The sequence below is a fragment of the Dromaius novaehollandiae genome, unplaced genomic scaffold (genome assembly GCF_036370855.1).
Source record: "Dromaius novaehollandiae isolate bDroNov1 unplaced genomic scaffold, bDroNov1.hap1 HAP1_SCAFFOLD_80, whole genome shotgun sequence".
NCBI lineage: Eukaryota > Metazoa > Chordata > Aves > Casuariiformes > Dromaiidae > Dromaius > Dromaius novaehollandiae.
The window spans coordinates 65,757-208,311 of NW_026991339.1; the positions used below are offsets into that span (position 1 = coordinate 65,757).

The 142,555-nt window shown below is 44.8% G+C and overlaps 3 protein-coding genes and 4 long non-coding RNA genes across 25 annotated transcripts; 4 read left to right on the top strand and 3 right to left on the bottom strand.

Annotated features, from left to right (window-relative positions):
• Positions 1-542: 542 nt before the first annotated feature.
• Positions 543-59,750, bottom strand: CCDC57 (coiled-coil domain containing 57). 12 transcript variants are annotated; one of them, XM_026113132.2, is made up of 16 exons: positions 59,448-59,750; positions 59,033-59,119; positions 43,017-43,427; positions 38,279-38,387; positions 35,802-35,903; positions 34,049-34,206; positions 31,393-31,593; positions 29,427-29,585; positions 28,726-28,888; positions 27,897-28,028; positions 23,864-24,116; positions 21,836-21,936; positions 17,536-17,764; positions 16,699-16,835; positions 10,784-11,006; positions 543-2,440 (listed from the first exon to the last, which is right to left on the bottom strand). In XM_026113132.2, exons 3-16 carry the CDS (start codon positions 43,406-43,408, stop codon positions 2,214-2,216), a joined length of 2,586 nt encoding a protein of 861 aa, XP_025968917.2. In that variant the 5' UTR covers positions 43,409-43,427; positions 59,033-59,119; positions 59,448-59,750; the 3' UTR covers positions 543-2,213. The 12 variants fall into 12 exon arrangements, with proteins under 12 accessions (XP_025968917.2, XP_064359945.1, XP_064359946.1 ...); XM_064503875.1 differs by lacking the exons at positions 59,033-59,119; positions 59,448-59,750 and adding exons at positions 50,778-50,844; positions 54,426-54,674; XM_064503876.1 differs by lacking the exons at positions 59,033-59,119; positions 59,448-59,750 and adding exons at positions 50,778-50,844; positions 51,403-51,582.
• Positions 59,751-61,524: 1,774 nt separating this feature from the next.
• On the top strand, positions 61,525-67,122 carry SLC16A3 (solute carrier family 16 member 3). The gene is made up of 4 exons (XM_064503884.1): positions 61,525-61,662; positions 63,767-64,010; positions 64,398-64,541; positions 64,926-67,122. The coding sequence occupies exons 1-4, from the start codon at positions 61,615-61,617 to the stop codon at positions 65,708-65,710; spliced, it is 1,221 nt and encodes a 406-aa protein (XP_064359954.1). The 5' UTR covers positions 61,525-61,614; the 3' UTR covers positions 65,711-67,122.
• CSNK1D (casein kinase 1 delta) lies at positions 64,671-99,183 on the bottom strand. 7 transcript variants are annotated; one of them, XM_026113139.2, is made up of 10 exons: positions 98,842-99,183; positions 92,186-92,296; positions 90,196-90,344; positions 89,481-89,709; positions 88,937-89,107; positions 87,255-87,403; positions 86,553-86,724; positions 86,053-86,192; positions 67,035-67,155; positions 64,671-65,739 (listed from the first exon to the last, which is right to left on the bottom strand). In XM_026113139.2, exons 1-10 carry the CDS (start codon positions 98,915-98,917, stop codon positions 65,687-65,689), a joined length of 1,371 nt encoding a protein of 456 aa, XP_025968924.1. In that variant the 5' UTR covers positions 98,918-99,183; the 3' UTR covers positions 64,671-65,686. The 7 variants fall into 7 exon arrangements, with proteins under 7 accessions (XP_025968924.1, XP_064359951.1, XP_064359953.1 ...); XM_064503881.1 differs by lacking the exon at positions 64,671-65,739 and adding an exon at positions 73,185-73,285 and having other exon boundaries at positions 67,086-67,155; XM_064503883.1 differs by lacking the exon at positions 64,671-65,739 and adding an exon at positions 79,563-79,629 and having other exon boundaries at positions 67,086-67,155.
• LOC135325928 (uncharacterized) lies at positions 99,166-106,126 on the top strand. The gene is made up of 2 exons (XR_010386640.1): positions 99,166-100,811; positions 103,419-106,126. It is a non-coding gene; the product is annotated as an uncharacterized LOC135325928 (long non-coding RNA).
• On the bottom strand, positions 103,703-107,911 carry LOC135325927 (uncharacterized). Its single transcript, XR_010386639.1, has 2 exons — positions 107,756-107,911; positions 103,703-106,086 (listed from the first exon to the last, which is right to left on the bottom strand). It is a non-coding gene; the product is annotated as an uncharacterized LOC135325927 (long non-coding RNA).
• A 5,706-nt stretch (positions 107,912-113,617) lies between these two features.
• Positions 113,618-116,557, top strand: LOC135325925 (uncharacterized). The gene is made up of 3 exons (XR_010386638.1): positions 113,618-114,513; positions 114,923-115,089; positions 115,224-116,557. It is a non-coding gene; the product is annotated as an uncharacterized LOC135325925 (long non-coding RNA).
• Positions 116,558-121,862: 5,305 nt separating this feature from the next.
• Positions 121,863-128,093, top strand: LOC135325924 (uncharacterized). 2 transcript variants are annotated; one of them, XR_010386637.1, is made up of 8 exons: positions 121,863-121,987; positions 122,398-122,564; positions 122,757-122,920; positions 123,331-123,853; positions 124,264-124,786; positions 125,197-125,363; positions 125,498-125,653; positions 127,853-128,093. It is a non-coding gene; the product is annotated as an uncharacterized LOC135325924 (long non-coding RNA). The 2 variants fall into 2 exon arrangements; XR_010386636.1 differs by lacking the exon at positions 127,853-128,093 and having other exon boundaries at positions 125,498-126,834.
• The last annotated feature ends 14,462 nt before the right edge of the window (positions 128,094-142,555 follow it).

Consider the following 142,555-nt stretch of genomic DNA (forward strand, 5'->3'; position numbering starts at 1 on the left):
CTTTAATCTTTGTTTTACCTTTTTGAGGGCTCTGTGAACAGCTAGAATTCTCTTTTTTTATAGGCTCTCCTTCCTTTGTACAATTCAATAGCATTCACAGTACCATCTCGCCACTGTTTTCTTTCTCACCTGTTTTTTAAGAATCAACATTCAATTTGTTGAGCATTTTGTTCATAAAATATGTGAATTTCCCCCCACATTTAGTAAAAAAATTAGCGTAACCTCTCCCTACAGGATCCAAGCAATACATTTATGTAATTTATTATTATTATTATGCATGTTTTGTTAACCTTCAGCACACTTATGCTATGTTCTTATAGTTACTGTAAAACAAATGTACAGTGATTGAACCCATTTTTTTCTACCACAAGGAAAAAAATTGAAACAATCAACAGCTGTCTTCTTCCCTTACCTACAGTTGCCTTAAGGAAACCTGTTTCTCAAGGAAACTGAATAAATTAAAGTTGCCTTCCTGGCAAGAGGTCTGCATGACCAGGCATGCCAGCTGAAACACTAAAACAAAAAAAAAGGCATTTCTGAAGTCTGCAGCCCAGGAGTTTATATCCATGATATAAGAAATACAGAGTAGCATTTTTCAAGCTCAGATGCAGTATTACCAAGATTATGGAACAAACTGCTCCTTTTCTAATGAGTTGACACTGCTTTTAATGCAAGAACTGTAAATGCACAGAATCTCATTGCACTGAAATACTCAGCATCTCCACAGTTCAATAAAAACATGGAATCAAAAATAAAAGTTACTTTACAGGATAACCTGCAGTTAATATCAACTTTGGAATTTACACATTGTGCTCTAGAAATATCCAATGAGAGCTGTAATTGTGGTGTGATCTCAGCCAAAATTCCTGTGCTTGTTAGAAACCACTATGCTTTGAGTTGCAGAAAGAGCTCATTCAGGGCCTGGTTCAAGGGAATGCATCATGTTGTTCTGGCTCATGAACAATGTCAAATGTTGAATCTAATGACGGGACTTTCAAGTAATAAAACGATTTAGAAAGAAGCCCACAAGATCTCTCAGGCCTCATATTGGCTTGATAACATCCCAATGACATTTAATTGCAGATTTAAGCATCTGTTTATAATACCATAGCATCTTTATACTAAAACAAAACATTTTCATCAGGAAGTGGAAAATTAATTTTTCAAGTTGTTCTCAAAATGATTACTACCGCATCATCAGATGCTACAGGGACAAGCTGTTTGCAAATACTACCAGGGAAGGAATTCTAAAAAGAAAAGTGCTGCAGAAAAAAGTGCTGGTGGGTGAGTAGCTCTCCTCCTTCCTTAATCCTGTTTAGATTTTATATATGCTTTCAGCAGTAACAGAGAACTACAGTTCACTTCAGTGATACCACTTGCAGTAAAGTTCAATACCAAAATATCTCAAGAGAGCTCACTGTTGCTGGAATGTGTGACACAAATAAACTGATCACTTGTTTAAATGTCCTGGTGTGGTTCATAACTACATAGGGTATCCCTCATTTCATCACAACTCACTGAAGTTTTCTTTTAGCTTCATCTGTTTTAAGACTTATTTCTTACAGCACTTCTGAAAGATTCTGAGTGAGCATGTTCTTCACTGCTTTAAACTTTGTACAATCTCTTGTTAAAGAAAAACCGTATTAGTGGTGTGTGATAAAATTTTGATTTTATACTTTTGCATGCGCTCTCAACAGCTGGAAACAACTATAGAAGATGAGAAACAATACAAATTCAGGTATAATCTTTTCAGCCCTCTTTCTTTCAGCGGAGAGATAGCTGCACAGGATTAACAGCTGCATTGTTAATTACAAGAAAACAAGTAGGTTGAGGCATCCCACTTCTAAGTTAAAACACATCTACAGTTTCTCAACAATATATTTGCTAAAGACCTGCTAGCTTTGCCTAGAGGCAAAAGGATTTACATATGTATTAACTGGACATTTCTAAATCCATGATGCAAGCAAAATTTAACATATATAATTAAAATAAATCAGTATTCACAGTGAGCATGATAATCTTATCATGTATGCAGATTAATCCTTTACTTTAGCTTGCAGCATGAAACAGGGTATTTGTTCTCTCTTTTGGCCTCAAACATCCCAACTTTACATATAAAAATGAACACCAAAGCCAATATTTAAATCTGATTCATGGGTTTAAAAATAAATAAATAGCAAGTGTGGACATGAAATTTGCTGCCAACAAAGGAATCAGTCTTTAACATTGTAGTTACGGATTTTTGCCATGTTGGAAGAGATTTTTGGCTTTATGGGATGAGCACAAGACAAATTCCTGGACTTTAACTTCTGCTGAACTTCCAGCTTGGTTCCTGTGACTGTCAAATGCGTAGCTGGCATTTCAGCTTTATCCTTGGCTTTGATGTTTTGCTGAGATTCTTCAGGCATCTCAGTTGTACGTATAACTTCAAACTCCACTCCTCAAAAAAAGAAATAAAATTACTTTGTAGTTATACTTCTATTTAATCATAAGACTAGAAAATTGAGGAAAATCAGTTTACTCTTGTCCTCTAACTATACTGCCTTCATAGTGCCATATTATCAAAGTCTTATATTGGGCAACTGAACCTTTCTGCAGTAGTAAACACAGGGGGCATAGAACTGTCCATTAAGGCCTACCAAGCTGATAGTAAAAATACAACAGCATCTCCTGCTCAATCCTTGCTTCATCTGTACCCCTTCATCCTCAGTTAGCATCAGACTGCTTAACAGAGGAGGAAGGAAGACAGGAAGGAAGGTCTGGAAGGTCTGTATGACTGTTCAATTCAAGCACTGCTATCTGCTCAGCTGTTTTTAACACCACATTTTACAAGTTCACTCCTCTCTGCCTTCTGAGAGAACATCTATATCAATCAAAGCAATACCATCACTGTAGATAACATGATATAGTTAGACCTACTTATTTCCATATTGTGAAATGGTGATAAATTAGTCATTAGTTGGCTGCAACAGTGAGATCTTCTGTTTCAAAAAATCACCAGCAGCCATGAGAGCTGCAGCAAAATCTTTTAAGAGAAGCATGATCCAAAGGGCTCTAAGGTAGTTCTGTGGGCTTAACTGATAATATCTGCCAAAACAACATCTTGCTCCCAAGAAGGTACCAGTGGTGAGCTTCCAAGGCTGTTTCATTATCAGAATCCCTTTTTCAGGGCACGGTACTGTAAGGAAGTCTTTTTATTTGTCAGGTTTAATAACTGAAGAACGATGAGAAAGCTTAAGGTGTCTGTCACGGAACACTGCAAGGCCCCTGCCTTGTACATATTCTATATGGCAGCCCATTGACACCCAGTGAAAGTCTTCTAGGATTTTTAATAGGAATGCCACCTTCTCATCACACAAATATAAGGATGCCTTGCTAGATAAACTCTGTAATTATGCTATTACATGAAAAAGAATTAATGTCCAGAAGCTTCACCCTTACCCATCTGCTGGAATGAAAGACCTGGACTTGAGAAGACAGGAAGACACAGGGGGAGGAGGAAGAGACACCCTCCCTTCCTCCCCCCCCAAAAGTAAAACCCAACAAACCAACAGATGCAGCTGACCCAATCTCATAATTCTAAAAAAAAAATTCACATGTGAGACAATGGAGTACAGGAGAACAGTTTTAATAAGGGAATGAGGTACAGAGGGAAGAAACTTAGGATGTCCTATTTTGTTCCTGTTGGGTTCTTCTTTCTGTTCGCTCTAAACTCATTCTGACTGTATATTAAAGCTACATTGCTACCATTTTTTTTTTCATCTTCTCTCACAGAGGAAGGTGTACACAATGGAACACTTTGTTATCTAAAATATTAGTGTGTACTAGGGAGGACTAACTGAAAAAGTAACCTCTTAGGTTGGGAAGCAGGGAGACTGGTCTTAGCACTCACAGGAGTTCACACTGCAGTGTCTCACATCATTCTCTGAAAACACTCTCTCCAACTAAATGAACTTTAGTCTTATCACAGGTTTCATTAGGTAAGGTAAGTGGAATTGGACAATCACAGTATTCATTGTAAGCTTTACATAATGTTTACAGCTGCTTGGCTCCAGCCACTTAATCCTTATTTTTCAAGACACTCATATTTTAACCTCAGATTTTCTACAGGAACCCAAAGCAGGCAGCAGAAGTAGCCATAATGTATTTTCAAAAACATCCACTATAGTACTCTATACTAACTGGAATGTTCTGAGCATGAAAAGCTTCAGTCCCAGATACAATCCAATCACAGAGCAAGAGAGAGAGTTGCACGAATTGTCAAGGAGGGGTTATTAACAGGATAAGATAAATTCTTATGGTCAACAAAATGTGGTAGAAAGTCTGAAAAAAGTTCTATGTGGAAGCTTAGCATCACTCACAAAGGAAATCAAAACCATTCTTGAATTATGGAATGAATGAATTAATTGAGGCTTTATAGCTCTATCCTAAACATGACACTGTGACTGTACACTTTTCAAAATCACTTTTACGTTCAGGCTTAGTTTGAACTAGTTGTTCACCCATGAGTGTGAAATCTCTGCACTGAGTCAGCTTGATAGCATTTGTTATTACAGGTGGTGAATCAGGCTCAGTGGACCCTTGTGTCACCTGTATACCATTGATATGAGATCAAGTTGTTCAGCTTGCCACCTAGTGGTTACCTACGGCTGTTGAAGATATGAAAGAAAATTAATGCTTGAGGCCATGGAAGACCTTTGTGTGTCTTTCTTTGCAGGAAAAAGGACTCCAATAATTACAGTGCATTACCTAGACCCCTGCCACATCTGTCAGATGATAAAGCGGAATTTCATGACAACATCAACATTTTAGAAAAGCGCAGGAGGCTGTGTCTGAAACGACATGGATACAGCTTCAAAGATTATTGAAAGCAAAGATTATTCACGCAAAGATTTTTGCTTGAACAGGAACTGCAGCAGAACAGACTCTCATTTCTGGTCCAACTAAGAGCACTGAGGTCAGGCCAATAAATAACACACAGGCAGCGGTGCTTATTGACAGCCTGTTTTGAAAGATTCCATCAGTTTTGAGGGGCCTTTTGAATTTGACCAAGGGAATGACTTTCAGAAAAAAATGTGTGAGGTCCTAATCTTACAGATCCAAAGGCAAAATAACCGAGCACTAATTAGGCACTCATCAACTGCAACTCTTCCTCTGAAATATTCTGTTGTATTTGTCGCTTTTGACTGCAATTATAATAATAAGGGCTATAAATTAGTTAGGTGTTTGGAACACCATCACAAGTATACAAGCATTTTCTATGGATAATGTAAAGTTTTGGACTGTGTTAATACAGAAATTTAAAACAATGAAACTGCAAACAGGCAAGGCTAGTCCTATAATATTGTGCTGCAGAAAAAGATAAAGAATCAACACGCAACATTAGAAATGCTATTTAAAACTGAAACATCCTAAAAGAACACTGAATAAGGACCTTCATATGTTTCTGCTTGGAACTGTTCACCTGTATGAAGGACCTTCAGAAAAAAAAAAGCGCATCTAACTTACAAGCTTATTAACTTACTTTCAAAGCAACTTTGCTAATAAGAACTGATCAGACCATAGTTAAGAGCCTAAACTGCTTTTGAAAACGCACCTAAGATTTTAGAGTACTGAAATGCTTAACTCATCTTCTATTTGACCTCTGCTGACTACAGTCAGACAGAGATTAACACACATAGATGTGTGGCCCCCCCGCCCCCCACAGCTAAAGAGGTAGAGGTAGACATGTTGTATGAGCAAAATGAAATTTCCTCAAACTGAAACTTTCATTTCAAAAACTGATCCCTACCTATTTACTTAGTGCTAACAGCACTTCTGAAGGAACACCAACTCAAACAGTTCCTATTCAGGAGAAGAACATTTAAGTGTAGACTATGTAACTAGGAGATTAGTTAATATTTGTGAAACACTTCAAAGATTAAAAGTTTTATTTAACATGGAAGAGAAATCATCAGTTCTTCTCTGACTGGAGCCAGAAGGAAGCAGCTCTCTTTCTGTTTGTTAATATTTTACCAGATTCTTTCTCTGGCCAACTTTTTACCCACATGGATTGCTCTTAGAACTGTCAGTGATGTCAAAGCTGTTGAAATTCTGTCTAGTGTGGAAACATTTAAGATAACTTTTGATCCATAGAGTGTAGAATTTCAGACCACAGGGCTTAGCAAGTAACAGTAACAAGAATTATAGTAAAAGAAACTCCTGTATCTAAGTTCCAGTAGTAAACCAGAAAAGTTACTTTGCTTCAAAGCAGCTTGGTCTCTTTCTTAGCTTACAACATAAACTTAACTTTAATACCCGAAGGACCACAGTCCTGAATAGCTGTGGGGGTGGGGTTTCCCCAAATGTACGCTGGGACTATCCACCGCAATTGGAGCCCTACTCTGGCATGGAAAATAGGAAGTTTCATGTACTTCAAAAGTATATTCAGTTTCTTCAAAACAAGTGACTAGTTGGGACACTCTTAGTGCAGATATAGTTTGCCTTATGCTCTTATTCCCTCTGCACTGACCCTAGTCTCTGTTGACCCAAGGAGAGAGAGCCGATCAGGAGCTTTTCACATGGTAACACAATGCATCAGTCACAGTATTGACTTCAGTCTAAAGGTGATCTTACAGCCAAATTTTAATAGGTGATGTTTGCTTTCTTGTCTTTTTTCTTCAGAAAAATTAAGAGCAAGCAGAAAAACAAGAGCAAGTAAAAACTTTATTAAACTAATCTTGAAGAAAAAAAATAAATTCCAGTTTTCTAAATGTTCTACAAACAAAAATCCCCCTCCTCTCCTCTAACATTTATTCCAAAATCTAAGAAAAGCTCTCTAACCCACAAGTGAATAGAGAAACCTTGCAGCCTATACAGAAGCTAAGCACACTGTTGGATAACCGTGTAATGATTTTTGGAGAAAAGCACACAACTCCCCTGACAAGCAACTTTCCTTTGAGGATTGCCTGTCATCAGTATTCAAAATGCCTGTGTCATGGACCACCAACCAAAATTCCCCACCTGCTCTCAACTCCTAACACAGGGCACGGAAAGGAAATACAGAAGTGTATTCGTTATCATTTAGTACAGTTTCTGTATGTAACTCTGATGTTTTTAGTATCGGCCTGGCTTGCACTTGTCTACCTCAGCTGCAGGATCTTTTCCTTTGAATAATATAGTACCACGAAAAACAGCTGTGCAAGGAACCTGTATTCTTTCTACTTATCTGCAAAATTCACACAAAATTTATTTTAATCCATCTCATTCCTACAGTAGAAACTCCGTATCAGTAGGTAGAGCAAGGACAGAGAAAACTAAAATATTTCTTAGTCCTCTGACTTGATCAAAAGCTTCCGCGAGTTTGGAATTTCATAGTGAGATGAACAAAGTATATAACAGTCCATTACAGTGATTCAGTGTTAACTTCTAAGTCAAAAAACACCCCAAAACACACTGTCACAATGAATCATGCCATATGCTGGAAATACAGCAAATAGTAGGGCTTATTTGAAGTGCCAACCATTTTAAGTCCCAACTGGCTGCACTATACATGAAAAAGGATTGAATGAAGCTGTTCAACAGGTTCAGAAAATAATTCTCATGCCCCATCTTGTTTCACTGGAAATGCCCATAAAACACTGTTACTGGTGTGAACGATTTGTACAGTGTTGAACTTACAAAAGAAATGCTTGAATAAGCAATCTAGCTTGCTTGCTGTTGTTCCACATCATCGTGTGTTACTGAGCTTTCAACTCTGTGTGCACCACTTCTGTTACAAAGCCCAGCAGCCAGTCACGCAGTCTTAACGATAGTTCTCTCCACTATAACCATGTTTGATGAATATATTAAATTCAAATGAGTGACTTTAAACAACAAAGGTTGAATTAATTTTCCATACCTCAGGCATTAAAAAAAGAAAAAAAATCAGGTCTCTGCTAAAATCAGAAGCAGAACTCCTTGAAAATTTTATATACTCTGCTCTGAAAATATGGTCATAGACTTGCAAAAAAGGAAGATTTTGATTTTATAATGTTGTTTTCTGAAATTTAGAAAATTAACTGACAATCTAGCAGAATTAAGGATCCCATTTGGATGTTCTCCTGGAGGAACATAAAAGAATTTTTAAAAGTTCTATTCTTGTAATGCAGTATTTCAGGGCCTGCATGTAATGAGTAAGAAACTCCTGTCTTAAGTGTTTTTAGGGTGAAACTGGATGCACAGAATAAATTAAGGCTGTATCCAGGAAAATGTCATCCCTTAATACTGTTTCACTTGTTTTGTGTCATCAGTAACCTCTTTTTTGCTATTCTCTGGACCCTCAAAAATCTCACAGTAAGTTTTGCAACTGTGGCTGGAAATTTCTAGACATTAAGAAACTGATGTCCTTGTAAGGCTGCCAGTAGTGTTGCATCATACATACAGCAGCATGAAACTGCATGGCATTATCAGTAATGTTTCAAAGACTTCCTTTTGCTTATCCTGTCAATATAGGCCTGACCTGAAATACTCTTCCTATTTCAGTCCTAGCCCCACAAAAAAGCACATGAATCATGACCATCAGCACTACTTCCACTCCAGTCCTACAGGTCTGTCAATACATATTAGCTTGTCCCTGCAATACACTGCCACTGTGAATAATTACACTTATAACCCACTTCTAATTTTGAAAGTCCATTTAGATACCAATTATTTTTGCTCGTGTGTGCCACTGAAGAGTGTTCATTGCACCTATACACTGGTTTAGAAATGGAAGCAGGGTAATGTAGATCAGAAAGGACCTCTAGAGATCTGTAGTTCAACCTCTTCCCCAGAGCAGAGCTAACTTCAGAGTTATGTCTGATTGCCCAGGTCTTTGCCCAGTTGAGCTCTGAGTGTCTCCAAGGACAAAGACTCCACAGCCACTCTAGGCAAAATGTCACAGTGCTTATTCCTCTCTAGTCAGAGCAATCAGATGATCCCTTGACCCTCTCTTCTCCATGCTGAAAAACCCAGCCCTCTCAACCTCATCTCGAACATCATGTGCTCCAGCCCCCTAGCAATCTTAGCGACTCTTCATTGGACTCACTCCAGTTTGTCAATGTCTCTCTCATACCAGAGGGTCCAAAACTGGACACAGTACTCCAGATGTGAACTCAAAAGTGCCAAATAGAGAGGAATAATCACTTCCCTTAACTAGCTGGCTACATTCTTGCTCATGCAGGCCAGTATACTGTTAGCCTTTATCATTGCAGAGGAGTATCTCTGTAATGGTAACAGGCCACTACAAATAGAAAGCTAACTCTAAAAGTCTAAATAGCTGCCATATTACTACTCCACAGCTATCACCAGATCTCAGAAATAATAATGGTAATAATAAAACCAAAATGCAAACAGCTCCTCACAAGTCCCACAGCATTCTAAGAAATAATTTATTGACATCTACCCCCCCAATTCAAAACAAACAAACAAACAAAAAAACACCTTTACTTGGAATATTCTGGAGAAATGTTTGTCTGTGAATTTGTAAAGACCTTCAATACAGAAGAGTCTATGACCCTCCTGGGTAACGTAGTCCAGTATTAGCCATTCTTACAGTTTTTCCATTATTACAAGTGAAGGCCACTACTTTTTGTCCTATCCATAGCAGATGTAAGAACAGTTTTCCAAGGTTTTGCCGATGAAGGATTATTTCATGAATAGAGCAACAGTTTGGGAAACACATAACACTCATCTGCAGTACAGCGCTCAACATAATGGCTACCATTAGAAAGTTCATTTGAAGTTTGCATGTGAGGAAGCTACACTTTGGAAATACCAGTGTATTTCATTACTCTTTGCAGCATGTTTTGCCCACTTATGCCCCGACTAAGTAATCACCATTTCTTCAATCATTTTTTAAGTCCTGATTTCTGGACTTCCACTCATTCTTGTTTCTCTCCTGTTGGTCCACATTGTTCAAACGCAGTGCCCCAAAATGGGACCTCCAGCAGATGTCTCACTAGAACTAGGTAGGAGTGGAAAGATTACTCTGTGTGTCTTATAAATGATACTGCTGCTAAAAGTTCCAAGTACTTGTGTTTTTTTCTGCAACCGTGTAACACTGATTAACCTTCAGTCTGTGACCTCGGTTTTACCCTCTCCTCTCATCCCAACCCTGACATCGTCTTACCATCTGGCACATAATGTTGCCATTCTGTCTCACATATTAGAACTTATTTTTTTCTTTTGTTTTAATTTGTTTTTTAGTGTCCCAACTTGTTGCGCTGGATTATGAAAAATTAGTAAACAACAAACTCTATCTCACTGTGTGCCAGTGACATATACCACACCATACCCATGATCTTACTTTGGGCCTTTAGGCCTTAGTACATTAAGTAATATTGTGGCTATAAAACTGCCACAAAACTAATGATTAAGCAAAGATTTGTCAAACTATGATTTGATCTAACAGGCACATGGCAGTACATGAACTACGCAGTTCTCAGAGACGCATGGATATCTTATCTCAAATAAAATCTGGGCTATATCCAGATAGAAGAGTACATTTTCCTAGATTTTTTTAATAAAAGGGGTAAAGTATTTTAAATGATTGCATTCACATCAGAGAGCTATGCTGGCATTCCTCTTAATTTTGGATATATATTTCTGCTGGCAAGAGTGAGAGTACCTTAAATAGCTCATTAGATCTTCAGATGGTGACTGCAGGACTATAATAGCAGCAGCACTCATATCAAAAATAGGTGGAAGGGGGCAGAACCCACTACTGTACTTGCATTCTTCTAGAAGACTCAAATACTATGATTACTTTGCAAAGCATGCTTACCTTGGCCAGTGTTGTTTTGAGGACTGAGAACAGAAGGACTTGATCCCATTTCTAAAGCGTGCCAAATATCTTGGCAAGAACAAAGTGTTCTAGATGAAGAAAGCCAGACCTGCTGGGCTTGACTAGGACTCTCCCTGAGCGTCTGACTTTCAATGAGCTCTGAGGATGTACATGCCTTTTGTTGTGCTGCCCCACAATTTTCAATAGAGGAATCTAGCTGAACCTGTGAAATTCAAACACAATCTTACAAAGATACATACTCTTCATATCGAAGACATCTGGTAATTGGTTAAACGTAACAGTGGGATCCTGGCCTTATATAGAAGGTTTCAGCACCTTAGAGACGAGCAGAAGCAGAAAGATGTTACTATTAATTTTGAAAGGTTGGAAGAGAGGATGAATTATAACGTGGTACAAGTGATTGAGATACCCTAGTTTAGGTGTTAAGTAGCATAACGCTCTATTACAAATAACAAATTTTACATGAACAATGAATAACTTGTATATGTGTATGTGTGTGTATATATATATATATATATACACACACACACACACACACACACACACACATACACACACACACACATTTTCTTTTTTGAAGCCTTCCAGAAAATTACTTTTGAGCAACTACAACTGAAGCATCCAACTGAGGGCAAGTTTGATGATAAAACTGCGCTGTAGCTCAGTGGATGGTAATTCTGTTTCTTCCCTACAGGTGCTTGGAGCTTCTTTTTCATTTAAGCTAGGGCAGGCATTTAGAGGAGAGCCTTGAGAGATGCTGTTGCTTTGCATACTGCTGCTCCTTATAAGAAATGTTACATTAATACAAATAACCCACAGCCTCTAAAAATACTACATTTATAGCTCAGCGTGCTGCTACACTACTAGATTAAAAATAATCTATTATAAATAATATTAAATAAAATTATGTTCTGTTTGGATCAATAGGGCCCAATCTTCCCTCCTAATAATTTCTTACTAAATCTGTTCAAAACCTCCATCTCTTATTGCTGTTACTATCATTGTGCTTGTTACTCAAGTTTATATTCACAGGGACGTTCTTCCCTTTCATTTTTTCCCATGATCAAATTACAGAAGAAAACTCACAGAGAAGTACTTAAAAAAAGAACAAGAGATTTATCAAAAAAAAAAAAAAAAAGAAATCAGGTTACCCCACAAAGTTTCATGTACTTTCAACATGTAGCAATTAAAGTGAGATCTGATGAAAAGTTAACTTCTTCAGCCCTGTCAAAGGATATTAAAATAAACATCAAAAAAGTCTTTAGCCATAGACTAAAGAAACAAGACAGGAGCTCATCACATAAAGTAACTGAGATTGAAATTCCTGTAGGCATGACCTCTAGCCCATGGAAATAAATTTCTCGCAGTTTTTAATAAGGATGATGATGGTGATGAACACAGGAACATATGTAGCACGGCTAATAAGACTGATTACACGGGAGGTCGGGAGGAAGAATCCAAGTACTTGAATGGCAGTGCTCAGAAGTTCAGCCTCCTGGAGCTCAGCACCAGTGCAAGAGCTGAAGCCACACCAAGTACGTTCAGTATACAGAGCACTGAGGAGGAACAGCTAGGATGGAGGAAGGGACATCCTTCTTTCTAATCTGGACAAACTCCAGCAGTAAGAGAGATTATCCCACAAGATTCCAGAAGAGGAAGGATCCTCAGTGACAGCCATTTCAATCATAATCTCCAAGCAATCCTAGAACGGAAGAGGCAAACTAGTTCTCTTATAATTTACTACACCATCTGGAAACTTACAGTCAAATGCTACCCCCGCAAGAGCCACTGACACACTGGAATTTATTTATTTATTTCTACAAAAGCAAGAAGGATCTTTAATGAGTTTTAAAACACAGGAGAGACACCAGATGACAGAAAAATAGCAAGCACTGTACCTAGCTCATTCAAAATAAGAGAAGGGAAGGGTGGGATGGACGGGCAATGACGAGTCATTGGTCTCAATTTAACAGTCAGAAAAGCTCTAAGACAAGCTTTTAAAGGAAAACTAAAGAGATGAGGTGAATGGGGAACACAAAGAAAGTAGGGAAAAAACTGTGCGTGACTTCTGTCAACTTGCCCAGATCCAGAAAAACCGCTTTCACATCCATACAGTATAAGCGTTTAGCTAATTCTTTTCAGACTCTGACCAAAGTAGTGCAGAGAAGAATCTACTCAAATGTTTTGCTGGACCCTAATATCCTTCATGGAAATTATTTCTGGTATTAGAACTAAAAACTGATGCTAATAAGCAGCTCTTTAAAGAACTGAAATTTCAAGTGAACAAAGGGTAATATAGAAGTGGGAACATGCCCAACTTGTGACTTTAAGTTATTAAGATGTCCACAAGCATACTGGAGCATTCCACAGTAAGTTCATCTGTTGGCAGACCAACTCTCAGGCTTCCTGAGCACTTTAGATGGCTGCCTCAGCCATTTCCTTCTGAAGCCCCACAGGCAGGACATTGGAGTCACGTGCTTGGGTCTATCACTTAGGAGTGGAGTTGACCTTCCCACCTTGGATTTTTACAGGAGGTTTAAGATCTCTCTGCTCCAGGAGTGTAGCCCATACCAGATGCATCACTGATATTCTGGTGAGGCTATTTATTGAACACACATTGATTCTTTCCTCTGACCACGCTCCTGGCACTAAGACAAGATGCTAATACTTCTTGTGACAGTGTTGCTATGACAGTTTTTGATCAGGACCACAGGTTGTCAATGAAGAGTTGCAAAATGATGCCACATTCCTAGACCTGTTCTCACAGAACCTGAGCCTTCCCAGTCTCAGAGTCTAGATGGCTTTCACTATTTTATGTCCTAACCAATATTTTGATGTCAAAGCAACTTGAACCGATACATTTTTCAAAATAGACCAGATTCTCTAGCTGGCGCTCCACTTACCTGACTGACTTCTTATAGTCCAAGATAACAGAAATTGAGAACTATCTGCTATACCTAAGAAAGAATGTCTCCATTAGCTCTGCAGAGGTACACCATACGGCCTTCTCAGTTTATCACTCTCTGATGGATTGTTTACAGTGTCTGTTCACACTGCAGCCTTTAAAACCTTTTCATTGACTAACTGGGGGGGGGGGGGGTAAGGAAGGGTGGGGCCTTATTTTCATTCAGGCAATCTGTTTAAATTTCTAATTGACTTTAATGTCATAGCCTTTTACAACTCAGGCAATTTGTTTCTCTATTAAACCTTCCATGGGAGTGCACTTCCTGCTGAATATCTGCTAGGAAGAAGCTAAGAGAAATTTAAGCCCTTGTGACAGGACTTCCAGACAGAGTTCTTCCCTGTCATATTCCTTACAACATACTGCAAAATGTTGCCATAGTGAGTATGAACTTCACCTTAGCCAAGAAACATGTGTACCCATTTTCTTCCCTGAACATGCGTCTTCTCAGACTGAAATACAGCTGCATAATTCAGATAATTGGAGAGCCCTTTTCCTTTCAAATTCAAAAATTTAGTCCCTCTGATCAAGTACAACCTGTTTTTATTGCTATTCTCTATCCAAGAGAATAGTAATCCTCCACAAAGCGGGTAACTGTTTGCCTACATGCCTGATAGCAGAACACTGAACTTGACCGTGTCAACACTTGTTCTCAACTTTAATTGTTGGAGAGTCCTTGGACTTCAACTTTTTACACTATTCTCTTAAATCTACTGACCCAAAAGTTTTTGTAATTACTGCAGCTAACATCCCTCATGGTTACAATTACATGGCTAACCTGCAGTGCTATTTTACTTATCAGGGGAAAAAAAACCCAACTATCTTGAGCAGAACTTATTTGCAAAATGAAAAGAGAGTCACCCCCAGATACGTAAGTGGTTAAATTAGTACCTGCTGAGTGACAAAACTTTCATTTACCTAATCTGTAGCACTTATTTTAAGCAACTGAAGAGGCTAAAATGATTTTTTTTCTTTAACCTCATTCTTAACTGAAGGAAAAGAAGACCACCTGAAAGTTCCTTAGAATTTACCACTGGCTCTTTTAGAAAATTCATTTTTCATTCAAACTGGCTAGCCAGATGGTTCATATGGCTTTGTTACAGACCTAGGCCAACCAGGTAACCTATGAAGAAATTAATGGCAAGTTCAGGCTCAAAATAATACAGAGTGGCATGCTTAGAATGCATATGTGGCTAGTCCATCTTGTCTTTTTTTGAGTGTGTCTTTCCTTCACTACTCTGAAGTAAGAAGGTAAAATTTTCAAATAACTGACTGATTTCTTAGCAGAAGTTGGCAACACAATAGGGTTTTCTCCTGTGTAGTTTCATATTACCATAGACAGAGATCTTTGTATGTAAAAAGGAAAATATTAAACTTCAGTCTCTTACATATTCTTGGATCAACCCTAATAATCCACAAAAAAGGATCTCAACTTGTTGCTGATTTCAGTTAAGAGAAATAAGAATTCCCCTCACAGAGAGGGAATGAAAAAATAAGCAGGATCCTAGAGAGGAGACTGGTTCAGTTGATTTTTTCCCACAAAAGGGCAAAGAGGTTGCATTTACTATCTAACAGGCTGGGGGCTGACTGGCTGGAAAGCAGCTCAGCAGAAAAGAACCTGGGAGTCCTGGGGGACACCAAGTTGAACATGAGCCAGCAATGCGCCCTTGCGCCAAAGGCAACCAATGGCATCCTTGGCTGCATCAAGAGGAGCACCGGCAGCAGGTCGAGGGAGGTGATTATTCCCCTCTACTCAGCACTGGTGTGACCACATTTGGAGTACTGTGTCCAGTTCCAGGCTCCCCGGTACAACAAGACAGATATTGACATACTGGAACGAGTCCAACAGAAGGCCACAGAGATGAAGGAAGGACTGGAGCATCTAACATATGAGGAAAGGCTGAGGAAGCTACAATTGTTTAGCCTCAAGAAAAGGAAGCTCAGGAGGGACTGGGGAGGAGGTAGGGGTATAGTAAAAGAAGACTGAGCCAGACTCCTCTCAGTTGTATCCCATGGAAGAACAAGAGGCAATGGGCAGAAATTGAAATACAGGAAATTCCACTTAAACATAAGAAAAAACACTTCTTTACTGGGAGGGTGATCAAACACTGGAACAGGTCACCTAGAGAGGTTCCCAGAGGAAGTATTTCCCCAGTTGAACTTGGTTAATAATTCTACTGAAGTTGTATGTCTCAGAGCAACAACCTCACCCTTTCTGAAAGAACATTGTTTACTGCCCTCAAAACTATCAGCTGCTCTGACTCAATCATCACAGGAACAAATCTGCTGATCAGTTAAGTAAAGTACATAGTGAAATCCTGACTCCATTGAAGTCACTGGGAGGTCTGCCACTAACTTTTGCAGGAGTCAAGATTTATGCATTTGTCTCTCTAATGAAAACTGCAATTTAACTATTAAAAATTGTATTTTAATTATAAAAGATTAGAGACAGGTTAGTTACACATTCTATCTTCATACATGTAAACACGCTATTGCAATAATTTGGATAAGAGTGCTTTAAAATCCCAGCAGTGTGAATATTTGGAAGTATGCTCACTGATAAATCATTTTCAAGTTTATCTTAGAACATATAGCAAATACTTCCAAATGGTCTTATCCTACTCATTTAAAACTAAGTTTTATGAAACTTATACTTGCAATTCAGCATTTCTGCAGAATAAAAAATGCATTTCTGCTGCATTAACACAAATGTTTCTGAAATTTCTTGGATGAATACCATGTTTAAAAAAATTAGTTGTCAAGTTCCAAGTATAATCCCTCAAGTATAAATCTTCCAAGGAACCAAAGGAGGACTTTTACCAGTTTTAGCTCAAAGTGCCTAAATGCAGAGTTTTAAGGAAAGTTCTACACTTGGAAATAGAATTGCCTTAACAGCTCATTATCACTAAATTTTAGAAGAGTATGTCATTACCTGTGTTGCAAGCTTGTATTGTAGATGCTCTAAAGCTGAAAGCTGACACTGTGCTCTTTTGACAAGCTCTCTTGGAAAAAGACTACCAGAATCAACACAAACCATGCAGCACTCGGAGCTGACAGGATGCTGAAGTCCTGTAAAAGGTGAGAAAATATTGAGGAAAGCATTCTCTATTGTTATTCCATCATCGATACTGCATTCCCTGCGGGTGTTTATAGCAGGTTTAAATGAATCACAGAACACAGCAGCTTTTTATTGCAGATGAATTCAATACTATGTGAGAACAGGCCTAGAAACATCTCTTCCTGCTAGTGCTTGTTTTTTATTTAATTTTGCTTCACTGTCAGAGTGATTGTTACATGGAATTTACACATCTACAGTGAAGTTTACTTACATTATATCTACTCAATTCAAGCTTACTCCATAATAAGCCTATTTGGCTTCCTTTCCCATTTTAATGAGAAAGTGTTTTTTATTCCAAAAGATAAACTGCTTCTTTTCTGCCCTTAAAACAGAAAAGTCTTAATTCAACTTCTGGTTCCCACACTGAATCTAAGCACCAGGGAATCCTTCCTCAAAACATTCATCCTCCCAAAATTACTGCCTACAGACTGTCCTTGTTCTATTTTAGCACCTCCTATCACAGAATAATCTTACTTGCAACAATTAGTACTGCAGTCTCACAGAAACTGTCCAGCTCAAGGATCTGCCAGGTCCAGTGCTTTGTTTTCATATCAAAACTTAGCTCTCTCCAGCTCAAAAAATGAAGTGATTTCCAGGTTTTAGTTTTATTCTAAATATGTGAGCTAGCATTCTTCCGTAGAATAAGTTTACCTTCCTTGGATACCATTCCGAGTTCTGCTCTGAGCCTGTTTCCCATTTCAATTAGCTGCTGCTTCTCTTGGCTCAAAATCAAGATTTTTCTCATTGCTTCCTTCAGTTTATTCTGTATTCCTTGTAGACTGCAACCCACACCATATGGAAGACCATCACTGGGCCCTACATCAGACAACTGTTGTCCATGATCTACCATCTTTTCTTGAAGAACTTTGTTTTTTGGCCCCTTAAAAAAGCAGATAGCACATATAATGAATATTTTAAAAGCGTGATCTAGAGGGTTTAGAGATTGGTACAAACATGCATTAGAAGCCAGTTGAGAAAAAGTGTAAAGTTAGTCTGAAGCCCATTTTTTGAGGGTCCATTTCTGAATCTGTTTGTTAGCAGTACAGAACAAATTAAACCATGGACCAAACCGCTATCATGACCTCGGAAGTTCCCACAAGTATACTCAATCTTGTTAACTGTAAATGTAAAATGATACATGTGAGATAAAAACTGTACAACTGTTCATTAGAGACCAGTTAATTTTAAGATAAAACGTGAAAAAAGAGACTTCATAGCAGATAGAAGGCTACCACAAACTCTTCTTTGTGTAATGTGTGTATGCATACACATGTGGAACAGGTATGACGTACGATAACGTTAAAAGAAAAAAGGCTGCAAAATAAAGAATCTAGAGTTGGTTTTGTCTCTGCAACCCTAACTGAGCCCACTTGTACACATGCATTATGATATAGTATTTACTCAAAAGATCACACTCTTGGTTTAAGAGCTGCATGCTGGCCTCTTTCAGCCCCCTTACTACAGAGGGGACATTTTCAACAGTTGTTTAAATACTCATCATTCACTGAACATATCACCTCCCTACAGACTTTTTTTTTTTTTTAGGGCTACACATTACCACAAGTATGTAAACATTTCACACACATTAAAATAGTTTTACACAAGTCTTTCAGATCTATATTTACACTTTTATATATAAACTATTGCAACATTGTAATTGTACAATCTCAGTCAACTTCCAACTAAAATCACCCTGAACACTGTGATTCAAGGAGTACACATTGATTAAGGTATCATTGGCAGGGGGGAGGGAGGGAAAAAGCCTTATGGCATTATGCAGCTCCCAAACATTCTTTTATTCCTTTTGGATAGTTCTGCTATAAAAGAGGAGAACCTTGAGAGCATACACAGAAAACACACAGGTCCACAAATATTATGGGGGAGGAGGGTGGAGAAATAAGGGCAGGGCTAGAGTATGTACAAATATGAAGGGACCACAGCAAAAGAAAGACAAATCACCACCTAGGTGTACATACAGCAATTTGTATCAAAGCAATCAATGTAAGAAGCTGCAAATTATTATACTCTAACCTCATCATACCGATGGTGAAATTAAAACACTGAGGCTCAACATAAGGAGAGGTCAGAGTCACGTCCAATTACGGTACCACTGGCTGTCATGCTACGTACCACCCCCCTTGTGCCAAAAGGCAGAAGTACACCCCAGGGCAAAGGCAGGAACACCTTTTCCTTAAACTTGAGTTTCTACTGAGTTTTTCATAAAAGCAATCACAGAGGAAATTGTTTCAGGTGACAGCCTGCAAGTTGCAGGGTTAGAAGTGGAACTCAGAAATCTTTTTATCTTTAGACCCATGTCCAGCGTCATACTCTACAATACAAAAAAGGAGGCAACATGGAAAAGATAGGCACTACAAAAGATGGAGGAAACTCTAAAAGCAGATATAAAAAGAATGGAAGACAAATACACATACAGACAAAAGTCTATATGCCCATTTTACCAGTTTATGCAATAAACTCCTCTTTTCCTTAAGCTACTTTTTAGCTGTGGAGTCTACCATTTTGAGAATACAGCCCCAGAACCTCTGTTAAATTAAGTGGAAAAAGAAAACTATCACTGTGGCCTTCTGTGTGGACTTCACCTCTGCTCCCCTGTGTTTAGTTACCATCACTGCTCAACAGATTCCAAACTCCCTGAGGTAGAAATATTTTTGCCTGAAATTTGTTATAGCCTTAAGCTCACAATTAACATGTAATTAAAAAGCATAAGTAGCACAGAGACGAGGTAGAAGAATGTTAAGAGGCAAGAACTTTTAAAATACAGTAAGGAATTCTGATGACATTTTGTCTATTATTCGGAACACTCTTGGGATTATTTCCATCTACCGATGTAAGCCTAAGAAGACTTATTATGTGCTACGGAAGAAGAAATAAAGCACAAATGTGTGCAGAAGACAGCAAAATGCTAGTTCAACATCAACGAAGATAGCACTGACTACAGTTCCGGTACTTTGTCCACTGCAAATTTAGGCCTGCACATTTAGATTTTCATTATTTGCCTATGCACATACCGCACAAGTAATACAGTATTTCACACCAAAGATGCATATCACTGCCTGAAAAATATTGTTGTTTCTCATAACCAGCCCTAAGCATTCAATTACTGTTTAGCATCACAAAACAAAGGATTTGTCTCTGGCATGGAGAAGGTTCAACTCCTACCTCAGTGTCCCCAGGGCAAGGCCACTCTCTACTTTTCTTTTAAGGCTCCTTCCACTCTTAAAAAACAAAACGAATCAAAGACAAAGAAAATGCAAATGCATCTTGGACAGTAGTTTGTAAAATATTTTCTGCAACAGAAAAAAACAACTGGTGCAAAAATCAGTTTTCATCTAATCATTCTGAAAGTGACCAAAGAGGAGAAATAAATCCATTTAATCTATACTGGCATATTTGCTACATGTAATTTCACAACAGGAACAAACAAAACTCCTTATGTATTCAATAAAAAGATACAATTAAGACTAAATGTTAGCTGTTTAGGGTGGGTTGTGCAGGCTTTCACACAAGCTTCCCAGGGCTCCAAAGTTTTACTTAACCATTGATATTGTTTCAGTTCTTAAAGCTATTACCTTTTAATGTAATCTGTCATTTTTTATTACTTAGTTACTATTTCAATTTCCTTGAAATTAGAAGGTTAACAGAGAGTCTTAACACTTAGAAAAGTTCAAACATAACACAGATAGTAGATTTTATGGATGACTTTAAAGTTACAAATTTTATGTTTTAAATTTATTTTAACCTATTTTATTCTAGGCTCTTTTTACTACATCATGAACTCTCTGGAACAGGAAGAACATATGGAGACATATTCCTTAGATAGTATTAGATATTTGCCTCAGCTTTCAATTCATTTTTTAGCATTTTTACCAAGAGATGCATCTTTCACACTTCAAGGCCAATACTGTTCCTACCTTTAAAGTAACACAATAGGAATTACATTTGTAAATATAGAGCTGAACAAAAATGCTCCTAGAGCCAGTGAGTTTTGAATTCTTGGGTGGCAAGAGCCCCAAACAGCCACAAGCGTTCAGCTGCTTCTCCCAATCATATATAACGGAGCTACTCATGGTCATCTGTCCCACAGATGAGGGACAGGGAACAGAGGAAGGGGGCTCCAGGGGCTGCTGGGCTGCGCTGTCCCTAGCAAGGGCCCTGCAGAAGAGAGCTCAGCGAGCCGGGCAATCAGAGGTTCTTTACAGAAAAAAACATAGATTAAGTACCATCCAGTGTACATATGACAGTTAAGTTTTGTTACATTTATTTGATGAAAATGTTATGTCAATTTCCTAAAGGAGCACTAAATCAAATATGTACAACTCCCCCTGTTCTTTACCTGAAGGAAAAAAGAGGGGAGAAAGGGAAGAGGCTGCAAAGGAAATCTGAGAAGAGAAAAATTAGGCAGGATCAGATGTGACTCAGATTCATATTTCCATAAAATAAAAAGGGAATACAACTTCATTTGCATATCTATGCATATCTATGTCAAATCAAAGCTTCATGGTAACTTCTTTCAGAGTCCAGTAGCGACACAATACCTACATCATCATCTGTACTCACCTCATTACAGGCATACTGAAAGATTTTCAGTACACGCACACCTAAAATATGGATTTACAAAGGAAAACTCAAAGAGCTGATACACAATAGTTCACACATTTCCAAGAGCTGGGAGTGTGTGTGTGTGGGGGGGGGGGGGGGGGGGGGGGCAGAATCAGGAAGGACTCAAGCCAGGGAATGACTAGCCAACATTTATTCCCTAGACAGAAGGAGCATAAATTTGGCTGAAAAATCACTGCTGGCTCTCATCTAACTTACACTCATTACTAACTGACCATATAGGAGTATAGGGCTCCATATTTTTAATATTTAAACAAAAGCAGTATGATATTTATGTAATCACATATCTTAGGTAGTTTAAACACCTTCATACCTTTTGTTTGTGTGGCTTTACTATTAAATCCAAGTTAGTTGCGCTCACTTTGATATTGTTTAAAGTGGTTCTAGTGGAAACTTTGCCTGTACATGATGAACCTAAAAGAAAAGAGGAGTATAATATGAGTGTGTGTGTGTAGTCTAGCCTTTCATAGCAACAGCTGCATCAGAACTTAGTCTCATTAGTATACAGGCATATAATTTCAGTAGATACATTTTAAACAGAACTGAAGAAATATAAAAAGTAGTACAACCTCACAATATGCAAACACCATTCAGCTACAAAATGCAGATGTGATTACGTGAGACACATTAAAAAGTTCAGCTCATGGGTAAGCAGCACACAGGCAAAAGTTTTTATTTCTTCCCATGCTGCATTATTTAATCACTCTCAGGAAACTGGCAATACTCAGTATAACAAGAATGCTTAAGATAGATATAGTAGCTTCTCAATCACAGTTGAAAAATCCCCCACCAATAAACTGAAGTCAATCCTGAAACATTTTTAAGATCCAGTAAAAACGGAAGTCTGAATCTGAACATTTTGGTGTACATGGGCAAGTCGGTGGAAAGAACAAATGACTTCCCAGTAATCAGAAGCGTGTTCCCAAGTTACTCTGCTGTTGTCTTAAATTTTGGATTTACTGTTATCATCTCTTTTAGTGATTGAATATAATCTCCATACATTTTTAAAGGGATATCAGAAAGATTATTCTAATTGAATAAAGAATTAAGTCATAGTGAAAATGCATAATCAATTTCTGAAAAGTTACATTTATCAGCTGACAAAGATCATTGGTTCTCTTGGAGAACACTAAGCTCTCATAGCTATAAGTCTTTTAACATATTGAACTAGAGTATCGTCAAAAACAGCGGACTTTAGTTGCCTGCGACAAAGAACTATGGTTGAAATGATTTTTAATTTAACAGTTTTTGCTTGAATTGGTTATCAATGTTTTGTTAGGAACAAAACTAAAAAGTAAAATAAGCTTATATTTATTAAAAAGGTATCTTCAGCCTTAGTTAGCTAGAGATTTCACATTGCTGCATAAATGACAGTTTAAAATAAATTCTGCAAACTGGTAAGACGGATCTAGTCTCTCTGCAAAATTTAAACAGAGAAGTCTAATAGACAGCAAAACACTTGGTACAACAAAATACCTTTCACCAAATCCATCTTGGTTTTCTGAAATATAAAAAATGATTCATGGTGGCTCTCAAATAATTCAGGGCAATCGGAAGTTAAAGGTTTACATAAATGAGGCACAGACAGACGTATAATGCAGCTATCCCCCTGAACTTAAATAAGTGGCAAAAACTGCTAAAAAACAGGGTTACCTTCCTACAAAGGTGAAAGATGTCCTTGAAAGAGTGATACCTTGCTTAATTTATTATTATTATTATTACACCAAAACAGATTGGGGCTGGTTATTCTATTACCAAGGTACAGTTGGTTTTCTTTTCCATTTTCTCCAGACTTCTGAAATTCACAAGAATGTTTACCAAAAATTTTAAAAAATCCATTTCTGTTTCCAAACATGCCTGCGCAAATGCCAATCAAACCCAGACTTTATAAACTTCTGAAAATTTAGTACAAAATAATAACATACATAATGGACATAACTTCCATAGTTCATTTTTTAATGTTAAAGAAAGCTAGTAACATTATCAGCCTTTTTCAAAGTTATCAGCTTTCACCTCTAATATAACTACATTCTTCTTTGTGTTTTCCATGAAGGATAATGTGAAAAAGGAAAAAAAAAAAGGTATAAGACATGATATACTAAAATGTTTAAGTGATACTAAAAATCTATTAGTCACCCAACTAATGTATGGCAATATTTGGTAAAGGGACACATTTGAAAGTGTGTGTGTGTGTGTGTGTGTGTGTGTGTGTGTGTGTATAAAATTTCATACTATATATATACACACTATATATATTTCTACTATATATATATATATATATATATATATATATATATATATAGTAAGAAACTTTCAAAAATGTATATGTATGTAACCACACCTTCATCCCATTCCACATCATTACCAGGTGTGAGTGCTGAGATTTCTGTAGATATGCCAGTGTTCATCTGCTCTACAGGCTGTCTGTTTACTGTCAGAGGACACGAAGGCAGCATCTGCTCATCAAGACTCTCCATTTCTTTCCTCATTTGTGCAATAGTAGCCCGAAGGTTGTCATTCTGCTTCTGAAGTTTTTGTACTTCCAAGGTAGGAAAATCTTTGTTAAGAGAACTTTTATCATCATATAGAAATATCTATAAAATAAAATTGCAGCACAATAGTAACAACCTTCATTAATGAGCAACACAAATGGTCCCCCCACAACACCGCACACAAGGATCTTAACATTTTCAATCCATAAACAGTTTGTTGGAAAAGAATCACAGAAAGTGAAGAAAAAATCTGGTTATTCTGAGGATTTGCCTAAGAAAAAAGTGGTATGCTGAGAGTTCGAGATGGGGAAGGGCACAGAAAGGGAGGAAGAGGGCCACAGAGGGCTATAGCTCATCTCTGTTGTTCTTTTGAGTATTCTCTGTCTCTCCCCCTCATATCCCATCTCTTGAAAGAACTCCTTTGCTCAACAGCAATCCCCTTTCTGACCTGCCAAATTCTTGCATCATTGGAGGACATTTGTTTGAGAGCATAAAGAGGTTGGGCATCTGTTACTACACTGGAAAAAGGAAAGAGGGGTATGGACTATATCTAGACAACATCTAGAAAACCTCTAAGCACTTATTCAGATATAAAATAAGTAGCAACATCTTTCTTTAAAAAGTAGCTGCTTATGTATAATACTTAAGATAATCTACCAGCAGGCAAAATAAAAGGAACTATTGTCAGATACCAATTGAAGCTCTGCCTTCACAAAGACAGCATCTGTAATAGAAGCCTGACTTTTGGAATTACACTTGATGAAAGTATGCATTGATAACCAACTGTCGGTCCTGCAGATTTCCAAAATTGAAAACTCTACCAAAACCAGGTTGCCAAAGCTGCTTTAACTACTGTAGAAAGACTAATCTATATTTGTAAAGTATGAGTAGCTTGCTTTTAGAGTAATGCATTCCAGAATTGTTCTCGCTCAACAATTTTTGAAAGGGAATTGCTTGATGTTTTCTCCATAGGCTACAACAGCCTTGAAGATTATCTTAGAGATTTTGTTTGGAAAGTCGTGTGTGAATAAGGTGATTCTCTAATCAGAACAAAAATGTAAAATGTTCTAGATCATACTGGTTGATAATTGCTTTACCAAAGGTTGCCTGCTCCAGCATCCAATTCCTGACAGTAGTCAGCAACATATCTTTAAGGAAAACATAATGAAAAGGACAAATATAGACTCGCTTCCTCTCACATGTCTTTCTCAGTTTTCAAATTTTCAACTTTGGTGGAGAGGAGGAGGGAAAAAAAAAAAAAAAAAAAAAAAAAAAGAAAAGACATGACAACACTCCCCTCCCTACCCAACAACCAACACCCAGAAATTAGTAAATGCATTTCCTGATCATTTGAAATTCCAATACAATACTCAGATTTTTTTCCTGGTAGAATCCATGCATCATTGAAAAAATACATGATAGGGTCCTGACATTAATTATTACTTCTGCTGTTTCTTCTTTCAAAGTATTAGTGACTTCAACATTTTTAAAGAGGTTGCATTAGACCAATGACTGTGTGTTATAACGATGGTTTCATCAAAACAGAGAGTGCAAAGTTTAGGTTCCATTCCATAAAATCCTCTCTAACTGCTGGAAACACTTGTTGTCAGCCTTGTAGGATACACAGATACCATGTGGAACGGAAGTATTAGAAACTCCTGGAATTGTGGAGTATAGACTAATATAGTCACTAAATGAATCTTGATTTACAGACAGCTCAGATGAGATGCTTTTAGAAAGGAAAAACAGGCTAATGCGTTTGGAATATTTGTAGTGAATGCTGCTAGTTTATGTTGCTGAGACCAAAAGTTCCAATTGTCTGTTTTTATTCAACCCTAACCCAAAATTGTTGCAAGGCAGCAGTCCTGCCTCTTGAGAGGGAAAAGCAATTCACGAGGCCCTGTACAAAGGACAGGTCAGCAAAATATTTAAATCTTGCCCTTTATGCCTTGCACAGCCTCAAACACTACTCCTTCTTCAGTCTTCTCCATCATTCCCTACTTCTTGCAATCCCCTTATTTTCCCAGTCATCAGGCTATTCTGGGAGTGTGATCTGAAAGTTGGGAATCTAATGGCCCTCAAATTAAGCTTCCCTTTCACAAGGGCAATGACTGTATTACAGCCCATCTCTCTCCTGTGGCTCTTTCCTCCCTTAACAGTACAGGGGTCACCTGGAAGATGTGAAAGATCCCTATTCTGTTTTTACAATCCCTTCAAGAGGTGAGGGGAAAGGGAGGTTGAAGAGGTATGAAGAGAAAGGCAGCAGTAGGTACCAGTACATCATCCAGGTATGTTCTGAATTTTGAGACCCAGAACTCCATACCAATCTGCAACATAATTGTGAGCCACTGAAGTTTGAACCAGAAAAACAACTGTTCAGGGTCTTTGCTAGTGATAAAGGATCTAGACAGAAGACCGGAAAACTGCACAGAACGACTGTAAGCAATCTGTCCTTAACTGTGCATTTGTATGGTATTAGTATGCCCCAGTCAGGCAGCTATGGCCCAAGTCATACTCAGAATCAGTTCCAAGGAAGAATTTCCAGGTTGGTGTGTTTCATGCCTCTGTTGCTTAGTTAAAGTCTTCAGGATGTGACTCACATAGTATTTCTAGCACTCTCACAGGATCCCAGACCAACTTGAAGAAAGGACCTGTAGGCTAAGGATACTACAGCAGTGTGTATTTCTAACTTATCTTGCCCCAGTAGTCTGAACCAGAGGAAAGCAAACACACTATTGTTTCTTTGGGAAGAAGTTTGAAGAACACATTGCAATGATTGTCTATTTTAACTACAATTCTGCCCGCGTTTGTTTACATTTCACTTTGTACAGAAAAAATAAAAGAAAAAAGATTCCAGGTCAGAACACTTTTTTCGGTGTGTTTGTTTTGTTTTTAAACAACGTCCCTTCATATAAATCAGAGACAAAAATGGTTTTGCTGAGATGGGTACCACATGTCCTATAGGTCAAAAATGGAGACAAAGTACATTAATGACAAAAAGAAAAGTGTGACAATCAAAACAAAGTGTTGTCAACAATGGTAGCAGTTAAGATTACAGTGAAAGAAGAACCCTTCCCCAACCATGATTCTCTTTGTATTTGAATGATCAGATATATAACTTTTGCATCAAGTCCAGTTTCAGATGAAACTGGAGCAATCTGCTCCATAAGAACTTTTTGCTACCAGTCTACCCTTATCTCTTTTTTATTTTAATTTAAAAGCAGTTTTCAGGAAGTATCTTCAAACTGTTTTCTGTATTCAGAAAACATTAGGTTTGCTTAACACTGTTCTTTCGCATCAGCAAGATCAGATAATATATTCTTACTAGTCTACTATTGATCACCTGCAACTGCCCAGTAGGGTGCACCAGAGTACACTCTACTTTCATTCTTTACAGAAGTCTCTTCTTAATACATCTTTGCCAAAAGAATTAGGAATATGATGACCAAAATTAGAAAGAAAGCTCTCCCAAATGATCAAGTAGATCTCCAGAATTATCTGTTTTTAAAGTGTTCAGTTAAAATTTTAGCTTTACAACTTCAAAATCTACTCTGAATTTCAACTAACAAAGAGCCTCAGGAACACACCAGAAAATAATTCTACCTGTTCTGAAGTGCCACAGCGCTACAGTGCATTGTCTTTTTTTGGAGCAATGTTTTTCTTACATCTGGTTTGCTCCTTTTGCCAGCATGTAGAGGATCAGACTCATAATGAATCCTGTGACACCTAATCTATATGTATTCCAGGCTACATAGGTCTATATTTTGAATTAAATGGATGTCTCAGATGAACTGCTTACAAAAAGTCCAGTGGAAACAGGCCCTATAGGGTTGTCATCTCATCGTGAATCCATCCAAGCCAAGACAGTAATTGTTGTCTAACCTGTTTCTCTCCTTCAGGTAAAATATCACGACTCCAAAGTGCTTGGATTGTTTGTTCTCTCTCAGAGAAAGCAGAACGAACAGTCTCCATTTCATGCAGCCTGTATTCTGTCTTCTGCAGATCAGCTTCAACCTGGAGGGGGGAGGGAGGAGGAAGTTTAGATCATAGGACAGGGACTGTACATAACTGATGTATATCCCTTTTGGCTCTGTCAAAAACCTCACTCACAGAAAAATAATTTGGCCTCCCTGTCTCAAGTCCACGCTGTGAAACAGATAATGATTCATCTCTCAGATGTATTCCCGTGCTACACCTGTTGATGTCTACAATCATTTCGGAAGACAATGGTAAAACAAAACACCAGTGTAATAGTCTCTGGGCAAAAAAAGATGTTGATGCTGTATTTCATTTCCTTTTTCAGAAACAGCAGCTAGTACACTTCACAAAATAGCTCCCCCCACGTGGCTAATATTGTTCCCTTGACAGAATTTAAGCTGTACTATGATCTGTGAAAGTCTCTTTGGCCTGTGGCTGCTCTGAAAGGATATTTCTTTTCCTGCTATAGTGCCAAGAGAAATGTGGTAGCATCTCTCAGGCTGTCTTGACTTCATTATAAGGGAAAAAAGGCAGCTAGAAGTGTCCGTGAGAATTACTCTGGTTTATGATAAGCTACATTTGATGACCTGCTAAACACAATACAAAATTAACCTTTAGTAGGGTTTTGAAAGTAGACTGAAATCATGCTTCCCCTGAGGAACACCAGGACGGAAAGAAACTTTGTAACTCTCTATGCAACAGATGTTTTCCAGAGTTAGTTTGATCTTTTGACCTGCTGGCTTGCTGAAGAGGGGCTTTGTATCAGATCCTCTGATTTCTGATACTGATTTCTTTCAGTATTCTCACAGCGCTGCCACCAGTCCAGTTCTTCCTGTGCTTTACTCTCTTCCAGAATCCGTTCTCCTTCAGCTGCCAGAGCCAATTGTTGTTTATACCTATGATAAACAGAATAAAGCTGAAGGTGTTACTGTTGATTTCAGCAGAATAAATGTTGAGATATTAAAAAACAAACAAACAAAAAACCAAAACAAGAAAACACTCAGCCTTGTTCGTTGTGCTCTTCTGTATGGGTATTTAGAGTCAACTTCAGAGGTCATCTCGGCTCAAGCTGCATAAACTAGTCTTCAACGTATACTGCTCTCAGTAAAACCATCCAAACCATGTTTCTGATTTTTTAATAATGGAAATAGGATACAAAAGGGCTAGGAAGCAGGAAAAGAAGATTATTGGTTCATCAGAGCAGACTTGCTAAGCTCAAAGTCTGCTGCATATGCGTAAATTGCAAACAAACTAAAGAGAAGGGCTAGGAGGTACACAGAATGAGACAAATCTCATATTCAGAACTTAAGGTCTTTGAAGACTGGTTCAACTTCCTTAGGACTGAGCAAAGGCTTTTACAACACAAAAACGTTAAGACTTCAGGGCGATCTTAAAATTGACTCTAAATGGTACTTTAGACAAAGTATTCTTTACCGTTCTGCATCTTCCTGGAACTTGGCCAACTGTACTCTCAAACACTTCTCTTCCTCATGCATTGATTGAATCTGGAAGTCTTTAGAAGCAAACTGTTTAGAAATCTCAATCAGGTGAGAATCCCAGCCTGTTTTTAGTGTTACAAGTTCTTCTTTAAGTCTATATCCAGCAAAAGAACAAAACCAAAACCCATGTGAATATATACTTGCTTAAGATGATAAACAAAAGATATGATGCAATCTTGCATGTAAAACTGTTCAATAACATCTTTTAAATTAAAAGCTCAGAGGGACTTCCATTTTCATGAGCCAAATGCATATTACAAACCATGCATTTCCAGTTCTGTAAAAGGCAGGCCACCTAGACAATTCTTTGATTTGTTTCCAGTGGCCTTCTTGGAATGGCAGTTGCCTCTTCACAGACTGGCTATGGAGGAAGCTCTCTTCTTCTGGTATGTTATTGCTTCTCTAGATTCCCAGCTACTTTCTTTCCCATGTCGGCTCCTTCTCTTGCTAATACTTTGAGTAGCCTGTTCTTGCTGGTATCAATCATGTAACTAATGCTTATATAAATATATCAATGTTTTGCTACACATTTTGTTGTAATAATACATGTACAATTTCAGACAGTATAACTTTACTTAGACCTACATTTGTCATAGCTTTACATATATGGTAACACATCTGCTTTACCAGATATATGTACATATTCTATACTTAACGGAACCTTTCTTGAAGGGTCTGTATGCAAGCAGTATCACTACCAAAGGATAGCAAGTAAGAACTTCAGGGGCAAAAAAAAAAAAAAGAAAAAGAAAAAGAAAAAGAAAAGAAAAAGAAAAAGGGGGGGGGGGGAGGGGGTTGGGAAGACTGTAGCCCAGGCAAGCAAATCAAACATCTGAGAAAGAGTTCACATTGCTGCTCTGCATTTACAAAATAGGAATCCATCTCGGATAAGCAACAGAGGATCTACATTCTAGAAAAGTGAATCTTAGCTTTGTTCAGAAATTAAGTTTTACTTCGAGTAAGTTCTAAATATATGCCTTAGACTGGAGATGAAAAAGTTTATTATAAGATTCCCTTTATATCCATTGCACTACTTCTTTCATTAAAAAAAACAAACCAAAAACACACACACAGAGCTAGAAGCTAAGAGTTTACTATTACTGCCTTGAATGGCTAAGGAGTACAAGCAAAATAACCACCAATTCTTGCCGAGAGAGAGAGAAGATAGAAGGGGGAGGGCAGTGACAGGCCAGTCTGACACCACTTCATACACAGATCTGGTATGAGGTCTCATAACAACGTCACCAAGCCCATGAGCTCACCAAGCCTCCTAGCACATAACTACTATTTAAAATGGCATTGACAGGCAGGCATTTTAGACAATCTTGAAACAAGATTTCAAAGGTTATGCTTCTCAATGCCCTTAGACACGTCAAGATTAGACATGAAATTGCACTGGCACAACCATAAGTTAGTCCTCGAAAGAAGCAGTAGTCTGGAGATAACATAATCTAGGCTTATCAGTAATAAAGACAAACATCAGAAATAGCCATTACGTTAACCTCCAAAGATATTTGATGTAAATAGGTTTTCTGTTACACAGGGGTAGGTACCTCTTAGACGAACAGCTGCATACTGATCCTTCTTCAACTAAGACAGGATAAAGTCCTCTGTGTAAGACTCCACAAATTTAAAAAACTAGTTTGAGATTTCCAAAATCCAAAACACTTCTGATTGTCATATTTTGTGGAAAGTGAGAAACAAGTTTTTGTAAAACTATCCCAACTTTTGATGTCATCAAAGAGCTCTGGAAAGAAACACTTCTATAGACATTTTTCAAGCTAGGGGTCCCCCTAAACAACTGTGGGAAGATGAGTGGGTAACGTTAAACCAAACAGCTATCTCAACATAGTGTACACTTTCATTAGAGCTTAGGAAACAAGATAAATGAGGGAGCTCACTTTCCAATAAGGGCATCTTTTTCTCTTAAGCAAGCACTGTGACTCCGTTCTCTTCTATGTAGCTCCATTTCCAGACTTATACATCTCATTTGCAGTTCCCTCATCTGTTTCTCCAAGTTTTGTAATTGTTTGACTTGGACTTCTTTCACTGAAGCTGGCATTGCAGTCTTTTCCTTGGCAGCATGATCTAGTACTTCATGCCTAGAAGATGAAGAGAAACAGAATAAAGTGAGCTGTCAAGCAACACAAAGCATTTTTTTCCCTCCAAACTGTTGATTTACTTTCTTATCAATTTTGTTTGAGCAAATTTAGAGAACCATTGTCAGAAGCTCTGCAAACAGAAACTAACCTCAGCTTGTCAGGGGAACAGGTTAGGGTTTTTTTTGTTTTCTTTTGAACTCAGAATGCCACTGTTTGGATGGACTCAAGATGGGGCAGAATCTTTCTTATACCACTACAAAGAGTTTAGCTCCAGTTTATCACAGAGCTTTAAGTCTGTGCTTAGCACAAAGAACAACAGTATTTCACCTAACAACAGGATCGGAACCACCTTAAAAATTAAGGTGTTTTTAAAATAGCTCATAGAGTAGCTACTATTTTAACACATGAACCTCTCCTTTATTTCCATGCAAAATACTGTTATACCATACCAAAAATATTCTTCACATTAATTAAACAATTGGAAGGACATTTTAATTCCTATATCCTAACTTGGAAAACATTGGGAAAAGAATAAAACCAGATTTAGAAACTTCAGAGCCCAGATAATGACGTTTAAAAGTTATAAAGTCAGGTAGAAGGGCTCGATTATGTAACCAACAATGTGGAAATTAAATGCGTGAGCATGCCCTCAGCAATTTCCAAAATATACTGGTAAGACTTCAGTTCTTTTTCTGTTCTCCCTAAAAAAAAATACACACACACACACACACACACACAGGTAAGACTTCAGTTCTTTTTCTGTTCTTCTTTCTGTTCTGTCCTAAAAAACAACAAAACAAAAAGAAAAACGTTTATTTAAACATCAGCTCTAGAAAATTAAAAAAGAGATTGCCATGTTATTCAGCTATGCACTTAACCTCCATTCAGCAGCCAGCCACCTGAGTTCCTGTCAAAAGTTACTTTTGTCTGTTGATACCTATGCATCATGCAACCCTCCCTCATAGCATTTAGGTGAAGCAAGCAGTTCATGCCTTCAGTTCTTATCCCCACTCTTCTGGGGACCCTGCTCTCCAGTTCAGGAGTTGCCTTGTCAAATCCAGCAAAACAATTAGGAGTCCTCTTTCCCCATTCAACCCAGGGAAACCGGAATGAATATAGTTGAGGTTTTCCTTCGGAAGGAAGGGAGCCCCAAACTCACACCTTCCCTTTTTACAGGAAGGTAGAAGATTTTACTTTTCATGTAAAAGCCCTCACGTATCTTTCCACATAAAGGCATGAGAAAATAGCTTCAAGTCACAATTGTGACGTTCAAAATTCCTTCCCGAAACTGCGAGTTTTCTCCAAAACTTTGTTACAGGTCATGCACAACTACTACTTTGGTAGACACAATGCAAGTTCTTAAATATGATGACCTTCCTTGGATTTAATCGTTTGAAGCCAATTATATGGCCCAATAACAACACATTATTGGCATGTCTCAGAAATCTTAAAGACAAATGGAGTTTACACAGCAGAAATGCTTGTGGTTCATACTAATTCAAAGCCCAGAATCAGGGGCTAGAAGTAGGAGAGGCTAGAAGAATCTGGAACATGAAGCAAAGAGGAAAAAGGGACAGTGAAGCCAGAAATAGGAAAGTGGAAAGTTCAGGCAACTCAGGGTGGAGAAAGACTATAAGGTACTCATTCTATTAAAAAACAAAACAAAACGAACAAGCCAGCACCCAAACACACGCATCTTTACTATTTTTCAGTCAGGTTTTTGCTGCAAGAATTCTTGCTGCTGTTTCCTTAATTCCCCATGGGATATAAAGGACTAAACATAAACAGAAGGAACAGAAATAGAATTATGAATGTCTTAAATTTGAACCAATGTTATACAGATTCCTTAGACACATTCAGATAAGAATATCCACAATTCAAGGGATCCTAATTTCTCAGGTTAAGTAGTGAAATTATACACTAACTTCTCCCCAAAGTTGAGAGGCACACACACAAAAATATCGGTGCTAGTTCCTTGAGACATTTAAATTATGAGTCAGTGCTGGTTGTATGCAAACCTAATAATTAATTCCATCCTATCTGTCATTATTGAACTAAAAAAAGGCAAATCATGTAGTGCGTAATTAACTCCAGTCTTGAACTACAGATTTTCAATATAGATCTCTAATTCCTTTCAAAGTCTGCCTCCTTTAAAAGTTTTTATTTTTTTTTAAGTAAAGGCAGAAGGCAACACTGAACCATTAAAAATTAAATTTTATCTTAAAAGTTCTAAAGTGAGACAGGTTACATCCAGACAGAATGCATCAGAAGTTATCTGAAATCCATGCTACTTAGCAAATAATACCAAGGGTTACTTCTTTTTGTTGCAACAGTGGATATTACTAGATGAATTAGTTTATATATATCTGAAACTGTTACTATTATTAAAGAGCGTGTGAAGAAGAATAAAGTTGAAAGGCAGTTTATTTTGATCATAATCAAATTTGTACAATACCGAGTATCTTTCACAGCTACAAAATCTTTAAATTTCCAATCCTTGAATTTGATCTCTTTCTCCAGTTTCAAATTAATTGTTTCTGCTCTTTGCAGTGATTCTGCAGCTTTCATTCCAGCCTCTTTCAGGACCTCTAGTTCTTTCGTCAGCAGGTTAACCTTAAAAAAAAAGGAGAATAAGACTCAAGAATTCTAATTGGTCCCTGATACGACTTAATTCTAAAGACGTCCAGAGCCCTTTCACAGTTGAAATGTTAATAACAGCTCCAGGGAAAACAAACAAACAAAATTTATATTTATTTAAAGTATTCAATTTGAATGGTGTAAATTTTAGTGCAACAAAAACACTTTAAAACATCCTCCTCATAAGTTATAACCTCTGCTGTTATTTTAACTTCCATATTACTTCTAAACATTCATTTTGTATCCTTTTCCTACAACTATTATCTATGCCAACATTAATCCTGCATACTGCCTTTCCTACATCTTCCTGAAGTTCCTTTCACACAGTTTGTGTTCAATGACTTCTTGGTTTCTCCCACAGCTTGCCTCAGTAATACATGGGGAAAATGACAGCAGATAAGCTCTCCTTCTGCTTAAAACTTCCACCACTAATTCAACTACAAATAGCAGTTTTGATATATAACTTAATATAGACAATACGTTTCATAAAGAAAGAAAAAGATGTTACAGCATCTACTGCACTAAGAGTACTGAGAATTATTACATTCAAATGCAACTGCACAGTGTTAGAGACAGAAACAGTATCAGACATATCTAACCATGCACTCAAGTCTGAGAATTACAACAATTAAAGGTTCCTTCTGAAGTACTATCGGAGATAACATTGCATACTACACAGTAAGGAATAGCATATGTAAGTTTACATTTAATAAGTACACATGCAGTTGCTTTGTTCATACTAAGTTAACAGCAGTTGGTCTTGCAATCTTTATAGCCAAGACTGCAGTAAGATAAAGTCTTTTTTATGTCCATTACTACAGCAGCGTCTTTGAAACAAAAGAAAGAAAACCCCACCAGGACAAGCGAGAAAATAAATCCAGAAACAAACTCCGGTTGTACCAGCATTCAACATGTAGGAATCCACAGACACCACTAATGGCCAGGCAACCTTTTAATTTCCTAATAAGCCTTTGGCAAGGCAAAGTTTGCAGTCAGAAGCAATTTATTTTATTAGACAAAAAAAAAAAAAAAAAAAAAAAAGAAAGGCAGCTGGAAGAAAGCTGACAAACTTTTAGGCATAGCATTTTTCCAACGCTATCAGTTGGTTTAACATTAATTTTTTACCTCTAAACATTTTGGTTTGCTGAATTACTATACCATTAGTTAAATCACAACTGAAACGAGTAAAACAAGCAAAATATTCCAAGTAATGTTGACTATCAGTGAAGAATGCACAAGCAGAGAATACACATTTTGGAAGAGTGATTTCCTTATTACCAGTCTTATAAGAATGAGACAGGCCCATCAAGGACCTAGACAAAACTTTTGCTTATGTAGGGAAAAAGCACGGTAACTGTGAATGAAGTTCAGATGCACATTGCAAGTACCTCTGCTTCCTGCTGTCCTGGAAACAAGTAGTTCAATACACACGTGGAAGAGGAGGAAAAAAAACAAAAGGAAAAAAAAAACAGGAGCATCATTTTTCCATGCATTTCACACAGGAGTGACTTGAGATTATAATAAACTCATTCACTCTGTGAATAAAGCATAACAGCTAAGGAAAAACTTACTTTAACTTCATGGGACAGAACTAAGTTACCGATTTTGTTTGTCTGCTGTTGAAACTCACATTCTCGCCTTTTCATTTCCGCATCAAATTCAGCTAGAAGTTCCTACAATGAGAGCAACAGATAGGTAATGCTAATACAGTAATCCTGATGGAGAAACATCGTATTGTCACTTTTTTTTTTTTTTAAATCATTGCACCATTTTTCTCTGCTCTAATGAGGAACAGAACGTCCTAAATGAAATCTACCATCTAGTCTATGCTAGTTCCCCTAATACAACTTCTGCAGCAAAGGGGAATTTAAAGAAATACATCAGCAAAATGGCATCCTCTGTAAAATAAGCTCAGATTCCATAACAATAGGGAAAAAATAACTTATTTGAAAGAAAACCTTATAGACTTTAAAGCTCAATTCCTATACAGACATCTTAGTATTTACAGTACAAAGACTGACAGTATGGAAATATCTGTGTTTTCTTTCAACTCTCAGATGAGCAGGGAAGTGCAACTTCCCCCCACTACTAAGAGCTTTTTTTTTTCTTCTCCTTTAAACTAGGCACATTATTCAGAAACAAACCATATCATTTGCAGATAGCAAATGGGCTTGGGCTATCTCGGACTCCACAAAAAGAAACAGAACGAAGTTGTTTCAGCCCTGTTTGTCACAATTTTAAGGAAGATTTTAAATATAAAATGACAAGTATTAACAGGAGTTAAAAGTATGCTGACAAGAGTAGTACATGCTGTAAGCACATAAAGGGATATAGATATTTTTTATGTACAATCTATTACAAGCAGTTAGGACATCCATTTTCTTACAAACACACCCTGTGTGTGTGTGTGTGTGTGTGTGTGATCAATGATAAACATTTCACAATTTCACTGTTTTCCCGTTTCTGCAGAACGACGATAAGAACAGTACTAAAGGACAAAAAACGGTCACTGCCAAACTACACAAGAAAGATGGTAAAAGTACATCATAGAAATTAATAAACCCAGATCTAAGCTTTTTGTTCAAGTTAAGCAAGACAATCCACTGCTATGAGTAGGGAAAATTTTGGCTGCAGTCAAAATGCTTTTAAAGGGAATATTTCTAGACCTACTAAAAAGCTAAAAAAATTAAAGCCGTTCTGAAAAGTGGCATGAAAAATACCACTGTATTTTCATATTGGAGGTAGCAAATTGACAAGAGGTCTGCTGGGAGAGAAGAAGCTATGGGAAAGACTTTCTCTTGCATTGCCTGTACAGCTGTTGAAATGGTGAAGTATTAAAAAAAGTTTATTATTAAATGTTATTTATTAAAAATGTTTGAGAGATACTACTTCCAGGATTGCAATTGATGATTCATGATTGAGACTTAAAAGCAAGAGGACAAAAGGTCAAAAGAGGAGATTTTGGCTAGCTGATGCAATATACTGTGTTAGATTAAGGGGAATGGAAAAAAAAGTTACCATAAATAGTGTGCATCAGATGACATGCCCTTATACCCAGGGAACAGCAGATAATCAGTTTTATCATCATAATTTAACCGCACACACAAAGATAACTTCTAAATTAAGCCAATTATCTAGTGTTTTCCAAGTGAAAAGTCCTCATACTCCCTAAGGCAGGTTCATAAACTATCATTGGGAAGCAAGTGGGTGACAGACTCCTAGATAAAGATGAGCTGTTTCAGCAGGACTATCATTGTGAGGGCAAGCAGGCTTGGTTGAGTAGGTTCAAGCTGTAATTGCATAGCAACATCTCCTACCTCTCCAATTTATATTATACATACTGGTTTGGATGACAGACCAAAAATTAGCCATTCTAATGGTAATGATTAGCACAGACATGTAAAAACATAAAAAAGTAATTTTAGTATCATAAATACATTTTTATATAAAAATATGGAGGGAAGATTTGTTGCTCTTTTAAGTTTTTACAATATAAAGGTTGTAGAATGCCCCCCACAAGGTATTGCAGTTGAAGCTAAGATTTCCCTGTCAGTTGATCAGACTATCTTTTTATGATGAGATGATAGCAATACAAGAGGCGGGGGGGGGGGGGGGGAACAAACAAAAAAAACCCTCTTGTAATCAGGAACATGACACACAAAGTACATTTATCTACCCATCTTGCCTAAAGCTGCCTCTGATTTCTAGATGCTGCCCTTTGCTGAAGTTTCAAGGTTAACAAACTTAGCACTGTGCTGTCTACATACTTAAAAGAATCTTACACGATCTCAGATTACTAAACACATTCTTGATAGTTCCTCACAAGTGGCAGCTGCCAGATAAGTAAAGCAACAGCTACTACACAAACACTAAGTAATACCTAGAAATCTAAAGCATGCTCTAAACTGTCATCACACATCTCGTTAATTTAAATAAAAAGGCAAAAATAAAAGTTTATACAACTATTTTAAACCAGAGCATTTTAGTAAGAAAGGATAGATTGCTAGGTGGCGCCCTAACACAACATTGTTTTCGCATATTTTTATACCTGTTTCTGACCAGCAAGCTCTCCTTCCAGTTCTTGGAGTTTTCTTTCCATGACATGTTTCAGGCTCACATAGTCCTCACACTGATGACCTATGTTGCTGTTCTTGGAGCTATAAACAAAAATAAAACAACACTACATTAAAGACTGTCTCCAAAAGAGGCATGCATTGTGGAGAGAAGTGTTACCATTGGAAAGACTTAATTAGAAATACAAGATGCAACAAGTTCCTAAAGGAACAGTCACCATTAAAAAAGCAAACAAACCTTCCTTTTACTACAGATCATTAGAAATCACTATTTTTAAATTATCATGCACATAAGAAGTGAACAAACCATTTAGACCATAATGGATCATGTTGTTTTAATTGCTCAATCTCCTTTTTAACATAGTATATAAACTTACTACTGATTTTTTCCAAGATGTTCAGTCTCAATTTAAAAAGGTCAAGCAATGCAGAGTATATCATAGCCCTTGGCAAATTAGTCCATTATTCATTTCCCTTATGAAAAAAGAATGAGTATTGTTTCAACTTCAGCATGTGTCACTTACTCAACTCCCAGCCATCGGATTTCACTAGGGTTTGAACAGCACTCTTACTAGACACTGTCTTCTGTGCAGGCTTATCCCACTCTCGTATAATCTCCTCCTCAGCCCATCATAGAGAATGTTCACTGGTGAAGCTCCCTAAGAATCCAACTTAATTGCTTTCTACGATTCAAGTCACTCTCCACGTCTTTCCCCTATCCCCTGCTCTCCAACAGTTCTGGAACAGTATATATTGCCAAAGTCAAAAGATAATACCTGCTCTTCAATCCCACTGCTATGTCTTTGGTGATACCTCTAGAGATCCTGTACAATCTATTAGTTGTAGCATCAATCTTGGTGCTCGCTGAATTTGTCACCCAGTGTGACTCTTAAGCACTCTTCTGACTAAAGCTACATTCTGGCAAGCAGCAGAATGAAAATATAACATTTTTTTTTGTTTAAATTGTTGGACCTCACATTATATTAGAGATGCATTTGTTTGTGCCCCCTTTATTTATTGAACAACAAGGATTCATCAGAAATCACTTAAGAACAAAATAATCTGGACTAATTATAGGTTAAAAGAAAAAAAGAAAAAGGAAAGAAAAGAAAAGCCCACATATTTCTGTCTATCTCCATAGACTCTAGCCATAATGACTTCCCAGAAGAGGTTTTTTTTTTGGCTGCATCTTCTCTCAATACTATCATCTCCTGTGAAACCTACTGGTAGGGCATTTTAGACACAAAATCTGGCTACAGTCAAGACGGGTAAGGAGCTTCTCTTAGTGAGCATACAGAAAAGGTCAGCATGGTAATATGCAAGATTGGCAGCAGCAGACTTGAACAGAACTTGTCCTAACACAACCTCCACTGCCAGTAGAGTTACAATATCACTCTGCAGGGCAGACAGTTTCTAACTTTGCTTATAAACCTTCAAGCTGTATGAATACGTACATTCAGGATATAATTTCTCTCTGAAAGTCTTGTTTGAAATGCATCATTCTATACTTTCATGTACCAAGCCTTCTATTCAGAAGGCAGGAGGATTAGTTTCAGTGTCTGTTTGAGACAAACCAAGCTATACAATCCAACCACCACCTGCTTCTCAAACTGGCTTGCTAAATGTAACTGCTACAATGGAACTTAGAATATTTCAGAAATGAGTAAGGGAGGAATGCCACTTGACCCAATTCATGGCAAAAAGCACTAGAAATACAGAATCTGCAGAGAAAAGTAAGTGAGACAAAAGGAGGAGTATGCAATGAGGCATTTTGCAAAGGGCAATGGAAAAAATATAGGCATCAGAACTGAGGCATAACCAAGTAACAGAGCTGGAATTTAGGGATGATGATATTTACTAATAACGCTAAACTTTCATTGCTGAGTAGCGATGCATAAAAAGTCAGAGAGAGAGGGAAGCGCCATAAACCTATCCATTTGTATTTATAACCATTACAGAAAAAAACCCTACTCTTCCAAATAGAAATGGAAAGATGAACTTCAGAGTTGCAAGGGTTTTTATTTATTTATTTTTTCAGTTGTTATTGAACATCCAGCTTTACAAATGAAAATCAACATCCAACCAAAACCAGGTAGAAACAGGTACACTGTTAGGTGCAGTAACTGATTTGGACACCACTCCAATAATCCAGTAATAACTTACTTTATGCAAGTTAAGGCAGGAAACAATTTTTCCCCTTTTCTTTATATCAGCCATTGATTCTAGAAAGGCCTTTATAACATAGTAAGAGAAGCCAAGAATTAGCAAAAAAAGTCGAATAGTCATGCTTTTAATAGCTAAACTTTTTGATATATGGATCACCACTATATTGGCTTAGCCTACTTGGACCATACCCTACATCAACTGCTTTCATGAAACACATCATAAGAGTATCTACAATTGGATTTTTGAGCTTTATTTTTGTTTTAATCTTTATAAGCCTGGAGACTGATTAAGAGAACATGAAGGATCTGTAAAGGCCCCAGGTCCCTGATGATACACAATGAATTTAAATAATTTGTCTGGAAATGTAAGCTTATAGAAAGAGAAAGAAAGAAAAAAAGAAGTTAAAAGCCTCAAATCCCTTCATTATGAATTTAATAAACAAAAAACTTGATCCATTATCTGAAACAGTTCTCTCTCAAGCAAAACCAGTTACATCAGTATATGTCATCCCCCCCCCCCAAATACTTCAACAGTTACTGCTGCATATGAGATACTGATGATCCACTGAAAAGTGGTGCAAAACTTGCACTTAAATACAAGAGACATCTCCACCACCACCCCAAAATTTGTGTTGCATAAGAAGAAAATGCAAAGTAATAGCTGCTCAGCAGATATCTGTGCTTTCAGACATGTTTTCTTACATTTAAAAATAGAAGCAGCTCCATACCCCCTGCCCCAAATGTTTTTATGTGCTATCAAGGAAACATCTCTCTGCAATACAGTAAGACCAGCATTTCAAACAAATTCAAAGAGCTGATACTGCTACTGTGACCAGTGAGTACAGCAACAGCAGCATGAACCTTTCAAACTTTGGACGTATCCCTTCAAGACTCAACAGACTTGGTGTAGATATTAATGGCTAAATAGACCTGGACTGATAATTGCAGTTATGCAATCTTCTGATCACTTAGAACTCTATATCATAGTTATTTTATATAGCTGGATGACTGCTGTATTTGTTTAGGTAAGGTTTATAATACGATAACTACATAGATACAATTGCAAACCAGAACTGGATAGTCATAAATAGCTAAATGCAGACTCATTTTCACACTCTGCTTCATTTTGCTTTTAAATTTACACATCAGCTAAACTGATCTGACTCCCATACCCAACAGTTAAGCACATAAAGAAAGTATAACAGAAGTGCTGTCTCAGTGCAGTCCAGATAGGTACTTCTGATCTGCCTCATCCTGGAGAGCTGTGGAATAAACAAGTGAGGTATAGAAAAACACTTGCTGTACAGCCCAGGAATCAGAGTCCAGCTCAGCCTGGGAAAGAGGCAATGCTGGGTGAAAGAGCTTCATACTCCTCCTCCCATCCCCAAAGGATATATTCCACATAAAATTCCTGCACTGGCTTTAAATGAATTTGCATATGCTCCATAACGATGGTAACATCAATCAGTTGCCTGTGAGAAATTCTAACATGCCCAGACCACTTCTAATCACTGAAAAGTTATTTATAACTAATCCAGCCATCTCTACATTATAAATGCGGTCTGAACAGGAACATTTTATCACAGTGATCAAATTAAAGAGAGAATAATTTCAAAGATATTATTATATCTGAAGACAGTAGCGCTATTAGAAACAAACTAAGACTTAGAGAGACCTCAAGAAATAAGCATTTATACTTTTTCCAAGGTTTACAAGTATAGACAGAGAAATAAAAATCATTGAGAATGGCCAAATTCAGTAAGTGCACTACTTTGGCCAGCTTGATCTTTTAATTGGTTAGACAGGCTGTAAATCCCGGTCCTGTGACTGGATATGCCCCAAAGGACTTATTTCCTGCAAGGAAGCCTATCAGAGAATGTGGGACAAGACGTATCCAACAGCCCGCAAATCCAATTCCTATCACAGAAGTTAGCTTGTAATAGCCTAAAATAATTGAAAGGCTGAACGGTACGTTGAGTCCACAGCACAATGCAGCAATTAGCGTTTAGTAATCTTAGATATTATTACTAATAATAGTTGACAAAATTACCATTTAACTCCTTGCATACGCAGTAGACAAATGTATCTTGATATAACACATAGGGGACATATATTATAACAGTTTCAAATTCACCTCAGTCCCCAAGGAAAAAATGTCCCTCTTCTGACAAATCCTTTCCAGCTCCCCACGCTATGTGTCTCCCCTAATCATACCATCTCCCCAGCATACACCCCTTGTAAATTATGTAGGGGCATGCTGTTTGTTTAACAGCATCCTTACTTTTGCTTAAGGTCATCCCTTCTCTAAAGTATTTTCAGACATTGGATAAGTCACTGGTGAAAATCAAGATACAGGAGGTGTAAAGACGGCCTGAGTCACTTCTGTTTGCCCTTACTCTGTTCATGCTCTAGGCGTTCCTCTGTCAGAACAAATAATCAAATCCCCATGCTCAAAAATGATCTTACTGCTTTACCCCAATTTAAACATATCCTAGAGAAGCTAGATTTCTCATTTCCTGCATACCATTCTAAGGAAGTCACATCTCACCTGCCAAACTGTTCCAGCTCTAATTTATGGTCTTCAAGGTTTTGTTCATAGTGATAATGAAGTTCCTCTTGTTTTTTTCTTTCCTTCACAAGTGCTTGCTCCAGTTTATCTAGCTGAATTCTAAGACCACTAATCTCTGCCTTTTTAGCATTTTCAGAAGTTTTCAGATAAGTGACCATGACGTCATAGTGTTCTAACTCTTTATCTCTCTCTTCTAAAATTCTCAGATTATAGACAAAATCTTCTTTTAATTTGTTAAATTTTTCATGCATGTCTTGGAGTTGCTTTACGACGTCCTGCAGTGTTGCCTTCTGACAAGAGAACTTGCAAGCCTGTAGCTCTTTCCATTCTTTTTCATTCCACTTAGGTAGCTCATTTAGTTCCTTTTCCATTTGTTACACTGTTATAAATCTAAAACAAAAGATGATAGAAGAGATTAAGTTAAGACTGATAACTAAGACAAATCGAACATCTCACTCCCAATCTACAGCATAGCATAATTGATTATCAATAAATATTAAATTTAATTCCTAAAATTTCCTGGAACAGTAGTTAATAGTAATTTCTAGAGGCAGAATTCTCTCTTATTTACATTCCTGCATTATCAAGGGATAAAATTTTCCAATCTATTTACTAAATGCCACTAAACTACAACGTGGAAGAATATTCTTTGCCCTTTTATACAGATGGAAAACAGGAGTATAAAAAGATCTAGTCATTCAGAGAAATCTTGTGCTTTCCACTGAAATTCTTAGAGCAGTATACTCCCAAAAGGGGAGAAGAGCAGTAAATTGCACATGTATTTCTCTTCTCTTGAAGACATTTATGAAAAATTTAGTCAAATCACAATTCAGCCTTGTCTCATACTGCACTGCCCATTTGGTCTTTCTATCTATTAAAATTTTAATTTCTCTGTCCCATTTGTCTTCTCTTCCCACAATTATCTCAACACACTTCCCTGTCACCCCCTCCCCATCACTTCCTAACCATGGACGACAAAGTTCCTTGTTCTGTCCTCCATCAAATCCATCTGAAAGTCACTTTTCAGAAAGCCCAACAGGTATGAGGAAATAGCTGTATTTCAGTAACATATTAACTGCATCTTTTTAATTTTAAAGAAAAAAACAACATGGAGGCCACATGCTCCTTTATCTGCTTCACATCCACCTATTACTTACTATCCGCATCTGCCTCATACCTAATTATAAACTGTGTACAAGAATAACCATTGATTCTAAGAGATGCCCTATACACTTCGATGGAGAGAGAGAAAACAAAAGGGGGAAAAAAAAAAAAAAAGTAATCTCTGCTCAGGGCATTTTCCCAAATCTCTGGAGCCAATACAGCTTCTCTCACAGTGCAGTATTATTCTGTGTCAGTAGTTGTAGACAATCCTGTCTGGATAAGCACAGGGATACAGAGAACAACAAATCAGACAAGCGTGCCTTTCAAACAGTGTCTCTTTAATCTCTTTAAATGCAAGAGATTTCCAGATCAGCAAATGTGATGCAGCATCTCTCCTGCAAAAGAATGCCACAATTTGAAGAACATTTTTCTCGCAGACTAGACAAAACTAATTCTAGAGGGTCAGAAAATGAGTCTCTGATAGTTGAAAATGACAAGCATAATAGAAGTCAACCTTGTTTTTCTCAGGCACACTGAATAACAAACTGTTAGAGGACACAATTGTCTAGTGGTCTTTTAATTCTGCTTGCCTAGATCTGACTGTTACATTTATCCTTAAGGCAATTAGCGCATGTATTCTCTTTGGATTATGCTTGTTGTTGGTAATCTTCAAATTGAAATAAGGTATGAAAATAGTATGAATAATATCTTTTTCATTGAGGTAGGCAGAAACACATATTTTCTGTAAAAGTCACCATACCAGATATTCACAAGCAGTACTGTCTCTTTGCCTGTAGCACACAACGCTACAGAAAGATAGCTTCCTTTCAGCTATTGTTGCTCCTAATCCATCTGACAGCTACCACAGTTAAAAATATTAACTAAATCTGACATTTGTTTTTTCTCTGATCAAAAATATATAAAAGATACAAAATGTTGTCATTAAGTGCTTATGAGATTGTTTCTGAACTCTATTTCTAAAGGCACTGAAAGAAACTGTCCTCAGTCTATACTCAATACAGTATTGAAACAATTTCATAAGTGCCTTTTAAAAAAAAACCTGGCACATGCTTCATAAGCAAAACTTAGAAATACTTTATTAGACAAGACATTAGACACTTCCAGCCTATTATCCAGCCTTGAAATTATCGAACTGGTCTCCCCCCCCCCCTTTCTTTTTGAACAGAAGTAGTTAGAAAATGAGATATTTGTAATGCAATCTCTCTCTACAACTATCTTAAAATTAAAAAGTTACCATGCAGTTTCCTATAAAAATAAGTTTTTCCCAAGTATTTAAGTTAACTGTATTGGTAAATTAAGGGTGGTATCCCTGAAGGGTGTGTGGGTTACACATAACATAAAATTCATTCATTTCATATGAAAATATGAGTGAGAAAGGATGAAAATATGTTATTTTTCGAAGATGATCCACACACGCAGAGTCCCATAATGGAAAAACACAGCACGTAATTTAAACTCTAAGTTGTACCCATCTCCTGGATGTCTTACAGTCAAAGGAATAATAATAACCAAAAAAAATCTGATGACATTAAAAGATGACCTAGAAAACAGCACAGATGTGAGAGACGCCACCGTACAACAAGCACAGCTTACCTATACTACCTAGACAATAAAGATACCCACTACAATCCCATCAGTTACCTCAAGCATATCCAGAAAGAGGTGATTGATAAGTACTCCCATTTCCCCACACATGGGCCCAACAGGATTTACATTAGCTTCTGGAAAGCACCATTTTACCAAGTATGAGGGCTCCGCTGTAAATAACGGACAATTGAACGCTATTGTGTGTTATCAGCTATTGGCACATCTGATTCAGTAGAGATTTCACAGCTGTTATTACTAAAACCCTACTTCAGCAGCAAGAAATTAGATGCCATGTTTGAGCTAGTCACTTTTCAAGCAGAGAGAATATGGTGATACTGAAAAACAATGCAAAGTAATAGCTGAGAATATTTAAACTTCCATACAATCCCTAGTTTGTCAAAGGGGTTTAAAGCCTTACAAATCTCATTCAAAGTATAAAGGAGCTGTACTTTTTTTTTCCCCTCTCTCTCTCTCCCTGCCTCTCCATATAACACATCCTTACTGCAACAAGAATATAAGATATACATAACGGACGCTATCTGTAAGGCTAGTAAACGGCTATTGCATCTGTTCCTTTCAATACCGTAGAAAGGAGAATGAGAAGAAAAATGCCACACAGCCAGTATCAATTAAGTATCTCTAGTCTAAATTGTTTTTATTGATGAAGTAGTAATGGGCATAACCAAGACCACCTGAGCATTATCACAGCTGTTTCACTCTGCTGCAAGTCATAAGGAGACAAACAGCATAGACTAATAGCAACACAGCTACAGTGTAAATGGTTCTGTACCCTAGCCTTGTTGACAAAAAAAAAAAAAAGGAAACTCTATCATCACAGTTCCAAGAAAAAAATGATGACAACTAGCGACGCAAGTTAGTATCAATTATGCACTGACTTTATTAGATCTCTTTCCTTACTGTTAGTAGCTCTTTTGCTAATTACAAGTAAGGTTAGACATACCAAATGGCAATCATACATCATGCATTATACATTCTCGTAAGAACAGACAAAACATAGCAGAAGTTGGATAAGGACCAAATACATACAAAAGAAACCTGGGATGTCTACGTAATAGGACCCCTGATCAAAGTCAAACAGAAACAGGACAGCACAGCTGGCAACAAATGTGGTGGACTATGCTATGGGGGATACATGATAGCCTGATGTCAGGCTCTGCCATTATGCAGGATGGGGGAAGAGTGGAAGGCATAGGGGACTGCATAAGGAAGAGACGAGGTATGGTGGGAAGAAACAATTAACCCTGGAACTGGGAGATGGGTACAAACCCTAGAGGGCATCCAGGAAAGCTGACAGAGGGTAACGAGCACCAACATGGGGTCCCCTAGAGCAGATATCCTCTGGGATGAGAGGAAGGGACAGCTGCAGGTAAGACAGGGATCAGGTACCATGTGGGACCAGAGGGTCATACAATTTAAGTGCAGAGAAAGAAAGGCAGAATCAGGGAGGAGGGAAAGAAAACGTCGCTGGGACAACGGTAAGCAGGCAGGAAGCGGATCCCAGGTCCAGAGGGACAGACACTCTGAGACAGAAGAACAGATAGCAGGAGAATTGTTGAGGGCAAGTCCCTTTGAAGTAGGTAGTAGAGAGGAGCACACCATGGCAGAAGATAATGCTTCAGAAGATAATGCTTAGGACTCAGAGGCAGCAGATGGAGGGTGCCTATCAGCAAGAAGGGAGCAAAAGACAACGAGTACCTGGGATGGTGGGGCGAGACGCGTAGGTGCTGTGTCGGGGGGCTCTGAAGGACAAGCTGCACTACAGTGAGGAAGGGGCCTGGAGCACCTTCCGGAAGACGCCGCACAGTAACCCAGTCCCGGCTGGCCCCTCCCGGCCCCGAGCCGCACGTCCGCCTGCTCGCGGCTGTAGGCCCCGTCTCCATGGAAACCGCGGCGAACGACGCTCGGCCCCGAGCGGGGCACGTCCCCATAGGAACCACGGCCGCGCCCAATCAGCGCTCCCCGGCCCGCGGCCCGCCTTCCACAGGCGTTTACTCGCCCCGGGCCGGCCCCCTCCCAGGCGAGCTGACCAGCAGTCCGGCGGCTTCGAGCTGCCTCCCGCTCCAGCCGCGTTAGATCGCCAGTTAGTCCCCTCCTCTCCCCTTCTTGCTCAACAAACTAGTGTTTCCCGTTTTTCCCGCTGCATTCATTCTCCCTCACCTAGTATTGTGTCCTTTTGCTTATATTTATCACATTTTATCCTCTCCATTAACAGATAGCAGTCCCTCCTCCACACCGTGTAAGGGTGTACAAACCCTTTTTTAGTTACACTCTTTTAATATTATCCCCTTCTCCCAAAACACAGCTAGCACCTATTTCATCCCCTCAAATCTCATCTTCTTGTTCACCGATACATACCATTCATTCATCAGACTTCCCATATCATTCATTCATCAGACTGTGGATTACTAAATAATTTCTCCTTGCTCCAGAGCGGGAGAGAAGGTCCTAGCCCAATTCAGGTACAGCTGTTTGGAAGGGTTATACACAGAACAAACTTCCCATTCTCTCATAGCCCCCATTATATCATTTGAAAAGCTTTAAAAAGCCCATAGCATGTAAGCTCAGGCAAACAGAAACACAAGGTTATGCAATACAGAAAAATAATTTCTGTTACCAGAGCATTTAATTCTTTTAAAAAGTAACTATAAATTAAAACAGAGGTTATACTCCTCCCTGACTTTGCCTGTGCCCAAACTAAGATGCAATGTGTACTCAGTGAACTGTCTACGTGAGGCTGAGGAAGATGTAACACATGAACAGGATGTAAAGCATGATTTTCCCTTAGTCACGCTAGATGACTTGTTTGTCTGGAAGTCATGAGGCAAACTTCCTGTAATGCTCTCTCACTTTTTCAGATTTCTGTATTATACAAACTGCTCCATCAAAGGAAAGACCTTTCAGAAACCTGAATGTTGCAAGACTTATAATTATGGCTGAATAATACTGAATTTTAGAAATGAGAATATCATCAGTAGTTCTTATATATTTCTTCCTTAAGTCATGAGAAAAGAACTGCCTTTCTTAACCCCACATCACCTAAAGAAAGGAGGGGATTATTTCCACATATGAGGAAATATGTGTATCCACATATAATTTCAGAATACCAAAATCACTAACGGGATCTAATTCATTTGTTTTTATATATATAATCACCTCTAGTTTAAAATGCAGCAGTGAATTCTGGCCTCAAAATATTTTCAAAACCTTCTGAGCACACAAACCCCAGCACAACCTATACTGCACTCTTCAGTGGGCCCGTCAAAGCACTCATCAGAATCTATGCTGAATGCTTAAATCCACATTTAGCTGGTGGTGTACTCTTTTCCTTTCTGTTACCCCACAGTTGCCTGACCTATCAGCTGCAGATCTTTTGCAATGCTCCCTCTCCCCCCCCGACGCTTCACTCAAATTAGTTGTCATCTTCCCCAAAGTACTTTCAGACAGTCTCCAGTCACATAATTAAAGCATGTTGGTTCCTCAAAGGAGTGTCTGCTGGATTCTACTGATCCAATAGTGCTCTAAATGGGTCATTTTTGATGTAACAGAGTGAGTCAGGAAGATAACAGTCTACACGTTATAGAGTCGTGAATGAATGTAGAAAGCTGTATTCACCTAAAATAAACAAGAAATTGTCCTGGTTTCATGGATGGAAATGAAAGGAAACCTTCTTGCCTTTTAACAGAAAACAACTGGAATTTAGAAGAGAGAAACAGATTTTCTGTTCTTACCAAACACTGGTGATTTCAGGAAGATTTAGGCCAGAGCTAGATTTCAGACACCTTTCTGCTTTAGAAACCAAGTCTTTGGTCCTGTCAGCGTACTGTGGAATAGCAACATTTACAAGTTGCTTCACAAAGAAAGAAAGAAAATGGCATCATCCTGGCTACATATATTTTACTAGGCTTGAAAGCACATCCAAGTTTCCAGTCTGAAGGCTGTGTCCAACTCACCATGGCCCAACTCCATACCAAGGCAAGACTCATGATTACACCAACTATTTATCTTGCCTCCCTCATCTTTGTTTCTATGGAAAAGTAGTTCAAGACACAGGCCAGGTGAGAGCCATGGCACACTCCAAACGATGCTTATGTGGACAATCAGGAATAGGTTCCTGAGAACCTACAGGGGCAGGACCATGCAAAGCTCCTATAAGTGAATGCAGACATAACCTACATTGATGAAACATAAACATTAAGACCTAATTCAGAATAGTATCTCTTCCAAGTAAAACTTTCCAGTGAATAAATTTCTTGTTTTCACAGAACCCCGAGGAATGTATTTGGTATACAGTATACTATTTGACAAACAAAAAATATATAAACAAAAGAAAACTAACGTTTTTAAGCTGCTCTTCTAAATAAAAGTGCCCTAGTTTTCAGAAGGGCTGGATGCCCTCTCCTTGCAAAGGACCGAGAGGAACTTTCGATCCCGAGCATCTCTGAAATTTGGCTACTGCTATTTAGGAACTGAATGACATTTAAATTCCAACTTTATCCAGGCTAGAAGAACTTGGTTTCCATGTCTATCTTCCCCATGTCTAACTGCACAACATTTGTGGGATTACATTATTAAAGACTACATACATCTTCGTAGGTACAGTTTATGTTCCTCACTTGCACCTTCAGAGTCATAAAAAGACTATTTTCATATTTGCTTTAGAAACAAACTAAAAATTGTTGAAACTTCAGCTCTGAATTTTACTGGCCTTTCTGCAATAAAGATCTTACAAGAGCTCTTTGTATAATGTGGTCTGCTACATTTTCCTTTTGAAGCAAAGGCAGAGGCGTAAGCACAGCACAGTGCACAGTCAGCTTTATATGAAATCATTTGAAAATGTTCAGCGTTATGTTAAAATTCTTACAAATATTGCTGTGCAAATCCTTAATTAATGTAACATACTTCATTCAAGTGTAAACAAGAAAAAATAGCCTTAAAAATAATATATCTGTAAAAGCTTAACTGGAATAAACATTTACAAGCACTTCTAAGGCAATATTTGGGACCTACCTACAAACTGCAGGAATGGTGAAGGGTACAGTAGGAATTTGGAACAGGAAGCAGCTGCCACCCAAACCTGTCACAATACACAGAAGCATTTCTACAGTTAAGGTGGTGCTAGGGAAGACATTTGCCATAGGAAGCCCTAAGTTCCACAGAAGTGAAGTTTTGTCCTAATGGCAGCCACTCTCTTCCTGTGTATATCTTGTAACAACGCTTCAGCCATTCTGCCCCTTTGGAAGCCTGATCAGGAAAAAATTTCCACCATTTTCTTACTGTCCTTACTGACCTGAATTGCAAACAGTTATTTGATTCTACCTTCTACTACACTCTACGCTGACTTTTTAATGGAAACGACCTAGGAATCTCATGAAATGGACCAAAGTTGAACATGAGCCAGCAATGTGTCCTTGCAGCAAAGACAGAGAGGATGAGAGAACTGGGACTGTGTATCCTTGAGAAAAGAACCCTCAGTGGCAGATCTTATCAATGCTTATAAACACCTGATGGGGTGGGGTATTAAAGAAGACTGAGCCGGACTCTTCTCAGTGCTATCCAGTGAAAGAATGAGAGGCAATAGGCACAAATCGAAATACAAGAAATTACCTTTAAACATGAGAAAAACTTTTCTTACTTTAACAGTGACTGAACACTGGAAACAGGTTGCCCAGAGAAGTTGCAGAGTCTCCATCCTTGAAGACAGTCAAAACCCAACTGGACATGGTCCTGATCAACCTGTTCTAGTTGGCCATGCTTTGAGCACAGGAATTGGACTAGACAATCTCCAGAGGTCCCTTCCAACCTCAGCCATTCTGTGATTCTATGAACCTAGCAGAAAACACAGGAAAACCACGGAATACCTCTTTGAGGAATACAGAAAAGATATGCAGGAGGGAAAACCGAAAAGATATGCAATGAAGTGGATGTAATGAGTAATGACTAAAAGAGAACAGAAGTAGATTTTTGTTAGTTATGTGAGGCTTCATTATGGCAAAAAAGCATACTCTGTCCCTTGATCTTAGCTCTGATGTTATACAAATGTATTTTGTATAAATTTAAGTAGCATTTAAAATTTTATTTTATATTATTTCAAATATATTAATGCAGTATATGCATGTGTATTGCTTGAATAACAGAGTTTCGCAGAAAAAAAAAATAAATTAAAATGAAGTATACAAGTAAAGAACACACTGGGATCATTATTTATTTAGAAACCAGTAAGGAATTTTGGCGTGAAGGACTCTTTAGTGGAGGTCTGGCTGAATCTGGCCTCTATTAAATATAACCCAACAATATTATTCTTTCTTAAGAATCCTCTTTCGCAAGAAATTAAACTGAGACTTTTACAGTCTACTCTGAACAAAGAGAATTTGCCTAGTTAATGATTCCTCACGAGTTTGTCTTAATAACACTTTATCTGTAATAGCTAGTATACTTGTAAATGAACAATAATAAGCTGCAGAAAATTGTGTTTTATACTTAGTTAAAACTTTAAAGAAGGATTTTTCAAAGCTCTTTTGCGAGCTAGATGCCTTAAGTCCCTGTGTTTTGAGTTCTCTTCGATACATTTTAAAATTCTCTCTTTTCATAAGCATATTGTAGCATATCTAGTGCTCAAACCTAAGCAACATAATTCCACTTAACAGCTAGGGGGTTTGTGCCTTCTTCTCAGTTCTAAATATTTCTGAGGTTACCCAGACTCTGCGCAGGCTTCTGCAAGTACAGCAACCTTGTGTTCTGCTCACTTACACTAGTGTCTTGTTGAATACTGAATCAAATCCAATGATCTGGGTCCTGATGTTGAGGGGTGTCATTTACCCTGGCATGTCAGCCTCTGTGAGTATGATCACTCTCAGAAAATGCATTCCTCTGAAACAGTGTGAGTCATCAGATACAGAAGTGAGACCACAGACCACTGGTCACAGTTTCCTCAGCAGCTGGTCTATGGCTATGGACATTCACTTCTGAAAAACAGACTGCAGTGACACTCTCTGCCTCCAGGAAAAAAAAAAAAAAAAAAAAAAGTGGACCTCTTAGATGGCGTGAATGTCCTACAACTGAACTCTAACCAGAGAACGTGTTGCTTTCTCCTGATGAGGCTGGAGGAACTGCTAGTCTGCACTGGGATACAAACTTTGGTAGGAGCAACGCTGCTAAATCTGAAGACACATCAGTTCTCATTTTAGTCTTTTAAATGTATTAGGTTCATATCTCTTTCCTTATCTAGCCTCTTAAATCATGTAAGTATCTATAAGAGATACTGATATTTTAGAGGAAATTCTTCTGGATACAGGTGCAACATTGGCAGCTATTTTGCCAACTTCCCTTTCACTGCTTCTCTTTCCCTCTCCCTTCCCAGGCACCTCTGTCCTTTTTGAAAGTATCTTTAGAGAGTACAAATCTCTAAGGTTTGAATTAAAAATTCTAATAGGTGATTATACATGTCTATGATGTGATAATTCACGGAAGGTAGAATAATTAGGCAAAAGATTTTGCAGAAAGGTACTGTGCCCCTTAAGAAATTGTAATCAGGGGCAGGGGCAATGATAAATGAAACTGTCTCCTTCTAAAGAACAATGATGGCTTTTCCAGTCCCTAGGGATGGACAATCAAGATCATATTTCCTCTTTTTGGAGAACGAAGATAAGCTGTAGAGGCACCTAGAAATGCCTTCAGCTGCTGGACTGCACCAGTTTTGCTGGGCCTCAAGCGTGGCACCACTTGCTTCAGAAGCTCCACAAGAATCAGTGCTTTTTGCCCTTCTGCAATACCTTCATCTGGCCTCTATGTGAATGACTTGGTTTGAGGTAACAGTAGACAGATGAGAAATTATTTTACTTCTCTTTTAGATTAGCGATATGTGTCTCACCGACTATATGCTATAGAACCACACAATCCACCCAGCCTTGCTCACCCTTGCACATTACTGTAATGAATGCCTAAGTTGTAAAATTGGATACTATGGCGAAATTGAATCAAAAGCCAGAGCAAACATGTTGTCCAGGAAAAAAACTTCTGTGGATTGCAAAAGTTTCCGATTCTGCCTCTGTACTGCCTGATTCCACCAAATAGCTTCTGAAAGTTATTAATCAGTGCAACACCAGAAATCTCACAGGACAGTACTGGATCCTGTCTTTTACTAGTTACAATCCCAACCCCTATATATCTCCACCCAGGAGGCAGGATTGCGATAAACATAGACTGAATTGTGTTGTAAGTGCACAAAAGAGTGGAGCACCTAGTCCTAAATTTCCTGATCCCCGAGTAGCCTAAGAAGTGCTACATTCTGTACTGTGGTTTAGAAACACATCACAACTTGCATGGATGCCAAACAGCAATATGACAGCATATTCAGTTTTATAATTCAACTTTTGCGTGAGTAGCAGTTGAGCCACAGCAGATACGTGCAGAGACATCATTCTATCTGGATCTACAGTGGGACACGTTTTGAGCAGGTGCATTTGCAGTCGCCACCCCCTCGGTAAAAGATGAGAAGGGAAGCTTCTAAGTTATCTGCAGAAGGCACGAGGTCACGATTAAAATGACTAAGAACTTGAAAAAAAGCGAGGAACCTCATAAAAGTCATTCTGATGTGAGAAGACGATGAAGAAGCTGTGATCACTCCCCGGAAAACAGGAAGGACGGCACAGAACGCACCTCGGTTACAGAAGCAGATCTGGACATGCAGCCCCTTATTCAACGACTCCCGCTCCCCCGGACCGCAGGGACAACTTCCGACGCGTAAAACCAGCGCACCGGACTCGCCGAGAAGCTCACGCTGCCGCCTCGCGCCAGCCTCCGCGGGCGGCCCCGCCGCCTCGGGCGGCCGGTGGCGCGGCCGCCCCTGAGGCGCCCCTCCCGCCGGCGTCGGCGCGCCGGCGCAGCCGGGCGCACGCGGCCAGGGAGCCCCCGCTCGGGCGAACCTGTAGCGGCGGGACCGCGCGCCCCGGCGGCGCTAGGACCCGCCGCCGCTGCTGCTCTGACGTGAGCGGGACGAAGCAGCCTGCTGACCGGGCGAGCCGAAAGGCTCCGCAGCCGGCGGAGCACCGGCAGACGGGTCGGGGCGGGTCTGTCCGGGCGCACCGAGGAGAGCGGGCAGCGGGCCGGCGCACACTCGGGCATCCCGACGCCGAGGCGCGGGACGTGACTCAGGTACTGAGGGGGAGCCGTCGTGCGTGGGGGCGAGCGCCACAGGGGGCGCGGGGCCCCCGAGCCGGGCGAGCCTGGCGCGGGCAGGCCTGGCGCGCACCCCTGCTTGGCGGTGTCTGGGCCGGCGGACGCGCTTGAGGGCTGCCGGAGCCTTGTGTGAGCGCGGCGCGGGCATCCCGACCGCATCCCTTGGTGCGGCGGCTCCGCGGGCGGGCCGCTAGGGCGGCGGGCACGGCGCCGTCTGCCCTCATCCCCGGGGCGCCGCCCCGCGCGGTGGCCGGCGCGGTGCGGCGGGTCCCCGCGCGCTCTGGCCGGCCCCCGAGATCGGGTTTCTCCCAGGAGCACGGGCCCTGGCGGGCGCGCTCCTGTCTCTGGCAGCCGCGTTTCCCGCGCTAGCGGAGCGCCTCCCGCGCCTCCGTGGCCGTTCGCCGGACAGCGCTGTCCGGGCGCTGAGCGGTGCTGGCGGCCGAACCCTGCTCCGGCTGCCGCGAGGCAGCCGTGCCTCCAGTATCCCCCTCTGAGGGCCGGGTCGCGTCTAGGGGTGCGTTGTCCCTGGCCCCAGACGGCGGGCGCACCGGCAGCCCACGGCACCCGTGAGCTCGGGCTTTGTTTCATGTGATCACCGGCCTCAAACCGATACCGCAATACGAGGGTCTACGTCCAACCACACACCTCTCTCGTTCCTTTCGCTGTCGCTCACCGTCCATTTCTGTTTTGCACATCGGTGGCAATCTGAAATCCGTCAAAGCAAGCAAAGCACAGTCTAAAGGATTGTCCCTTCGTAAGGACATTGCCTCAGCGCAGGGCATTAACTCCGTTAGTCGCTTCTGCTAGCGCTCTGAAAACGATTAGGCACTTGGGCGCTTAATCTCTTCCTTGTCTCCCTAGAGACAGTTTGCATCTGAGGCGGCGGCCGGGCCGCCAGCGCACCCGCAGGAGCCGCCTGGGCTCCGGGCGGCGCGGGGCGGGCTCGCGGCCGTTGGCCGTTGGCGGCTCCGCGCGCCCGCCACCATTGTTCTCCCGACCCCCTCGCCTCGCCTCCCCTCCCCCGCCTGGCGCCTGGGCCGCCCAGGCTCTCTGTATTTCGCTCTACATCTTTCTGTGAAACAGCACTTTCTTGCTATTGCGGGTAATCCGTATAAAAAGGTCTTAGACTTGCCTTAGTCCAGGTAACAGTTTTTTGGAGAAAAGAACTACACAAACAGGAGACTGAATTGTAACAGTACAACTTCCTCACGGTTAGTGCTGGTTCTGGAAATGCACTCTCTCGGACAGCAGATTTGAGTTCTTTTTGGATACTTGGTAAACCGTTTAGTTTAGGATCTCTTAGAATGAAATCATGTATGTTTTGCGATATTTGTTTCCTAGGGAGCGGTAGTTTGTTAAGGTGTGGCAGTTAGCAGTTTGGAAATGTAAAACAGTACAATACACCTGTTGTGATTAAGTCAGAAGTAGCAACTCAAGGGAAATTATACAATATTATAAAAATAAATATTATAAAAATATTAAGGTGACTTATACACATTTTAAATTGTGAATGAAGAGAAAATTCACATACACAGATGTATGCTACTGTGTTATTCAGCTGCGCTATACCAAGAGATTGTGTAAAACCATACCTCTTAGCTGGCTGATCGCTTCCCATTATATTCAGCCACATCTACTAACCTAGCTTGAGATACAATACACCTGCATGTAAGCCCTTTATGTATCAGAGTAGTCCCATGGTATTCCACAAAATAGGCATACATGCACAGTTAGTGATAGGACTGCACCCTTAATTAGAATTTATCTAGCCATATCAGTTTTGGTCTTCATACAAGACAAAATAAGGACATTTCTCTACCATAAACAATTGGCAAGAGTATTTTTCTATCTTTCTTAATCTCAGTCACACTGCAAAACCACCACAGCTGCAGGACTGAAATTAATTTTCATGATACGTGAAGAATAAAGCATAAGTATTCAACTGAAGTTGGGCTACTGTAACTTCCCTTTCTGAAAGCATACTGAAAGCAGCAGGATAATTCAAGTACAACTGAAGGCATGTTGGTTGCTTGTTCTGTGCACACAGAAAGGGCATATGCTGTCTGTTCCCAGGGTGCTGACAGTAATGCATTTGCACTTACGGTAATGGATGTAGTATGAACACCCCCCCCCCCACACACAGGTTTTAGAAAAACAAGTCTACTTCTTCAGAAATGGGGCATTTGATATGAAAGTTAGGGAAAATAACTAGGGAGTTCACAATGCTATTGTTATAGAACTAATGTATTTGTCTCAAAGACGGTACCTGAATTTGCTGCACTGTTAAGGCCAGTAACTTGTGATGTACAGTGTTGTAGCTCCAGCAGTGAAGTAACACTAAAATGGTTTGAGTGTAAGTGGGGATAAGAGATTGATAATAAGTGTTGGTATGGTACATCACCTACAACTATAGACAGCACAGAAATACTGCATGTTTTTTCTTAAGAGTTTTGAGAGACGGATAAGTGAATGAGGAAAGCTGGCAAACCTTTGAGAAAGGCAGACGCAGATCCTGCAGAACTGGAAACCTGTCTCTGATAAAACAAAGGAGGCCAAACTGGGAGCATGAAAGTGACTGCATGCTGTAAGGGGGAGGACAGCAGGTCATGGAAGGCATTGGTAAATATGGTAATGATTTTGTAGGGGATGGGAGTTTGCATCAGTCTTTGGACATGGATGTTTTAACTAAAATGGCTGGCATTCAGGCAGTTGAGACACAAGAAAAGCACTCCTGTTTCAGACCGGTGGTCTATCAAGATGGCTTGTAGGAAGTACCTAAGAATGAACTGTAATAAGTAAGATTAGAATTTAAGATATACAAATTGGTGCTTAGAGCACCAGGAAATAGTTGAAATCAAGCTGGGTAGGCAGATGTCCGTGACACATCCCTGTAATGGGTAGTTGTTTTATATGTAGAGGGCTATCACCAGGGTCTGGAGGATATTAAAGTAAATTGATTTTTGCAAGGGTCATTTCTTGCATGATTTCAGTGAAGATGGTTAGTCCTAGAATTCTTCACTCAAAAAAAAATGAAGATAATAAATCTTTTGTCTAGTTTGTTTAAATTTCAATATCCTTGGGCAAATATAGGAGGTTTAGGAGATTTAAGACTCCTATTACCATAGTATCAAGCAGCCTACACTTTTCAGTGTATCCATACTCTCAACACCCTATGGAGAGAGAAGCATTATTCTCTAAATTCCATGGATAAGAAATTCAACATACCTCTCTGCATTGCTCAGCTTGGACTATCTTCCTTTTGCGATTGTACAGCACTCAGCCTAGTGGGATTCCAGTCTGAACTGGGATCCCTATATGGAAATGCAAGACCTGTTTTCTATTTGATAACCATTACTTCTAGCCTAGGACTTCAAGGTTGGATAGATTTCTAGCAGATCTGCCCTAGTTAAATTAATTCAAGGGAAGTTCTCTAGCTATACAGGAGGTCAGCCTACATAATCACAAATGTCCCTCCTACCCATACTGCTGGCCTTAAAGTACTGCTACATGGCCAATAAAGGTACTGGCTAAACACCAACATTAGCATCTTCTTGTTTCTTGGTGCTGCTTTTTTTAATATAAATGCTCTCCTTGTATGTATACTGTACCATTGCATCACACACACCACCCACAATGCTACCAACAATCACCTAATATTTCCTTCTAAGTGTATTGGATCCTGTATTGGCTTCCAAGGGAATAAGGAGATAATACCAAGAGCATGAAAGCACACAGATTTAACTAGGTTTGTGCCCGTTGTTTCCCCTATCACAAAAACAAGAGCCCATTTATGATAGAAAGAATCTGGAATAAATACTGGCAATTCTATCATATCTGCTGTACAGACAGAGTTTGAGCTACAGCCAGTTAAATGTGATCCTTCTCTGACAGGATGAAGCTTGCAAGAGCAGAAAGAAGAGTTAACTTTTGTAATGGTTACGCAGTACCCTCCTTTGGCAGGCTATGACCTCAATGCTGAGTACCGGAAGTGAAATTATATGAAAAGGTTTTGTCTGTGCTAATCAACCATGAGCCCAACTCTTCCAATGCTAACCCAAGTTTGCACAACTTCTCACACAGGAACTTACCCACTATTTCCTTATTAGTGCTTAAGGAGGCTAATGCTGTCGAGCCAAGTAACCCGCTCCACGACAGGATGAATCGCATCTTCTGTGCTGTGTTTAAAGAGACAGGGTTCATTTAGTTCTGGTTAATGCTTTTTTAGTTCTTATGTATTACCATGAACTACTGACAGCTCAAACCAGATGAGCAAGACTGATGTGTAAGTATGCGTATATAGGCCAGTTTTAACAGGGTGGTTGGTGTTTGAGGGCCTGAAATGTTGTTTCATGGTAATTTTTAGCCATGTATGCTAATAGACATTTATGATGAAAAGAAGAGTAAATGGATGTTACTGTTTCCCCATGGGCATATTTTTTCTGTAAGACTGGGAGTAGGCCAAGACGCCACATCACAGTAGAAAATAGTTCTAAAGATTCTTACTGGTAGGGCACGCAGCTGGTCAGCCCCACAGGCGAGGTGGAACGAAATACAGCTTGACCTGCTCTGCGAGGCAAGGAAGCCGCACGAGAACCGCCAGGGAGGAGGCTGCTTCTCCCTGTCCCGAGCAGACCGGGCTCCGCGGAGCGCATGCTGCGGGCGCCGCGCGGGAGCACAGCCTCGGCGCCGCCCGCGCCGAGCCGCTGCACACGAGCCGCGTCGCGGCCGCGCTGGGCAGGAGCCGAGCTCCGCCAGACGCAGCGGCCCGCGCCGCCTCCGCCTGCAGTTACGGTAAGAGCCCCACCCCTCCGCCAGTCACGTCCTTCACGTCTCAGTGCGGCGGTCGCCCGCGCTTGCGCCGCCGCGCGTCACAGCGTCACCGCTGGGGCGGTTTCGTGCTCCGCGGGAGAAACTCTGTGCAGCTCTGACTTTTTTTTTTCCGGACAGAACAAGTGTGCTGCCAGGTAGCTTTCAGTGATGATTCCTCCAAAGAGCCCCTTGCCCCTGAGATTGCTTGGATGCAGTTTATTGTATGGGTCCAGCACTGGAAGTCTGTAGAGATTACCATCAGAAAATCTTTGCTATAGATTCAGTAAAGTAGACTGTCCAAAGCCTGTGTGCAGGAAGAGACACAGCGGTGCATGGCAAGAAGCCATTTCTTCCTAGGGCTGAGTGTTGTCTGCAGAAAGTGCTGGCTGGTATTTTTCAACAAAACATGCTCATGCCATAGTGCTTATTTTATGTTGCCACTAGATGGCTTATATAAAAATCAGATTTACTCTTCCGCCAACATTTTAAACATTTGCTCCAGCTGAAGTGTTACATCTCCCATATTGGAAACAATGGGAGTGATCAAAGCCTATTCACCCTAGATTCTTGCAGTTTTACATTTCTCATTCCTGTTACTCATAGAATTGAGCTGAGATACTTGAATCAACATTTTCCTATTCTCAGTATTACAGAACTATCAGCGTCAAGAAGGTATGACACTTTGTGCATGTACTCTGTGTTACCTGGTACTGCTTTAAAAAAACAACCCTTTTTGAAGAATACAAACTCAGTACTTTGGCTTGAGTTTTATTTCACTCAGAATGATTCTAACAATGTTTTGATTTAAAAAGACATCAAAATAGCTAAAGTCTTATTTATTAAGGGGGTTAGATTAGCAGACCTTTAATACACATTATATTGTCATCTGGTGGGTGGACAGTGGAAGAGCAGGTAGGTAGCAGAACAGCATGCTAGATGGATTGTAAAGCTATTAAACAGCAACAGTATGCTGATGTCCTAGGAACTTCACTTCTTCAGGTACACCAAGTTTTCAGTGAACTTCTGTATTTAATATTTTACTTCTTTCTTTGCCATATTACAAAAGCCTTTTCGCTCTTTGTCTGTATGGAGAAAATGCATAACTGCGTATTGACCAAACCATCTCTCAGTCTCTTCTTTTTAATAAGCTGGTTAGATGTTTCCTCCCTGGAAGATTATTTCCCAAAATACTATTTGTTTCTATATTTCAGATACAAATTCGGTCCGGGATTTTCAAATGTAAGGAAGGTAAAATGAAATAAATTTTCACAGTAGTAAAATTCAGTAGAGGTTTAGGTGCTTTCGGGATTGAGGGCTGAAGTTCCTAAATAAATACATAGCAAAACATTCAGTGGGTATAAAGGAGAGGGGATTTTTGGAGAACTCCAGATAATTTAGTATTACCAGTCAAAAATCATAATCACAGAGTGCTGTATGAATGTGTATCATACAGAAGATACTGGGAAGACAGTTTTGAAGAACGGACAGATCCCAGTGTGAGGAAGACTCGCAGAGATGAGGTCTGTGTCTTAAGGCTTATATTTAGAGGCCCAAAACCAGTGACAAAACTGTCCAATCTGACAAACTAAGAGCACGTTCTTATGGCAGTCAGCAAATTAACCAGACAACTAGAATCATGGCACTGATTTTAGGATGCTTAGTTTCATTGATGTTTTCTGTTTCACTCCATGTTTAACCATTTTAGAGTCTAATTGCACGGAATTCAGACATACTGTTATCTGCTTATATTTGCAGAAAAAAAGAGGTGAAGCCAGCAGTATGAGGCTTACTGTCCTTCTTGAACAGCCCGGGGGCACAGATCAGCTATAGTTATGGCTAGGTTTACATCTGAGTCTTGTGTATGAAGTTGTTTCTTCCAAGAAGCAGCAGTGCTGGTTTAAATGTCATAGTAAGTACATTCATTCAGGCCTATTAACAATCATACAGTCAGAGCTCAATTGTCTAGACAGTGAATCTGCATCAACAATATTGTGTGTCTTACGTAGTCTGATCCAGAAATAGATCTATAAGAACTATATAATTCGAATGCATCACTATTACTATACTGGCCTATACTTTTCAAAGCAGAAACATTCTTTACTGATGGACATCTTCTCTGATGTGCAACTGTGCCTGCACTCCTCTTATAGGTAGTAGTATAGTGGAACCATGACCCAGTGGGAAGTCATTTGCATTTTAAACAAATGATCAAATTTTACATAAACAAGACTAATGAATAATTTGTTTGATGCTTCACTTTATATTTTCAAGGCTTCTGTAATAAGTGCATCCTGTAGAAACCTAACTATCTATGCAGAAGAAGAGAATGCATCAAATTGCATTTGACAGGAGCAACTGGACATTTAAAAAAGTGCCACTAAGTATTACAAAACTGCTACTCATTATTTGTCAGCAATTACTTCCCTCTGCTCCCAGCTATCTGGCTCTACTCACACCTATTTCACTTGTTTATAAACCACTTCCTGTTTTGACAGATTGGTAGCCCTTATGCCTCCTCCAGGTTTTTTTTAAGAGCCTTTCTTACCTTTTTGCTACAAGCTCAGCCTTTTAACTCTCCTTTATGCCAAGCAAAAGAGGTTTACCTATGGTCCTGGTCAAGGAAAGTATAAATACCTAGGAAGCATTTTGTAGGCTGTGATCACATAGTACTAACCCATAACTACAAGTCCAGAATACCTGCCTACAGGGCAGCAGTAAGCCACTGAACTAACTTCAAGGCAGCTGCTCACCCTGTGACAAGCATATTGAAAAGTTGTGGGAAAACTGCTTTTAAGGTTATATTTTAGAGGAAAATTAGTGTCTGAGAAGCCCCTTGTTACTAGCTATCCTCTTTTTTTGATTTACTTGTCAGCTGTGGAATATTATATGTTTATAAGTAGACTATTATCTGAAAGTACATTACACCCTGAAATATCATTTAAAAAATAAGATTTTTTGAATCAAGGATGCTATTGGATTTTTTTGGCCATTTGCTGACGTGTTCTTCTAGAACAGATGCTATATGCATTGAGAAGGTGTTGTAATTGCGTTGTGATGCCCAGTATCTCCCTGCTATCTTCACATAAGGGCACACTTTATCTGCCTTTTCCAATGTCTTTTTCTCAGCATCTCTCTCTCTCTTTTAATACTGCAGCATTACTGCATAGTGCATAAACACTGTCCCAAGAAAAGATTTTATTTTGTAGATAAAAAGGAGTTTGTGGCTGCATATGGAAGATGTGAAGAATAAGATTCAGCAAACATAATACTAGGAAATTATATTGATAAAGTAATAATAATACCAATGGAAAGTATTGCTTCGGGCAGATTGAGGTACTGAAAAGGAATTGCTGCAGTTATTAGCTCTTTCTTCCACAAAACTTTCCCGTGAAGATTTTCATTGCAATGTAGCTTAGGTACTTATTGATGCATGAAAATTAATAGCTCTTCAGAAGCTGTAAGTTATCTTAAGATATCTGTGCATTAGGGCTGCACTGCTGTCCTCAGTAAGGAACAAAAAGCCTGGGTGCTATGTCCACTGTTGCAGAAAACACTTGTGATACACCAGCAGTTTGCATCTGAGTCTCTTAAGTGAATAATTCAGTAGCTTCACATAACAAGGTCTTGCAACAGAAATCCCCCCAGATTTTAATGCAGTAGTTGCTACACTTTTATGAAAGCCAAATCCATCCCTGAACTGCTGTAATGGCTTCAGTTTTCTGTGAAACGGTGGTTTGGTTGAAATTCAATCAGTTTTAACTTTGAGAAAGCTATGATAGGACATTTATTTAGAATTCTACTATATGCGTCTCATTTGTAGGTAACTTTGCAGGTTTTAAATTGACAAAACAAGGAATAGTTAAAGTAGCCCTGTGTCTTTGATATTTATATTTAAAAGTCTCATATCTTGTTTGTAACTTTAATTGCAGTACAGCTTCTACCTTTGGGTAGTTTTGATAAGACTACTGTCCCAATCTCTATAGCTCTTTTTTTTTTTTTTTTTAATGTCTTAGGGAACACGCTTGAGTTTCATCATGGGAGCTGTAGTAGCTGATGACGGTCCATCTGGTGTTAAAGCCCCTGATGGAGGCTGGGGCTGGGCTGTCCTTTTTGGCTGTTTTATCATCACAGGATTCTCCTATGCCTTTCCTAAGGCAGTCAGTGTCTTCTTCAAAGAACTTATCCGGGAATTTGGTGTTGGATACAGTGACACTGCATGGATTTCCTCCATTCTGCTGGCCATGCTTTATGGGACAGGTAAGTAGTTACCTGTTTTTGAAACAGTATTGCATGTAAATCATACATTTACACTGCGAATCGTGTTTGCATATCATTACTAGTGCAAAATTAAGGCATTCCAAAGAAGAACTATTGCAAATCACGCGAACCCAGAAATCTAAGCACATCCACCTTGCATATAAAATTAAATCCCTGGAACTAAGTAGGTACTAAAGATGGTGAAAAAGAAAAAATGCATGGCATTCTGAAGATGAAAAAGACTAACTATATGACCAAAGAGAAAAGACTACCCTCCCAGGTTGGCCTGACAATGTGGACAAAGTATGGAAAGATTTGCAAACTGACATAAAAATTAATTGCAAAAATTGGCTTATCGTAGTAACTGTAACTTGTTCTTCTTTCCAGGTCCACTCTGCAGTGTATGTGTCAATCGCTTTGGCTGTCGTCCTGTCATGCTGGTGGGTGGCCTTTTTGCATCAATGGGGATGGTCATAGCCTCTTTCTGCACGAGCATTGTTCAGATCTATCTAACTGCAGGTGTGATTACTGGTAAGTAGAGTGCGTGGTTGAAGAGGAGCTAGCTAAAGTTTTAGCTTTCGGTGTGAAGATTCATATAAATGACAAATTTCTAAACCATCAGGATCATCCAAATGGACTTTTATAAAGACACCAGTTCAATAGGGAATGAACTTGTCGTATTTATTTGTTATGAATGTTATTTTTTTCCAGTATGTTCAATAGCCACTGCTATAATCCGTGACCTGTACCTATAGCGTGTAAGAATAATACGGAGGTAGAATTCTTTCAAAAACTTTGTTTTCCTGGAATTTTTATGTCCATTTGAAGTAAAACTGAATCAGAAGAACTATAATTAGAGATTTTCTATAGCAATATTGCAGGCCAATATTAATTTTTACGTACCCTGTGTTACAGGTTTGGGTTTGGCACTGAACTTTCAGCCTTCGCTCATCATGTTAAACCGTTACTTTGACAAACGCCGTCCTTTAGCCAATGGGCTATCTGCTGCTGGCAGCCCAGTGTTTCTTTGTGCCCTCTCACCATTGGGGCAGATACTACAACATGAGTATGGTTGGAGAGGAGGATTCCTTATACTGGGTGGGATGCTGCTCAACTGCTGTGTATGTGGAGCATTAATGAGACCTTTGGAGCCGCCCAAAAAGTCTGAAGCTACCAAAGAACTTGATGAGAAGAAAGTGAAGAAAAAGCTTCTGGATTTCAGTGTGTTTAAAGATGGTGGTTTTGTAATCTACACACTAGCATCCTCTGTCATGGTGCTTGGCCTCTTTGTGCCCCCAGTTTTTGTTGTGAGCTATGCCAAGGATTTAGGTTATCAAGACACAAAAGCAGCTTTTCTTCTGACTATTCTGGGATTCATTGATATCTTTGCTCGGCCTATTTGTGGAATGGTAGCTGGTCTCAAGTGGGTTAGACCACGCTGTGTCTACCTCTTCAGTTTTGCTATGATTTTTAATGGCTTTACAGATCTTATGGGTTCCATGTCTGTTGACTACGGCGGCCTGGTGGTCTTTTGCATTTTCTTTGGCATTTCTTATGGAATGGTAGGTGCTCTTCAGTTTGAAGTTCTCATGGCTATTGTTGGTACTCAGAAGTTTTCCAGTGCTATCGGTTTAGTTCTCCTGGCGGAAGCTATGGCTGTTCTAATTGGTCCACCATCAGCAGGTAAGTATTCCATTTAGTTCAGAAGTCAACATCATTTGCATTGCACCTATTTATACAAATTACATGATAAGGGGGAGAAAAAGAAACAACATGAGTCACTCAAAAAAGTGTATATTGTCCTAGTGTTGCACATGCTTACATGACTTTTTTGCAGTTACAATGGGATGAATTCTATCCTTTTTTTTTTTTTGTCTTGGGCCTATTTTACAATTGGTTGAATTGCCACCTGGAGGTGCTGCTCTTCCTCTACTGAAAGCCTACACTGAAAGCCTATCTTATTAGTTGATGGCTAATATTATATGAGATGAATTTCATACACACACAGTGAATAACTTTTATGAAGTTCAGATCTCTTTGGATTTGGGATTCAGAATATGAAATCTGTCAGTTTACTTCAGAAAGTACTGTGATAGATGCTGTATCCCCATGGTAGATTTGAAAGAGGAAAGAACAAAAAACCTTCAAAAGATGAAAAGGAGAAAAAAAAACGTACAAGGAGGACTAGGAAACATCAGGACTGTTTTAAGGAAGGTAGATTGACTGCTTCTGTTGCACATGTCCCACAACCCAAGACTAAGGGGACACTACAAAATACTGCAAGTTCATTACTAATTAAAGCACATAAATTTTACACAATACTGAGCTAAAAAAATATAATTCACTGCCACAGAATACTGTTTACACCAGGCACTTAAAAAGCATCAAGTATCTTTACTATAACAGAGTCCTTTATGGAGAAAAACAGTACTATGCATTACTTCTTGTGACATTCAGGTTTGGAGCGGAGCTTCCTCCACATCCGCCCTCCTATTCTTCACCTGCACCCAATCCAGTGAAAATTTAACTTGAATAAAGCATCAGAGAGTCAGTCAGTTGCTCCAGACTGACTATTAAATAAGACTAACATTTTAAGCAGACCATTTGCCTGCACAGCGCACTGCCTGCCTGGGGAGGGAAGATGAGGTTGGGAATGAGAGGAAGCTGATGATACAGATCCTGACCACGGATGCACATATTTTGGTCTGAAATGTATGGTGCTTGTCCCATCTCTTGCATACGAAGTCTAGGTTGGTTTCATTCCAGCTGAATTGCATGACAGTGTGTGTGTGTGTGTGGGGGGGGAATATATGTTTCAGATTGTTAAATACTTCCAGTGAATGCTGACATTGAAACAGTTGCGAACTCTTTTGTTATAAACTTGTTCAAATACCATTTCAAAAACTTAGTTACATAATCAGGGTACTTCTGACCACCAGTCATTTAAATGCTGGCTTTGTTAAAAAAAAAAAAAAAAAAAAGCAGACAAAATTTCATTGTAAGATAATCATTTTTGTTAATTACCTGGAATGTTGTCTTTTTCAGGAAAACTCTTGGATGCAACACGGAGGTACATGTTTGTTTTTATTATTGCTGGAATTGAAGTTACCACCTCAGCACTCGTACTCGCTTTAGGAAATTTCTTCTGCATTAAGAAAAAATCAGAAGAACCACATACAAAAGAAGAAGCAGCAGAAAGAGAGGAATTAAACAAATCTGAAGACAAAACTCCTGAAGATGCCAAGGTGGACTCCATTGAAGTGGAACAGTTTCTGAAAGATGAGCCCGAAAAAAACGGGGAGGTTGTAACTAACCCTGAAACATGTGTGTGAGCATGATAAGAAACTGACAAAGCATTTAGAAAAGAGTCAAAGATTTTCAACATTATTTATTTTAGAAATAGAACTAGTTTAGGGTTGGGCCATCTGCTTCATTAACTGGAGGCCAGACAGCTTATCAAGTTTCTCTGGAGGCTGTTTTGTTAGACAGCCTTTTATCAGAAAATTAGCTTTATCAGTAAAAGGTGAAGCATTGTGGTTATACTTTTAACGTAAACTATACAGATTTTGTAAACACAAGTAGAGTCCTGCTATGCATCACCAGAAAATTCTCACTTGGAAGAGATACATAGGAAGAATCTATTTTAGGTAAAGTGGAATTATATGTATGTTTTCAGACAATATGGGTGAAATTGTTGTGTTGTGCAGCTAAACGTAATTTCCCTTTCTGTGTTCTTTGTGAAGGGGAAAGAATGGAGATGGAGAAAAATCTCAGGAACTTACAGGTCTCCATTAGGTATCTGAATTTCTTACTTTTTTAGATTTTTAGATTAATTGGCTCGGCCCTAATTTAATTTTGATAATATGTGTTCCTTTGATTTATGCAAATGTATTTCTATGAGTTTTGTCTAAACCTGTGATCTTTTTAATTATCATCTGGAAACACTGTACATGGAAAAGAACATACTGTCCTCAGCAGATCACACAAGTGGTATTCCTAGGTAATACCAAAAGAAAATAAAATGAGCAGAATCGATTCTGACAGATCATAAGCAAGCAAGGTTAGTTTATATTCACATACACAGTTTTCAGTAGTCTCCCTGTAACACAGAAAAGTATTACAATGTAAACATTGAAAAGACAGATACAGGTTTAGTAGAATCTTCTCAAAGAGTCTCCATTTTGTATATTAAAAACCAGGATAGGTTTCCAGATCATGGGTAATGAGACATACAGATGTTGGTTAACTTAGGAAAAAGGACTGGGCTATTCTGAAACATGTTAAATGTTAAAAATGCAATGTTAGCAACATAGGAAGGTCTTAAAATGTTGTACTTATTTATTTTTTTTAATTTGCCCGACTTCCCTATCCTTTTGCTTGGTCTAAAGAAGTTCAAGATGCTATTCTTGTTGGTTGAGAAAAGAGGATGGAACTGTTGATCACATTTATGACAGCAGTGTGTAAGGACCAATCAAGAATGGGGTCTGCTTTGCTACTCATTGCACAAACAGAACAGGGAGTCTCCAGACAGTCTTTAAATCTTCTCCAACATTGGCTGAGCAAAGGAAATAAAACAAGCAGAACAGAATGTAGTGACAGCACATTTGAAGAAATGCAAAAAGGGAAAATATTCATTGTGAGGATATTACCTCAATAGAAAAAAGCAACTGAAAGGAAAGGATCCTATATATTCTGCTGTTTATTCACTCAAAACACATTGAAGAAATTTATATAATCTTTTATATAAAATCGTGCTGCAGCAAGCCACCTTTCAGCTGTGTTTATAAAAAGCTCTCTAGACTTTGTGACTGCAGCAACAATCTTCAAAACAGACTCAACTGTAACTGATTTAGTTTTCTTGCTGATAACAAAGGAGTACTGGCTTTGAAGTGCCAACGTTTTCCCATTTCTCTTAATAATTGAAAACTATGAAACTCAGTGGTATCCATTCAAAATAATAACACCATTAGTTATTTCATAATTGATCATTTTAGCAGAAACATACAGTAAATCCAAGACAAGTGCCAAAACACAAAGCATTCCCTAATGCATTCACTAACCAGCTTCCATTCTAGTAATTTTTACAAAATGGTTTTGCGTTGTTTGGACAAAACTTCCACAGACATTGAAACCTTAGCATCATGAAGTTTTTTTTCTTTTTTTGGACTGATACTGAATAAATTATTTATTTTTATACCGCATAGCTCCCATTACTTTAAAATCTTTTTACTTTAGCAGCAGGAATTGCTCTGACACGTCCTAGTAATAAGAACTTAGTCACAGAACCTAGCTCCAGTTTGCCAAAGAGTAAGTCAGTATTTGGAACACACCAGTGCTTGCCCCAGGAGGCCCCCATATGAAAGGGGAAGAGGAAAAAGGAATGCACCGATCAGTTTATGGTATCCCTGGAGGCTGCTTCAAATGTTACACTAATCAGGTGATAATAAGGCCTGATACTGCTTTCAGATTTGAGTTCCCTGTTCTGTTTCAGAAAGCAAAAGCTAAAAGCCTTTCCAAATGTGAATTCAACCTCTCAAATAGTCATTATTGTCCTACCGTGGATTTTAATTTTCAAATTCCTTTGCTAGAGAATACTATAGTGTTATCACAGAATTAAGTGGTTATTCTTTTTGCTTTAGGTTTTGGTACAATTTTAAGTTTCAATAAATCCTGCAAATTGTCCAGCTTTAAGATCTCTTAAATTCAGGCTTATTTATAACTTACTATACTGAGTTTCTAGACAACATGACATTTTCCACACATAATGCCTTTGCAACAGTTAAACTGGAACCAGGCAGTGTTAAGTTACAATTTTATTTGATTGGGGTGGAAGAAGGAGTCATTAAGACAAACGAAAAACATTTCAACAGGACTCCATAAATAACTTCTAAAGTAAATCTAGTGCTCGTGGAAGGTGCCTCTTTGGCCAATACAAGCTCTTTCCCTTGACTAAAAGATGGACTACTCTGAGTAGAACTGCCAATGTTCCTGTGCTATTTTCAGCACAGGCCTACCAAAGGATTGCAGTATTCATGATACCAGGAGATGCTTACTGCATGGAAGGGGCCAAATCACAGGGCTGTTTTCTTGACTGTGAGAAATAGGCTTAGAATTTAATTTGCTAATTAGTTTCACACAGGCTACTGAAATAATCTTTTAATTGGTTTCCTTATTTACAAGAAGCATCAACATGGAGAGGCCAAACTCTTACTGCAGATCTCTTAGCAACATCTAAACTGGCAGACTTGAGAGTACCTCTGAGTTCTGGAGCCAGTTAAGCTCCCAGCCTCCATCCTATCCCATTTTGGGGTGACATCCAAGTATGTGCTAGCTCTCCAGTCCTCTTTCCTTTCCCTCTGTTGACTGGAGTTCCTTGGCAGGAAATCTAGTGTGCTGATGGGAAAGAAACCTTGATGCATGCCAACCAGATCCTCAGCCTGGAAAACTGGACCAATATGCTAGGCCATGCTGAGGGCATGTACCCATCACTCCTACGGACACGGCCACAAAGGCCTTTACATTGAACTCCTCTTTTATAGGCCTCCCTCCTTCCCCCCTCAAGCTGTAAAAAGCTGTAGTTCCTAAGGTTCCCAGAGTTGTCTTAAAACAACAGCTAGGAACTGTATTACATATAGGAGAAGATTGTATCAGAACCATTCTCTTGGAGGCAAGATTAGCCTGCTCCATCTTAAATTAACTCTGCTTATTGCAAAATCACAAGGAAATACTCTTCAACCTCTCCACTTCCTTGTTATGATATTTCTTTAATCTCTGCACTGTTGAGATGCAAACCCCGTAAGTGCAATTTCTGATATGCTGTGTTCTTTCATCTGTTTTGGGAAGGGGCTGGTCTGAGTCATCAAACATTGCTAGGGAGATGCTAACTGCCTCCAGTAGGGGCACAGAAGGAGAACAGTGCCGTGCAACATCTACCTGAATAAACCTTTGTTTCATCTTCACCTGGTTAAAATTCTGTGATTTGAAAACTGAAGAGAAAAGGTAGGGGGAGGACAGGTAATTACACAACTGAATTACCAAACATCACAAAGGCAGTATTGTAACTTGCTCTTGCATCTACATCTTACACTACTGGAACAAATGTAATTTTTTTAACATGTAGTTCCTGAACCTATTTAAGAAGCCTGCGAGGAAAACAATCTAAATACACAGATGCAAAAAAATCCAAGTGTAATATTATAAACAGTTAAAAAGTCTTCACAGATTGTTTCTCTGAAACTAACAACTGGTCCATTCTCTTAGTGTACAGGCTAGTGTAATTTTTAAAGCTTTTCAGATCTTTGTACGTTCTATAAATTGTGTACTGCAGGATTTATGGTTAAAATATTCTGGTTTTTTATTTATTGATTTTAGGCCCTTAATTTCCTTATGCAAAGAGAGTGTATGTGTATATACACCTGTAACACACAGAGAGTATGTAAACAGCTGTATGTATGAGTGTGTGTGTGTCTCTCTCTCTCTCTATATATATACACACATCAAACATATGCAAAATACCAAGCAGACTGAAAGAGTGGTAGTTTGCACATTCACTAGGCAACAAGCAATGCAGAGTTAAAATACATTTTTTTTCTCCTAATTAAAAATCATGAAGTGGTACAGCTGTCTGTTTAAAATAGCAGTCCTCGGATTTTATTTTTCTCCAGTCCTTAAATACAGTACAGCAAATTTTCAATAGTACCTGCTCCTTGAGCAGCTAATTCCCTGAAGTTGAGAACTGAGAAAAGTATGGTATGAAGAGTTGGACAGATCTTGTTAATATTAAAACCCATCCAAACAAGTACACGGTAGGCAATGTAAAATCATTCTCTGAAAAGAAATGAAAAACAAAAAACCGACAAAACAGACAGACTCATGTGTGCACCTTTGTTACCCCCCAAAGAAAAGTTTTAACTTGGCAGGCAACGTAAGCAAAGGGCTTTCAGGAGAACACACATTCTTATATATTACAAAGGTAAGTACCGACAGATTTGTGTCTGTGTCTCTGCTACACTTGTCTCTGGGATTATGTGAGTATACTTCAGTTTTCCGCTAGTGAGATGACTTTTTGTTTCCTGTTAACACACTTTAATGTAATGTGTACATTTATACTTAGATATGCTTTATGCTTTTCTAGTAAACTGCTGCAAACATAGTGAATAAATATATTTTGGTGTCAGGATATAAGCTTAGAAAAAAAGTCTGCCTTTGTTTAACATCCCGATTTACAAATTGCATTCTGTAACTCACCTTGATTTGCACATGCTCAAATAGTCATACAGAAGCTGAGTGCTCATGAAGAAAAAAACAAAAATAACAAGAGCTGCACTGAGCTGACAGGCAGCCAAATTTTATTGCAGGTAAGGGGACTGCTTTTGCAATGACCCCGAGTTTTGCCGATTCCAAAACAGAAACAGACGTGGGCTCCTGCTCTAGATGATCCTTGGGGACCATTTGAAAGAAACAACTACTTTAAAATACTAGCTATTAATTTTGTGGTGTTTCATGGAGAAATTGCTATCCCTGTCCTCTGTAAAGTGCTCCAGGTTTTGTTTGCAGGTAAAATTTTATGAGCTGCTTTGACTTAGAAAGCTCTAAATATTTTGAATACTGACTTGCTAGCAAGCTGTCTTCATCTTCAGGTGATGTTCTTCAGCATGCACTTTAGCATTTGCAAGCTCCTAAGAGCATAGTTTAAGAATACATTTGTTCAGGGCTTTTTTGAATTCCACTGCTCCCCAGCTGAGACTGACTCCTCAAAGTAGAGTCTCAAGGCTGCACCCAAATGAATCCAAATTACCATTTCTCTTCAATCTGATAAGATTTGCATTTTGTTATCTTGAAGCGTGGGTACTTGTAAAGTTCACACCTATTGGTGCCTAATTCTAGGCACCTCTCCTGAGAAATCTTAGAGAAATCTCACCAAGTCTCAGCTTCAGAAGTTTCTCTGTATGCTTTTACACTTTACAAGATCCTATGAGTATATATCTTAGCAGCTTTCTTAACTTTTCTGTAATAGAGCTTGGCTTTGGGCCAGTAAGAAAAATGCAAATCTACTGTAGAATTCAGGGCTCTTAACATCTCTTGTTAGTGGCACAGTGTGTGAGATCAGCAGTCCTGCATTTATCTGAGAAAGAATGGAAAGCTAGGAGGTAGACAGAATGAAAAACTACTTACCTCTTGTGATAGGCCGTTTATTCCTGGACCGATCTCAATACCTGCTTCATCATCTCAGCAACATTCCAGCTGGCAACTTCCTCACTACCCCTAGAGGGATGCTTTGGAGCAGTAAGAAAGGAAGATAGTCTGACTCTTCTGTCTGCTACTATCTCAGAAGTTAAGGGCTTTCACTGGAAAACTCTGAAGCCAATAAAGAAGCGTATCTAGATTTTAATATTTAAAATGTCTTAAATAGCAGAAGACTTTTCAGTCTCGTTCAAAAATGTGGCATAAGATCCAATGATGGACAATTAAATGTCAGACAAATTTACTGATAAAATAAAATACTATTTCTTAGCAGCGAGAGAAAAGAATCATCTGCTGTTTGGGATTATGGGAAATACCAGAAGCTCTCCACTGCCTTTGTGCGTTTAACACTTGCAGCTCTGATTTAAGATAAGGTCTATAACTAAACCGAATGTTTTGGCTGGTTATGGGGTCAGGACTAGACACTTCCCTCACAGTTCATAATGTTCCAGATGAATTCCTGTTTTATCTACAGCCCCCACCCCCAAGTATCCTGGATTGGTCACAGGAGACAGACACAATAAACAAGGGCTTAATGCTTTAAGATGATGCAGATAAATTCTCTTTTCTCCACGTTCCCATTTGTCCATTGTGCTTATATTTCTTAGAGCTGGATCTCATTCACGCATTTTGAGTCAGGAATTTTCCCACAAATGAGATTAACAACGCTATATTAATAAAAGGGTGGGGTTTTTTTTGTAGACTGTATGTGGGTCATAGGTATAGAACTCATCTCATTAATCTTCTGTTGTACCTCTGCTTGCAATATGCAATGGTTTGGTCAAAAGAACTCTTACTTAAGAAGAAAAAAAACAATGTAGGAGCAAGAGTCATAAAGCAACAGTCCTATGCAAATATCCGCTGAAAAAGGTAGCGGGATTTTGCTGTGAAATGGATTTTCACTGAAGATCAGGCCCCTGAGCACTTTCCCAGTCTGAAAATATTGAACGATGCAATTGGCACCTAGGTTCATACAATCACTCGCATGCAGACATATACATAAAATGCCAATAAAAGGTACTTGAATGAACCACGGGGACATGTACTGTTGCTAATAATAAAGTAATGCATTCTTTAACAGCAAAAACTTCTTATTACTAGCCTGTCTCATCCCGTGAATTTTAGGAACTACTTTTTTGTTGCAGGATTAAGTTCATGGTAGATTACACTTCCTCACAACTGGGTTAAATGTAGATTTCTGACTATAAGTCTCAGTACTATTAAAAAAAACAAACCAGCAATGATTTTTTTTCACTCAGTATTTTGTATACACGAAGTGAGTCATGTTAGATGTTAAAAAAAGGTGCTTTTGTAAACCCAAGTTAAAGAACAACAAAAAATATATTTTTTATTTCCAGGGATTTTCATTCTCTTACAGAAAGAAAAGGATTATTCTTGAAAGGAACACAAACACTCCACCCAATGATGTACCCATAAATCCGTAATTTCATTGTAAAGATTCTTGTTGGGAAATTCCATTTCTGAAAGCGTTACCTTTGGCAGTTTCAACGGAGGAGCTGCCATTCTGAGGTCTGGAGTGCAGGGAAAGCAAGACAACAAACAGTTGTGCTTATGATACCTTTCCCCACTTGAGAATGAAGGATGAGAAGCCTCTTAAGTTCTACATGACCTCCTCCAAAGGAGATTTCAAATACTTTCATGAAGTTAACACGTGGAATGGACAGACTCTCTAAATCTTTTTACTTTGGTATACCTCAAAGTATAGGATTTATTGTCAACTGTTTTTAAGGTATTTGTATCACAAAGAATTCAGAGACTTGGACACCAGGATTACATACAACCGCAGCACAGGTGATATTTTCCACATAAAAGAACATAGCCAATTTTGAATGAAAACTATGGGGATAAATTAATAAACCTTCACCTTTTAAAAGACCTGTAATCAGAGACCTAAAGGGCTCCTGAAGGCCTATCTGCCTTCAGTTCAGATTTTGAATAGACTTTTGAGGATTATGTGCCAAAAGCAAATACTTTTATTATACAGGGCATTGCGGGTAGAGCTGAATATTCTTGTCTTCCCAAACTTCCTATTAATACAATGTATTGCCTGGTAAAACAAAGCCTTTGCAAAAAAGACTTCTGGAAAAGAAGCAATATCCAAACAAACAAAAATTACCTTTAAAGAGAAAAAGATTTGCTTTCTGTGAAAAGAGCAATGAACGCCTTCTTTTTTTCTTGTGTACCCTACCTGCTGTATTCTGTGACTACCAAAATCCTTCAGTGAAAGTTTTAGTATTACCACAATTTCTTCAAGCGTTCATAATTGAGAATGTTCTTTATGTGTACAGAAACCCATTAAAAAGGTAAACAAAATTACAACAAGGAAAGAGTAAGGAGTCACCGTGAGTAAGTTACACCAAGGAAGAGTAGAAGTCATTATGAATGTATTTACACAATTGTTAAAGTACACAAATACAGTGGTAGTACAAATGAAGTGCTCTGAGCTACCGGTTTTCAATACACAGGTTTATACAGACAGTCTAACTATTTTCCACATGATGGAATTTAACTATTATGAAGGACAAAAATTGCCCACAACTGAGTACAAGTCTAGAAATCTGCAGTCAACTTTTAAGTATAGTACAGCAATCTAATGTTCCAGATACAGAGGGAATAAAGAGGCTGCCTTTGAAAGTCCCTCTAACAGTACATATTAACCACAGATATTTACAAGGAAAGCACAGTGAAGTGTAGAACTGTTGAAATGGTAGTGCACATGCCTAAAATACTGAAGTTTACAGTAACTCAGGAAAAAATTCTGTTATGCAAACTTACCTATGGATCGAACTCTTAAGCTTTTCCACTATACTCTCCCAAACACAGTCTTCCCCAGTCCTACCCAGAGTATACACAAGTGAGTAGCTACTGTTCTGAAAACTTCTAAAGAAAAGTGACTAATACTTAATATGTGGATTTGTGAGGGAGGGAAGAATTTGCAAACTTCTGAACAATAAATATTACTCTTAATAAAACTTTGAAGGCTAATAAGCCATTAAATAATTTGTTTCCAAGCAGGGAAGAATTTATTGAAATAGCTAACTTTTCAAACAAAAGCTGTACATGTACTTTCATTTCCAGCATGGAACTTCCTATTACTTCAGTGATATTAGTATAAACAGTACTTCTGATACTGTTCCAATTACTATGAGGACAAAATATCTATTATTATTTTATGAGACTTTTTACAGTAATAAACAATATAAAGATTCTCCTATATTCCTGAAGAAGGACATTTGCCATAACACCTGCAAAATTTTTGGACAACCTAAGCAAGTTGTGTCATTCATTCCTAGTTAATGGCTAATGATTCTGGAAATACACAGGTTGACTATGATTAAGAATCAAATATGGTACATACCTGAGTTTTGAAAATTCTCAGGATTTCCCAGCAAGAATACTTTCTTTAGAATCCCTTTTTGAGTCTTGGCATGAAACGGAAGGCCAGAATCAAATTTTCTGAACATGTAGATGCTAAAGCAAACATACCAATTCACTGGAGGCTCTCTGGCAACATTCATTTTCCACTTGCAATTCCCTCCAAGCTAACGAGCCTCAGAGTACAAGAAACGAGACGTTACCCAGAAAAAAAAATGTTTGAAACACAATCCATTTTCTCAAATAAAGCAGAGAGATACGACAAGCTTTCAAATTCTAAATCCTTCAAATACCAGTCTTTCACTTTGTTCTTCATAACCTTTACAAATAAGAAATCCATTATTACCATCTCTACTATACTTTGACTCTCCTGTAGGATCTTTAATCCTCTTCTATTATGCAGAGGAATGAGTATTAAAAATTCCTTTGTGTTACATGGAAAGTTAAATGCAAGTGTGAATGAAGACAGCAAACAACAAAATATAATTCTAAGTTTTAAAAATTTCATGAGAAAACCTTCTCATTCAGAATGGGATCATACAAGTAAACAGTTTAAATGAAGTCGGATGGTTTTGATTCATTTACATGTTCCCTGCCAGAATACTTTTTTTAAACAAGAAATTTCAAGTCATTGTCTTTAGTTTAGGATTGTGTATATTCTACATTTTTAAATCAGACAAAAGCAAGATAGAGTTCTTTACAGGAGAATTAAGCCAATAATTTTAGCAAAATGATACAAAAACTTTCTGAAACCAAGTAAAAGATTTATAGTTACAGTAGAATACTAAAAAGGGGTAAAGTCTGCCGCCTGTGGAGGGAGAACTGAAATGGCCATCCAATAACAGGCAGTCATCTCTGTAAACCATCTTTCTTTTCCAGCCCTGTTACTACAGAGTTCTCTTAAGGTCATTGGGTTTCTGGCAAAAGCGTCCTGTAATGGCAGCTGCTGGAGTCTGTCCATGTTCCTCCAAGTGCCTTTTAAGTCACATGGAGAACTCCAGTTGTAACGTTTCCACTCTAGTTTAGGGTATTTTTGCTAGTAAAGCCATTGGCAACATAGGAGATCAGCCATGCATTATCTGCCCTCCATGGCAAAACAATTTTCATCGGTGCACAGCGGACTGGAGAACACTGGTAGTTACCCGAGCAGGAATCTACCGAAGCCAAAAACAAGATAAGATCAGCACAAGTCCTTCCCGTTGACATACAAATGGCTCTCAACATACTTTCACGTGATTTGTTGCCAAAAAGCGTGTGAATCTATAATCCAACGAACTACATAATGTTTCACACCCACCTGTAGCTACACGAAGTTCCCTGTATTTTCCTCCTTTATTGGAAGTTAACATGGAAAATTCACCTTTCCAGCCAGAAGGGATGTATTGAAGAAAAAGTAAACAGAGCATAAACATGCACACAGAAAAGAACAAACCAGATGAAAATACAACCAACGTGGAGAAATATAATCAATGAATACTAAGGTTGGAAAAAAATATTCCCAAGATGAGGGTGAAAAATAATTATTTTAAATAGTGTTTTGTTTTTATTTTTGAATGGAACACTGTGTTAAAAGGCACTCTGAAAGTTTCCATAGCTTGACCTATTTCAATAACACTTTCACTGTGAAAGTGAAAAACAAACACACATCAGTGCAATTTAAGATGTGAGAAATGTCAAAGTAGCTAAGTCAGTATTCATGTCAGTTGTAAATAGCTACAAATAGTAAATCATATAGCAAAGGCTAAACAATGCAGACACAACCCTGAGCAGACTGGAACCTGCAATTCTCACATACATGAACTTTTCAAAGTAATTTTTTTTTTAATTTTTGATTAAAGTCTGGTAATTGGGCTCTACAGTGTTAATCTATCATTTAAAGTTGGATCTTTTTAATGTTACAAACTGTTTTAAGAAGCAGCTTGTGCCAAGCAGCCAAGCACACAAAGCAGGAGAAAACCAAAGAGAAAGAGCAGGATTCTTCACCAACTAGAGATACAGGATTAGTGCAAGCTTGGGATTTATAGAGAAAGTGAGGCAGCAGACAGAGTATACAGTGGAATTTAAAAAGGAACAGAAAAATCTCATGGCCTTTTTTTAAAATAAAAAGCAAAGCAAAGAAGAAGCTCCTGAAATATTTAAGAAAGCATCCTTCAGCACATCAAGGTTTGGATTCTAACTGAAACTTACTGCTTCCCCGATGAAACCTGCTATTGATAAAAGCAGAATGGACTAAAAAGCTGAAAACCGCACACAAAAAGGCAGAAACTTCTACTGCAATAATCAATGGAAAGGAGTTCTAAATATCGAAGCCCAAGTCTGTCTGCCTTCAAGATGCAAAATGTTCAAAGTGTTCTCATTAGTATAATTGATCTGATTTTTTTTAACATGATAGCTCACAAGGAATGGAGAAGAATATAGAACAGTGAAAAATTAATAATGCTGTAGTAGAACATTCCATTCATGACAAGACAGAGCCTCATTTGAGTAATGTGGTTAATTAATTCTTCGTAAAATATTTGGGTTTTATGATTCTGAAGCTTGATCTGGTTTTGAATGGATGACAAACTGCTGCATGCAGAGCATCCCTGCAAAGACATGTAATTCTAGAGCAGTTATGATTTAGAATTGGTTATTTTATTTTATCTTTGATGCCTGAATGATTTTAGGGACTTTGTAATTCACTATTTTCATCAGTTCTGCTAAAGAGTCCAAGTGGAACAGCAGCAATAACTCAACTTTTGGAAGGACATTTACATTTAGAAGAAAACAATGCTTCATCAAGCGTCTGATCGGAAGGCACAGAAACAGCGCACAACTATGAGATAATGTGAGGAGGAGAAGCAAAGACTGATGTTTCTAAAGAATTCTTCCCCACCCCATCCAAAGTTTTGGTGTCTAATGAGAAGCACTCACCCAGTGCTGCCTTCCAACGAAAGGAGACGAACAGCTACTTGCCATGGTGTTCGAAAGGAATGCTATTCTGAGGTGGGGGAAAAGACAGCAATTTGTAACAGTTCCACTGTCCAAATATATAAAGATGACTATAAAAATCCAATTCAAAATTGCAGTTGCAACTATATATCTATTGAAGAGTTTGCATTTCAGACTTCCATCAGATATTTCTATCATATTAGGAAATACTTAAAAGGAACAAATAATTATTCCTCAAAGAAAGCTGAGAAATCTCAGGGTCAGAAGAGCAACAGAGTATGATGCCTCTTAAGATGAGTCAATGGAGAAAGGTTTGCTCATGAGGGGATGAAAAATGCAGAGATATTGGAAATATGCTGCTTTTTCCCAAGGAAGTGTCACAACACTTAAGTTGTTCACTGCCAGTTTTGGCTACTGATTTAAAAAACTTCTCTTGTCAAAGATACTTATTTGAATATTTCTTTGGGCAGCATTATAATCCTTTCTTCCGACTAAGGAGAGACGCATGTATAACTAGTAGGAACTATATGCGGCCTCAACTGTAAGGTGCTGAACATGCCACATTCAGAAAAAAAAAAAAATTTTTAACTTACTGTAGACCAAGCGGTCCCACTGAGGTAGTTTTTTGCAGGACTGAACCTTAAGTGAAGGGAAATGAAGGCTACTCACCTGTAACTAGATTCTGGGATGATCACTGCACATTCATGCTTTTGGGATGCAGTCTGTGCAGTCTGGACTGACAACTGATTCAGAGTAGTGCTGACTGGAATACTCACGCCCTTTTTTACTACCTTTCTTAACACTTAAAGACTGGGACTACATAAAGGAGACATAGTGAACAATTAATTCACAGAGCTTAGGAGCAGAAGGATCTTCTAACAGTTGGCCTGATTTTCTGTCCAGCACAGATCATAGAACTTCCCTGTACTGAAAGCAGTAACTTACACTTGCTTTGGACTCAAATATGTGATCTAGAAAGGAACCCAGTTTTGGTGTAAAGACAAAGGGGATGGATGATCCTGCGCTACTTCTAGAAGTTGCTGCAGTGTCTAATGGCCTTCGTTTAAACTTCTGCTTCAATTTTCTTTGAATGTGACTGTTTTTAATTTTAAGTAATAGGTTCCTTACGTATGTTTTCCATATAAATCTAAGTTCCTGGTACAACCCTTGTCTCTATAATACTACACTAATTCTAGATGGTATTTTATCTTTCAGACAAACTGAAAGATACTAAGCCAAAACTCTTCCATTGTACAGTGTGTTTTCTCAAGCACAATTTTTAGGGCTCTTCTCTGTGCTACTTCCAGTTCTCCAACAGTTTAAAATACTGAGAACTGAACTAGACATAGTATTCCAGCATCAGTGTCACTAATGCCATGAAATAACCTCCCTACTTCTATTCATTACTATCTTCTGTACACATTCAAGGATGACAATCTCTTTCATTATGACATCACACCAACCTCTCCATCATTACACCTAAAGCTTCCCCAGTCATCATTCACCATGGACATAGTTCACACATACAAAACAACAGGCTGCATTCCTTGATCCTAATCAGGCTTTGGAGTACCGTGTTAACACACATTTTATTTGAATGGGCTCACCTTTCTAACAAATTGCAACTTCTTTGCATGACTGCCCAACTCTCACCAATGTTTATCACTCAAACGTCTCACGCTCCAAAGATTTTCAGCTGTTATATTCACCACCTTTATGTAACTGAGAAAAATATTGAATAGTATCTGTCACAGAACTGATGCAATTTCACTAGCAACAGTTTCACAAACCCTTTAGGAGACCTGCTAATTGTTTTTCCAATAAGCACTTGTTATTTAATGTTGCAAAGTGCTAATCTTCCTAATGAGAATGATTTAGGTACTATGTGGAGAATGTCTTTGTGGTGGGGAATATGAGACACCTATTCAGCTACCCTTATTAATTAATCACTGTTTTCCCCATTTAATGTTAAATTTCTCTGAGAAAAACTGTTTTCCATAATGTATTTTGATTCGTATTATCTATATTCCCTGCCTTTAAGTTTTCAGTAACAGAGATCGGAATGCCAATCAAAACTAGGTTTAAAAAAAAAAACAAGTTAATGTGCAGAGGTCATCTTTAAGAACTCCACTTTCAGGTAAGTAGCTTTCATTGTTTCTTTGAGTATCCTCTGTACATTTCCACTGTCCAGAGTTTGATAAGCAGTAGCCCTTTCTCTGGATGATGGGAGGAGGAGACTATAGAGGCAGTGGTGCCTTACCAAATGAAGGCATCCTATACAATACCAAATCTAATTAATCCAGCTATAAATATCAAATCTAGTTCTTAACATAAGACATCTGTAGATCTACGCAGAAGACTGTAAATGCTGCTTTCTAACACAAGTACGGTCTAAGCACTTCCTGAAAAAGGAACAGTGGTGGTTCTTACTTAAGCGCTCGTATTTACTTAAGACTTGGAAAGGAAACTAGCATGCTTGGGATGGATATGGATGAACGGTTGCTGTTCTTTACTGTTTTCCTGACAAGAAGTGGTATAGACAATTCTCTATATTCTTTAGATCTATCCAAACTGAATTCTCCTTAATGACCTTGTCAGGCAAGTTGGGTACTTTAGGTTTTTCTGACTAAGAATAAGGGCTAAAGATACAAGGAAAGCCATGGCCTTAATTTGTAACCTGGTAAATGTCAGAGGATAAATTCTGACTATGAAAGAAGTACTTTTAACTTTATGAAGATAGTAACAGCCTAAGCTATTGAAACTTGCAACTCAAGCTATTTTGTCTGCTACAGAGTAAGTGAAAACTGAAAATGAAAAGTGAATTTTTTCCTCTAATGGGCCCAAAGGCAAGTTTTATAAGATAAAAATCTAAGTAGAACTCTCTTGCCTTCCAAACCCGAGAGGTCCGTGGGAAGACATTTAAAATTTTATTATGACTGCCCACTGTTCAACCACCATATGAGTGAAGACCAACAGCTATTCACTAGCTTGGTAAGAACTAAAGAAAACTACAGAAGATGAATGATAATTCCAACAACCCTGAAAAGATCCTGATGAGTCTGCTATTGCAATGGTAAAGAAGCTGACTAAGTTGATTGCCATACTTGGAGCACAGTGTCAAAGGGTGGATAGGGAAAACATGCCATTAGTCCAGGCTGGAGTGTTGGCACATGCCATGAATGTGGATATTCACAGACTACTCAAAAAAACACATTCCTACACAAACCCAGAACATTCCCGTTTTCCAAATTAAATACAAGTAAAAATCTATCTGCAAACCTACCTGGATTACTCATACTTTATAAAATTCAGAAAAATGTCATGTGCACAGAGCTAAATGTCAGCTGTATAGCAAAAAATTTATGAAGCACACTCAATGAAATTGATTCTCCTAGCATAACCAAATATCATTGTACTTATTTCTGTTATTCCCACTAACTACTTGCTTTCATCTGACTGGTAACAAACTATCTAAAATTTGCTCAGAATGCCAGAGATGAACCTTGAGCGTTCACACTTCACCAAGGAAACATCTTTATACTTGAGTATCTCAAAGAGAACCCCAAATAACAGAATATTCGAGGTTGGAAGGGACCTCTGGAGATCAACCCCCCCTGCTCAAAGCAGAGTCAGCTAGAGCAGGTTGATCAGGACATTCTCCAGTCAGGTTTTCAGCATCTCCAAACATGGAGACTCCACAACCTCTCTGGGCAACCTGTTCCACTGCCTGACCACCCTCACCATAAAAAAAGTTTTTTTTCTTATGTTTAAATGGAATTTCTTGTATTTCTATGTGTCCATTGCCTCTTGTCCATTCACTGGGTACCACTAAGAAGAATTTGGCTCCATCTTCTCTACACCCTCCCATCAGGTATTCTACACATTGATAAAATCCCCCTGAGCCTTCCTTTCTCTAGACTCAAACAATCCCAGCTCCCTCAGCCTTTCCACATATGTCAGATGCTCCAATCCCATAACCATTTTAATGGCCCTTTGCTGGACTCACTCCTATATGTCCAGATCTCTCTTGTAATAGGGAGCCCAGAACTGGACTGGAGCTTCACAGAAACGTCAAACCAGTATTTCACCACACACTTCAGTATGGATAATTAAAACAGAACTATGCCCAGTTATGACTTTTTCATTTTCATACTGCTGATAAATCTCAGCCATAAAGTATTTCAACCTGAGATTTTTTGGTGGCATGATTTGTAGTTCAATGAACATTTGAAGCTGGCAAAAACTGCCACCAAAGCCAAGAGAGACAGCTTCACCTGTCTCCTGTGCTTGTCCACTCATATTTCTTCCTGTACTGTCCATCCTTTGTGCCAGCACAAACGTTTGTGCAGCTACATGCTGAAACGGAATTCATCCACCTGAAAGCTACCCCCCAAAAATCCCACCCTGCTTTCATTAGAGCAGAATTAGTTCTCCAATCCAGTTCAGCATCTGTCTGTGTGAATGGTGATACTGATGCAAGAGAGGGCCTGCTTTTCCAGCAACTGTGTCAGCTTAAAAGGTACGCAAACTACAGCCCTAGGTTTTTAAGCTGGTGGGGTTAAATTGTTAGAAATCCAAAGTAGCACTGTTCTCCCTCAGATCACTGACATCTCAAAGTTCAAGACCTAAACTGCCAGGTAAAAACAGGACCATTCACAGATTTCTAAATGGATACACAGCATCTTCTCCTATACTCAGACACCTTTGATGTGGCTAAGCCTAAAAGCACTGAAATAGTGTTCCAGACATTTTAAAAGTTTTGTCTCTTCCTACATAAGCCGCAGGAGGAAAATCACAGTTGCAGTTCTAGTTTTCTAACTTAACATTTAGAAGGAAATGAAATCATATCATGATGTTTATTCACCATGCAAACTGGATGTCAAATGAGACAGAGGATTTGTAGGTTCTAGAGCTACAGTCCCCCAAAATTCTGCTTCACTTAATACAGAAGTTGTATGGTACAGGCTGAAGTGAGGCAAAATTTGCCTTAATCAGAGGATGCTGCTCATCATTCATTGTACACATGCACACTCTTCCACTGTTTCCAATTTCTTATCCTATTAAAATATTTTGTTGTGCTGTTTCTTTTCCTGTTATAGAGATGAGGGAAGCACATTTCCTTCTTAAAAGCATTTTGAGTTTGATTAAAAAGACTTCTATGACATAGGTATTTATCATCTTTTTATTGTTTTGGCAAATGAATCCCCTCTGGCAGGCTTTCTTATTATTCTTAGTAAGACTGAATTCCAGATTGACATTTTTTCTGATTCCATTGTGTTTTCACTGACTTATCTCTTTCTCGTATGTAGTTCAGGCCAGAACATAACATCCATTCGCAAAAAAACCCGTGGCCTCAGTCTTCATTAGAGACACCCATCTGACCTCCATCTAAAAGAGTTCTCTCTCTAGCACTAAGATTTAATGTACAAGAACACATACTATCCGAAATAATTAATTCTGCCAAAGAAATGAAGAAGCCAGAGGAACTGAATTCATTTTTTATCACCACAATATATTTATCAACAAGGAATAACACGAGTCCACAGCAAAAACTATGTGTTTAAATGCCCAGCACAGCGCTGAGGGACAATGACAAAACCTGCAGGCAACCACACCAGCCCTCATAACATACTCCTCTCCTGTTAGTGTTGCAGTCTACCTATAGAAAAAGAGTTTCCCTATTCTGTAGGTAAGACTGAAGTCAAGCTGCACAAAGGGTAACTGGCTACTTAGGACAAGCCTGCGTGAATGCTTTGACAAAGGAATGTTTCAGCTATAGCATAGAGAGTAAAAAATATATTTAAATATTGCTGGTCGGTCCTAAAAAGCAGCTCTCCTAAAATCTTTTTGCTAAGTCACTGTGGCCAATGAGGACGATTTCAGTGCAGGCTACAGCTATGAATTACTGTGTCATTCAACCTCCTGCCACCCTGTTCCACTGAGCCTTCTGTGACCTTTCAATCATCCATGAATGTGGCTTATCTGCTCTGAATTACCATATTGCACTACAGTATTTCTTCACTGCTGTGCCCTTCCACTCTTTGCGAATTCTCTCTTTTCTATTCTGTACCAATATTATCCATTTCATTGATTCGGAAATATGACTCACAACTGACTCCAACTTGCTTTGCTTCCTCACTGATAATTGATAAAAGAAATTCAATGACCGAAGGAGCTAAACACTATAATTGTAGGCAAAAAAATCTGTAACCCTAAGATTTTGCATCATCTCGTACACCAAAGATTCCTCATGACTTTGAGCATTTTAGGTTTATCACTGCCAAGGTACAAGAATTTTCACAGTAGCCTACAGCCACGTCACAAACATTCAGGTAAAACTTCAAGCATTCGTATGAGTCGACACTGTCTGAAAAATCAATATGAAATCTCGTCAATTAGCCAATATGCTCTTTTAGCAAATTAACTTGATCAAATCACCCTCACTTTCGCTTTACACAAAAATCTTTTTTACCTGTGAAGTTGACATGCGAGAGGTATCTTGTCGGCCTGTTAAGTCAGATGACGAGACGTTGACTGGGGCACCACGATGCAATCGCATACTCACTTTCCTTTCTCGTTCTATACCAGACACTGGCCGAGGAGAGGTGTTGGCTGTGAGAAAAACTCAATTAGTATTCTGATAATGTGAAATGGAATTAAACCATGATTGCTCAAAAAAATTGAGCTCTTGCTGTTTGCTTATAAGGCTTCCACAGAGCCAAATCAGACAAATTAGGGGCTTTGTTCTATATCCACAGAAATCTGTAAGTAGCAACTAGCAGGTAATGGGTGCGTACAATTACCTTCAATCTGTTAAAAAAACAAAAAACAAAACAAACAAACAAAAAACCCCACTAAAGACAAATACCAGTCGGGTATCCTAATTGTAATTCCCGATTTCCAATTACCAGGAACAAACTGCAAATTAGAGTATTCTGCAAGGCGCATCTATCCTGGTATTTGCTCACTTACCAGCATGTGAAGTTGGGGTAAGAGGAGTAGGAGGAGCTACATCTTGCGTTCCCCTCAGCCTGCCAGAAGCAGTGGAGGGTAAGCCACGAACTGCTGGATTTCGTGTATGTCTTAATCTTTCCTCTCGTTCTCTCCTTTCACGTTCAGCATCTTCAGCAGCTCTGCTTGCACCCTGTGGGTTGAGACTAGTGAACAATTTGGAGTACTGAACTTACGACTATATATTCAGATAAATACTGAAAATTAAAAACTGTTAAGTACAATTTGCCAGGGCATTAATTTTTGGTAAAATTTCTTAAAACTGTCATAAATTCAGTTCATATGACTGTCAGAATAGTCTTCAAAGTGTAATGTACATGCTTACTGTTTTGGCAGCCGGACACCTCGTAACAGTTTCAAGTGACCGGTGCTGAAGATCAAGATGGAAGAAAACAATAATTCAGCAACCTAACCTGGGGACTGCCCTGATGGAATACCTCAAAAGCCTTATACATTTAAAACTGTAACTGCAGCTTAGTTGCCATTCAACCTCATCTCATGGCTCCTGCAATTCCTGCATTTCCTGATTTCCTGATCTTTTTCCTAGACAATAAAGCTTCCAGGGGAAGAGACAAAACATATCAGTAAAGAACTCAAACTGACAATGTAATAAAAAACATCATTACAAAAAAGTTGTTGCAGTAAGCTATGTCAGCTACTCACAAACTTGAGCATGTTCCAGTCAAACACATAGTCATAGGAGAATCCTTGTCGGTGGAAGAGGTTTCTGAATAATTGCCTTAGATAGGAATAGTCTGGTTTGTCGTCAAAACGCAAAGAACGGCAGAAATTCAAATATGTAGCGAATTCAGCTGTAATAAGAAAAAGCCTGTTTTTTCCTCCAGCTTCACGTTTGCTTTTTGTAATTCTGAGCCATAAGAATAGAGAACCTCCCAAACTCAGAAAAAGACAACAGTAACCAAATACTTGGTGCCTAGCAAAGGCAATACTATACCCCATCTATCAAAGCACACTCAGAAAAAGAAATTATGCATCTATCGCAGGGTAGGCAAAGATTCCACTTGTCAACAGCAAAGAAGACTGAATGTTAGGGTTTGAGGAGACAGAGGGGAGACAGGTTTAAAACTATAGTTGCAGCAATGGAAAGAAGGTTTCTTTTTTTTCTTTTTCTTTCTTTTTTTTTTTTTCCTTTTCTGCTCTGAATGTATTTAAACTGAACTTCTCAGCACATGGAATAGCACCTTCTTGCTGTAAAGTCACATGAATATTTATTTCCGCTACTTAACAACTCACAAAGACGAGGGACAGGAAAGGAGAAGAGGAACAGAACATGGACAGATAGCAATCTCCCAAGTAAGTCAAGTTTAGATTTTCAATATTGTGAACAGCTGTTTTTACATGGCACACAAAATATTAGCTACACAATCAAAACAGAATATGGTTGTGAATGCAATGCATCAGAGGTAACACTAGTATCAAAATGTCAGCTTTTGAGTTCAAATGTCTCCAGCTGAAAGATAACATTGATAATTTCATGATAAATAAGAAATTCTAACAAATAGCGCAGGAAAAATTGATTACTTTTCTGTGTCTGCTAACCCCAGAGGGCGGAAACAGTAAATGAGTGTAAAGGAATGTAAATGAAGTGACATTTGAAACAGAAAGTAAGTTTTCATACAACCATAGTAACAACTATAGTTCTCATTATCGTCGGTAGCTGTTGAGGCCAAGAGTGAGGAAAGAGTAGAGACAGAACTCTTCCTGAGAGAGAACAATATTCTCTAATAGCAGTTAATGGTAACATTAAGTTTTAAAGCAGATTAAGTATGATTTTGCATGGCTCAGAAACTGTCTAATTATTAACATAGGAACAATACCAAATTGAGGAAAAGACTAGCTTTGAGGGATCACACTAGGATACAGAAGGATTTCTTACACCTGTCACAGATGCTGGCCACCGACCAAGCAAACTAGATGAACCAAGTATGACAGTTACTAAATGAAACAACTACAGTAGGTAACAGGTGAGCTTGATTATACGATCCTAATCATCCATGAAACAGTACCCACACATATGAAGAAATGGGTAGTTTTTCAAAAAGCTGTTATACTGAGCTAACCTTCAATCTCAAAGGCACGGCAATGATTGCACATTAAATACGGGGATAAGTAGAAACGATCTAGGAACACAAAGATTCCCGTCTTGAAAGCACAGTATCTCTATTATGAAAATGCCCACGCACTAAGACAAGTCAGAAAGACTGGTAAATTACATGCTTCAAACCTAACATTCTGATACAGGAGCTACAATTCGGTGTAAACAAAAAAAGCAATACCACTAAAAAATAAACATCTAGAGCCAGTGCCACAAAAGAGTAACTTACAAGGATATCCTTTACACAAAACCTCAATGGGTGTAGACATTTTCTTTTCACTGATACGTTCGTATTTCTGCCTCTTTGTTGCTGCTTTCAGTCCCTGCCAGGGGAGGGAGCCCAGGTTAAAATACATCAGTACATAGCCCAAGGACTCCAAGTCATCTCTGCGAGATTGCTCTACAACAGCATAAAAAAGTGGACTCATTAGGTTTGATTTTCTACTGGAACAACACAAAACTGTGCAACAATGTCATAAAAAGCCTTAAAAACACAACAGACTGCTGAAAGTTAGTATGTCCATGTTAAACTCATCCAATACTAGAAAAAGTCTATGACACTTGCAGTTATTAGAAATGTGTTAATTCTGTGAAATTACAACCTGACCGACTCCCTCCCCACCAACACGAGCCTAAGCATACTGCACTGTTAGCATCAGGAATAGGGACCATCTTTTATGCCTCCATAAAGCAACATTTGATTGCTAAAATTATTGACATCTAAACTAAATTTTCTGCACTAAATTTTCTATTTATTGCATTCTCCAGCTCACCAATTCCAAGATGAGTATTGATGGATGCGTAACGGGCAGTTCCTGTTAAGTTTTTATTTTCACGATATGGAATATGTTGGTGAGTTCGAGCATCTCGATACTTCTTCGCTAATCCAAAGTCTATTATGTAGACAAGATTGCCCTTCTTTCCCAGGCCCATTAAGAAGTTATCCGGCTTCACGTCTCGGTGGATGAAGTTCTTAGAGTGAATATATTCAATTCGACTAATCTAGATGCAGAGGATGAAAACAACTGAGAGGTTGGGCATATACTTTTTTCTTAAGAAGTACTAGAAACACGGTCTTAATAATAAAACAGGCAAAGCAACTTTTATTGTAAAACACAGGGGCATTAAGAGAGCATAATTTAAAAGACAATAGATAAACCTTCTCTCTAGTTTTTCCCTGTGTCTATTCCACTTTTGTTTCTAAAAAATGTTCTTGGAGGAATTTGCTTGTATTTGAGCAGCGTAATACCTGGTTTGCAAATGGCTCAGGTCCAGGTTTTAAAATCAAATTAAGATTTTCTAATTACCTTTGATGACAGACTGTATGTTTACAGAAACAAAACTAATTTTGAGCCTTTTCTCTAATGTGATACACCCTATTCACCTCCAAATTACCAAAGAAAGAATATAATTGGTTGTGATCTCTCTTATGAAATGTTAATATGCCCAACATACTTCATTAACAAGAACACCAAAGCAGTTTCCTACCATTTGGTCGGCAAGTAAGAGAACTGTCTTGAGGCTAAATTTCCTTGAGCAAAAATTGAAGAGATCTTCAAGACTTGGTCCCAACAACTCCATCACCATTACATTATAATCCCCTTCAGCTCCACACCACTTAATTGTGGGAATACCCACTGGAACAAAGAAAACAGTTTATTCAGTATCTTTCTTTTTTCTTTTTGATCTATATAGGTCTCACACACAAATCTTCAAGGATCATAAGACAGATTCTAAGAGGGTCGTTAATGTGAATGTTTGTATTTCCACTGAAGCTTAATGTTTCATGCTACCTTCAGTCTTTCTGAAATTAAGTCTGATAATTTCATAAATGGACTAATATAAAAAATATAGCAAGAGAGATCTAAAATAGCCTTTTTCTCTTTCACAGAAACCTCACAGCCTTTGTGCTTAGCTCGTAATGATTCAACTAAACACTTGAAAGCATTTCGTGGATTTGAACCTTAAACATTTTATAAACATTAACAGTCATGTATAGTACCCAAGATGTCAGTAAGGAGCAAACTGGAAGCCTGAAAATAAAGACACTGGCCAAATCACTAAATATCATTATTAAAGAAGAGTTCAGAAATTAACTACTTACTTTCAAAGCCTACAAAATCACTGTAAAATACCTCTCTTTTCCCTCTGAATTCGGAATGAATTTTTCCCCTTGCTTCATGTTACTGCCTTTCCTCCACTTCCGATGTATTTGCTGTCTGGTGAATTGCTACTGAAGTAGCACCATTTATGAGACATGCTATAATGCTGTATACCCAGTTTGACATAGCTAAAGGTAGCCCTGCTATATGGAGAAACTCAGGAACATTATTTCACATAAAACTGTACAATTGCTCAATTATTTTGAATTATACCTGTACGTAGATATTCTCACTCAGAATTTCAAATGGCTTTATTGTGAGTTATTTTTATGTAATTTGGAAGTGAAATGGTATAATTAATTTTACTTCTATCTTTATTTAGTATAAATTAAGTTTTCCTGAATTCCCTTCACAGGGAAGCCCTACTTGTGTGGTTACTTTGCTTTCCATCACCTGCCTCTGCACAGTGTCCATCAGCAGAAGGAACCCATCATCTTGGCTTTAGCAAGCCTATAACGGAAGTATTTTATTCCATTAAGGTTAGCCAGGTTACACCCAGACAGCAATTAACTGAGGAAAGGAAGGAATTGAAAGATAACTGAACAACCCTAATTCTATCCATTTGCAAATACACATTACCATCTGTTTTTAGATATGTGATTACCACATTTTGTATTTGAGATACAGTGTGGAATGTAGCCTTGATACAAAGTAAAACATCTCTCAGAAAGAATTCCACAGATTACACAATAAAAGCAAAATTAACTATACCGAATTTATGTCCCAAAACTGCACTGGAGTCTTACATTTGCGGATTTCTAAAACCATTAAGTGAGTTATCCCAGCAGAGTACCACGCACTATCTATGAAGTTGCTTCACTCATGTTCTCTACTATTAATGCCACTACACGTTAGAATTCCCACAGCAAGGAAATACTTCTAACTAAGAAAGAATACTAGCACATGTAGCAAAAATTAACCTGAATTTACTAAGTTTAGAATTTGTGCTACTATATTAAGGGAGCCAGGTTAAATTCTCAACACCAGTGGTTACCTTCTTTCACAGATCCATGAGAAATACCACCAATCAAGCAGCGTAACGCCAGGCAAGACCAAACTTTGCTCTGTATTGGTCTAGGTTTTCACCTTCTAATATTCTGGGACCCTAATCATCCTTGGAGCATATTACAGGATATCATGAGGTTTGGTAGCCATAGACTGGAAACCGCTACTCTATACCGCACCCACCCCATCACCTTTCCCGCCTCCTCCTAATTTTCCAAAAAAGATCTTAACTATTAAATATTTAAAGACGGAAGATACATCAAATACATAAAAACAACGAAGCCTCTTAAGAAGGAAAAGAATTTGCTTGCCTCCACCCTGCATCATTTTGTAGATTTTACTCTCGATGTGGAGCTGAGGATGTTTGGTCTTCACACATTCCAACTTAATTGCAACTTCCTCTCCAGCAGCAATATCAGTTCCTAAAACCAGAAAAATTTAACAACATCGGTCAAAACATTTTTTCAGATTGCATTTCCTTTGTAAAGACTGAAACTAAGCAAACACTGACAAGTGTTACTTCTCCATGTCAAACATCCAGATGTTGTTAACTACTTTCAGCTGTAATTATCTAAAATTCTTCTGAAGTCTTCTATAATTTCTCTCCAACACACCCGCAGTTTAGGATGACACAGGCATTAGACACTGTAGCACAGGAACTCAAAGGCTGCTATCCTGTATCAAAATAAAAACAGGAGTGCATCTTTTGAGGCGAGTCTTTCCACTCCTCCTTTGTGGTGTAGGTGGTGTTCCCACTGAATGGTTACAGGTTCAGCATGCGGTGATACGTCCCTATGAAACTAAGAAATTGTAGGAATTCAGATTGCCTGCTCTTATGCCTTGGAAACAGAGGCTACGACTTCTCTGAATCTCAGCATACTCCATGTATATTCTGGTGCGTTATGATTTCATCTGTTTGGGTTGCAGGTGTTTAGAACCAAGCACTTGTCCTCCCAAACAGCAGTTTTTCGATCATACAGAATTCTTGTTTCAGCAACTGAGTGACTGAAAAATTAGCCGACCTGTTCACTCTCAAAGTTGAAATGCAAAGGAGGAAAAGTTGACATTCTTAAAAAAGGAGCGTTGAGTCAAGAAATCTATATGCTTGCAGCCTAGCTACTTCAGAACCACAGGGAAATAGGAATTTGCAAATGAAGATGTGTGACACTAAGTTTCGTTGAGCCTCTCTACTTTCAGAATTCGGTTTTCTCTTTTTTGCCCTGCCTCGTGCTTCGGACCATTTGAAGTATCACCTGCTGTTTGTTTTGATCCTCATTCCTAACAGTTTCATTTGAGGTCCAGCAGTTTTTGACTGGAAAGAGACAGCAAATGATCACTTTGTATTGACTTTCTCTGTGAAGCTCAGGATTCCACAGACTTCCACTCTATCTCACTTAACTCTTTTCACGGTTAGGGAGCCCTTGTCATTTTTTGTATAGAAGTCATTTTGTATTATTCCTAATCATTCCCCATTTCATTTCTCTGTACCTTTTACAGTTTTATAATGCCTTTTTGAGATCCACACAAAGTAATCAAGTTACAGATGAACAACAGTATTATGATTTTTTCCGATTACTTTTTTTTCCCCCTCATAATTCCTAGTAACTTGTTTATGCTCTTTTTGACCATTAATTACTGAGTACTCAGCTAATGCATTCACAGAACTATCATAACTCCAAAATCTTGTTCCTGAAGCTAGGAAGCTCCTTCAGTGCTCATCGTTGTGTCTGTAAAGACAGCCTATCCCCCACTTAAACGTGCGTGACTTTTCAGTTATGTGCATTGAATTTCCTCTGCTGTTTCACTGCCAGGTTGTTCAACACTGAAATCTTCCCACAGTCTCGCAGTTGGCCATTGCTTTTATTAATTTAAATATCTTCTCACCGTCAGTAAACTGTATCACCTCAGTGTTCAGTTCATTTCCTGATTCATTTATGATTACGTTGAATAGCACAAGCTATAATGTATTCTCCCATGGAACTCAATTTATGAACTGTCTGTATTAACCAAGCCTTTATTTCTACTCTCCATTTCTACCTTTAAAACAGCATTTAACCCATCTGCAAAAATTTATTCTAATGCCACAGCAGCTTCATTTCCTGGTCACTATTTGCAAGGTTAACAACGACGATGCAGTCAGGTCTGTTATGTAAGGAGCAGGGCAAATTTATGTAATACTGAAACTACTTTATAAGATCTTGGATACTTGCTGGGTATGAAATTTACCTGTAAGCCTCCCCCTCCCTTTTTTTTTTGTAATAAAAGTTCCCATTGAAATCTCTCCTACATTTACTTGACATTTTCCATTAGTCTTCAAGCAAAAAAAGGATACAAAGGTGTTTGAATCTACAGAATAGCAACACATTATTGCCTGCTCAAGTCAAAATTGAGAGGCCTTTTGGAAGAAGCCTCCCTGAAATACCTTGTCACAATGAGATACCTCGTCACCTACAGCCATGTCCAATAAGAGTCATATTTTGTCACAGTCTTACTGTAAGAAGCAATCACACCAGCTTCTCGAACCACAGGTTTCTCTATCACTCAGCAAGCAGATTTCAAGCTTTCAGTGATTTCATTCTCTGGAACTTTTGCAAGGCCAAAAAAAAAAGTGTATTTCTTCTTTGTTCCTTTTTAGACACAGTCTTGAAATTCAAACTTCTGTTTTGTCCAGTTTCAGTCATTTCACCATTTTTTCCCCTGGATAGTAAGACATGATTGAGCATAGAATTATCTTTGAATTCATGCAAGGCTATGTATCTTATTAGGTTAAGAAAATGTCTTTCTGTGTGTGCACACATATGCGTTAAGGTAGTGTTTCTAGTAAAGTGTGCTGTTCTGAGTCAACATTAAGATTAGTATTTATCAGGCATTTCACAATGCACCTTAAGAAAACAAGCCATCTGAAGCTCTCTCTGAATACAATTAACGCAAGACATTTATTGTACCAGAAGACATGAAGAAAAAGATTTCTCCAATTGTAACTAAGGCTGTATATCTGCCTTACATGACTCATTTGTAATTGGGATGGGTGGCAAGATCCCTGATCGCTACTTAGGTCGCTGGGCAGTAGCAGCAACCAAAAACTCTTCAATCTGTAATCTAAGGTTTTCATATTTTATGAATGTATTATTTTGATGGATTTTAAAGGGGCTATGCTGCACATCAGTCCAGAAACATGAAAGGACAGATACATTTTTGCTCCTTGATGATACAAGTAGAAAGGCATTATCTTCTCATTTTGCATTGAAAAGAAAACAGAAATAACCTTGATTTTAAACTTTCCTACAAGGCAGACTATGCTTTTTCCTACCCTCACTACCTGCCCTCTCCAAGACCAGGAAAAACATTCACCGATGAATATTATCTGATGGGCAATCAGCACCAGAAGCAGCTTTTTTTCTTATTCTGATATGAAATGCACACAAACTGCTGACCCTCAGGGTACACTGAAAGGCACATCTCGGATAGTTGCAGATGTCTGTGTTTGATTGGGGCAAGATCTGCATGGAAGAAAGTATTATAGATATCAAGTCCTGCTCTATAAAGTAGTAAACCACTACTTGATTGACCATAGTCTTGACCAAGAACTCTGCCCATTACTCTGGACAAGAGGCATCGGGCATAAATTGAAATACAGGAAATTCTGCTTCAACATAAGAAAACACTTTTTCATTGCAAGGGTGACTGAAAACAGGACAGGTTGTGCAGGCAGGTTGTGGTGTCTCCATTTTGGAGATATTCAAAACCCACCTGTACTTGGTCCTGAGCAACCTGCTCTAACTGACCCCACTTGAGCAGGGGGGTTGGACTAGATGATCTCCAGAGGTCCCTTCCAACTTCAACTATTCTATGATTCTGTATCAGTCAGGATCCTTAGACAGCACTCTGCTTCTCCATAAACCCTCATAATCTCTCTGAAAACAACAGATTTCATATTAAAATAACAAAACCAAAGTATTTAGTCTTGCAGAAATAAACAGAGGGAGAGGAAAATATAAGTCATTCTTTCAAGTAATCCAAATTAGCATTCTCTGTTCTTCCTTTACTTAAGTTTTGGACAAAATTTCTAAAATAACCCTGTAATCATCATTTTGTTTCTTTTACAGTAAATGTAGTAATAAATGAGAAGTAGTAATAAGCAGTGTAATATGAATCACTCCATGTAAGTGAATAGAAAAAGTCTAAAGAGTTGTAAAAATATTTTACTTTAAATAATGTAATTTAGTGTAATTGCAAAATCCTCTATCACTAGGGAAGCCTCAGAGATTATTTTAGATAATAGTTAACTACCCCAAAAAAATCCCTAAGAAAATGTATGTAATGCAAAAATAATGAAAACACGGTGAATGCAATGCCATCATGATTCATATCTGACTTCACGGATTGAGCAACAAAACAGATGCTTATTCTGATTCTTTTTTCAGTATGGTGTCCCTTGTTTTGTACTATTTAGAGTATCTCGTAACCTGTGCTACTCTTTTGCACCTTCCGCTGGAAGGTAATTTTAACAGATGCAGGTACATTAAATTCCTAAATTTTATTTTCACTACGTTTGTCCTTTCTTTTATTTAAAATAGTGCCTATCACTATTGTGGTAGAATGGTAGGACCCTACTACTCTAAGTAAGCCAATTTGAAGGCATTCCAAATTCCAAAAGACACATTTTGAGGTGTGAGAAAGAATGGGAAAGATTATGATAGAACTGGGATACTCAAGAATGAATTGTTAGCTCCGTATTTGGGGAAAAAAAAAAAAAAAAAAGAAAAGAAAAGAAAGATCCTTCTCCTCTTCTCACTGGACTGTCTTCAACACCCTGTAACTTCACTGAAGAAACTATAGGGCAACTGGAAAATGGAAAAAAAAATTAAGCATACAATTAAATTGGGAACCTGAAGTCCATTGAGGGATACTGGAAGCCATTTGTACCTAAGAAAATTAACGAGATCTGAAAGGATTTAAAAAGTTATTTTAATGTAGTTATGCCCTACTGTACAGTCTGAACAACTGAATAAACATTTTTTTTGTTGTTTTAAATGTTTCATATCACACAAAGCATATATTTTAAAAAGCTCTGTTTTAGCAGATTATGTTAGGCAAACGAAATGGGCCTCCATAAAAGACTGCCATATTTCAGTTCTTGAAACAGCAATTACCCTGGAAAAAGAAATCTGTATCATCAGCTGGATCTTCCAGACGTATAATTCTCTACTAGTTGCTGACTCAATCATTGCATTTGCAGTAAACCCCGAAAGCAAATCCACACTGAGTCCTCAGGGATCAAACGAAGAGAATAAAATCTCAGGACGAGAAATTCTTGCGCAAAATGTAGTATGGCAGTAGTTCTGTACTAATACATACAGAACTATTATCTCCTGTGCAATTTTTATAGTGTGGGCTCTACAAGTGAAGATAAAAGTGACAAACAAAATACCTATTGTTTCCAATCTAGCTACCACACATGGGACAGAAACAACAGAGTTGCCTGACTTCTTTTTATCAGTTAATTTGGATTACAAATTACAGTATGAATACACTGTATTTAAATGTGAATGGATTTACCCGAGTAGTCAAAAGCTGAGGTAATAGCTTCCGGAATCAGCTAAGATTTTTCAGATTTTAACTGCCGTCTTAATCTCCACCCAAAACCCCAAAGGTAGCACATGGAAGATTTTGCAAAAGCGTTACCACTGTTGTTCTCACAACAGTCTTCAGTCTTTTATACAAGCATTAGAGAGGGAAAGAATCATGTTCTCTGCCTCTAGACAATCCACAAGCCTTCTGTTAGAAATCTGGAATTTGCAGCAGGCATATGTTCTGTGTCAAGGATAACCAATATCTCAATAACGTAAACAAGCAGAACTTCGCTAACATTATTTCAGAACGGCAATTGTGTGCTGCAATACAAAGCACTGTTGTCTAGAAGAAAAAAAAGAAACCCTCATGTACTGTGTACACTGCCTAATGTACTACATACATTAGCCAGTGACATTCTTTTTATCCTCCAGACATATGCAGTTAACCTACCTTAGCTCCGGCAAGTTTTTTTTTCCCATGTCTTTTGATGTGCCGTTTGAAAGTTATCACTACTTTCAAAAGCAAAATGTTCATTTTCACGTGGCAGTATATAAAATTTACATTTCTCTGGATTTACCTGATTTCTTGAGGTTTGACATTTTGCAGAATATAGTGCTTTAAAAATACATGTTTTCAGAACTTGTTGTATACACACCACTGCTTATCAAATGTAGTGAACCATTATGACAGAGAGCTACATAAATAGGCACAAAAAGACAGTCCTATTCCTGCAAACTTTACGGTCACAGAGAAATCATGGTAGCAGAATAAGATGTATGGGTTAAGACATAAGGGCAACATTCAAACAACAGGACAGCTGAACTATGCTGATTCTGAAGGGTTTAAATTTTTTTTTTTTTTAGCTCCAATCTAGTCATCCTTAGCTATCTAATTTGTTCAGACCTCACAGGAAGAACACAGCCCTCCCTATGACATCGATTTCTCCTGGTCCACTGCAGTTACATTCAATACGGAGGGTCACGTTTCTGTTTCAAAATATTTTTCTGACTGGCTTTTCAGACGAAGGGATTGACATCTTTATCCACATTTTGCAGATGAGAAGGTTGACGGTGCCCAAGGTCACAAGACAACAATCGGAAGAGGCAGGCAAATAATCCAGAAGTCCCGATTTCCGCACTGTCTAAATTAGGACATGACGCCAACGAAAAATTAAACTATTACTGCACCGGTGGCAAGGTACCTCATATCGAAAGGCATTTTTTGGTCTGAACTCCAGCCAGGGTGAAACGCGGTCCCAGGAGCAGCCCCCGCCCCAGCCTCAGCGGGGGGCAGGGAGCGGGCGGGAGCTCGAACAGCGCCCGGCCCGGCTCCCGCAGCTCTCCGCAGAGCGACAGACCCGCCAAGCACGTCCCGGGCAAGTCACCCTCCTTACCCAGGTAGATGTCCCCGAAGGAGCCGCTCCCGATCTTCCGGCCCAGCCGGTAACGGTTCCCGACCCTCAGCTCCATAGCGGCAGCTCGCCCTGTCCGAGACCCCGTTCGGTTGCTCTGTCCACCCTGCCGGCTCGCGCTCTGCCGCCTCACAGCCCCACGGCTCCTGATGCCATCGCGGCCTCAGTCCCGCCGCGCGAGAGTGGCGAGGCAGGCGGCACCGGCGCCGCAGCTCCGCAGCAGGATGGACGCGGATTCCCCGCAGCCCCGACGACTCAGCTGCCGCGGCCCCGAGCCGCCATACTGCGTGACCTCACTTCCCTAGCAACGGGGGCGGGGCGGGGGCGCCGCCGCGCGCGGGGCGCCGTAGCGCGCCGGTGCCGGCCCGCGTCGCGCGTCCCCTTGGCTCTTTTCCGCGTTGTTTTCGGCCGCTGCTGCAGGACGTGCGGCCCCTTCGCGGGGAGTCTTTCGCGGCGCCGCTGGCTGCTGCCGCATCGGATCGCATTGCTCCCAGGCCTGGCTGGGCCGGGCCGCCCTAGCGGCCTACACCGGGCCGGGCCGAACGGGAGGAGCTGCCGCGGCCTGCCGCGCCCCCCTTCCATAAGGACGTGTGAGGCACTGCGGTGGGAAGGGCAGTCTGGCTGTGCTGGGTTCCGAGGGGTATTGGCTTGACTGTGGTGGGGGGTCTAGAGCAGAGTCTGAGTCATGTCCATCAGGCCCTGCAAACTCCAGTGGTGAAATGGCAATCGGTGTCATTCCCACTTGTGAGGAGTGTTGGGATCTATTCTGTGGCCTTCTGTGGGGTAGGGGGTGACTCGGGTGAGGAGAACCACCTGTGTCTGTGCTGGTGTGGGAGGGGAGTGGTGGGAAAATGTGTTTCTGTAGTCCTGTTTTATGTTTTTCTTGCAGCAACACTGCTTGAAAGCACCGCTTTTGACTGGCTGGTGGTCCTATTAAATTGGATGAATTGAGGAGTAGCCTTGTCTTATGGCAACTAGGGAGCTGCATTTGAAAGTGAGGAGATAGATTATGAAGCCAGCCCCTGGTATCAGCACAGGGGCTGCTGAATGAGCAGGGTCAGGTGCAGATGGCAGTGGACTGTGATGTAGGAGGGCTGGGAGTACTAAGAATGGTGTGTGTGCTGGAGGTGTTAGGTGGCAGAGGGATGGAAAGTCACATTTAGTAGGTTTTTTGGTAAAGAGTCTCTGACTGCCTCTGACTACCTACTACAGTTGTTTCATGTACTGTCCACATACAATGGCAAGGGGGAATTTTTCCCTATCCTGTAACTGAGCAAACTATAAAGCCTGTGTCTTGGAGACACTTGCTTCCTGTCACTAATATTACTGAAATGCAGGGTTTTCTGGTTCATTCTGCCTGGATAGCGTGGCAGGTCCTGACTGTGCGGGCAGTGATGCCTGAGTTGTGTGCCAGGCCTAAGCTACAGCTGCCTGTCCAGCAAGAGCTGCAGTGTGCTGCTCAGAGATAAGAAGTAGGATCTAAGCAGCAGGACTAGTCTAGATGGGTACCTGTGTTTTGGTTGTTAAGAGCCTGCAGTGTAAGTGCACAGTGAGCAGTAGAGTCAGAGGATGCGTACATTAGGCGACTGTTGGCACCATCTTGCTTCGTCAGTCGGATGGCAGAATATATGGTGCTCTTCTCTGCACCAGCAAAGTCCGAGTCCTGCTTCATAGAGAATGATCAAATACCAGAACAATGGCTTTTTAGTCAGGATGTGGTGTCACAGAGAGTCAACCGGGTGACTTGGGGATTGTCCTGGCACATGCAGTGGAAAGGGAGGATGGCCTCATAGGATGGCTGGTTTGTGAGCAGATGAAGGTTAGGGCTAGGTGAGCGCAGCTGGGATAATGTGCGGTGGCCCAATATGGAGAAAAACTTGAGCACTTTTTCTTTCCTAACAGGAAGAACAAGGTGGTTCTTCACTGGATGGTAATGCCTATGGAAATCATGTGTGAGTACGTGTCAGTTTTGCTCAAGGAGTGCTTGGAGAACACTGCAGACTCAAAACTGGAAGGGATCTTTTTATTGAACGTTGTGTTAAGAAAATTTCCACTATACTCTAGTTTTGCAGAGAATGAACATGCAAGGTCATGATGCCCTGCAAGCAGAACATCTTATCTGACCTTGCCTTAGCCCTGTTTTTCATACAAAGTTGACAATCTGCAAAGAAGCCAGTTTAATCCAGCCAGCAGTACAAAAGTTGTTCAAAGGTAACACCAGAAGAGGTGCAAAATCAGCTAATGAATAATTATAAGATGGACCATATAAGGCTGGCACGGAACTGTCTCGTACTGTAACACGGCAAGGGGATTGGTAGAACTAAGAATCATGGATAGATCTGGTTGGTGATGTTAACTAAAGTATTGAATATATAACAACTTACTATCCTTTAAAAGTTGTAGCAAAAAGCTGCTCAGGGTCCCTTCTTGCGCTCCCAACCAAGAGGCACCTTATTGCTTCTAAAAAAAAAAAAAAAAAAAACCCTAAGAAATCTGACTCCTGCTGCTCATTACCTGTGCCTGTGAACAAACAAAAGAGAACAGATAATTTTAACAGTTTGGCAGCCCAGGTGGGACACAGCAGGCTTCCAATCTGGTGAGCTCTGGAACCGCATTTGATGCAGCCGGCACAGGATGAGTTCACCTGACAGTCGTTGCGGTGGCGACGCTCACCAGGGAGGTACTAAAACCAGGTCAGCACGAGTCCTGGGGGGTTCTGTAGGAAAGGTAAAACAGGTTCATTGCTAGCAGAAATTATGGAAAACTGGAAAAAAAATCAAAGGTACCTCAGGTCTCAGTAAGGGTAGAGCAAGTGGCCACTACGGACGTGAGAAGAGGCTGTCCTCTGAGCTATGGCCTCTGGATGGTCCATTTGGAGGATTGGAAACCTCAGCAAATGAACTACTGGTATATTTGGGATAACTGGGCATTTAAGCAGCTGGGGGATTTGGAGATTCAAGTAAGGTAAGATGTATGCTTGTGCAACAAAGGCTGGAAGGCTCGAGTATTGGCTTCGCTTCTGCTCCCCCTCTCTGCGTCAGTACCTAAATCCACTTCTGCTCAAACTTCTAACCTATACCCATCGCTTCCCTCAGGAAATCAGTCTGTCACTTTGCAAACTCCTATGATTGGAGCTGTGATGCCTAACCTGGCTGCAGGGGCACCAGCAACACTGGGCCAGCAACTCCCCTTCCTTCCCCTCCCCCCCGCCATTGATACTGCATGCCTATGTTTGTCAGCTGTGGGCTCCAGAAGATCTAATTCAATGGTCATAGTAAATGCCCTGTGTGCAGGAAGACCCGGAGAAGGCAGCTAGACTGTTTTCTACAATAGCAGAGGGACATCACCCTTGTTGGGGGGATGTTCAAGTATTGTTACAACAGATATTTCAGTCAGGGAATAGAGAACGGATATCGGCAGACTGAGATGATAACTGACAACCTTGACCATGAGTAGATCCGAATTGGGATTATAATAATACAAATCATCGGGCAGCATGCGAAACAGCATGCCAAAATCTAGTTTTAGCAATAAGAACTGCAGGGCAAATGGGTGTTAACTCAAAAAAGGTACTATCATTAGCAAAAGCCTGAGGAACACCTGAGCAATTTTTGGAATCACTTGTGGCAAACCCTATTAAGTTATGGAGGGATGTCTGTGGGAAATTTTAATGAAAGACTGGCAGTGAGCATATTTGTCCAGCAAGCGGCATCAGATATCCTAGAGTATTTCAGAAAACATGCTCCAGGATGGCAGGGAGAGAATTTACAAAAGATACTATCGTTAGCAACTTATATATACGACGGAAGATCAAGAAAAAGAAAGAAAAGAGAAGGAAAGACAAAAGCGGGAGGAAGTGAGTATGCTGGCAGCAGCGTTGGGAGCAGGGGCTCTGTTGGAAACCCTGGGATGAGTTCAGCAAAGTGTGGGGAGTTGTGTGGGAGGCGTGGCAGGGAATATGGATGGAAAGGAGGTTGTTTTTCAGGAGCGAGGATGTATGTATGGGAGGAATGGGCCAAAGGGTGGAGCTATCAGTAGGAGATGCTAACGCAAGGGCCAGAAAAATCTAGGGGGCAAGAACTGGGAAGAGGGCTTACTGTGCAGAATTAAGTGATCTCTGAGTTTGATTTTTTTCTAGTAGCAGGATCAGCCAGGATCAGCTGGTACCTGTCTGTGTGGCAGAACAAACTGAGTATTCATTAAATTAAGGTGAAACGAGATTGTGATGTAGGCTGTTGGCTATACAGACTGCTGTGTGGGGTCTTGACTGAGTGATGTTCCAGTGATCGGAGCTACAGAAGAAGCATGAGAAAAGTTTTAAAAGTTCAGTTTGAATAAGACACAATTACTGCAACCCCAGGTTAATTATTTGGGAGTTGTAATTGAAAAAACAGGAAGACAGATGCATAGAAGAAATATTAAAGTCTCGTATGTCACTGAGTGACATTTTGTTATGGAAATAACTAGATGGTGATGGGGAAATTCCAAACATACAGTTTTACTGGAGAATACATGTGTGACAGAGCGGGCTGAAGGTCTTAATTCTGTGTCTTGTTCAGTGTTACAGGTGCCAAAGATTGGACGATGCTCGGCAGAGGCGATTGGCAGTGGAGGGAGAGTCTTATTGACTGGCCTGGCTGCAGTTACATCAAACACCTCTGTTCTGACTTGGTGACTCAGGCACAGGGCTCTGGGTGTGTAATCCAGGCCACTCCTGCTGTCTGTTTGTGGTAGTGGGAAGGCATCCTATGTCTCCCACTGTCCTGGCCAGACTCAATCTCCTGTTGGAGTTTTGCAGAGTCACAGCACTCCATGTTCCCATCCCAGTAAGACAAGCACAAGCTAGCCCTTGACTGCAATTTATTCTCAGTTAATGCAGATAATGTTAGATTCCATTATGGGTAACAGCAAGGCCTGGCCAGGCATCGCCAAAACTTGCTCGGATGCACCACTGGCACTACTGGATGCCAATGTAGTGCATGCTGCACTGGGGTCCCCCCTGCTGAGGGCATTTGGGGTTAAGCATCTGAAAGGGGCTATGCAAGAGGAACAGTAAAATGCAGGAGGAATAGTGAAATACCGTGACTGAACACAGGGTTCCTCCCCAGCCTGGGCCTGTGGGTGCATTCTCGCTCTTGCAGATACAGACGCCCTGGAGCTGTAGGGAAACAGGTAAGCAGGCCCACAAGCGGACTTTGGGCACAGCGGCGTGCAGAGAGCTCTGTTCAGCAGGTGAATGGGGTTGGAGCATGGCAAGGGCTGTTCCAGGCTGTCTGGATCCATCCAGTTCCACTCCCTGTCCCTCTGTCCAGTGCTCCATTCTTCTCTTTCTTTCCCCGTGGCTCCATCCGGTGCCCCATCCCTTTGTTTAGCTACTCATTCCTGTGCCCAGCTCGCCATCCCTCTGTACTCTTTCCATCCCTCTGTCAATATCTACATCCCTCTAACTGGCTCCCTGTCGCTCTATCCAGCTCTTCATCGTCCTCTTCCTCTCCCTATCCCACTACCTGCCCGCTCTCCCTCTGTCCAGCTCCCTGTCCCTCTGCTGCTCTCGTCTGCCTCTCTGTACTTCTCTTTGCCTTCCCAGCCCTCTGTCCACCTCTCCGGCCTTCTCTTTCTATTTCCGTCCCTCTGCTCAGCTCCTCATCCATCTATTTGCCTCCCTGTCCCTCCTTTCCCCTGTTTTGTCCCATCTGTCTGACTTCCTCCCTCTTTTTCTCTCCCCACCTTTCTGGCCAGCTTGTCATCCTTCTCATTCTCTTCCCATCGCTCTGACCGGCTCCCTGTCCCTCTCTTCCCGTCCCCGTTCCTCTGTCCAGTTCTCCCCCCTTCTCTTTTGCTCTCTGTCCCTCTCCCCGCCTCCCCTTCCCTCCTTGCCCCTCTCTATTCTTCTGCCCGCCTCCCCTTCCCTCTTTTTCTCTCTTCTGCTCCCTGGTCCTCTGTGCAGCCTCCATCTGTGTGGCCTTCTCTCCCTCTCTTTCTATTCCTTTGTCTAGCACCCTGACCCTGGGGCCAGGTCTCTATCCTCTTTCTTTCTCCATCCCTCTGCCAAGCTCTCTGACCCTCTTTTCTTCTGTTCTGTTCCCTGTCCCCGTGTCCAGTTGGAGGTCTGTCATTGCTGTGTGTTTGGGCTGGTGTGGCGGGTGCCGAGAGGCAGTTGGTGCTCAGCAGAGCTGGTGATCAGCAGCGCCCAGAGGGTGCCATCAGTCGGCCTGGTTTGGGTCACGTCAGACACCTCCGCGGGGACTCTGCCTGCGGAGGCACGGGGCTGTGGGCGTGCAGCGGGGGAGCACTAGTGAGCTAGAGATGGCATGGGGTATGTAGTCGACAGCGAAGAGGCTCCCGGGAAGGGTGTCACGGAGGCAGAGAGCAGCAGAGGCTCCGAGTCCTCGGGCGTTAGGACAGGTGCTTGCGGTAGGGCGGTCTGGAGCTGCTGCTGCTGTCTGTCCTACTCATCAGCACAGTCTGCAGTTACTGCCTCTTGTCTGCCTGCGTGCAGCCAGGGCTGCCGCGTGGTGCAGCTTGACTTGTGATCGTGATGCTGGCATCGAGCCCACTTTTCTGTCAGGTCTGCCTTTATGCAAACTGGTGTCTTCCCTATGTCTACAGCTCAACCCATTTTGTTGATTAGTGCTTCCCGAGGGGCTATGTTGGGCTGTCGACAACCCTGCCCCCCTCCCCGCCGTCATTTCCAGACAAAGGATGCGTTGAGTTTAGGGTTCAGGGCTTATGGCTCACTGAGAAACGAAAAGGGCTAAATCCTTAGATAATAAACTGTAAGCCCTGAAGCCTAAGCAGCAGGCTGCAAACCCTTCTTTGGGCTTTGTAACCTTCCCCTGTATCCAGCGTTCAGCTCTGTGCGCTGACCTGAGCTCTGGATTTGATATGGTGCAGGCCGATCACACTGAGACTGGCAATGTGACAGGTGAGCTGAGAGCTGTGGAGGTGTCTTGCAGGGCTCTAGTCTGGGGTAGGGCAGAAGTGCAGACAGGTGAGATCAGGCATTTTCCTCTCATCTCTGAGATGAATCCTATCCCTGAAGGAAAAAGCAGAGGAGTAGGCTGTTGGCTACTCGGACACCTGCCACATCAAGGGCAGCAGCAGGAGATGACCCTTCCCCGATGGACGGATGGATGGACGCTGGTGCGGTGGTGACTCTTCAGGCATCACAGTTAAGGGGAAGCACGCTGACACTGAGCTCCATGGCAGACTCGCTTCCAGGTGTTTCTGCACAGTAAAACAATAAACAGTTGCTTTATTCTTTGCACTCATGTCTGTGGTTCCTGCTGTTGGTTTGTCTGAAGATGATACCCAGGGGAGGAGGTTACACATTGTGTCTGGGGCTGGGAGCTGGTCCCCGAGTCCCTTGTACTTTGGAGTGCTTGTGCTTCCCAGGAAACCCAGTGCTGTTCACAGAGCTGTGGGGAATTTCCCTTGCGTTGCCTGGACCCTCGGGCTCTTGGTGTTTCCCATCATTGTGGGGGCAGCCAGGGCCCCTGCAGGGCTGTGCGAGGTCCCCAGACTGCTGCTGGATTTGCTTTCAGCACTCCCCAGTGTCCCTTGTGGGTCTGGTGCCAGGGCCTGCGTGCTTGGAGTGGGGAGATAGAGTTTCCATGGCGGCGGGGGGAGCCCGCAGGCACCATCCTGTTAGCAGCACTGAGCCCTGTGACATGCCTTATGACCCCTCTGGGGTGCACCAAGGCCCTTCATTTGTATTTTGGTCTGCCCCAGAGCCCTGCACTTGCCCTCTGATGCCCTCAGGACCCCTCAATTCACATTTTGTGTTGCTCCCAAGCCCTCCGTGTGCCTTTCAGTGTGCCCTGGGGCCCTGTGGTTGTTTTGCAGCACACTGCAAAGTCCTCTGTTTAGCTTTCTCTCCTGTCCCAGAGTTTTCTGGGTGCTTCTTGGTGTGCCCCAGGGCCCTCCTTTTGGTGCCCCCAGAGTCACTCTGTTTGCTCTATCATTGCCTTTTTCTACTTTTGTTGCACACAGAACTCTCGATTTGTTCTCTTGTGCTCCGCATACTCGCCTTTCCACACACTGCACTCCAGGGCTCTCCCTTCAGCTCTCAGCAAGCTGCTGTCAGGAGAGTGGGGGTGCCTCTGCTGCCCTGGCAGCCCCAGCTGTCCCTGAAGGGGCTGATGGCCAGGCCCCCTGCCCAGTTCCTGCAGGCCCACAGCTGCGGGCCCTGGGGCTGGGATGAGTGCCAGGGGGAGCTGGGTGGCAGGACAGGCCCCAGGTGGGGCCCCGTGGGTGGGGCTGATGGCAAGGGCGGGCACGTGCCGGGGCTGGGGTTGCATTTGGGGGAAGTTGGCGCTGGGGCAAGACCTGGGCAGTGGAGCTGCCGCAGAGCACAGCCCGCTAGGACCGGCCCGGCGGCCACCCCGCGGAGGAGGTAAGCGGGGCCGGGGGAGGCGGGCTGCGGTGCTGCGTGCGCCGGGGGTCCCGGCGTCTGGGCGTGTCCCGGGCAACGCAGCACAACCGGGGCCGGGGGAAACTGCACCGGGGCCAAGGATGGCGGTGCACCGGGGCGGTGGGGGCCGAGGACGTGGTGGGGAAGAGCGGTGCACCGGGGCCATGGAGGCAGAGGGAAGAAGGGGGTGTACCTGGGCTGGGGGGGGGAGGAAGGGGCTGCGTCGCAGATGTGTGTGTGGGGGGGGAAAGGGGTGCGCTGGGGCTGTGGTGGTGCTGGGGGAGGGGAGGAAAGGGGTGCGCCGGGGCTGGGGAGGGGGGGAGGAAGGGGGTGCGCCGGGGCTGTGGTGCGGTTTATGGCGCGGTCGGAGGAGCGCAGGAGGCAGTGTCCTGTATCAGCTCGGGACCAGGTCGGGGAGAGGAAGAAGGAATCGCACGGGAAGCCCCAGGGAGGGTCGTGGCGGGGGGCAGTGTCGAAGCTGACCTGGGGCCGGTCGCGGCGGTGTCGGGGAGCCCCGGGCCTCTGCCGGGGATGACGGGGTCGCGCTCGGGGCTCTGCGGTACAGGGGGGAAGGGGAACGGGGGCGGGACGGAACGGAATATTGACAGGGTCAAACCTCACTGAGAATTGCGGGTGGGAGGGGAGGGCGCTAGCATGCCGGGAGCGGTAGTCTTGCGGCACTGGGCTTCCGGGAGGCCATGTTGGTTTGCGCGGCATGCCGGGAGTGGTAGTCTTGCGGCACTGGGCTTCCGGGAGGCCATGTTGGTTTGCGCGGCATGCCGGGAGGGGTAGTGTTCCGGCACTGGGCTTCCGGGAGGCCATGTTGGTTTGCGCGGAATGCCGGGAGGGGTAGTCTTCCGGCACTGGGCTTCCGGGAGGCCATGTTGGTTTGCGCGGCATGCCGGGAGGGGTAGTCTTCCGGCACTGGGCTTCCGGGTGGCCATGTTTGTTCTGTGCGCGGCATACTGGGAGCGGTAGTCTTCCGGCACTGGGCTTCCGGGTGGCCATGTTGCCTGGCATGGCATGCCGGGAACGGTAGTCTTCCGGCACTGGGCTTCCGGGACGCCATTTTCGCGTGCACGGTATGCTGGGAGGTGTAGTCTTCTCACTACAGTGGGGGCTACTGGGTGACCATGCTGCGCCTCTCGAGGCGGCCCCGCGGGGGGCGGCAGGTCCCTGCCAGCGGGGTTCCCAGCAGCCGGCCACGTGGCAGGCCAGGAGCTGTAGTGCCAGGGGCCGGTGCCTTCTCAGCCCTGCAGCAGTGGCCCGCTGGGTCTGTTCCTTACTGGACGTGTGTCACTCATGCCTGAGTCCCCACAGGTCACGGGGGACAGTGGAATGTCCCTGTCTTTCCCCGGTACAGGGCAGGAAGCGTTTTCCAACTCCGATGGTGTTGCCAGACAACCTTGGAAGCTCAGAAGGAGTGTTCCTGCTGTTTCAACTAGGCAGATGAGGAGAATCTCTCTCTGTCTCTCTGTCCTGGGAGGAAATAATTCTTTAATCAAGGCCATGCTAGAAGTGCTAAAGCCTTAAAGAAACAGTAAATCAAAATGCTTTGTTTTCTGTGTAGATGTTGCCAATTTAGCAAAGGAATTCCAGGTATCCCCTAACTGAACTGTCCTCATTATAATACAAGAAAATCACGCCCATAGGTCAGAAAGACCCGCGCCTGGGTGAAGACCCCTCCCCTGAGCATGCGTAGTTTTAAAATGGTGTGTAAGCAATATTAGAATTGTATGTAAATCACTAACCAACCGGTGTAAGAGGGAAAGTTGCAAACCTTGCAAGTTGTGTAAATGCTACTTGGAAAGCCCGGGGGGGTGGGGAAGTTGCGCTTGATTTGTGGGGAAAACACCGAGCAGCCAGGCTTGCACAACTCTGAAATAAATAAGCAAATGTCTCTCCTGAGTGTGTCATTATTGGCTTAGTGCACAGCGGGCAACGAATCCGCTTTTCGGACAGCAGCGTGACCAGGCAGGGTTGTCCCCGGGGGCTGGGGCTGTCCCTCTTGGAAATGGGGAGGGCGGGGAGAGTAGGAGGGGTGCTGCAGGCTCCTGGGGCTCATAGCTTTGCTCAGGATTGGGGCCGGTTAGGCAGCCGCTGGGAGGAGCGGCGGTGCTAGGAGGGCACGGTGCAGAGCTGTCCTGCTGTGCAGCGCAAGGGAAAGTCGACCAGCACCGTTGCTGTCCGAGGACCCTGGAACAGCCCGAGAGACCCTGGAACAGCCACCCCACGGACACCGTGTCACTGCCTTGCAAGGCCACTGCGTTCAGGTACGTTTGACTACATCCGGCAGAAGAAATGTAAGCCGAAGGATCAGGGCAAATAGCTGCTTGTCTAGGTTTGTTACCTAGCGATGCACTGGCAAAGCTTTTCATGAACACCTGTACTCGATCGAGTGCGTATTCATTCTGTGAATATTACTGCCAGACCGCGTACGTCACTGAAGCTTTAAAGCAAGTCCGTGGCACTGGGGTAGCACGTGTAGTGGAGGCTAAATGCAATACTACCTCGTTTTGATGTTGTTCTCTTATACGAAAGCACTTGGAGCGGATTAAAACATTTCTCGTCCTATTTTGTTTATTGAGTGGACCCTGATATGGGGGAGAAGCTGCCGTGAAGCAGACCTAGTAGTCAGCTTCCTTACAGAAGGCGTCTTGTCCTGTATTTGAGGGCTTCCGGTACGTTTTGACAGACAGTAGCGAATGATGGGTTTCCTTTGGACCCCCCCCCCGGGGAGCAGAAAGTTCTGCCGGGAAGGCAAAATGTTTCTTGCGGCTGGGTTGGAAGAAGCTGGCTGCTGATGCAAAGCAGTGACAATTCTGGGGAGTCGCGGGAAGTTTTGAAAAGACGGTCGTTCCCTTTGCTAGAAGGCTATGCACTTCGGTTCCTAATAGCTGTAGTAATCAAGCCAGGTAAGCGTTCGGGAGGAGCCCAAGCCACTTTTGTCTAGCGAGTATTTTGCAAGGGGGGCAGGAAAGCGCTGCGCCCTGCTCCTTGCTGCCCTCGCGTGTCTGAAAGGAGGCACTGCACGCGGGAGGGGGGGCGCGCTCACGGCTGCCCTCGCGTGTCGACAAGGCAGCACTGCAGCCGCCGGCGGCCACCGCTGCGTACGAAGACCGTTGCGGGCAGCCGGCGCACACGTGCGCGCTGCCGGTCGCCGCGTTGGCCGCTACTCTGCGCTCTCTCGGGGACGGGTAAGCGCAGGGGCCGCGCTCGTGCCCCTTGCCCGGTGCTCACGGACCGGGAGCGCTTTTCCCGAGAGGGCTTTTCCTTCTCGGTGCTTCCTGGGGGCGCGGGGACGGGCAGTGCCGTCTCGGAGCTGCTCCGCGGCGCTCTCTCCCCGGGGCAGCCCCAGCGCCTGCTCGCTGATGCCCGCCGCTCTCTCGGGCGCGGGCAGAGCAGCCTCGGGGCGCTCGCTGCTCGGCCTGAGCGCCGGGGTGGCGCGGCGGGCTGCGGTTGGCGCGCGGGAGCCGGCCGGCTGCAGCGCGGCGCTGCGACCACGCGAGGGTGGGGCCATTGCGGGTCTGGGCTGCCTCGCGCTGCGCTCCCCCCGCCCCTCGCGCTGCGCTCCCCCCGCCCCTCGCGCTGCGCTCCCCCCGCCCCTCGCGCTGCGCTCCCCCCGCCCCTCGCGCTGCGCTCCCCCCGCCCCTCGCGCTGCGCTCCCCCCGCCCCTCGCGCTGCGCTCCCCCCGCCCCTCGCGCTGCGCTCCCCCCGCCCCTCGCGCTGCGCTCCCCCCGCCCCTCGCGCTGCGCTCCCCCCGCCCCTCGCGCTGCGCTCCCCCCGCCCCTCGCGCTGCGCTCCCCCCGCCCCTCGCGCTGCGCTCCCCCCGCCCCTCGCGCTGCGCTCCCCCCGCCCCTCGCGCTGCGCTCCCCCCGCCCCTCGCGCTGCGCTCCCCCCGCCCCTCGCGCTGCGCTCCCCCCGCCCCTCGCGCTGCGCTCCCCCCGCCCCTCGCGCTGCGCTCCCCCCGCCCCTCGCGCTGCGCTCCCCCCGCCCCTCGCGCTGCGCTCCCCCCGCCCCTCGCGCTGCGCTCCCCCCGCCCCTCGCGCTGCGCTCCCCCCGCCCCTCGCGCTGCGCTCCCCCCGCCCCTCGCGCTGCGCTCCCCCCGCCCCTCGCGCTGCGCTCCCCCCGCCCCTCGCGCTGCGCTCCCCCCGCCCCTCGCGCTGCGCTCCCCCCGCCCCTCGCGCTGCGCTCCCCCCGCCCCTCGCGCTGCGCTCCCCCCGCCCCTCGCGCTGCGCTCCCCCCGCCCCTCGCGCTGCGCTCCCCCCGCCCCTCGCGCTGCGCTCCCCCCGCCCCTCGCGCTGCGCTCCCCCCGCCCCTCGCGCTCCGCTCCCCCCGCCCCTCGCGCTCCGCTCCCCCCGCCCCTCGCGCTCCGCTCCCCCCGCCCCTCGCGCTCCGCTCCCCCCGCCCCTCGCGCTCCGCTCCCCCCGCCCCTCGCGCTCCGCTCCCCCCGCCCCTCGCGCTCCGCTCCCCCCGCCCCTCGCGCTCCGCTCCCCCCGCCCCTCGCGCTCCGCTCCCCCCGCCCCTCGCGCTCCGCTCCCCCCGCCCCTCGCGCTCCGCTCCCCCCGCCCCTCTCGCGCGGTCCTGGGCCGCGCACGCGCGGTGCGGCGGCGCGAGCCCTGGGCGGCCGGCGCAGGCGCGGTGCGGCGGCGGGCAAGATGGCGGCGAGGAGGGCGGGTGTTTTGGCTGGACGGCGGCGGGCGAGGGCAGAGGCGGGCTGGAGTCGAGCATGTGGGGGCCGCGGTGAGGCGAGGTGAGGCGAGCGTGCGCCTTCGGGTGGCCGCGGGTGTCGGGCTGTGTCCTGCCAGCCGGGGCCGTCGCTGCGTGGAGGTGGCGGGGCGGGGGGGGGGGGAGTCGGGCCGGGGGCCGCGCCGCGCCGGGTCTGCCGGAGCGCGGCTCTGACTCTCCCTTTTGCGTGTGTCGCCTGTAGGGCCCCGGTTCCTCCCCAGCGCGGGCCGGGGCGTGCGCTCGCCCCTGCGGACGCAGCCTGGAGGAGTGTGTGGGGGGTGTCTGCGCGGGGGTCTGGATGTCTCTAGCAGCGGCACGGCAGCCTGATGCCTCCTCTCGTCTGGGACGCGGGGTCCTTGGGGAGTTCCCTGCTGCCTCCTCTGGCGTTCTCTGCGAGCTCATAGATCCCTCCGCCTCCTCTCCTCCCCCCCCCCCCCGCCCCGCTCTCCTGTCTGGTGGGGTGGGAGACCGGTGGCTGCTCCTGCCGAGCTGAGAGCCACGTAGGGCATCCCTGTGTGCTCACTACGCATCTGGGATGGCACCCCTGCCCTGAGGGCCCCGCAGAGTCCCACCCTTCCTGCAACCAGCCCCCCCAGAGCCATTAAACCACCCACTCAACCACCCACAAATCCTGCCCCAACACCCCCACAGGCCCCAAAACGCCTCCGAGCCCTGCCGCAATGTTGTCACTGACTCCAGACCTTCCCCTGCACTCTGTGCAAGGCCCCAAACATTCCTCAAACTGCTGCCAGACCCAGTGCCCGCAGCAGTGAGGCGTTCTAACAAAGATGGGGTGCGATCTGCGTCTCCGCCTCGACTCAGTCCCGCTTTAGAGAAACAGGAACTTAGAGCACTTCCTGGTGAAGAGTGTTGACGGGTGAATGTGCGGATGACAAAGAGACTTTTCTCTCTTTTCTTCTGAGCCGCCTCTCAGAAGCCTCTGTGTGTGCACGATGTGGCTGATCTGGGATAATCGTGCTGTGCGCAGTGCTTAAGGAGAACATTGCCCTAAAATGGAGGGCTAAGGAATAGCCTAAAAAACCTAAAAGGCTCGGGAAGAGCCAAAGAGAACACCGATGGGCTCTGGGAAGCCCCAGTGATGCTAGCGAAAACAGCGTGGCTTTTAGGCACCTCCTCAGAGCAGCAGCAATGTCTTGCTCCAGCCTATGGGACAATGGGGACTCTTAATTACCGCCTTGAATTACCACAAGTGTTGCAAAAGCAGAAGGGACTAGGGAGCATGCAGAGCAGGTTATGGACTATATGTCAAGTTTAAAGAAGCAACAAGCCCCTCTGCAAACAGAAACAGGTTTAGCCCTAAGTAATAGACGAAGGTAGCTGTGAGTAACGTGAAGCGAAGCGGTGACGTCAGTCACCCCGAAAGCCTCGGAGAAGCGGTCTGAAAATCTGGTACCCTCGCGGCCTCGGCAGTCTTTTTGGTTTGTTTGGCAGGGTAGCCCACCGAAGGGGGACATCTCGAAGAGAAGCAGCAAGACCTGGGGATCCGGTGGTTCATTTTGGTCGTCGCCTGTGAGGCCAGCATGCAAGAGTAAGAGGAAGCTAGGAGCAGTCTCAAAAAGGTAATAGGTTTGAAAGGGAGACAGGCAAATCGAGGGCTGTCGTTCCTCCACGTAGTTAAAGACCGAGAGAGTTGTCGGTTAAGCGCATGCATACGAGGGTTTGCGAACAGTAACAATAACACTGAAGCGGAATAAAAATAAGGTTTCGTGGAAGATGGTGTTAGGAAGGTATTAGGCGACGTGCCCGCCTGCCTAATAACCTAGCCCTAATTGCTGTGTGTAACGTTTCCAGACCGTTTACCCTGCAACGTATGGTGCAAAGTGCCGTATTAAGACCTTTCCCTTAAGGAAAAGAAGAAGAAAAAAAGAAAAAAAAGGGGGGAAAAGAAAACAGGGTAAAGAGAAAAAGATCATGCATAAACCTAAGCGTTTCACTGGAAGTAAAACGCGAGTTTATCGCTTCCTTACAGAGATGGAACCAAGGACAGCAAATGCTGACGAGGAGAAGAGACGGACGAGCGTTTGCTTGCGGTTAATACCGAAGGGACGGGATGAAACAAGGAAGCCAGAATGCAGCGGCCCCTCGATATCACCAGGAACTGCTACAGGAGGAGGCGTTCTGGCACGGGTAACTAGGGTAAGTATGGCTAATGACCGTTAGCAGTTATTTCGGCCTCCCCGAGGCAGCGCTGAGGACTGAGTAACCCCTTCCTGCCCTGTGGCTGCTGTTGCCTGTATCTGCCTTAGCTTTGCTTTGGCTGTTTCTCTTTTGTTTTGTTATCGTACACGCAGCTACGGAAAGGAATAGATGTCATACTTACTTTTTTAGATTAATTGCCACGGCTGAAGTTGAAGAGACCAAGAAACGTAAGCCGCGAAGGGGCACATCTTGAAGAGAGGGGGCTAGACCTAGCGATCCAGTTGTTCGTTTTGGTCGTCGCCTGTGAGGCCAGCATGCAAGAGTAAGAGGAAGCTAGGAGCAGTCTCAAAAAGGTAATAGGTCTGAAAGGGAGACAGGCAAATCGAGGGCTGTCGTTCCTCCACGTAGTTAAAGACCGAGAGAGTTGTCGGTTAAGCGCATGCATACGAGGGTTTGCGAACAGTAACAATAACACTGAAGCGGAATAAAAATAAGGTTTCGTGGAAGATGGCGTTAGGAAGGTATTAGGCGACGTGCCCGCCTGCCTAATAACCTAGCCCTAATTGCTGTGTGTAACGTTTCCAGACCGTTTACCCTGCAACGTATGGTGCAAAGTGCCGTATTAAGACCTTTCCCTTAAGGAAAAGAAGAAGAAAAAAAGAAAAAAAGGGGGAAAAAGAAAACAGGGTAAAGAGAAAAAGATCATGCATAAACCTAAGCGTTTCACTGGAAGTAAAACGCGAGTTTATTGCTTCCTTACAGAGATGGAACCAAGGACAGCAAATGCTGACGAGGAGAAGAGACGGACGAGCGTTTGCTTGCGGTTAATACCGAAGGGACGGGATGAAACAAGGAAGCCAGAATGCAGCGGCCCCTCGATATCACCAGGAACTGCTACAGGAGGAGGCGTTCTGGCACGGGTAACTAGGGTAAGTATGGCTAATGACCGTTAGCAGTTATTTCGGCCTCCCCGAGGCAGCGCTGAGGACTAAGTAACCTGAGGGGCTCTGGCCTGGGTTGGGGCAGAAGTGCAGGCAGGCGGGATCAGGCATTTTCCTCTCAGCTCTCCGAGCTGAATCCTAGCCCTGAAGGAAAAAGCACTGGGGGGAGGCTACTCGGACACCTGCCATGTCGAGGGCAGGGGCAGGAGCTGACCCTTCCCCGACGGACGGATGGACGGACAGACGCTGGTGCGGCGGTGACTCTTTGGATATCGTAGGTAAGGGGAGGCACGCTGGTGCCGAGCTCCAGGGCGGTTTGCCTGAACACGATGCCTGAGGCAGGAGGTTATGCATTGTGTCCGGGGCTGGGAGCTGGTCCCCGAGTCCCATGTACTTGGGAGTGCCTGCGCTTGCCAGGGAGCCCGGTGCTGTTCCCAGAGCTGCGGGGAATTTCCCTTGCGTTGCCTGGACCCTCGGGGCTCTTGGGGGTGTTTCCCCTCATCGCGAGGGCTGCCAGAGCCCCTCCAGGGCTGCGTGAGGTCCCCGAACCGCTCCCGGATTTGCTTTTGGCACTCCGCAGTGTCGCTCGTGTGCCTGGGGCAGCCTGCAGGCGCCATCCTGTCAGCCGCGTTGAGCCCTGCGGCGTGCCTGGTGATCCCTCTGGTGTGTGCCAAGGCCCTTCCTCTGTATTTTGGTCTGCCCCAGAGCCCTGCACTTGCCCTCTGATGCCCTCAGGACCCCTCAGTTCACATTCTGGGTTGCCCCCGAGCCCTCTGCGTGCCTTTCGGTGCGCCCCGTGGCCCTGTGTGTGTTTTGCGGCACGCCGCAGAGGTCTCTGTTTAGCTTTTTCTCCTGTCCTGGAGTTTTCTGGGTGCTTCTGGGTGTGCCCCAGGGCCCTCCTTTTGGTGCCCCCAGAGTCACTCTGTTTGCTCTATCGTTGTTCTTTTTTTTTTTTTTTTTTTTTTCTTGACTTGTGTTGCACCCAGAGCTCTCGATTTGTTCTCTTGTGCTCCGCATACTCCCCTTTCCGCACTCTACACCCCAGGCAGGGCTCTCCCTTCAGCTCTCAGCAAGCTGCTGTCAGGAGAGTGGGGGTGCCTCTGCTGCCCTGGCAGCCCCAGCTGTCCCTGAAGGGGCTGATGGCCAGGCCCCCTGCCCAGTTCCTGCAGGCCCACAGCTGCGGGCCCTGGGGCTGGGATGAGTGCCAGGGGGAGCTGGGTGGCAGGACAGGCCCCAGGTGGGGCTGATGGCAAGGGCAGGCCCACATTTGGGGGCTGGGGCCGCAGTTGGGGGGAGCTGGCGCTGGGGCAGGAGCTGGGCAGCGGAGCTGCCACGGAGCACGGCCCTTCGGGACCAGCCCGGCGGCCGCCCCGCGGAGGAGGTGAGCGGGGCCGGGGGAGGCGCGCTGCAGGCTGCGGGTCCCGCATGTGCCGGGGGTCCCGGCGGCTGGGAGCGTCCCGGGGCCACGGAGGCGGGGGGAGGAAGGGGGTGCGCCGGGGCTGTGGTGCGGTTGACTGCGCGGTCGGAGGAGCGCGGGGGGGGGGTCTCCTGTGTCAGCTCGGGAGCGTGTCGGGGAGCGGAGGGAGGAGGGTCGTGGAGGGGCGGGGGCAGTGTCGGAGCTGAGGCGGGGCCGGTCGCGGGGGTGTTGGGGGAGCCCCGGGCCGGTGGTGGGGCCGCGCTCGGGGCTCTGCGGCCGTTTCCGGGGGGACAGGGGGGAAGGGGAAGGGGGGCGGGACGGAAAGGAACGGAATGTGCCGAGGGTCAAAGGTGCCCCAGCGCTGCGGGTGGGGGGCGGGCGTTGGGGTGCGGGACTGCGGGGAGCCGTAGCTTTCGGCGCGGCATGCCGGGAGCAGTAGTCTTCCGGCACTGGGCTTCCGGTGGGGCATGTTTGTTCTGAGCGCGGCATGCTGGGAGCGGTAGTCTTCCGGCACTGGGCTTCCGGGCGGCCATGTTGCTTGGCATGGCATGCCGGGAGCAGTAGTCTTCCGGCACTGGGCTTCCGGGCCGCCCTTCTCGCGTGCACGGTATGCTGGGAGGTGTAGTCTTCTCAGGCGGGGCTACTGGGTGACCATGCTGCGCCTCTCGAGGTGGCCCCGCGGGGGGGGCGGCGGCGGCAGGTCCCTGCCAGCGGGGTTCCCAGCAGGCGGCCGCGTGGCAGGCCAGGAGCTGTAGTGCCCGCTGCGTCTGTTCCTTACTGGACATGTGTCACTCACGCCTGAGTCCCCACAGGTCACGGGGGACAGTGGAATGCCCCTGTTTTTCCCCGGTACAGGGCAGGAAGTGTTTTCCATCTCCGATGGTGTTGCCAGACAACCTTGGAAGCTCAGAAAGAGTGTTCCTGCTGTTTAAACTAGGCAGATGAGGAGGAACCCCCCCCCCCCCCCATTTCCTGGGAGGAAATAATTCTTTAATCAAGGCCATGCTAGAAGAGCTAAAGCCTTAAAGAAATAGTAAATCAAAATGTTTTGTTTTCTATGTAGACGTTGCCGATTTAGCAAAGGAATTCGAGGTATCCCCGAACTGAACTGTCCTCATTATAATACAAGAAAATCACGCCCATAGGTCAGAAAGACCTGTGCCCGGGTGAAGACCCCTCCCCTGAGCATGCGTAGTTTTAAAATGGTGTGTAAGCAATATTAGAATTGTATGTAAATCACTAACCAACCGGTGTAAGAGGGAAAGTTGCAAACCTTGCAACTTGTATAAATGCTACTTGGAAAGCCGGGGGGGGGGGGGGTGGGGGTGGGGGTGGGGAAGTTGCGCTTGATTTGTGGGGAAAACACCGAGCAGCCAGGCTTGCACAACTCTGAAATAAATAAGCAAATGTCTCTCCTGAGCGTGTCATTATTGGCTTAGTGCACAGCGGGCAACGAATCCACTTTTCGGACAGCAGCGTGACCAGGCAGGGTTGTCCCCGGGGGCTGGGGCTGTCCCTCTTGGAAATGGGGAGGGCGGGGAGAGTAGGAGGGGTGCTGCAGGCTCCTGGGGGTTGTAGCTTTGCTCAGGATTGGGGCCGGTTAGGCAGCTGCTGGGAGGAGTAGCGGTGCTGGGAGGGCACGGTGCGGAGCTGTCCTGCTGTGCAGCGCAAGGGAAAGTCGACCAGCACCGTTGCTGTCCGAGGACCCTGGAACAGCCCGAGAGACCCTGGAACAGCCACCCCACGGACACCGTGTCACTGCCTCGCAAGGCCACTGCATGCGGGTACGTTTGACTACATCCGGCAGAAGAAATGTAAGCCGAAGGATCAGGGCAAATAGCTGCTTGTCTAGGTTTGTTACCTAGCGACGCACTGGCAAAGCTTTTTATGAACACCTGTACTCGATCGAGTGCATATTCATTCTGTGAATATTAATTACTGCCAGACCACGTACGTCACTGATGCTTTAAAGCAAGTCCGTGGCGCTGGGGTAGCACGTGTAGTGGAGGCTAAATGCAATAATACCTCGTTTTGATGTTGTTCTCTTATACGAAAGCACTTGGAGCAGATTAAGACATTTCTCGTCCTATTTTGTTTATTGAGTGGACCCTGATACTGGGGAGAAGCTGCCGTGAAGCAGACCTAGTAGTCAGCTTCCTTAGAGAAGGCGTCTTGTCCTGTATTTGAGGGCTTCCGGTACGTTTTGACAGACAGTAGTGAGTGAGGGGTTTCCTTTGGACCCCCCGGGGAGCAGAAAGTTCTGCCGGGAAGGCAAAATGTTTCTTGCGGCTGGGTTGGAAGAAGCTGGCTGCTGATGCAAGGCAGCGACAATTCTGGGGAGTCGTGGGAAGTTTTGAAAAGACGGTCGTTCCCTTTGCTAGAAGGCTATGCACTTCGGTTCCTAATAGCTGTAGTAATGAAGCCAGGTAAGCGTTCGGGAGGAGCCCAAGCCACTTTTGTCTAGCGAGTATTTTGCAAGGGGGGGAGGAAAGCGCTGCGCCCTGCTCCTTGCTGCCCTCGCGTGTCTGAAAGGCGGCACTGCACGCGGGAGGGGGGGCGCGCATGCGCATTGCGTTCCGGCGCGCTCACGGCTGCCCTCGCGTGTCGACAAGGCAGCACTGCAGCCGCCGGCGGCCACCGCTGCGTACGAAGACCGTTGCGGGCAGCCGGCGCACACGTGCGCGCTGCCGGTCGCCGCGTTGGCCGCTACTCTGCGCTCTCTCGGGGACGGGTAAGCGCAGGGGCCGCGCTCGTGCCCCTTGCCCGGTGCTCACGGACCGGGAGCGCTTTTCCCGAGAGGGCTTTTCCTTCTCGGTGCTTCCTGGGGGCGCGGGGACGGGCAGTGCCGTCTCGGAGCTGCTCCGCGGCGCTCTCTCCCCGGGGCAGCCCCAGCGCCTGCTCGCTGATGCCCGCCGCTCTCTCGGGCGCGGGCAGAGCAGCCTCGGGGCGCTCGCTGCTCGGCCTGAGCGCCGGGGTGGCGCGGCGGGCTGCGGTTGGCGCGCGGGAGCCGGCCGGCTGCAGCGCGGCGCTGCGACCACGCGAGGGTGGGGCCATTGCGGGTCTGGCCTGCCTCGCGCTGCGCTCCCCCCGCCCCTCGCGCTGCGCTCCCCCCGCCCCTCGCGCTGCGCTCCCCCCGCCCCTCGCGCTGCGCTCCCCCCGCCCCTCGCGCTGCGCTCCCCCCGCCCCTCGCGCTGCGCTCCCCCCGCCCCTCGCGCTGCGCTCCCCCCGCCCCTCGCGCTGCGCTCCCCCCGCCCCTCGCGCTGCGCTCCCCCCGCCCCTCGCGCTGCGCTCCCCCCGCCCCTCGCGCTCCGCTCCCCCCGCCCCTCGCGCTCCGCTCCCCCCGCCCCTCGCGCTCCGCTCCCCCCGCCCCTCGCGCTCCGCTCCCCCCGCCCCTCGCGCTCCCCCCGCCCCTCGCGCTGCGCTCCCCCCGCCCCTCGCGCTCCGCTCCCCCCGCCCCTCGCGCTCCGCTCCCCCCGCCCCTCGCGCTCCCCCCGCCCCTCGCGCTGCGCTCCCCCCGCCCCTCGCGCTGCGCTCCCCCCGCCCCTCGCGCTGCGCTCCCCCCGCCCCTCGCGCTGCGCTCCCCCCGCCCCTCGCGCTCCCCCCGCCCCTCGCGCTGCGCTCCCCCCGCCCCTCGCGCTGCGCTCCCCCCGCCCCTCGCGCTCCGCTCCCCCCGCCCCTCGCGCTCCCCCCGCCCCTCTCGCGCGGTCCTGGGCCGCGCACGCGCGGTGCGGCGGCGCGAGCCCTGGGCGGCCGGCGCAGGCGCGGTGCGGCGGCGCGAGCCCTGGGCGGCCGGCGCAGGCGCGGTGCGGCGGCGGGCAAGATGGCGGCGAGGAGGGCGGGTGTTTTGGCTGGACGGCGGCGGGCGAGGGCAGAGGCGGGCTGGAGTCGAGCATGTGGGGGCCGCGGTGAGGCGAGGTGAGGCGAGCGTGCGCCTTCGGGTGGCCGCGGGTGTCGGGCTGTGTCCTGCCAGCCGGGGCCGTCGCTGCGTGGAGGTGGCGGGGCGGGGGGGGGGGAGTCGGGCCGGGGGCCGCGCCGCGCCGGGTCTGCCGGAGCGCGGCTCTGACTCTCCCTTTTGCGTGTGTCGCCTGTAGGGCCCCGGTTCCTCCCCAGCGCGGGCCGGGGCGTGCGCTCGCCCCTGCGGACGCAGCCTGGAGGAGTGTGTGGGGGGTGTCTGCGCGGGGGTCTGGATGTCTCTAGCAGCGGCACGGCAGCCTGATGCCTCCTCTCGTCTGGGACGCGGGGTCCTTGGGGAGTTCCCTGCTGCCTCCTCTGGCGTTCTCTGCGAGCTCATAGATCCCTCCGCCTCCTCTCCTCCCCCCCCCCCCCGCCCCGCTCTCCTGTCTGGTGGGGTGGGAGACCGGTGGCTGCTCCTGCCGAGCTGAGAGCCACGTAGGGCATCCCTGTGTGCTCACTACGCATCTGGGATGGCACCCCTGCCCTGAGGGCCCCGCAGAGTCCCACCCTTCCTGCAACCAGCCCCCCCAGAGCCATTAAACCACCCACTCAACCACCCACAAATCCTGCCCCAACACCCCCACAGGCCCCAAAACGCCTCCGAGCCCTGCCGCAATGTTGTCACTGACTCCAGACCTTCCCCTGCACTCTGTGCAAGGCCCCAAACATTCCTCAAACTGCTGCCAGACCCAGTGCCCGCAGCAGTGAGGCGTTCTAACAAAGATGGGGTGCGATCTGCGTCTCCGCCTCGACTCAGTCCCGCTTTAGAGAAACAGGAACTTAGAGCACTTCCTGGTGAAGAGTGTTGACGGGTGAATGTGCGGATGACAAAGAGACTTTTCTCTCTTTTCTTCTGAGCCGCCTCTCAGAAGCCTCTGTGTGTGCACGATGTGGCTGATCTGGGATAATCGTGCTGTGCGCAGTGCTTAAGGAGAACATTGCCCTAAAATGGAGGGCTAAGGAATAGCCTAAAAAACCTAAAAGGCTCGGGAAGAGCCAAAGAGAACACCGATGGGCTCTGGGAAGCCCCAGTGATGCTAGCGAAAACAGCGTGGCTTTTAGGCACCTCCTCAGAGCAGCAGCAATGTCTTGCTCCAGCCTATGGGACAATGGGGACTCTTAATTACCGCCTTGAATTACCACAAGTGTTGCAAAAGCAGAAGGGACTAGGGAGCATGCAGAGCAGGTTATGGACTATATGTCAAGTTTAAAGAAGCAACAAGCCCCTCTGCAAACAGAAACAGGTTTAGCCCTAAGTAATAGACGAAGGTAGCTGTGAGTAACGTGAAGCGAAGCGGTGACGTCAGTCACCCCGAAAGCCTCGGAGAAGCGGTCTGAAAATCTGGTACCCTCGCGGCCTCGGCAGTCTTTTTGGTTTGTTTGGCAGGGTAGCCCACCGAAGGGGGACATCTCGAAGAGAAGCAGCAAGACCTGGGGATCCGGTGGTTCATTTTGGTCGTCGCCTGTGAGGCCAGCATGCAAGAGTAAGAGGAAGCTAGGAGCAGTCTCAAAAAGGTAATAGGTTTGAAAGGGAGACAGGCAAATCGAGGGCTGTCGTTCCTCCACGTAGTTAAAGACCGAGAGAGTTGTCGGTTAAGCGCATGCATACGAGGGTTTGCGAACAGTAACAATAACACTGAAGCGGAATAAAAATAAGGTTTCGTGGAAGATGGCGTTAGGAAGGTATTAGGCGACGTGCCCGCCTGCCTAATAACCTAGCCCTAATTGCTGTGTGTAACGTTTCCAGACCGTTTACCCTGCAACGTATGGTGCAAAGTGCCGTATTAAGACTTTTCCCTTAAGGAAAAGAAGAAGAAAAAAAGAAAAAAAAGGGGGGAAAAGAAAACAGGGTAAAGAGAAAAAGATCATGCATAAACCTAAGCGTTTCACTGGAAGTAAAACGCGAGTTTATCGCTTCCTTACAGAGATGGAACCAAGGACAGCAAATGCTGACGAAGAGAAGAGACGGACGAGCGTTTGCTTGCGGTTAATACCGAAGGGACGGGATGAAACAAGGAAGCCAGAATGCAGCGGCCCCTCGATATCACCAGGAACTGCTACAGGAGGAGGCGTTCTGGCACGGGTAACTAGGGTAAGTATGGCTAATGACCGTTAGCAGTTATTTCGGCCTCCCCGAGGCAGCGCTGAGGACTGAGTAACCCCTTCCTGCCCTGTGGCTGCTGTTGCCTGTATCTGCCTTAGCTTTGCTTTGGCTGTTTCTCTTTTGTTTTGTTATCGTACACGCAGCTACGGAAAGGAATAGATGTCATACTTACTTTTTTAGATTAATTGCCACGGCTGAAGTTGAAGAGACCAAGAAACGTAAGCCGCGAAGGGGCACATCTTGAAGAGAGGGGGCTAGACCTAGCGATCCAGTTGTTCGTTTTGGTCGTCGCCTGTGAGGCCAGCATGCAAGAGTAAGAGGAAGCTAGGAGCAGTCTCAAAAAGGTAATAGGTCTGAAAGGGAGACAGGCAAATCGAGGGCTGTCGTTCCTCCACGTAGTTAAAGACCGAGAGAGTTGTCGGTTAAGCGCATGCATACGAGGGTTTGCGAACAGTAACAATAACACTGAAGCGGAATGAAAATAAGGTTTCGTGGAAGATGGCGTTAGGAAGGTATTAGGCGACGTGCCCGCCTGCCTAATAACCTAGCCCTAATTGCTGTGTGTAACGTTTCCAGACCGTTTACCCTGCAACGTATGGTGCAAAGTGCCGTATTAAGACCTTTCCCTTAAGGAAAAGAAGAAGAAAAAAAGAAAAAAAAGGGGGGAAAAGAAAACAGGGTAAAGAGAAAAAGATCATGCATAAACCTAAGCGTTTCACTGGAAGTAAAACGCGAGTTTATCGCTTCCTTACAGAGATGGAACCAAGGACAGCAAATGCTGACGAGGAGAAGAGACGGACGAGCGTTTGCTTGCGGTTAATACCGAAGGGACGGGATGAAACAAGGAAGCCAGAATGCAGCGGCCCCTCGATATCACCAGGAACTGCTACAGGAGGAGGCGTTCTGGCACGGGTAACTAGGGTAAGTATGGCTAATGACCGTTAGCAGTTATTTCGGCCTCCCCGAGGCAGCGCTGAGGACTGAGTAACCCCTTCCTGCCCTGTGGCTGCTGTTGCCTGTATCTGCCTTAGCTTTGCTTTGGCTGTTTCTCTTTTGTTTTGTTATCGTACACGCAGCTACGGAAAGGAATAGATGTCATACTTACTTTTTTAGATTAATTGCCACGGCTGAAGTTGAAGAGACCAAGAAACGTAAGCCGCGAAGGGGCACATCTTGAAGAGAGGGGGCTAGACCTAGCGATCCAGTTGTTCGTTTTGGTCGTCGCCTGTGAGGCCAGCATGCAAGAGTAAGAGGAAGCTAGGAGCAGTCTCAAAAAGGTAATAGGTCTGAAAGGGAGACAGGCAAATCGAGGGCTGTCGTTCCTCCACGTAGTTAAAGACCGAGAGAGTTGTCGGTTAAGCGCATGCATACGAGGGTTTGCGAACAGTAACAATAACACTGAAGCGGAATGAAAATAAGGTTTCGTGGAAGATGGCGTTAGGAAGGTATTAGGCGACGTGCCCGCCTGCCTAATAACCTAGCCCTAATTGCTGTGTGTAACGTTTCCAGACCGTTTACCCTGCAACGTATGGTGCAAAGTGCCGTATTAAGACCTTTCCCTTAAGGAAAAGAAGAAGAAAAAAAGAAAAAAAAGGGGGGAAAAGAAAACAGGGTAAAGAGAAAAAGATCATGCATAAACCTAAGCGTTTCACTGGAAGTAAAACGCGAGTTTATCGCTTCCTTACAGAGATGGAACCAAGGACAGCAAATGCTGACGAGGAGAAGAGACGGACGAGCGTTTGCTTGCGGTTAATACCGAAGGGACGGGATGAAACAAGGAAGCCAGAATGCAGCGGCCCCTCGATATCACCAGGAACTGCTACAGGAGGAGGCGTTCTGGCACGGGTAACTAGGGTAAGTATGGCTAATGACCGTTAGCAGTTATTTCGGCCTCCCCGAGGCAGCGCTGAGGACTGAGTAACCCCTTCCTGCCCTGTGGCTGCTGTTGCCTGTATCTGCCTTAGCTTTGCTTTGGCTGTTTCTCTTTTGTTTTGTTATCGTACACGCAGCTACGGAAAGGAATAGATGTCATACTTACTTTTTTAGATTAATTGCCACGGCTGAAGTTGAAGAGACCAAGAAACGTAAGCCGCGAAGGGGCACATCTTGAAGAGAGGGGGCTAGACCTAGCGATCCAGTTGTTCGTTTTGGTCGTCGCCTGTGAGGCCAGCATGCAAGAGTAAGAGGAAGCTAGGAGCAGTCTCAAAAAGGTAATAGGTCTGAAAGGGAGACAGGCAAATCGAGGGCTGTCGTTCCTCCACGTAGTTAAAGACCGAGAGAGTTGTCGGTTAAGCGCATGCATACGAGGGTTTGCGAACAGTAACAATAACACTGAAGCGGAATAAAAATAAGGTTTCGTGGAAGATGGCGTTAGGAAGGTATTAGGCGACGTGCCCGCCTGCCTAATAACCTAGCCCTAATTGCTGTGTGTAACGTTTCCAGACCGTTTACCCTGCAACGTATGGTGCAAAGTGCCGTATTAAGACCTTTCCCTTAAGGAAAAGAAGAAGAAAAAAAGAAAAAAAAGGGGGAAAAAGAAAACAGGGTAAAGAGAAAAAGATCATGCATAAACCTAAGCGTTTCACTGGAAGTAAAACGCGAGTTTATCGCTTCCTTACAGAGATGGAACCAAGGACAGCAAATGCTGACGAGGAGAAGAGACGGACGAGCGTTTGCTTGCGGTTAATACCGAAGGGACGGGATGAAACAAGGAAGCCAGAATGCAGCGGCCCCTCGATATCACCAGGAACTGCTACAGGAGGAGGCGTTCTGGCACGGGTAACTAGGGTAAGTATGGCTAATGACCGTTAGCAGTTATTTCGGCCTCCCCGAGGCAGCGCTGAGGACTAAGTAACCTGAGGGGCTCTGGCCTGGGTTGGGGCAGAAGTGCAGGCAGGCGGGATCAGGCATTTTCCTCTCAGCTCTCCGAGCTGAATCCTAGCCCTGAAGGAAAAAGCACTGGGGGGAGGCTACTCGGACACCTGCCATGTCGAGGGCAGGGGCAGGAGCTGACCCTTCCCCGACGGACGGATGGACGGACAGACGCTGGTGCGGCGGTGACTCTTTGGATATCGTAGGTAAGGGGAGGCACGCTGGTGCCGAGCTCCAGGGCGGTTTGCCTGAACACGATGCCTGAGGCAGGAGGTTATGCATTGTGTCCGGGGCTGGGAGCTGGTCCCCGAGTCCCATGTACTTGGGAGTGCCTGCGCTTGCCAGGGAGCCCGGTGCTGTTCCCAGAGCTGCGGGGAATTTCCCTTGCGTTGCCTGGACCCTCGGGGCTCTTGGGGGTGTTTCCCCTCATCGCGAGGGCTGCCAGAGCCCCTCCAGGGCTGCGTGAGGTCCCCGAACCGCTCCCGGATTTGCTTTTGGCACTCCGCAGTGTCGCTCGTGTGCCTGGGGCAGCCTGCAGGCGCCATCCTGTCAGCCGCGTTGAGCCCTGCGGCGTGCCTGGTGATCCCTCTGGTGTGTGCCAAGGCCCTTCCTCTGTATTTTGGTCTGCCCCAGAGCCCTGCACTTGCCCTCTGATGCCCTCAGGACCCCTCAGTTCACATTCTGGGTTGCCCCCGAGCCCTCTGCGTGCCTTTCGGTGCGCCCCGTGGCCCTGTGTGTGTTTTGCGGCACGCCGCAGAGGTCTCTGTTTAGCTTTTTCTCCTGTCCTGGAGTTTTCTGGGTGCTTCTGGGTGTGCCCCAGGGCCCTCCTTTTGGTGCCCCCAGAGTCACTCTGTTTGCTCTATCGTTGTTCTTTTTTTTTTTTTTTTTTTTTTTCTTGACTTGTGTTGCACCCAGAGCTCTCGATTTGTTCTCTTGTGCTCCGCATACTCCCCTTTCCGCACTCTACACCCCAGGCAGGGCTCTCCCTTCAGCTCTCAGCAAGCTGCTGTCAGGAGAGTGGGGGTGCCTCTGCTGCCCTGGCAGCCCCAGCTGTCCCTGAAGGGGCTGATGGCCAGGCCCCCTGCCCAGTTCCTGCAGGCCCACAGCTGCGGGCCCTGGGGCTGGGATGAGTGCCAGGGGGAGCTGGGTGGCAGGACAGGCCCCAGGTGGGGCTGATGGCAAGGGCAGGCCCACATTTGGGGGCTGGGGCCGCAGTTGGGGGGAGCTGGCGCTGGGGCAGGAGCTGGGCAGCGGAGCTGCCACGGAGCACGGCCCTTCGGGACCAGCCCGGCGGCCGCCCCGCGGAGGAGGTGAGCGGGGCCGGGGGAGGCGCGCTGCAGGCTGCGGGTCCCGCATGTGCCGGGGGTCCTGGCGGCTTGGAGCGTCCCGGGGCCACGGAGGCGGGGGGAGGAAGGGGGTGCGCCGGGGCTGTGGTGCGGTTGACTGCGCGGTCGGAGGAGCGCGGGGGGGGGGTCTCCTGTGTCAGCTCGGGAGCGTGTCGGGGAGCGGAGGGAGGAGGGTCGTGGAGGGGCGGGGGCAGTGTCGGAGCTGAGGCGGGGCCGGTCGCGGGGGTGTTGGGGGAGCCCCGGGCCGGTGGTGGGGCCGCGCTCGGGGCTCTGCGGCCGTTTCCGGGGGGACAGGGGGGAAGGGGAAGGGGGGCGGGACGGAAAGGAACGGAATGTGCCGAGGGTCAAAGGTGCCCCAGCGCTGCGGGTGGGGGGCGGGCGTTGGGGTGCGGGACTGCGGGGAGCCGTAGCTTTCGGCGCGGCATGCCGGGAGCAGTAGTCTTCCGGCACTGGGCTTCCGGTGGGGCATGTTTGTTCTGAGCGCGGCATGCTGGGAGCGGTAGTCTTCCGGCACTGGGCTTCCGGGCGGCCATGTTGCTTGGCATGGCATGCCGGGAGCAGTAGTCTTCCGGCACTGGGCTTCCGGGCCGCCCTTCTCGCGTGCACGGTATGCTGGGAGGTGTAGTCTTCTCAGGCGGGGCTACTGGGTGACCATGCTGCGCCTCTCGAGGTGGCCCCGCGGGGGGGGCGGCGGCGGCAGGTCCCTGCCAGCGGGGTTCCCAGCAGGCGGCCGCGTGGCAGGCCAGGAGCTGTAGTGCCCGCTGCGTCTGTTCCTTACTGGACATGTGTCACTCACGCCTGAGTCCCCACAGGTCACGGGGGACAGTGGAATGCCCCTGTTTTTCCCCGGTACAGGGCAGGAAGTGTTTTCCATCTCCGATGGTGTTGCCAGACAACCTTGGAAGCTCAGAAAGAGTGTTCCTGCTGTTTAAACTAGGCAGATGAGGAGGAACCCCCCCCCCCATTTCCTGGGAGGAAATAATTCTTTAATCAAGGCCATGCTAGAAGAGCTAAAGCCTTAAAGAAATAGTAAATCAAAATGTTTTGTTTTCTATGTAGACGTTGCCGATTTAGCAAAGGAATTCGAGGTATCCCCGAACTGAACTGTCCTCATTATAATACAAGAAAATCACGCCCATAGGTCAGAAAGACCTGTGCCCGGGTGAAGACCCCTCCCCTGAGCATGCGTAGTTTTAAAATGGTGTGTAAGCAATATTAGAATTGTATGTAAATCACTAACCAACCGGTGTAAGAGGGAAAGTTGCAAACCTTGCAACTTGTATAAATGCTACTTGGAAAGCCGGGGGGTGGGGGGTGGGGGTGGGGAAGTTGCGCTTGATTTGTGGGGAAAACACCGAGCAGCCAGGCTTGCACAACTCTGAAATAAATAAGCAAATGTCTCTCCTGAGCGTGTCATTATTGGCTTAGTGCACAGCGGGCAACGAATCCACTTTTCGGACAGCAGCGTGACCAGGCAGGGTTGTCCCCGGGGGCTGGGGCTGTCCCTCTTGGAAATGGGGAGGGCGGGGAGAGTAGGAGGGGTGCTGCAGGCTCCTGGGGGTTGTAGCTTTGCTCAGGATTGGGGCCGGTTAGGCAGCTGCTGGGAGGAGTAGCGGTGCTGGGAGGGCACGGTGTGGAGCTGTCCTGCTGTGCAGCGCAAGGGAAAGTCGACCAGCACCGTTGCTGTCCGAGGACCCTGGAACAGCCCGAGAGACCCTGGAACAGCCACCCCACGGACACCGTGTCACTGCCTCGCAAGGCCACTGCATGCGGGTACGTTTGACTACATCCGGCAGAAGAAATGTAAGCCGAAGGATCAGGGCAAATAGCTGCTTGTCTAGGTTTGTTACCTAGCGACGCACTGGCAAAGCTTTTTATGAACACCTGTACTCGATCGAGTGCATATTCATTCTGTGAATATTAATTACTGCCAGACCGCGTACGTCACTGATGCTTTAAAGCAAGTCCGTGGCGCTGGGGTAGCACGTGTAGTGGAGGCTAAATGCAATAATACCTCGTTTTGATGTTGTTCTCTTATACGAAAGCACTTGGAGCAGATTAAGACATTTCTCGTCCTATTTTGTTTATTGAGTGGACCCTGATACTGGGGAGAAGCTGCCGTGAAGCAGACCTAGTAGTCAGCTTCCTTAGAGAAGGCGTCTTGTCCTGTATTTGAGGGCTTCCGGTACGTTTTGACAGACAGTAGTGAGTGAGGGGTTTCCTTTGGACCCCCCGGGGAGCAGAAAGTTCTGCCGGGAAGGCAAAATGTTTCTTGCGGCTGGGTTGGAAGAAGCTGGCTGCTGATGCAAGGCAGCGACAATTCTGGGGAGTCGTGGGAAGTTTTGAAAAGACGGTCGTTCCCTTTGCTAGAAGGCTATGCACTTCGGTTCCTAATAGCTGTAGTAATGAAGCCAGGTAAGCGTTCGGGAGGAGCCCAAGCCACTTTTGTCTAGCGAGTATTTTGCAAGGGGGGGAGGAAAGCGCTGCGCCCTGCTCCTTGCTGCCCTCGCGTGTCTGAAAGGCGGCACTGCACGCGGGAGGGGGGGCGCGCATGCGCATTGCGTTCCGGCGCGCTCACGGCTGCCCTCGCGTGTCGACAAGGCAGCACTGCAGCCGCCGGCGGCCACCGCTGCGTACGAAGACCGTTGCGGGCAGCCGGCGCACACGTGCGCGCTGCCGGTCGCCGCGTTGGCCGCTACTCTGCGCTCTCTCGGGGACGGGTAAGCGCAGGGGCCGCGCTCGTGCCCCTTGCCCGGTGCTCACGGACCGGGAGCGCTTTTCCCGAGAGGGCTTTTCCTTCTCGGTGCTTCCTGGGGGCGCGGGGACGGGCAGTGCCGTCTCGGAGCTGCTCCGCGGCGCTCTCTCCCCGGGGCAGCCCCAGCGCCTGCTCGCTGATGCCCGCCGCTCTCTCGGGCGCGGGCAGAGCAGCCTCGGGGCGCTCGCTGCTCGGCCTGAGCGCCGGGGTGGCGCGGCGGGCTGCGGTTGGCGCGCGGGAGCCGGCCGGCTGCAGCGCGGCGCTGCGACCACGCGAGGGTGGGGCCATTGCGGGTCTGGCCTGCCTCGCGCTGCGCTCCCCCCGCCCCTCGCGCTGCGCTCCCCCCGCCCCTCGCGCTGCGCTCCCCCCGCCCCTCGCGCTGCGCTCCCCCCGCCCCTCGCGCTGCGCTCCCCCCGCCCCTCGCGCTGCGCTCCCCCCGCCCCTCGCGCTGCGCTCCCCCCGCCCCTCGCGCTGCGCTCCCCCCGCCCCTCGCGCTGCGCTCCCCCCGCCCCTCGCGCTGCGCTCCCCCCGCCCCTCGCGCTGCGCTCCCCCCGCCCCTCGCGCTGCGCTCCCCCCGCCCCTCGCGCTGCGCTCCCCCCGCCCCTCGCGCTGCGCTCCCCCCGCCCCTCGCGCTGCGCTCCCCCCGCCCCTCGCGCTGCGCTCCCCCCGCCCCTCGCGCTGCGCTCCCCCCGCCCCTCGCGCTGCGCTCCCCCCGCCCCTCGCGCTGCGCTCCCCCCGCCCCTCGCGCTGCGCTCCCCCCGCCCCTCGCGCTGCGCTCCCCCCGCCCCTCGCGCTGCGCTCCCCCCGCCCCTCGCGCTGCGCTCCCCCCGCCCCTCGCGCTCCGCTCCCCCCGCCCCTCGCGCTCCGCTCCCCCCGCCCCTCGCGCTCCGCTCCCCCCGCCCCTCGCGCTCCGCTCCCCCCGCCCCTCGCGCTCCGCTCCCCCCGCCCCTCGCGCTCCGCTCCCCCCGCCCCTCGCGCTCCCCCCGCCCCTCGCGCTGCGCTCCCCCCGCCCCTCGCGCTGCGCTCCCCCCGCCCCTCGCGCTGCGCTCCCCCCGCCCCTCGCGCTCCGCTCCCCCCGCCCCTCGCGCTCCCCCCGCCCCTCTCGCGCGGTCCTGGGCCGCGCAGGCGCGGTGCGGCGGCGCGAGCCCTGGGCGGCCGGCGCAGGCGCGGTGCGGCGGCGCGAGCCCTGGGCGGCCGGCGCAGGCGCGGTGCGGCGGCGGGCAAGATGGCGGCGAGGAGGGCGGGTGTTTTGGCTGGACGGCGGCGGGCGAGGGCAGAGGCGGGCTGGAGTCGAGCATGTGGGGGCCGCGGTGAGGCGAGGTGAGGCGAGCGTGCGCCTTCGGGTGGCCGCGGGTGTCGGGCTGTGTCCTGCCAGCCGGGGCCGTCGCTGCGTGGAGGTGGCGGGGCGGGGGGGGGGGAGTCGGGCCGGGGGCCGCGCCGCGCCGGGTCTGCCGGAGCGCGGCTCTGACTCTCCCTTTTGCGTGTGTCGCCTGTAGGGCCCCGGTTCCTCCCCAGCGCGGGCCGGGGCGTGCGCTCGCCCCTGCGGACGCAGCCTGGAGGAGTGTGTGGGGGGTGTCTGCGCGGGGGTCTGGATGTCTCTAGCAGCGGCACGGCAGCCTGATGCCTCCTCTCGTCTGGGACGCGGGGTCCTTGGGGAGTTCCCTGCTGCCTCCTCTGGCGTTCTCTGCGAGCTCATAGATCCCTCCGCCTCCTCTCCTCCCCCCCCCCCCCGCCCCGCTCTCCTGTCTGGTGGGGTGGGAGACCGGTGGCTGCTCCCGCCGAGCTGAGAGCCACGTAGGGCATCCCTGTGTGCTCACTACGCATCTGGGATGGCACCCCTGCCCTGAGGGCCCCGCAGAGTCCCACCCTTCCTGCAACCAGCCCCCCCAGAGCCATTAAACCACCCACTCAACCACCCACAAATCCTGCCCCAACACCCCCACAGGCCCCAAAACGCCTCCGAGCCCTGCCGCAATGTTGTCACTGACTCCAGACCTTCCCCTGCACTCTGTGCAAGGCCCCAAACATTCCTCAAACTGCTGCCAGACCCAGTGCCCGCAGCAGTGAGGCGTTCTAACAAAGATGGGGTGCGATCTGCGTCTCCGCCTCGACTCAGTCCCGCTTTAGAGAAACAGGAACTTAGAGCACTTCCTGGTGAAGAGTGTTGACGGGTGAATGTGCGGATGACAAAGAGACTTTTCTCTCTTTTCTTCTGAGCCGCCTCTCAGAAGCCTCTGTGTGTGCACGATGTGGCTGATCTGGGATAATCGTGCTGTGCGCAGTGCTTAAGGAGAACATTGCCCTAAAATGGAGGGCTAAGGAATAGCCTAAAAAACCTAAAAGGCTCGGGAAGAGCCAAAGAGAACACCGATGGGCTCTGGGAAGCCCCAGTGATGCTAGCGAAAACAGCGTGGCTTTTAGGCACCTCCTCAGAGCAGCAGCAATGTCTTGCTCCAGCCTATGGGACAATGGGGACTCTTAATTACCGCCTTGAATTACCACAAGTGTTGCAAAAGCAGAAGGGACTAGGGAGCATGCAGAGCAGGTTATGGACTATATGTCAAGTTTAAAGAAGCAACAAGCCCCTCTGCAAACAGAAACAGGTTTAGCCCTAAGTAATAGACGAAGGTAGCTGTGAGTAACGTGAAGCGAAGCGGTGACGTCAGTCACCCCGAAAGCCTCGGAGAAGCGGTCTGAAAATCTGGTACCCTCGCGGCCTCGGCAGTCTTTTTGGTTTGTTTGGCAGGGTAGCCCACCGAAGGGGGACATCTCGAAGAGAAGCAGCAAGACCTGGGGATCCGGTGGTTCATTTTGGTCGTCGCCTGTGAGGCCAGCATGCAAGAGTAAGAGGAAGCTAGGAGCAGTCTCAAAAAGGTAATAGGTTTGAAAGGGAGACAGGCAAATCGAGGGCTGTCGTTCCTCCACGTAGTTAAAGACCGAGAGAGTTGTCGGTTAAGCGCATGCATACGAGGGTTTGCGAACAGTAACAATAACACTGAAGCGGAATAAAAATAAGGTTTCGTGGAAGATGGTGTTAGGAAGGTATTAGGCGACGTGCCCGCCTGCCTAATAACCTAGCCCTAATTGCTGTGTGTAACGTTTCCAGACCGTTTACCCTGCAACGTATGGTGCAAAGTGCCGTATTAAGACCTTTCCCTTAAGGAAAAGAAGAAGAAAAAAAGAAAAAAAAGGGGGGAAAAGAAAACAGGGTAAAGAGAAAAAGATCATGCATAAACCTAAGCGTTTCACTGGAAGTAAAACGCGAGTTTATCGCTTCCTTACAGAGATGGAACCAAGGACAGCAAATGCTGACGAAGAGAAGAGACGGACGAGCGTTTGCTTGCGGTTAATACCGAAGGGACGGGATGAAACAAGGAAGCCAGAATGCAGCGGCCCCTCGATATCACCAGGAACTGCTACAGGAGGAGGCGTTCTGGCACGGGTAACTAGGGTAAGTATGGCTAATGACCGTTAGCAGTTATTTCGGCCTCCCCGAGGCAGCGCTGAGGACTGAGTAACCCCTTCCTGCCCTGTGGCTGCTGTTGCCTGTATCTGCCTTAGCTTTGCTTTGGCTGTTTCTCTTTTGTTTTGTTATCGTACACGCAGCTACGGAAAGGAATAGATGTCATACTTACTTTTTTAGATTAATTGCCACGGCTGAAGTTGAAGAGACCAAGAAACGTAAGCCGCGAAGGGGCACATCTTGAAGAGAGGGGGCTAGACCTAGCGATCCAGTTGTTCGTTTTGGTCGTCGCCTGTGAGGCCAGCATGCAAGAGTAAGAGGAAGCTAGGAGCAGTCTCAAAAAGGTAATAGGTCTGAAAGGGAGACAGGCAAATCGAGGGCTGTCGTTCCTCCACGTAGTTAAAGACCGAGAGAGTTGTCGGTTAAGCGCATGCATACGAGGGTTTGCGAACAGTAACAATAACACTGAAGCGGAATGAAAATAAGGTTTCGTGGAAGATGGCGTTAGGAAGGTATTAGGCGACGTGCCCGCCTGCCTAATAACCTAGCCCTAATTGCTGTGTGTAACGTTTCCAGACCGTTTACCCTGCAACGTATGGTGCAAAGTGCCGTATTAAGACCTTTCCCTTAAGGAAAAGAAGAAGAAAAAAAGAAAAAAAAGGGGGGAAAAGAAAACAGGGTAAAGAGAAAAAGATCATGCATAAACCTAAGCGTTTCACTGGAAGTAAAACGCGAGTTTATCGCTTCCTTACAGAGATGGAACCAAGGACAGCAAATGCTGACGAGGAGAAGAGACGGACGAGCGTTTGCTTGCGGTTAATACCGAAGGGACGGGATGAAACAAGGAAGCCAGAATGCAGCGGCCCCTCGATATCACCAGGAACTGCTACAGGAGGAGGCGTTCTGGCACGGGTAACTAGGGTAAGTATGGCTAATGACCGTTAGCAGTTATTTCGGCCTCCCCGAGGCAGCGCTGAGGACTGAGTAACCCGTTCCTACCCTGTGGCTGCTGTTGCCTGTATCTGCCTTAGCTTTGCTTTGGCTGTTTCTATTTTGCGTTGTTACTGCACGCACGTACGTGGAAAGGGAAAGACAGAACGAATGCTCTCTTAGATTAATGGCCACGGCTGAGGTTGAAGAGAGTAAAAAACGTGAGCAAGCTGAAGTAATAGAATCCAAGGGAGCCAAGTGAAAGCTGTCTTCCTCTGCCAGAAAAAGGGAAAGCCCGTTCCTCCTGGCAAGGAAGGAGCGCCATTAATAGCGATCCGAATAATAGATCGCCAGCGTATAACAGAAGGTCTGTATGCATTACGAGAAGTGCTCTGCGTACATGTGTCTCCATGTGTGTGACTTTACGTGCCTGTGAAGCGTCATACTTCACGAGCTGCGAGACAGCAAATTATTATCTTGGGGGAGTGGTGGTCAAGTGACCAGAGCTACTGAAGAGGAAGGGAGCGAGAGAAGGGTCTGAAGTGTAAAACTGAGAGATCGATTTCAGGAAGGCTCAATCAGCGCAAGCCCCGGGTTAGTTACCTGGCAATGGTATTTGGGGAGACGGGATGACAGTAGATAGGTTGAAGCCTCATGGAATTAAGGCTCCTTCTCACCAGTTCCCGCTTAGAGCAATTGTAGGAGGATTTAGTTTCCTCCAGCAGCATTAAGGTGGCTTTGCCGGTGTCAGCAGACCATGGTGGAAAGTACTGGGAGGGAGTCGGGAAGGGAGCTGGGATGAGGAACGTGACTCTGCTTTCACTGAACTGGAAGAAGTGGCTATAAAACCTCCTGCCCTCAAATTCCCAGGACAAGGAAAGCCTTTTTCGGTAATGCTTTCCACATCTGCTGACTGCGTGGGAGCAGCACCGCTAGAAAACGGCAGTAAAGGAAAGCGGGTGCCGGTCGCCTCACCTTTACGTCCCCTTTGGGGGTGGAACAAAAAGTCTCTGGCTGTGAGAAAGACTGTTCAGCAGCGATGTGGGCTGTAACCGTCTTTGAGACTTTTAGCTTTGATCGCGCAGGGGCCATCCAATCTATTCAGTTCCCTCTAAAGTAATCACGTCAGGGAAATGAAGAGACAGCGGAGTATCATCTATCCGAGTGGCGCAGTGGGCGCTGATCTTAACGAGCGGGGGCAGGGGGGCAGTTGCTGTGCAAGTGTTACAAGCAGTGGCTCTTCTTGTGCGCGTCTGAATTGACTGAGGGGCAGAGCACGGTTGCGCCAAAAACGCGGACGCAGGAGGTTTCCGAGAGGTTGATCTCTAGCGGCTACTTAGTCTGACTTCCCTTTCGTGGCAAGCCCGACTGTCTTCATAGCTCCCAGAACAGGGGTTAGGGGAAGCGGTGCTTGTGGCTTGCGTATTCTCGTTTACCTTGCTTGAGTGTGTATATTGGATCCGCTTTTGTGCTTATAAACAACTTTGGATTCTTATGATTTTCTGCAGAGCTTTGATCTTTTTCTTTTTTTCTTTTTCTTCTCGTTTTTTTTTTTTTTTTTTTTGCTTTGCTCCCTCCCTGATGGATTTTACTATGCCTCCGTCAACGAGCCCTGGCTGGCAAAGTTGCTGTGTCCCAGCGGAGACTCTTAGGCGAGATGGAGGAGTTCAGATCCGCAGCCTGCCAGAAGAACGTCGCCCAGGAGGGGTTGCTAGCCTCGAGCTATAGGCGCTGGTGCGTGTGGCTCGTTGTGTCAGACGCGAAGGGGTTTTCTTTGGCTGCGGAAATTTTAGCTTGCCTTTACACCCTGTAGCAGTAGTATTTTTGTTTTGATAAACTGTGTTAATCGTAGGCGTTCAGGACCTCGGGGAACGACTGTGTGCTGCCGTGAAGAACTACAGGCTACCACTGCTCTCGGACCTTTGTAAGTTATCACGCGTCAAGAGCTTCCAGGAGAATTCAAATGCCAGCAGAAAGGTTCTCCGCCCGGTCCCGACGAGGAGGCTTCGGCCACAGGAAGGTCGGCAGCGTCCTTACCGGACTCGCGGGTAATAAGCCGCGATGCATGGACCGGCAAAGGAGGGGGGGATAGCGACTGGTAGCCCAGAGTCTTCAGTAAGACAGAGTCTTACTGTTGCTAGCTGGGCCACGAGGTCTGTGCGAAGCCTCGCCTGTCTGTTTGGAGCTCTGTTTTGGTCTGTTTACCTGGAATGACCAGTGAGGCCTAAAATAAGAATTTTCGTGGCTAGATGGGTCAGCTGTGACCGCACCCGTCTTTGCCTTGCTTCGCTGCCTAGCAGCAACTTGGGACGCCAGAGTAAAAACTGCCGCAGCGCTTAAGGGAGGCTCTGCATTTGCCCAGGTTAGGGAGCCATCATTAAAGTTTTGGGGGAAGAAAGCTCTAAAAGGAGAATCTCCCAGTGACCTTGGTGGCTTGATTCACTTGCAGGATGCTGTTCTGAGGGCCAGCAACTCGAAGGGATGCAGCTCGGCCCTTTTTGTTGACTTTGGTGATGCTGTTTTGAGGAAGCATGTAAGTACAGAAGGGGTCTGGGAGGGTTTTCAAACAAGACGGGAAAGAGCAAGGAAGATTTGAGAGCGTGGAAAAACTAGGTGCCGCGGGTACTGAAGTTGTTACGGGCTGAGGGCGTTTGGCGTTGAGCATCTGAGAGGGGCTAATGCACGAGGAACGGTAAAATGCTGTGACTGAACGCGAGGTTCCTCCCTGGCCTGGGCCCGTGTGTGCACCCTCGCTCCCACAGACACCCCGGAGCCGTAGGGAAACGGGTGAGCAGGCCCACGAGCGGACTTTGGGCACAGCGGTGCGCAGAGAGCGCTGCGGGCTCAGCCGGTGGGGTGGAGTCGGAGCATGGCGAGCCAGGCTGTCGGGATCCATCCGGTTCCGCTCCCTGCCCCTCTGTCCAGCGCTCCATCCTTCTCTTTCTTTCCCCGTTCCTCTGCCCAGCTCCCCCATCCCTCTTGTACTCTTTCCATCTCTGTGACAATATCTGCGTCCATCTAACTGGCTCTCTATCGCTCTATCCAGCTCTTCATCGTCCTCTTCCTCTTCCTATCCCAGTACCTGCCCGCTGTCCTTCCGTGCGGCTCCCCATCCGTCTGCCGCTCTCGTCTGCCTTTCTGCCTGTACTTCTCATTGCCTTCCCAGCCCTCTGTCCACCCCTCCAGCCATCTCTCTCTATTTCCATCCCTCTGCTCAGCTCCTCATCCATCTATTTGCCTCCCTATCCCTCTTTTCCCCTGTTTTGTCCCATCTCTCTGTCTGAATTGCCCTCCCTCTTTTTCTCTCTCCACCTTTCTGGCCAGCTCTTTGTCGTTCTCGTCCTCTTCCCATCGCTCCTACTGGCTCCCTGTCCCTCTCTTCCCGTCCCCGTTCCTCTCTCCGGTTCTCCCCCCTTCTCTGTTGCTCCCTCGCCGTTCCTCTGGCCGCCTCGCCTTCCCCATTTTTCTCTCTTCTGCTCCCCGGTCCTCTGTGCAGCCCTCCCTCCATCTGTGTGGCCCTCTGTCCCTCTCTTTCTCTTCCTTTGTCCAGTGCCCAGACCCTGGGGCCGGCTCTCTGTCCCTCTCTTTCTTTCTCCCTCCATCCATCTGCCAAGCTCTCTGCCCCTCTTTTCTTTTGTTCTCCCCCCTGTCCCCGCGTCCAGGTGGAGGTCTGTCGTTCCTTTGCGTTTTGTCTGGTGCGGCGGGTGGCGAGAGGTGGTCGGCGCTCGGCAGAGATGGTGATCGGCAGCGCCCGGAGGGTGCCGTCGGTCGGTCTGGTTCGGGTCACGTCGGACACCTCCGCGGGGACTCTGCCCGTGGAGGCGCGGGGCTGTGGGTGTGCAGCGGGGGAGCGCTAGCGGGCTAGAGATGCCGTGGGGTACGCGGCAGGCAGCGAAGAGGCTCCTGGGGAAGGTGTCACGGAGGCAGAGAGCAGCAGAGGCTCCGAGACCTTGGGCGTTAGGACAGGCGCTCGTGGTAGGGCGGTCTGGAGCTGCTGCTGCTGTCTGTCCTACTCGTCAGCGCAGTCTGCAGTTACTGCCTCTTGTCTGCCTGCGCGCAGCCAGGGCTGTCACGTGGTGCAGCTTGAGTTGCGATTGCGATGCTGGCATTGAGCCCACTTTTCTGTCAGGTCTGCCTTTATGCAAAGTGGTGTCTTCCCTATGTCTACAGCTCAACCCATGTTGTTGATTTAGTGCTTCCTGAGGGGATATGCTGTGCTGTCAACGCGCACACCCACCCCACCCCTGCCATCGCTTCCTGATGAATGCAATCATTTACATAGCTTCTGGCTTGTTTCTTTCCTTGGAACTCCTTTCTCTTTGCTGTTCTGGTCCCTCCAAACAATTTCTGTTTCTAGCATTATTAGTGTTGGGCCCTAAACCTTCTAGACCTTCCTTCTTTGAAGTCCAGAGGTTCCAGTATTGTTTGTACTTTGAGAGTAAAGGTCCTTCACAACTCATGTCTTAAGTATGCAACTGCCTTACCTGGGATTTTCGTTTTCGCAAGTTACTGTTTCTTTCAGGAGCCAGCTACAACAGTAACTTTGCTATAGCAGAGAAATGGGGTTACATGTGTATGAGCAACAGCACCGTAGTACACAGCAAAGCCATAATCTACAGTACTGGTAGCACAAGTCAGTTTCCCATCAGCTCCATCTCTCCAGGGTTTGGAGGTTTTGGAGGCCTTACTTTTTATCCTGCCTTGGCTGGACGGTGCTTTCTGAGAGTGTCCATCAGAGGCAGAGTTTCCCTGCAGAGGACCATCTAGCAAAGGCTGGAGGCGGCCAGGTGCCTGAGCGAGCCTGCCTGTCCGTGAGAGCTGCTGTGACATCTTTGTGATGAAATGGAGCCAGAGAGGGTGACTGAAGCAGCACGGAGGGTCAGTCATAACTGTGGGAACAATTACGGGCCTTGGACTAGGGAGTAGTTCTAGGAGGGCTGTGCAGTTGCCCGGCCTCTAACTAACTGCTCTGGCCTCTTTGCAGGTGCCGAAGCCCAGTCGGGCAGTCGAAGGAGCCTTGTCACAGCTGGGAGCTCTGCGGAGATGCGCGGCTGGCCATGGAGAGTGAGCTCTGACTTGCAGCGTGGACACAGCTAAGTCCTGGGCTGCATCATATGTGAGCAGTGCTGGGAGGTGCGAGGTGATTGTTCCCTAGGTGGTCACTGGTGTCACTGGCTGTGGATGTTTGCCCATGGAGCTGAGAGGACCAAAAATATTAATTGTCTGACCCGGAGATGAATTAGTGCTTGCAGTGCTTCAGGTAGGTTCAGTGCAAGTGCAGCCTAGTGCAGTCCTGTGGAGTGATTCTTGCACATGCTCACATTTGAATGGTGGCTAAAACCAAGCCTCTAAACAGCAGCTGTAATGTGATTCTGGTGCATGTCTTCCCGTTCTGCTGTGCTTCTAGAGGAAGGGAAAACTTCTTAAGCTGTGGGCAAAACTCCTTGCCTTCTCTTTACTGTTTTCATGCGTATGGGTGCTTTGGTGTTTGTTGCTTAAAGCTGAGGGTTTGGAATTTTTCACTTAAGGTTTATTGTTTAGTTTGTTGTTGAGGGTCTCTCACTCCGGAGTTACAGTTTATTCCTTTCTTTTGTGGGGCTCAGTCTTTATCAGTCAGGGTTTACAGTTTGCTCGTTTAGTGATCAGGGCGCAGAATTTAAAATCCAACCTTAGCCATAAATTTTAAAGTCTCGGCAACTATTAGGGTTCCAAGACCTGCAGTTAGTGTTCAGGGCTTATGACTTACTGATAAAGGAAAAGGGCTAAATCCTTAGATAAACTGTAAGCCCTGAAGCCTAAGCAGCAGGCTGCAAACCCTTCTTTGGGCTTTGTAACCTTCCCCTGTACCCAGCGTTCAGCTCTGCACACTGACCTGCGCTCTGGATTTGATATGGCGCAGGCCCATCACACGGAGACTGGCAATGTGACGGGTGAGCTGAGAGCTGTGGAAGTGTCTTGCAGGGCTCTAGCCTGGGGTAGGGCAGAAGTGCAGACAGGCAAGATCAGGCATTTTCCTCTCATCTCTGAGCTGAATCCTATCCCTGAAGGAAAAAGCAGAGGAGTAGGCTGTCAGCTACTCGGACACCTGCCACATCAAGGGCAGCAGCAGGAGATGACCCTTCCCTGATGGATGGATGGGCGCTGGTGTAGTGATGACTCTTCAGGCATCACAGGTAAGGGGAAGCATGCTGACACTGAGCTCCATGGCAGACTTGCTTCCAGCTATTGTTTCTGCGCAGTAAAACAATAAACAGTTGCTTTATTCTTTGCACTCATCTCTGTGGTTCCTGCTGTTGGTTTGCCTGAAGATGATGCCCAGGGGAGGAGATTACACATTGTGTCCGGGGCTGGGAGCTGGTCCCCGAGTCCCTTGTACTTTGGAGTGCCTGCGCTTCCCAGGGAACCCAGTGCTGTTGACAGAGCTGTGGGGAATTTCCCTTGCATTGCCTGGGCTCTTGGGGGTGTTTCCCATCATTGTGGGGGCACCCAGGGCCCCTGCAGGGCTGTGCGAGGTCCCCAGACTGCTTCTGGATTTGCTTTCAGCACTCCCCAGTGTCCCTTGTGGGTCTGGTGCCAGGGCCTGTGTGCCTGGAGTGGGGAGATAGAGTTTCCATGGGGGTGGGGGGAGCCTGCAGGCACCATCCTGTCAGCTGCACTGAGTCCTGTGACATGCCTTATGACCCCTCTGGTGTGCCCTAAGCCCCTTTATTTGTATTTTGCTTTGCCCCAGAGCCCTGCATTTGCCCTCTGATGCCCTCCGGAGCCCTCAATTCACATTTTGGGTTGCCCCCAAGGGCTCTGTGTGTCTTTTGTTGGGCCCTGTGGTTGTTTTGCAGCACACTGCAAAGTTCTCTGTTTAGCTTTCTCTCCTGTCCCAGAGTTTTCTGGGTGCTTCTTGGTGGTGCCCCCAGAGTCACTCTGTTTGCTCTGTCATTGCCTTTTTCTACTTTTGTTGTACCCAGAGCTCTCCATTTGTTCTCTTGTCCTCTGCATACTCCCCTTTCCCCTCTCTATACCCCAGGCCTCTCCCTTCAGCTTTCAGGAAGCTGCTCTCAGGAGTGGGGGTGCCTCTGCTGCCCTGGCAGCCCCAGTTGTCCCTGATGGGGCTGATGGCCATTCCCTCTCCCCAGTTCCTGATGGGCTGCAGCTGCAGGCCCTGGGGCTGGGATGAATGCCAGGTGGAGCTGGGTGGCAGGACAGGCCCCAGGTGGGGCTCCATGGCTGGGACAGGTGGGACAAGCCCCAGGTGGGGCTGATGGCAAGGGCGGGCACACGCCTGGGCTGGGGCTGCATTTGGGGCAAGCTCATGCTGGGGCTGGTTCTGGACGATGGAGCTGCTGCTGAGCACTGCTGCCTGGGACCGGCACGCGGCTGCCCTGCGGAGGAGGTGAGCGGGGCTGGGGGGGTGCGCGCTCCGGGCTGCAGGTCCCTCATGTGCCGGGGGTCCTGGTGGGTGGGAGTGTCCCGGGCAGCGCAGCACAACTGGGGTGCACTGGGGCCAGGGGAAACTGCACCGGGGCTAGGGAGGGTGGTGTGCTGGGGCAGTGGGGGCTGAGGATGTGGTGGGGAAGAGCAGTGCTCCGGGGCCATGGAGGTGGAGGGAGGGAGGAAGGGGGTGTGCCGAGGCTGTGGTGGTATGGGGGGGGGTAAGGGGGTGCGTTGGGGTTCGGGTGGGGAGGAAGGAGGTGCGGTGGGTCTGCAGTGGTGCTGGGGGGGAAGAAGGGGGGTGCGCCAGGATGGGGCAGGGGGGAAGGCAGGCGGTCCGCTGGGGCTGTGGTGCGGTTTATTGCGCAGTCGGAGGAGCACGGGGAGGGGGGGGGGTGTCTCCTATGTCCGCTGGGGACCGCGTTGGGGAGGGGGAGGAGGGATCCCAGGGGAAGCGCAGGGAGGGTCGTGGGGGGAGGCAGGGGCAGTGTTGGAGTTGACCCGTAGCCGGCCGCGGCGGTGTCGGGGGAGCCCCGGGCCGGTGCTGGGGATCGCGGGGTCGCGCTCGGGGCTCTGCGGTGGATTCCGGGGAGACAGGGAGGAAAAGGGAACGGGGGCGGGACGGAAAGGAACGGAATCTCCACAGGGTTAAACTTCACCTAGCGCTACGGGGGGTGGGGGAGGGGGGCCGGGGGCGCCGCTGGCATGCCGGGAGCGGTAGTCTTCCGGCACCGGGCTTCCGGGAGGCCTTTTTTTTGTTTGAACGGCATGCCGGGAGATGTAGTCTTCCCGCATTGGGCTGCTCGGACAGCATGCTGTGCCTCTCGAGGCGGCCGGAGGGGCAGTCCTTTGCCAGCGGGGTTCTCACCAGCCGGCCACGTTATGCTCTGTGGCAGGCCAGGAGCTGCAGTTCCAGGTGCCGGTGCCTTCTCAGCCCTGCAGCAGTGGCCCGCTGGGTCTGTTCCTTACTGGACATGTGCCGCTCACGCAGGAGTCCCCATAGGTCATTGGGGACAGTGGCATTTCCCTGGTTTTCCCTGGTACAAGGCAGGAAGCATTTTCCATCTCTGGTGTGACCAGGCAGGCTTGCCCCCAGGGGCTGGGGCCGTCCCTCTTGGAAATGGGGAGGGCAGGGAGAGTAGGAGGGCGCTGCGGGCTCCTGGTAGTTGTAGCTTTGCTCAAGATTGGG

Excerpts from the sequence above, each read along its gene's own strand:
- SLC16A3 (XM_064503884.1), top strand. The coding sequence starts at position 61,615 with ATGAAGTTGTTTCTTCCAAGAAGCAGCAGTGCTGGTTTAAATGTCATA. Across the intron at positions 64,011-64,397 it reads GGCCATGCTTTATGGGACAG|GTCCACTCTGCAGTGTATGT; the intron begins GTAAGTAGTTAC and ends TCTTCTTTCCAG. Across the intron at positions 64,542-64,925 it reads AACTGCAGGTGTGATTACTG|GTTTGGGTTTGGCACTGAAC; the intron begins GTAAGTAGAGTG and ends CCTGTGTTACAG.
- CCDC57 (XM_026113132.2), bottom strand. The coding sequence starts at position 43,408 with ATGGAAAAGGAACTAAATGAGCTACCTAAGTGGAATGAAAAAGAATGG. Across the intron at positions 38,388-43,016 it reads GAGCTGGAACAGTTTGGCAG|CTCCAAGAACAGCAACATAG; the intron begins GTGAGATGTGAC and ends TTTTGTTTATAG. Across the intron at positions 17,765-21,835 it reads TAAAGCCACACAAACAAAAG|GGGCCAAAAAACAAAGTTCT; the intron begins GTATGAAGGTGT and ends TGCTTTTTTAAG.
- CSNK1D (XM_026113139.2), bottom strand. The coding sequence starts at position 98,917 with ATGGAGCTGAGGGTCGGGAACCGTTACCGGCTGGGCCGGAAGATCGGG. Across the intron at positions 86,193-86,552 it reads TACCCCAACTTCACATGCTG|CCAACACCTCTCCTCGGCCA; the intron begins GTAAGTGAGCAA and ends TTTTTCTCACAG. Across the intron at positions 65,740-67,034 it reads TGAAAAAGACAACATTCCAG|GTGCAATGCAAATGATGTTG; the intron begins GTAATTAACAAA and ends TTGTATAAATAG.